The sequence below is a fragment of the Rutidosis leptorrhynchoides genome, chromosome 6, assembly GCF_046630445.1.
Source record: "Rutidosis leptorrhynchoides isolate AG116_Rl617_1_P2 chromosome 6, CSIRO_AGI_Rlap_v1, whole genome shotgun sequence".
NCBI lineage: Eukaryota > Viridiplantae > Streptophyta > Magnoliopsida > Asterales > Asteraceae > Rutidosis > Rutidosis leptorrhynchoides.
Window position 1 is genome coordinate 309,530,551 of NC_092338.1, and position 144,179 is coordinate 309,674,729.

Below are 144,179 nucleotides of genomic sequence, written 5' to 3' on the forward strand. Positions count from 1 at the left end.
TTATATATATAATAACAAATTGTTTTATGACCAAGTTAATATTATATTTAAATATATATATTCAATATTTAATAAACACGTTTTTAAAATACATAACACAGGTTATTCATATATCTAATTCCAACAGTTAATATTCCTTATTATTGTATGTGTCCAAGTTACGTTATTTAAACAAACACTTTATCATTTGTTCCGAATACCGTTAAAAATGAATGATTTCTCAAATCAACGTGGACCTCTCAACAGAGACCCGTAATGATATCATAATCCTTAAGAGACTCAGTAAATGTCTTTTACTTAAATCGTTTGGCATAATCTTTTAACTCCATAGTTAAATATATCAATCAGGTAATCAATCAAGTAAGATTAATGCACAGTATCATCCAACACTTAGTTACGTTTTCAAGTTATAGTATATGTATCTATTTACATATAATTATTCGTGCATCATCGTGAATAAACGAAAGGTAATTGAATAGTTCAAGAATTTTGAGATTCAGTTTAACAGACTTTGCTTATCGTATCGAAATCATATAAGATTAAGTTTAAATTTGGTCGAAAATTTTCGGGTCATCACACTTGGGTTACACGCAGTCGATATCCTGGTGTAATTATTAAACAAAGTATTAAGACCTTGTTACAGTTGAAGTCCCCAATTAGTTGGAATATTTGACTTCAGGTATAAGGATAATTTGACGAGGATACTCGCACTTTATATTTATGACTGATGGACTGTTATGGACAAAAACCAGATGGACAAATTGAATAATCCAGGACAAAGAACAATTAACCCATGGGAATAAACTAAAATCAACACGTCAAACATCATGATCACAGAAGTTTAAATAAGCATAATTCCTTTATTTCATATTTAATTGCACTTTTAATTATCGCATTTTTAATTACTATCATTTTATTTATTGCACTTTTAATTATCGCACTTAAATTATCGTCATTTATATTTTTCATTAGGTTTTAATTGTGACTTAAAATATAAAATCGACAAACCGGTCATTAAACGGTAAACCCCCTTTTATATTATTATTATATATAAAAATATATATTTTGTACAAATATAGTTGTTTAAAATATAGTGTAAAATAAGTCGTCTCCCTGTGGAACGAACCGGACTTACTAAAAACTATACTACTCTACGATTAGGTACACTGCCTATAGTGTTGTAGCAAGGTTTAGGTATATCCCATCTGTAAATAATTAAAACTTGTGTAATTTGTAACGTATTTCGTATTAAAAATAATAACTATTTCGTATACCCCTCGCATAACATCAAGTATTTTTGGCGCCGCTGCCGGGGACTCGGCGAAATGCTATATTTTTAATATATATTTGTAAAAATATATTTATATATAATTTTTAGAAAAACAATATAAAACTAAAAAAAATATATTTAAAAAAAATCTGAAACTGCAAATTTGAACCTGCATTACTCCGCACTCGCGGAGCTCTTCGGGCAGTTAAAGACCGTGGTCGCGGAGCCGCTCTGGCAGGAAACCTTGGACTGCATTAAATACGAATTAGGGTTTTAATTTTATATTTATTATTATTATTAGGGTTTAATTATTATATAGTTTTAATATAATTTGTATTTTAAGTTTTAGTTTTTATTATTTACATATTTATATTAATAATTTTATAAAATATAATATAAAAATAATATTTTTATAAAATTTGTATTTTTATCATTTTAATTATAATTTGTATTTTTATCGTTTATTCGTTCGTAATTAGTTTTAAGATTAGTTTTTGCCGTAGTTTATTTTTATTTCTAGTTTTTTAAGATTTGCCGTAAAATCTCTTAAGTGCTTTTTCTTTAGATTAAGATTTAGGCGCTTTAGAATTTTACGGCGCCGTTTTTCGCTTTAGATTTTAAATAGATTTTAGTGCCTTTTAAGTAATTGCCGTTTTCCGAATAAAATTGCATTTACCTTTAGACCTTTAGGCGCAACTTTTTAGATATAGTTTTTAGACTTTTAAGTTTCGATGTTTTTCTTTCTCATTTTTATTTTTCGACGTTTTTCGACGCGTAATCTTTTTCTTTCTTATTTCTTGACACGCTAGTTTTTAAGACATAGATTTTCTATTTCTTCTCTAAAATTCCAAACGAAAAATTATTTTAACCGGTTAAATTGATAGACATCTAAATTTTCTGCTTCTTAGTAATAGTTGGATTTGTTAGTGGCTGAGTTGTGAGCTTTCGATTTAAAGGGTTCTGGCTCCCTGCTACATCTATTGGCTATTCGAAACGTGGGCAAAAGTAGAAAAGTCTATTAATTTGATAACTTATATAATTTTTAGTTTATAACTAATAGGATAATTAGTAAATGCACCACATTGTAGCTAAAATTTGGTAATAAGCGCATTATGGAAAATCACGAAAATATTTTGGAAACTCTTTATGACATACGAAATCAATACTCTCAAACGGGTGTTGATGACAATTCGTTCGTTCAATCTTGGATCACGAATGCCAAAACAATAACTGGTTGTGAAATCTGTGGAGATTATCACTCAACATGGGAATGTTATTATTACGTTCCTATGGAAAATTATGCACCCATGGAACCTGAATGGAATGATTATGAGGAATACAATTCTAATTGGGATTATTTCCAAGAATATATCCAAACTCAACAACCAGAAGACGAAGAAAATTATGTGCCTGAAAATTCTTTAGATTATATGAAAATCAAACTCGAAGAACTTGATGCTCAAAATGAACAAATGAGAGAGTTTGTAAATCGGCAAGCTGAAACTCTATCAGATTACACACTTGTTGATCTGAGGAGTCGTGTTCAAGAAAATCTCATATCATCGAATTTTGATGAATTCGAGAGCTCCGAAATCACCAATTATCCCGATGATACTTTTTATTCAGCTTTACCAATTTCACAACATATCGACACATTAGCCTCTACCGACGAAATCAACGATCCATCAATGGATGAAGAAGAAGAAGTAAGGGTGACAAATTGGTACTCTTAGAAAAACGATAACGTTGAAAATTTTACCCCCGAGACCAAAATGGTGGGACCGATAAGTACCATTAATGAAGAAGAATTTGCTTCGATCCCGAAATTCACCATTCCACAACCTTCCAACCCAATATTCTCAATAGACGAGTCATCTACCGAAGATGAACTACGAGCTGTAATAGATAATGACACCTCGGATTTCACCCAATTGGGTAATAGAGGTGAAAACTTTGATCCAGAGAATAAACGGAAGGAAATGTTAGGAATTGTCCACCCTATAGAAATATGTATGTCGGTATATAACGATCCATTTGACCAAGAACCAGAAAAGAGACATTTCCATTTACTAAAAGCTACACTTAAAAAAGAATTAAGTAGTGATGATCGGGTGGTTCTAAACTTCAAACCCATTAATATATTATACACCACCCGAGATGTAAATAACTGGCTCACTATTCTAATTCGTGGAACTTATTCTACCGACTTCACATATCGTCAGCTAAGTGTGGGGAAGTCTAACCCCACTTAACGTTAAATTAGGGGTTCGGGTTAGTGCATAACTCGTTAATAAACATGCATGATGAGTAAGGGTAAAAGACGCATTTTCAAAAATTAGCAAACAGTTTAGAAAAGCAACCATTCTTGAAGAAAAACATGTGTGATAAAACAAGAAGGAATGAACAATGAGGCGCGCCATCTATCATTCGACGAGCTTCGTAATTACAAACTGGGTAATTTCAATCACTTTTCTACACTAATCACCCTCATGAATTTATAATTAGAGTCTGATTTCATGCAAATGAGGGCATTGCATGATCTCAAGTGTGGGGAAGGGTTATAAATTCTCTCGGGTTTATACTTGGCTTATTTTCTAAATATTGTGAAAATTTTAAAAATTTTCAACTAAATGAATTCAAAATCATGTTTATACATATTTATGAACGATAAAACTAGGTGTTAATGCCGAAATTATTGTTACCTCGGAAAGGACATAAATTGAGAAATAACTAAAACGCTTGAATTTATTTATTAAGATATAAAAAGACGCATGAAAAAAGTCAAGTGTGGGGAGAATGTACCAAGTTATTCAATCAAAAACTATCTATCATTATTTATTAAAAACTATCTATATAAAAAGACGCATGTAAAGTTATTGCAGGTGCTTTTATTTTGGATAAAATTAACTGTTTTACCCGATTTATTGTAATATATTTGAAAGAAAGATGGATCTGCACGATGAATCAATTCCATCATTTAAAGGAAGTAAAGTCTTCCGAAAAAGACACGCGCTTCTTGATTTAGGTCAAGAAGTTGTCGTCTAGACCAGCTGTAGGTTGACGAAAAATCTAGAAAAGTCATCTCTAAAATCAGCAGGAAATCCACGGACCTCGGCATCAAACAGGGTCGCCATGTGGTCAGACTTATCCTAACCATGAGAGGATCTGTCTCGTAAAATGGGGAGGGCGCCGTGCAAATTAGCTTGATAAGACTAATGAATCAGACCCCCAGAAAGGATAATCTCCTTAAAGATTAAAAATCAGCTTTTAAGCCTGATATTACTCAATCCTTGAGATTGACCTTAAAGATTGAGAATTACAAACTCATGGAATTCGATGATATCTAAACTCGAGCTTGAACGAGAAAATATTTTGATCAAAATTACAAACCGATTTGTTTTCTGAAAACCTATTTTCAATGCATTCATTACCATTGAACGTAAAATCCTAGGAATTCACCTGGAATTCATTAGGTCACCTGAACCAAATCGGGTGTCAACCGTAAGAACGGTGGTTGCATAGCATGGTCGGAGACAGGACCTTGTGCCAAACCGAAAAATTATAGGATGATCTTTACTATTGCTCCTACAAAGGATAGTACTAGCATCCGACATGTTTTTGGACCATAATCAAATGCATGTCATTAGACATTGCCTTAACAGTTGCTTGTTCAACGCTTTCCTTTACAACCGGACGGTAGTTTGCCGAAAGGTAATATACGGAGCAAGTATACTGGACGTTTTGCTTTCCTAATACAAGGTTAGCAAGTGGGTGACACAAAACTGAAAGTTTTGAGCTAAAATTTTAAAATCTGAAACCCACAAAACCCACAAAAATATTTTGCAAACACTGGTGAAGGGTTATTCCGAAAAACTTATCTAGGGTAAAAGCTAGAATGAAATTTTTAAAAAGATCAAATGTTTTCATAAAGATCCAATTTCCTTAAAGGATCTAAATTTTTATAGTCATGTGGGACTGTAAACCACATCATTACTATCATTGTTTATACCGCCGTATCAAAATCACTGATGTATAAAGTGTGAAGAATAAAGAAGTGATTCGTGTGATTTAATTTCAAGTTCTGTATTGCTTGAGGACAAGCAACGTTCAAGTTTGGGGATATTTGATAGTGCTCCAAATGAACATATATTTAGTATCAATATCCTTCCAATATGTAAAGTTTTCAGTTGCAAATGTTCTATTTTCAAGTAATATTCATTTAAATAAATAAGTGCGAAGACAAAAGGCGAAAACGACGATTTGAAGACGCAAATGACCAAAAAGCTCAAATGTACAAGATACAATCCAAGTGGTTCAAATTATTGATGAGAAACGTCTAAAAATGACAAAAGTACATGTTGCGCAACTTAAAGTACAAGATATTAAATTATACGAAAGGACGTTCGAAAATCCGGAACCGGGACCTGAGCCAACTATCAACACCCGACGCAACGGACTAAAAATTATGAGTCAACTATGCACAAGAATATAATATAATATTTAAATAATTATATAAATTATTTATATATTATATATATTTAAATAAAACGTCGACAAGCAAATGGCCAAAAATTGGTGAGCTGGATTCCTGAACTCCGCACTCGCAGAGCTGTGAAGGCTTAAACCTCCATGATCGCGGAGCACACCAGGATCAAAATTTCCTATGAAAGGCACGAGCTTGCTGCCGAGTTCAACACCAAAAACATATAATAATAATAATACTCCTCTGTAATAATAGTAAATATATATATATATATATATATATATATATATATATATATATATATATATATATATATTATATATAGTATAGTGTAGTTTTATATTAGATTAGTTTTGGGTTATGCAAAGGTTATTTTACGGGTTTTAAAGTCGGAGCTCTGTCCGTGTAACACTACGCGATAAATAATCAATGTAAGCTATGTTCTCCTTTTTAAATTAATGTTTCGTACTTAAGTTATTATTATGCTTATTTAAGACGAAGTAATCATGATGTTAGGCTAAAATACTAAAATTGGGTAATTGGGCTTTGTACCATAATTGGGGTTTAGACAAAAGAACGACACTTGTGGTAATTAGACTATGGACTATTAATGGGCTTTATATTTGTTTAACTAAATGATAGTTTGTTAATTTTAATATAAAGATTTACAATTGGACATACATATAAATAACCATATACACTCAATCGGACACGATGGGCGGGGTATTTATATGTACGAATAATCGTTCATTTAACCGGACACGGGAATGGATTAATAGTCACTAGAATTATTAAAACAGGGGTGAAATTATGTACAAGGACACTTGGCATAATTGATAACAAAGTATTAAAACCTTGGGTTACACGCAGTCGATATCCTGGTGTAATTATTAAATAAAGTATTAAGACCTTGTTACAGTTTAAGTCCCCAATTAGTTGGAATATTTGACTTCGGGTATAAGGATAATTTGACGAGGATACTCGCACTTTATATTTATGACTGATGGACTGTTATGGACAAAAACCAGACGGACAAATTGAATAATCCAGGACAAAGAACAATTAACCCATGGGAATAAACTAAAATCAACACGTCAAACATCATGATTACAGAAGTTTAAATAAGCATAATTCCTTTATTTCATATTTAATTGCACTTTTAATTATCGCATTTTTATTTACTATCATTTTATTTATTGCACTTTTAATTATCGCACTTAAATTATCGTCATTTATATTTTTCATTAGGTTTTAATTGTGACTTAAAATATAAAATCGACAAACCGGTCATTAAACGGTAAACCCCCTTTTATATTATTATTATATATAAAAATATATATTTTGTACAAATATAGTTGTTTAAAATATAGTGTAAAATAAGTCGTCTCCCTGTGGAACGAACCGAACTTACTAAAAACTATACTACTCTACGATTAGGTACACTGCCTATAGTGTTGTAGCAAGGTTTAGGTATATCCCATCTGTAAATAATTAAAACTTGTGTAATTTGTAACGTATTTCGTATTAAAAATAATAACTATTTCGTATACGCCTCGCATAACATCAATACTGAAGAGGACAAAGTTAAGTACGCTACGCATACCTTCACAGGTACTGCGTTAACGTGGTGGAATACCTATCTTGAACAGGTAGGACAAAATGCTGCTTACGCACTACCGTGGTCGGCATTTAAGCAATTGATGAATGAGCAGTACCGTCCTAGAAACGAAGTCAATAAGCTCAAGGTAGAGCTTAGAGAGTTACGAACACAAGGGTTCGACATTACCACGTATGAACGACGATTCACAGAGTTGTGCCTATTGTGTTCGGGAGCGTTCGAAGATGAAGAAGAGAAGATCGACGCGTTTGTAAAAGGGTTACCAGTAAGGATTCAAGAAGTTGTGAGTTCACACGAGCCCGCTTCCATACAAAAGACAAGTCGAATGGCTCATAAACTCATAAATCAGATTGAGGAAAGAATTAAAGAGCAGGCGGCTGAAGAAGCCAACACGAAATAACTCAAGAGGAAGTGGGAGGAAAACAGTGACAAGAGTCACCAGTACAACAACAATAACAATTACAACCACAATCGCAACAACTATCCCAACAACCGCAACAACAATCGCAACAATAACTGCAATCCTAACAATAACTACAACAAACATCCCAACAACAACAACAACTACAACAACCGTTTCAACAAAAATAACAATCCCAACAACAACCTCAATAACAACAACGGCAACAAAAACCAAAAACAGCCATGTCATAGGTGTGAAGAAAATCATCAGGGGTTTTGCACGACATTTTGCAACAGGTGTAAAAGAAATGGTCATAGCGCGACAAAGTGTGAGGTCTACGGACCAAAGTTTAACAGAACTAAAGGCACAAATAGTGTCGGAACAAGTAATGCCGGAACGAATAGTGTCAGAGCAAGTAATACCAACGATGTTTGTTATAAATGTGGAAAACCAGGCCACATTATTAGAAATTTCCCGAATCAGGGGAATACTAATGGGCAGGGCCGTGGAAGAGTTTTCAATATTAATGCGGCAGAAGCACAGGAAGACCCGGAGCTTGTTACGAGTACATTTCTTATTGACGATAAATCTGCTTATGTTTTATTTGATTCGGGTGCGGATAGAAGCTATATGAGTAGAGAATTTTGTGCTAAATTAAGTTGCCCATTGACGCCTTTGGATAACAAATTTTTACTCGAATTAGCAAATGGTAAATTAATTTCAGCAGATAATATATGTCGGGATAGAGAAATTAAACTGGGTGATGAAACGTTTAAGATTGATTTAATACCAGTCGAGTTAGGGAGTTTTGTTGTAATAATTGGCATGAACTGGTTGAAGAAGGTAAGAGCAGAGGTCGTTTGTTACAAAAATGTGATTCGCATTATGCGTGAAAAAGGAAAACCTTTAATGGTGTACGGAGAAAAGAACAACGCGAAGTTAAATCTTATTAGTAGTTTGAAGGCGCAAAAACTAATAAAAAAAGGTTGTTACGTCATTCTAGCATACATCGAGGAAGTTAAACCTGAAGAGGAGAACATCAGTGATGTTCCCGTCGTAAAAGAATTTTCCGATGTATTTCCGAAAGAATTACCGGGATTACCCCCACATCGATCCGCTGAATTTCAAATAGACCTTGTACCAGGAGCTGCACCAATAGCTCGTGCTCCATACAGACTCGCACCCAGCGAAATGAAAGAATTACAAAGTCAGTTACATGAACTTTTAGAGCGTGGTTTCATTCGACCAAGTACATCACCATGGGGAGCTCCTGTTCTGTTTGTCAAGAAGAAAGATGGTACATTCAGGTTGTGTATCGACTACCGAGAGTTGAACAAACTTACCATCAAGAACCGTTACCCATTACCGAGAATTGACGACTTATTTGATCAACTACAAGGCTCGTTGGTTTATTCAAAGATCGATTTACGTTCTGGATATCACCAAATACGGGTGAAAGAGGATGACATTCCGAAGACTGCTTTTAGGACGCGTTACGGTCATTACAAGTTTATGGTTATGCCGTTTGGATTGACTAACGCACCAACTGTGTTCATGGACCTCATGAACCGAGTGTGTGGGCCATATATTGACAAGTTTGTCATTGTTTTCATCGATGACATACTTATTTACTCGAAGAATGATCAAGAGCACGAAGAACATTTGAGAAAAGTGCTAGAGTTGCTGAGAAAAGAAAAACTGTACGCTAAGTTTTCAAAGTGTGCATTTTGGTTGGAAGAAATTCAATTCCTCAGTCATATAGTGAACAAAGAAGGTATTCAGGTGGATCCAGCAAAGATTAAAATCGTTAAAAAGTGGGAAACACCGAAAACTCCGAAACACATACGCCAATTTTTAGGGCTAGTTGATTATTACAGGAGATTCATCCAAGATTGTTCCAAAATAGCAAAACCCTTGACTGCATTAACGCATAAAGGGAGGAAATTTGAATGGAAGGATGAACAAGAAAAAGCGTTTCAATTGTTAAAGAAAAAGTTAACTACGACACCTATATTGTCATTACCTGAAGGGAATGATGATTTTGTGATATATTGTGATGCCTCAAAGCAAGGTCTCGGTTGTGTATTAATGCAACGAACGAAAGTAATTGCTTATGCGTCTAGACAATTGAAGATTCGCGAGCAGAATTATACGACGCATGATTTGGAATTAGGCGCGTTTATTTTTGCATTAAAGACTTGGAGGCACTACTTATATGGGGTCAAAAGTATTATATATACCGACCACAAAAGTCTTCAATACATATTTAATCAGAAACAACTGAACATGAGGCAGCGCAGATGGATTGAATTGTTGAATGATTACGACTTTGAGATTCGTTATCACCCGGGGAAGGCAAATGTGGTAGCCGACGCCTTGAGCAGAAAGGACAGAGAACCCATTCGAGTAAAAGCTATGAATATAATGATTCACACTAACCTTACTACTCAAATAAAGGAGGCGCAACAAGGAGTTTTAAAAAAGGGAAATTTAAAGGATGAAATACCCAAAGGATCGGAGAAGCATCTTAATATTCGGGAAGACGGAACCCGGTATAGGGCTGAAAGGATTTGGGTACCAAAATTTGGAGATATGAGAGAAATGGTACTTAGAGAAGCTCATAAAACCAGATACTCAATACATCCTGGAACGGGGAAGATGTACAAGGATATCAAGAAACATTTTTGGTGGCCGGGTATGAAAGCCGATGTTGCTAAATACGTAGGAGAATGTTTGACGTGTTTTAAGGTCAAAGCTAAGCATCAGAAACCATCAGGTCTACTTCAACAACCCGAAATCCCGGAATGGAAATGGGAAAACATTACCATGGATTTCATCACTAAATTGCCAAGGACTGCAAGTGGTTTTGATACTATTTGGGTAATAGTTGATCGTCTCACCAAATCAGCACACTTCCTGCAAATAAGAGGAGATGACAAGATGGAGAAGTTAACACGACTGTATTTGAAGGAATTCGTCTCCAGATATGGAATACCAATCTCTATTATCTCTGACAGGGATGGCAGATTTATTTCAAGATTCTGGCAGACATTACAGCAAGCATTAGGAACTCGCCTAGACATGAGTACTGCCTATCATCCACAAACTGATGGGTAGAGCGAAAGGACGATACAAATGCTTGAAGACATGCTACGAGCATGTGTTATTGATTTCAGAAACAGTTGGGATGGACATCTACCGTTAGCAGAATTTTCCTACAACAACAGCTACCATTCAAGCATTGAGATGGCGCCGTTTGAAGCACTTTATGGTAGAAAGTGCAGGTCTCCGATTTGTTGGAGTGAAGTGGGGGATAGATAGATTACGGGTCCGAAGATAATACAAGAAACTATCGAGAAGATCATCCAAATTCAACAACGATTGAAAACCGCCCAAGTTGACAAAAGAGCTACGCCGACATTAAAAGAAAAGATATAGAATTTGAAATTGGAGAGATGGTCATGCTTAAGGTTGCACCTTGGAAAGACGTTGTTCGATTTGGTAAACGAGGGAAATTAAATCCAAGGTATATAGGACCATTCAAGATTATTGATCGTGTCGGACCAGTAGCTTACCAACTTGAATTACCACAACAACTCGCGGCTGTACATAACACTTTCCACGTCTCAAATTTGAAGAAATATTTTGCTAAAGAAGATCTCACTATTCCGTTAGACGAAATCCAAATCAACGAAAAACTTCAATTCGTCGAAGAACCCGTCGAAATAATGGATCGTGAGGTTAAAAGACTTAAGCAAAACAAGATACCAATTGTTAAAGTTCGATGGAATGATCGTAGAGGACCCGAGTTCACCTGGGAACGAGAAGATCAGATGAAGAATAAATACCCGCACTTATTTCCAGAAGATACGTCAACACCTCCAACTGCTTAAAATTTCGGGACGAAATTTATTTAACGGGTAGGTACTGTAGTGACCCGAACTATTCCATGTTTATATATATTAAATGAAATTGTTATTTACATGATTAAGTGTTTCCAACAGGTTAAGCAATCAAACTTGTTAAGACTTGATTAATTGAAATAGGTTTCATATAGACAATTGACCACCCAAGTTGACCGGTGATTCACGAACGTTAAAACTTGTAAAAACTATATGATGACATATATATGATTATATATATAGTTAACATTATATTATGATACGTAAGTATCTCATTAGGTATTTTAACAATGAGTTATATACATAAAATTGAGTTTATTGAATTAAGAAACTCGAAACGATATATATATATATATATAACGATTATCGTTATAACAACATCTTACTAAATACACATGAATCATATTAAGATATTGATACACTATGTTTAATAATGATAAATAATAAGTAAACATGTCATTAAGTGTATTAACAATGAACTACATATGTAAAAACAAGAGTACTAACTTAATGATTTCGAAACGAGAAATATATGTAACGATTATCGTTGTAACAACATTTAACTGTATATATATCATACTAAGATATATTAATATATCATAATATCATGATAATGTAATAATTTAACATCTCTTTAGATATAATAAACAATGGGTTAACAACATTTAACAAGATCGTTAACCTAAAGGTTTCAAAACAACATTTACATGTAACGACTAACGATGACTTAACGACTCAGTTAAAATGTATATACATGTAGTGTTTTAATATGTATTCATACACTTTTGAAAGAATTCAAGACACTTATCAAAATACTTCTACTTAACAAAAATGCTTACAATTACATCCTCGTTCAGTTTCATCAACAATTCTACTCGTATGCACCTGTATTCGTACTCTTACAATACACAGCTTTTAGATGTATGTACTATTGGTATATACACTCCAATGATCAGCTCTTAGCAGCCCATTTAAGTTACCTAACACATGTGGGAACTATCATTTGGCAACTAGCATGAAATATCTCATAAAATTACAAAAATATTAGTAATCATTCATGACTTATTTACATGTAAACAAAATTACACATCCTTTATATCTAATCCATATACCAACGACCAAAAACACCTACAAACACTTTCATTATTTAATTTTCTTCATCTAATTGATCTCTCTCAAGTTCTATCTTCAAGTTCTAAGTGTTCTTCATAAATTCTATAAGTTCTAGTTTTATAAAATCAAGAATACTTCCAAGTTTGCTAGCTTACATCCAATCTTGTAAAGTGATCATCTAACCTCAAGAAATCTTTCTTATTTACAGTAAGATATCTTTATAATACAAGGTAATACTCATATTCAAACTTTTATTCAATTTCTATAACTATAACAATCTTATTTCGAGTGGAAATCTTACTTGAACTTGTTTTCATGTCATGATTCTGCTTCAAGAACTTTCAAGCCATCCAAGGATCCTTTGAAGCTAGATCTATTTTTTTAATTTCCAGTAGGTTTATCCACAAAACCTGAGGTAGTAATGATGTTCATAACATCATTCGATTTATATATATAAAACTACCTTTTTCGAAGGTTTAAACTTGAAATCACTAGAACATAGTTTAGTTAATTCTAAACTTGTTTGCAAACAAAAGTTAATCCTTCTAACTTGACTTTTAAAATCAACTAAACACATGTTCTATATCTATATGATATGCTAACTTAATGATTTAAAACCTGGAAACACGAAAAATACCGTAAAACCGGACATACGCCGTCGTAGTAACACCGAGGGCTGTTTTGGGTTTGATAATTAAAAACTATGATAAACTTTGATTTAAAAGTTGTTCTTATGGGAATATGATTTTTCTTATGAACATGAAACTATATCCAAAAATCATGGTTAAACTCAAAGTGGAAGTATGTTTTTCAAAATGGTCATCAAGACGTCGTTCTTTCGACTGAAATGACTACCTCTTACAAAAATGACTTGTAACTTATATTTTTGACTATAAACCTATACTTTTTCTGTTTATATTCATAAAATATAGTTCAATATGAAACCATAGCAATTTGATTCACTCAAAACGGATTTAAAACGAAGAAGTTATGGGTAAAACAAGATTGGATATTTTTTGATTGTTGTAGCTACGGGAAATATTGTAACAATTTTATACAAATCATATCCTAGCTAACTTATATTGTATTATACATGTATTCTAATATATTATGTAATCTTGGGATACCATAGACACGTATGCAAATGTTTTGACATATCATATCGACCCATGTATATATATTATTTGGAACAACCATAGACACTCTATATGCAGTAATGTTTGAGTTAGCTATACAGAGTTGAGGTTGATTCCAAAAATATATATACTTTGAGTTGTGATCTAGCCTGAGACGTGTATACACTGGGTCGTGGATTGATTCAAGATAATATATATCAATTTATTTCTGTACATCTAACTATGGACAACTAGTTGTAGGTTACTAACGAGGACAACTGACTTAATAAACTTAAAATATCAAAATGTATTAAAAATGTTGTAAATATATTTTGAACATACTTTGATATATATATATATATATATATATATATATATATATATATATATATATATATATATATATATATACATATATATATATATATTTGTTATAGGTTCGTGAATTGTAACAACGCGAAATTTTTTGACCAAATTTAAACTTTATCTTTAAATGATTTAACGTTTCCGACACGATAAGCAAAGTCTGTAAAACCGAATCTCAAAATTTTTGAACTATTCAAGTACCCTTCGGTTGTTCTCAATGATTCGCGAACCATTATATGTAAATAGATACATATATATACTATAACTTGAAAACGTAACAAAGTTTTAATTGCATGATACCGCACATTAAACTTATTGGTTTATATATCTATTTGAATATATATGATTTCAAGTTATTTAGTAAATGATAGTAACATTCGATTATTGATTCGATTGATATTTAGATAAGTTAACTAAAACGTTTAAAATGAACCAGTAAAACACTAATTTGCTACAGTATTTTCGAATTACTACAGTACCCGAAAAGCTACAGTATTTTCGAAAATCACTATTTGCTACAGTAAAAAACTATTTGCTACAGTAAAACACTATTTTAAAATGAAAATGTATATATGTATATGTATATACTACGAGATGATGATTTATAGAAGTAAATGACCAAAACACTCGAAAGTTTAAGATACACTTTGAGTGATATAGTTTATTGATAATTTAAGACTATATTTTAACAAAGGTATGAGTCACGAAACGTAAAGAGCCAGTTTTCTCAGCGTACGAAAGGGCGTTCGAAAAACCAGAACCGAGACATAAGTCGAGTGACAACGTACGACTTATCGGAACAAAAATTACAAGTCAACTATGCACGTGAATTTAATATAATATATAATTAATTATATAAATTAAATATATTATATATATAATAAATTAATATGTCGACGAACTATATTACAAATCAGATGTGAGCTGGAATCCTAGGCCATGCGATCGCATGACCATAACACACAAAAACCATGCGATCGCATGGAGTCTGAAATATGGCCACACTATAAAGCTCGAGCATTCTGGTCTCTGTCTTACACACACATATATCATACTCCGTATTTATATTATTATTATTATTATTATTATTATTATTATTATTATTATTATTATTATTATTATTATTATTATTATTATTATTATTATTATTAAGATTAATATTGTTATTAATCTTATTGTTATTATTAATATTGTTAATTAGTATTATACATAAAATACTACGACGAGGTTATGAGCGTGTCACTTTCAAAATGGTTTTCAAGCGGGATAGAGCTAAGGAAATTATGGGTTATTGCCAAGGAGGTTATGGGTAATGTTCGGGGGTATATTTGTAAATCAAACCTAGTGTTTATCATCTCCGTTGCGTCTACGTACTTTCCTACAATATTGAATCTCAATATTGATACGTAAGCACTCATATTTTATCTTTTATATATTAATTGTGTATCCATGTCTAGTGCTCGAGTATATATATTTATACATGCTTGTATGTAAATTTCGTCGTTAAACAGTTTATGATGAATCACGAATTAAATACATATGTTACTGGTAAAAGGTATATGATATGCCTGTTTTTGGAAAGCTGGCGAAAAATCAATGACTTTTCATTTAGATATCGAATAGTTTCGATGAACGGATTAAGAGATATGATCAACTAAATTATGATTGATGTTAATTGAAATTGCTTTTGAATATGCAATTAAGATTTAAACAACTTCTTTACGAGATTGATAAAATGGATTTTTGAATGTTACCAACCGAGTAAATGACTCCTTATATAAGGTATGTCTCGTTTTGTTGAACTATTGTCAAAATTGACTTTTTGAAACGACTTTGGATAAATTTTGTATGTCGATCTCGAGCATTAGGATTGTGATACACTATGACCTGACCTAGCTTGATAGACAATTATTGACCAACATATGTTCTCTAGGTTGAGATCTATGGTTATTTGGTATTCCAAGTTTCGGTCACATTTCGGTGAACGACTTTATGTACTGCTAAGGTGAGTTACATTTGCTCCCTTTTTAATTGCTTTTGCAATCTATATTTTTGGGCTGAGAATACATGCACTTTATTTTAAACGCAATGGATATAAGTACATACTAAATTCTACACTGAGTTTGAACCGAAAATTCCTTAGCTTTGGTAACTAGTAACTGCCGGTTATAAGAACTGGTGGGCACGAGTAGTTGTATATGGATCCATAGGGCTTGACATCCCCGTCTGTTCCAGGTATAGAAACCCTAGCCTGAACTATAAAACATATGTATGCTATTTGAGTTTAGTACACGTTGGTTTGCGTGTATTGTACATGTTGGTTGCATGTATGTTAAAACAGGGGTACTTATTATAACGTTAAAGTTTAGCTACCAGGGTGCTCAATTTCGTAGAATATTTTGATAAACGTTTCTGGATGAAACAACTGAAAGCTTGTGATCCACCTTTATGTACAGATTATGCAAAACATTAAAACTATGAACTCACCAACCTTTGTGTTGACACTTGTTAGCATGTTTATTCTCACGTTCCCTAGAAGTCTTCCGCTGTTTGCTTATATGTTAGACAAGCTATGTGCATGGAGTCTTACATGACATATTTTTCAAGGAAACGTTGCATTCACCAAATCATCACCATGTATCTTATTTTGACTGCATTGTCAACGGAAGTACTGTTGTAAACTATTATTTATAGTGATTGTCTATATGTAGAAATCATCAGATGTCAAAAACCTTTGATTTAAATATTCATTTATGGTGTGCCTTTTCAAAAGAATGCAATGTTTACAAAAGGTATCATATAGAGGTCAAATACCTCGCAATGAAATCGATGAATGATGTGTTCGTCCATATGGAGTTGGAGCGATCGTCACATGAATCGACCAGTGGCCAAGTCTTACTCCCGACGAAGTAAAAATCTGTGAAAGTGAGTTATAGTCCCACTTTTAAATCTAATATTTTGGGATGAGAATACATGCAGTTTTATAAATGTTTTATGAAATAGACACAAGTAAATGAAACTACATTATATGGGTGAATGATCGAAGCAGAATATGCCCCTTTTTACTTGGTAGCCTAAGAATTAGGGAACATCACTAATTTTGAGAATTAGTGCACGCCTAATTGACGCGAATCCTAAAGATAGATCTATTGGGCCTAACAAACCCCATCCAAAGTACCGGATGCTTTAGTACTTCGAGTTTTATATCATGTCCGATAGATGTCCCAGAATGATGGGGATATTCTTATATGCATCTTGTTAATGTCGGTTACCAGGTGTTCACCATATGAATGATTTTTTATCTCTATGTATAGGATGTGTATTGAAATATGAAATCTTGTGGTCTATTATTACGATTTGATAAATATATAGGTTAAACCTATAACTCACCAACATTTTTGTTGACGTTTAAAGCATGTTTATTCTCAGGTGATTATTAAGAGTTTCCGCTGTTGCATGCTAATATATGGACAAGATTTGAAGTCAGCATGCTTGTATTATATTGTTTAAAACTGCATTCGAAATTTACTTTGTTGTAACATATTAAAATTGTAAACCAATATGTATTGGTAGTGTGTAAGTGTGATATTTTTAGATTATCATTTCTGATAATTTAGGTGGTGTCCTTTTAACCTTATCGATAAAATAAAGGTTATGGTTTGTTTTAAAAACGAATGCAGTCTTTGAAAAACGTCTCATATAGAGGTCAAAACCTCGCAACGAAATCAATTAATATCGAACGTTTATAATCAATATGAACGGGACATTTCACTGCAGTCGCTGTTTAAAAAAAAAAAATATGATTTCCATTTTGTTAAAGTTTTAGACAAAGATTTCTATACGAACATGGTTTTAAATCAAACGTAAAAACTTTGTGTAACCTCAATTGCATCCAAAACTTTGAATTGAACTCGAATTTTGCCAATAACATTTTGTTTGACTTTTTGGAACTCGAACTTTGACTCGACAATTAAAGCTCGATATAACGAATTGAGTCTTGAGATTTTGAAGAAAGTTTGAGTAAAACATTCCTAACAACTTTGTATTTTTACATTTTGGAATATAATTCAAATTCGAGTTTTGAAAGAAAAAAAAATAACAAGAACAGAGTGTATCGAGCTTTATCTGTCTGTTTGTTTTTCTTCACAGCTATTTGTAATTTGATAATATGTATTGAGCTTGTGATCAATTGATAAAGCAGTAATAATTCACTAAGATTGTTTTGTAGCTAAGAGTGGTCGACAAGGGAATCACAGACGAATAGAAAAACAGAAAAAATAAAGAACAGATATTGCTTTCACTTAATAATGCGTATACATGTCTGCTTTTATATATATAGTATTTAATATTAATGTTTTAATAACTATATTAATAATACTAATATTGTTATTGCTAATAATATTAATTATCATAATAATAATAATAATATTAATAATAATGATATACTTATTAATGATAATAATAATCAATAAATAATAATGTTACTAATAATGATAATTTTTAATAGTAATAATAATTTTAATAATAATGGTAATGTTAATAATAAAATTTGATAAAAACGATAATAATAATGTTAATACTTAATAGTAAAAATTTTAGTATAACGATTTAATATTACCACATAATCATTTACATGGAAGGAAATATTATAATTTTCTATATGTATTATTTACAATTTAGTTATTTTATAATATTTATATAAATAACTATGTATATAAATTATATATAAATATATACATATATTAATCTACAATTGTTAATATATATAATTATTCGTTATTAACCTTGTTAAGAAAATAAAATGAGCATTTCTAAATAATGTATTCAAAGTTTTTAAAATATATAATCACATACTTCTAAAATACTATATATATATATATATTTATTACTTAACCAGTTTTTATTGTAACTCATAAACTATTTTACATTTTTAATAAGCCTAAAATTTATAAAGTTCATTTTCATATCACCGTTTACTTTAAAATTTCATAAGTTTGAATTTAAATTGCTTAATATCAATCGAAACATCAAATGAGTATTACAATAATTTAATATTTATTTTTAATATACTTTATTTATATATAGAGATATATTTTAAATAATAGTTATTATAATATCCTATTTTTATTTTATTAATTTTTTTATAACCACAACCTTTAATACTTCAAATTATATTTTGAATTATTATTTATATATACATACACACATATCTATTTATACTCAATTGTTCGTGAATCGTCGAGAGCAGTCGAAGGTCAAATGATTTCATAAAATAGTTCGAAGATTTTGGAGTTCAATTTAATAGACTTTGCTTATCATGTCGAAACCATATAGAGATTAAGTTTAAATTTGGTCAGAAATTTTCGGGTCGTCATAGTACCTACCCGTTAAAAAAATTTCGTACCGAAATTTGAGTGAGGTGGTCATGGCTAACAATAAAAATGTTTTCATGATGAATATGAGTTGATAAATAGAGTTTTATCATCATTGAGTAATATGGATAAAATAATTCGATTATAAGAAGAGTATAAGTGAAGTTATCACAAAAGAAAGAAATGAGTAAATGCAAGTTCGTCTTAATCGGTGACATAGTCACGGTTGATTTTCGAAATTTAAGGGATTTAGAGGAAATCTTCGAAATCTAAAAGATTTGATTCTTCGGCAAGTAAGGAAGTTAAGATCTCTAATATTAAATACGGTGATCTGCCTCGATTACTCTGTCTGATATTTCCATTATAAATTAAACTCTTTCGTTCCATATTCTCACCATTCCTATACCTTCCTTCTTAACTCATACATCCAAAAGATTGTGAAAATGCTTAATCCATTTCTAATCCTTGATATTTTTTTAATTATCATTTCTGTCATCCTTCTTTTCAATCTTCCACCGGAAAAATCTGTTTACTTCTACTATTACCTTGGGGTGATACTATTCTTAATTCTACCGTGTCTATATATTGATATTCGTATTAATATCCACGGTTTGTAATTTTCGTGTTGTTATTGGGCTTTATATGTTCTCTTATATTTTGGAGATATTTGCCTTTTTATTATCTTCTCGGTCTCTAGTAAAGCCAGTAACGGTCCAGAATTCGTAATTATGGAACTTTGAATGAACTTAATGTTCCAAACAAGAAAGAACGTAATCGCATGATTTGATTTTGTCAAATTACCTGAATCACTGAGAATAGAACTATCAAGAATACACTTTCTTGATATGTTAAGAAGTTAAGCAGAATGAAAGAGTTACGTAACATGGCACATGATGACGTTATGATCTGTGAATCATCACGTCCCATTAGAAACTCAGCATGACTTACTGTAATATAATCACGTTGATCAAGTGTCATTATATTATACTAATTCATGCATCAATTTCTTTACATTTCTCCAGAATTCATTCATAAATTAAACTTAAATTTTACAGAAGTTTCCAATATAATGAAACACAGGAAGCACGAAAAGGTATATAATTTCGGACGAGAATATTTATGAAAATATCCTCATAAATATCGAAGATATTTATGATGATATTTTGGAATTTCCAAGTTCGAAGGTTGATGAAGAAAAATTTTCCGCAAGATTTTAACATGACTTTGGAGCAAGATATTCTCTAAAGATTTCAACGAATCCAGAATTACCTGGATTCTTTGAATATAGGGTATGATCCTTGTATTTGTCATTGGTCTCCTTCGTGGTTAGCTCAATTCGTTTTCCAATTCCAACTTTTCTGAGCTTTTCCAACATACTATTCTTTATCATCAAACTTCCGACGATTAAGGTCGTTTACGGTTGCCTACAGTTTTCTGCTGCTTCATTCAGCTTTTTCAAAGTTCAATGTATTGATTCGTAGGCTTGGTGCTTTTCAAAATTTCAGAATTGAAGATCGTAATTCTAGGAGATAATTGTTATATGTATACATATAACTATTGATGTAAAAAGGCTACGAGATTCGAAATATTGATTGCTGATTCTCGGTAAATGGTATGGCAATTATTGTTACAGGGTATAGATGAATACACGATGGGGTTTCAATGAATATAATGACTTTTCGGAAAGTCCAAATTCATTGAAGTTGCTGGTAAGTTTACTGCTAATGTGACGGAATATAAACGGTTACCCGGTAACGATGACGACAAGCAAACTTATATATCGAGGTTATAATAAGGCTAATTCGAATGGAAGTCGAAGTTGATTTGCTGAAGCTACGACAAAATTGGCTAATTTTAAAAAGAGTTGAAATGTTATTTTCGGTAAAAACAATGCCAAAGGAGCTAGTACAGACACGTGTTATATGTTTACACAGGTTCCGAGTATTTTTAGGTGCATAACTATATGCATAGATCTTTCCTTCCGTAGATGAGGTGCAGTTGGTTCATCCTCTCGATTGAGGTGTTTTCAAGAATCATGAAAGGTTTGAATGCAGATTGTAATCGTCAAGATACAAATGAGGTTTAAGATGAAATCAAGTGGAAAACTTGAAGAAATATTTAGTTTCATATGTTATAAATAATATTTTAATTCATTTTAATTGTCCAATGTTATTAGTCCACAGTCGATAGTCCACAATTAACAGTCCAATAATTCATATATAGTTTAATATATAATATTCGAATTAATTAATACGTATCGTGACTCGTGTACATGTCTCAGACTCGATCACAACTCGAAGTATATATATTATTGTAGAATCAACCTCAATCCTGTATAGCTAACTCCAGCATTACTGCATATAGAGTGTCTATGGTTATTCCAAATAATATATATAGATGCGTCGATATGATATGTCAAAACCTTGTATACGTGTCCCGATATTTAAATGCGTAAAATAAATAACAGAAATTAAATGACGATAAATAAAATTGCGAGAATTAAAATTACGATAAATTGCGATAATTAAATGTAATAAGGAAGTAACAGTTAGCTAGGAACAGTTAGCTAGGATTTTGTTAGCGTGGATTCTTAACAAAAATTTTCTCATAATTAATTTGTTTGTTTCTAACAATTTTTATTTTTGTCCAATGTTTTCTTCATTATGCACTTGTTGGATTCTGGTAAGTCAAAATCCAAATATGAAATTGAATGAAAATGGTTATTCTGTGGTGAACGGATTCATATATCTGTGGATGTAAGTAGGATAGTAAATGACTGTTGAATCAGTTTCGAAGAATGTACAGTGTAACTTATTAATGTGAAATCTAAATATTCCTCGGGTATTACCTACCCGTTAAAATATTTTCATCATTAACAGTTTGTATGAAAGAATTTTTAATTACAATCTTTATGAAAACATATATACACATATATTTTCTTCAGATGTAATATTGATTTAATGAATTAATATAATATTAATCTCATTTGTTTTACCGTTAGAACTAGAATACATAATCTCTAAAACATTAGAGATTACATAATCATCATGTAGAACGAAGATAAATGATGTAGAACGTCATGTAGAATGATGATTATGCTCGAGGTACAGATTGTGATGTTGAAGCGTGTGTTGTTGATGGTACTGGTATTGATGTTGGTGGTACTGTTGGTGTCGTTGATGTTGCTGGAGCTGGTACGTTTTGCACCATATTTTTCAAGGCTACAACTCGGGCGCGTAGTTCGTTGACTTATTACTCCGGGATGATTGACGATTAGAACGAGCGGATGAATAGGGTTCAGAATTTGGGATATCATATGATCGTTGTGGAATATCCTGACAATGAGGGTAAATATGGTGTTTCGGACAGGTTCGCCGGTAAGTGCTTCAGGTTCATCGCCAAGAGGGAAATTTGGTTGGTGGAAAAGAATTGCCTTCTTCTCGTTTCTGTTGATTAAGTCGACTACGAACTCATCAGATGAATTGGGGATGGATGATTGGTTGATTCATTCTAGTGACACTGCTTTCGGAACTTAGGTGAAACTCCATATCGGAATAGCTGTCGGAATCCGAGGAATTTGAACTGGTTGAGGGATTCATCTCGTACGATCAGATGGAGGATTTTTGATATGAATTAGATTATAGGATGTAGATTAGTATCCTGCAATACATAATTTACATATGCATATATAATACTAAAATCCCATAAGTTACGGAGGAATCTACGAAAGCTGTCAGGCAAAGTCTAGAGTAACAGATACGCTAAGATATGAACTATCAGATACGCTAAGATATGAATTTTGTCTATACACAATTCATGAATTCAATGCAGTAAAATGTGTCTAGACTAAGGATGATAAGCAGGTAATTTTTGACACGAAATGATAAGCAAAACTTTTGACATGCAGACACGGTCGAAGTTTAGACTCACTAATGCATCCTAACAACTATCAGTTAGACACACTAATGCAAGACCTAGTTCGCTAAGACCACCGCTCTAATAACACATGTAAAAACCCGTCCTAATCCATCTGGATGAATATATTACATTTGGTTACATCGCGAGGTACTTGACCTCTATATGATACATTTTACAAACATTGCATTCGTTTTTAAAAGACAAACTTTCATTTCATCGAAAGTTGACGACATGCATACCATTTCATAATATATCCAACTATAATTGACTTAGTATTAATCTTGATGAACTCGATGACTCGAATGCAACATCTTTTGAAATATGTCATGAATGACTCCAAGTAATATCTCTGAAATGAGCAAATGCACAGCGGAAAATTTCTTTCATACCTGAGAATAAACATGCTTTAAAGTGTCAACCAAAAGGTTGGTGATTTCATTAGTTTATCATAAACATTCATTTCCATAATTTTAATAGACCACAAGACTTCATATTTCCATTTCTCATAAACATACGTCCCATGCATAGAGACAAAAATCATTCATATGGATTGAACACCTGGTAACCGACATTAACAAGATGCATATAAGAATATCCCCTATCATTCCGGGAAATCCTTCGGACATGATAAAAACGAATTCGAAGTACTAAAGCATCCGGTACTTTGGATGGGGTTCGTTAGGTCCAATAGATCTATCTTTAGGATTCGCGTCAATTAGGGGTGCACTAATTCTCAAAATTAGTGATGTTCCCTAATTCTTAGGCTACCAAGCAAAAAGGGGCATATTCGGCTTCGATCATTCAAACATATAATGTAGTTTCGATTACTTGTGTCTATTTCGTAAAACATTTATAAAAGCGCATGTATTCTCAGTCCCAAAAATATATATTGCAAAAGCATTTAAAAAGGGAGTAATGAAACTCACAATACAATATTTTGTAGTAAAAATATTCATACGACGATACTGAACAATGCAGGGTTGGCCTCGGATTCACGAACCTATATCATTAGTATATATATTAAAACATATAATCGTAATTGAACAAATTTGTATATTATATCTTAAGTTATATATTATATGTATTTAGTTTATGTATATATTCAAAATGATTAATATTTATATAGTTATATTAATATATTCATATTTATATACATAATTTGTTTAAATGTTATATTTAAAAATCGATAGTTTTGTTATTTGTATGTATATATATAAATATTATTAATAGGTTTGATATATATAGTTATGTGAAATTTTAATATTATTATAGTATATGTAATAAGTATATTTTATATACAAAATATTTATCTATTTAAAAAGGTAGTTTTTGATATTAATAATGATAATTTTTAATAACAATACTCATTTTATTATTAATAATAATAATAATAATACTAAGTGATAATATTAATAATAATACTACTTACTAGTAATAATAATAATATTAGTAATAGTAATATTAATAATAATAATCATAATTATAATTATAATTATTATAATTATAATAAATGGTATCTAATACTTTCATTGGTAAAAACAATAATAATAACAACTATAATACTAGTGATAATTATAATACTTTAAAATGATAAAATTAATAATAATTATAATAATAATAATAACATTAGTAATACTTGTAATAACATTAATTAATAATAATAATAATAAAACATAACAATAATAATAATAATAATAATAATAATAATAATAATAATAATAATAATAATAATAATAATAATAATAATAATAATAATAATAATAATAATGGAAATGAAAATTAAAGTGTATACCCTTTCAAAAATGCTTTTCTAAAAAGAGTTGCCCCAGACGAGGCTCGAACCCATGACCTCTCGAACACCGGACAACACCCACGACCACTGGTCCAGTCATGTTTTTCTGATTATACATTCCACCTATTTTTATTTAACCTATTACATTGTTTCATCTTCTTCAACTCCCTCTTTAAATAGCTAGTCGACCAAAGATTAGTGTAGCAAGACAACGTATTAAAATTTTGGATTTGTATACGAATTTGAAACAATTAACCAACTGTGACTTCCAATTTAATAGCAAAAATTAGCGAAAAAAATGAAAAGAATAAGCAGCCTGCAGTCGCTGTTTAAAAGGAAAAAAAATATGATTTCCATTTTGTTAAAGTTTTAGACAAAGATTTCTATACGAACATGGTTTTAAATCAAACGTAAAAACTTTGTGTAACCTCAATTGCATCCAAAACTTTGAATTGAACTCGAATTTTGCCAAGAACATTTTGTTTGACTTTTTGGAACTCGAACTTTGACTCGACAATTAAAGCTCAATATAACGAATTGAGTCTTGAGATTTTGAAGAAATTTTGAGTAAAACATTCCTAACAACTTTGTATTTTTACATTTTGGAATATAATTCAAATTCGAGTTTTGAAAAGAAAAAAAAAATAACAAGAGCAGAGTGTATCGAGCTTTATCTGTCTGTTTTGTTTTTCTTCACAGCTATTTGTAATTTGATAATATGTATTGAGCTTGTGATCAATTGATAAAGAAATAATAATTCACTAAGATTGTTTTGTAGCTAAGAGTGGTCGACAAGGGAATCACAGACGAATAGAAAAACAGAAAAAATAAAGAACAGATATTGCTTTCACTTAATAATGCGTATACATGTCTGCTTTTATATATATACTATTTAATATTAATGTTTTAATTGTTATGATATATGGAGTAAAAGTCAAATATGGATGATAATTCTGTTTACATACGCATGTAGAGGAATAGTTATTTGCATAGTAAAATTGTGAATTATTGATTACTATTTCACCTACTCTATAATTGAAGATAAAAACGAGTAATGTACAGTTAAGTTTTAGTATTATAAATACTCAATCAATTGTAAGGATATGTACACCATTCTTTAATAAGAATTTATTCTCTTCTTTCTTTAATTGAAAATAGGCCACTAAAGGTAGTTATAAGCCTACTGAATTATAACACATTATCAGCACGAAGAGCTCCCGTCGGCCATCGTCCTCCACTGCTGGAAGATCTTGAAACCTCATATGTGTCTTTCGATCAAGAATTTATTAGCTTGGGTTCTTCCTTCAACCACTGATTCATCAGGTACTCTATACATGATTTAAATGTCTACTAAATGAACACATGAAAAAAACAGAAATATTAAGATACATATACATATATTACTTACACATATAAACACCCATATCGGGTATCACCACACACCACCTCTAGCATCCAACACCACCTTGCTCGAACTCTTTCTTGTTTTTCTGTTTTGAACCAACGGTTATCACCCTTCGATCACAACTTCAAACCATAACTCAACACCACCATTAATCTCTCTCTCCCCTCTTATTAATCATAAACCACCACCTCTTTGTTCGATCACCCATCATAGTTGCTACTACTGCTATTTGGTTTGTTGCGGGTCGAGAACCAATACCACCCTTCTTGTTGACAAGATCACCACTAAACCACCACACTACCATCATCCATTAATCTGATTCTATTCTGGTATTGAGAACACCACAACTGCCACCAAACCTACTGCCAATCATATTCATTTTTTTCGATGAAAAACCATCACCATCGATTTGTTTTGGCTGCTACTGCTATACTTCTACTGTAAACAGCTCAAATCAAATTACTTGTTATTCTTGCTGTTTCAAATGCCACTACTGCAAACCCAATAAATCCTCTCGATCATGCTGCATTTTTTTATATGTTCCTGTTTTACCTACGAGAAAGATGAAGATAAAGAATAAGTATCAAATTTAAATATGCATTATTTTATCAAGCTATGGGAATATATATAATGAGTTGTTGGTTCTTGAGGACCTCAAGTAGTGGCAACATGAATGATTGATGGATTAGGTAGTCATGACAGAAAAATAAAAAGGAAAAGGAACAAGACATTGTTAATCAAATACAAGTGGATCACTCAAATAAATAAAAGGGACGTTCCACAAAATTTTGTTTAGAACTTTGATGATGATGTTCCTATTAATTAATCAAAACCGCCACCACCTTTTTGAATTACATCACGTTGAAAATAAAAAAAAATAAAAAAAAACTAGTGGGATTTATGGCCAACAAGTTGATAACACTTAGTGATTAAATATTGCAATTGATAGCCGTGGAGCCAGACAAACACACGCACCTACCCTTTTGCATTTGGTACCGATGGAAAAAGGATTTAAATGGGTCTACTTGAGCCGTATTTTTTATATATTGAATTCCTATGTGGGCCGAAACCCAATCTTTTCCATTAGTGCCTTACTTTTCGGTTTTTTTTTTTAAAAAACAAGTTGGTGTAACACACTATGATAACCTATGGGTATCCAATGCCATATACATATTATTTTTCTTTTATTAAACCGTTCCACTTAATCAATTAGAAACCGAATCCTAAGTTGCATTTAAAAAAAATAAAAAATAATAAAAAAATTTGATCAGTCTAAACTAAAGTACATCAATGCACCCGTTTCAAAGTTTAAAAATATTTTTTTATTGTGCACATGGTTTAAGAGGGCTGTCCAAATAAATAAAAAAATCCCAAAATAAAATATTGATAAAACTTGAAACACATAAACCCATTTAACCATACATTTTTCAACAATAAGAAAACACATGAACAAAGTATTGTTGCTTCGTGTGTGTGTTGATCGATCCCTCTTCGCAGCAGCCTTTGTCCTCATAATATACTCCGTATCATTGATTAAAGTTAGAACCACAAGTCCTTGATTAATTCCACTCTCAATTTCTTTTGCATATAATATAAGGTAAAGTGTAAAGACCTATGTATTGTAGATAATGGTAGCATACACACTATGATCAAATATAAGAAATATTTCATTGATTTAAATCAAATGAATGAATCATAAATACTATATCAGGTCTTGCAAACTTGATATAAGGAAAGAAAAAGGCAAAAATTCATATTACCAAATGGTACGAATTTTCTGATAAACAATGCTTTATTTTCTCCCAAATCAAAGAGAAATTTGTTAAGTTTCTCTGATATATATCATAATGGATATGATTATCAGTCAATGATAACCGGAAATGAGAAATACCTATGTAGCACCGAAAAGCGCTTATGATGAAAAGCGCAGCGCATATGATTAAAAGCGAAGCGCATATGATTAAAAGCGCATATGATGGAAAGTGCATATAATGAAAAGCACATCGCATATGATTAAAAGCACAGCGCATATGATTAAAAGCGCATATGATGAAAAGTGCATATGATAAAAAGCGCAGCGCATACGATTAAAAGTGCATATGGTGAAAAGGATATATGATGAAAAGCGCATATGGTGATTAATGAAAAAGCACATATGGTGATTAATGAAAAGCACATATGGTGATTAATGAAAAGAATATTGAGAAATAATCACCAATGTTTCTTGAAAGAATTCAAGGTTGTATATATATATGGACCAATTCATCCATCATGTGGACCATTTTGATATTTCATGGTTCTAATAGACGCATCTAGTGGATGGTCTCATGTTTGTGTATTATCAAGTCGTAATATGGCATTTACAAAGTTTCTTGCACAAATTATTAAATTGAGAACACATTATTCTGATTACACCATTAAAAGGATGAGACTTGATAATGCTGGTGAGTTAACATCTCAAGCATTTAATGATTATTATATATCTACGGGGATTGTTGTTGAACATCCAGTTGCTCATGTGCATACACAAAATTAGTTTAGCTGAATCAATAGATAAACGCTTACAGCTAATAGCTAGACAATTGGTAATGAGTACAAAACTCCCAATATTTATATGGGGTCATGCTGCGACATTAATTCGCATTATACCAAGTGAAAGTCATAAATATTCTCCCCTACAATTTGATTTTGGCCGAGAGCCAAATATTTCTCACTTTGGAACATTTAGTTGTACAGTGTATGTTCTAGTTGTACCACCACAACGCATTAAAATGGATCCTCAAAGGAGGATGGGAATGTATGTTTGATATAAAACATCTTCAATCATAAGATATATTGAACCCATGATGGGTGATGTTATTACAACATATTTTGCTGATTGTCATTTTAATGAAATATTGTTCCCTAGATTAAGGGGAGAAATGAAATATAAATAAAATGATATTTCATGGTGTGAACATCAATTAAGGTATGTTGATACTCGCACAAAAGAATGCGAAAAGAAAGTTCAAAAATAATGCATATGCAAGAACTTGCAAATCGATTACTTTATGCATTTAAAGATACAAAAAGAGTGACTAAATTATATATAATAGCAGGAAATGCTCCAGCTCGAATTGAAATTCCGAAAGCTGGCAATAATGTCACTCATGAGTCTTTGTCACGTCTGAAACGTGGAAGACCAATTTCTTTCAAAAGATACAAAAAATCCTTGAAAAGGAAAATCAGCTGATAATGAGGTAAAAGAAAGTATTCAAGAAGAACCATAAATCAATATTCCTTCTGCAGATGATATTGATAAATGTAAATACATAAATTGCGATAAATTATGCAATATTATGGAACCGAAATGAAATGAAAAATCTTGATGAGATATTTTCATATAATATTACAATGACATCATGAATAAAGATGATGATCTAGAACCAAAATCTGTCATTGAATATCAAAATAGACATGATTGAGCTCAATGGAAAGGAGCAATACGAACTGAATTAGAATCGCTCAATAAAAGAAAAGTTTTCAGATTAATCGTTATCACTTTTAACGATGTGAAACGTATGAGATACAAATAAATTTTTATCCGAAAAAAAATGTGCAAATGAAGTTACAAGGCAAAACTAGACTTGTAACTCAAGATTTTCCACAAAGACCAGAAATGAATTATGAGAAAAACTTATCCTCATGTAGTGGATACAATTACTTATTAGATACTTAATCAACTTGGTAGTTACTTAAATGCATCTCATGGATGTTGTTACTACTTATCTGTATGGATCACTTGATAGTGATATATATGAATATACCTGAAGGGTTTAAGGTATCATAAGCATCTAATGCAAAACCCAAGGGAATGTATTCCATTAGATCACAAAGATTTTTAAATGGGTTTATACAATCGGGATGTATGTGGTATAACCCATTAAATGACTACTTGATAAAAAAAAGGTATACATATAAACTTATTTGCACGTGTGTTTTATAAAACAATATTCGAATATGTGATCGTAGCTGTTTATATCAATTATTTTTAAATAAAGAAATCTATGAAGCCATTCAATTTCTAAAGGAAGATTTTAAAATAAAAAATTAAGTATTACATTGATTTACATATTGAGCATATGACTAATGACTTACTTATACATCAAACAACTTATACCGAAAAGATTTTTAAAACATTTTAATATGGACAAGACACAAACCATTAAGTACTCCTATGGTTGTTAGATCTCAATATTGATACTGATCCATTTCATCCTCTAGAAGATCATGAAGATCTTCGTAGTTCAGAAGTTCCATATTTTAGTGCAATTGGGGCTCTTATATATTTTACAAATTGTACAAGATCTGACATTTCTTTTGCAGTTAATTTGTTGACAAGGTTCAGCTCAACCCCTACAAAAAGACATTGAAATGGGATCAAGCAGATATTTTGATACCCTTAAGGAACTGCTGATTTAAAATTATTTTATTCTAACGCTTCAAAACAAGATTTGGTTTATTATGTATATGCAGGTCATTCATCAAATCCTCATAAAGATAAATCTCAAACTCGGTATGTATTCCTAAATGGAGGTACCACAAAATCATGTCGTTCTTAAAACAAACACTTGTTGGAACATCATCAAATCATGACGAAGTGATTGCATTCTATGAAACTACTCGAAAATGTGTTTGGTTGAGATCAATGACACAAATCATTATTGAATCTTGTGGACTAGAACGCTATAAAAGACCAACAAATATCTTCACCAACAACTATATATGAAGATAATGCAGCTTGCATAATACAAATGAAAGAAGAGTATCAAAAGTGACAGAACAAAATATAAATGTTGACGAGGCGCCAAAGCCTACTACGATGAGGTTCTACTCGCGTGTTTTCAAAACAAGTTTTAAGTTTGATGGAAAAGAATGGTATGTTGGTAAGGCTCAGAAAAGACTGAAAGGGAATAAGAATTAAAACAAGGGTTTGAGCAAACCACGAAGGAGACTGTAGACAAATCACAAGGGGCTAAACTTGTACATAAAAGATTTAGATGATATAGTTTCAGATGAACAAGATCTCGTAAAAGACAACCAGATTAAAATGAGATACGTTCAATCAACAACTCTGCTGATCTTTATAACAAAGCACTGTCAACCGCTGTTTTTAGAACACACGTTCACAATATTGGCATGAGGCAAGTTCAAAAGATGTGACGACTCAGTGATGTCCATTTGAGGGGGAGTCAACTCTATGCTGCACTCTTTTTCCCTTGGCTAAAGTTTTTATCCCACTGGGTTTTTCTTTAGCAAGGTTTTTAACGAGGCAGTACTAGTTGATCTGTAACGAAACCAAATTATCATCCAAGGGGGAGTGTTATGATATATGGAGTAAAAGTTAAATATGGATGATAATTCTGTTTACATACGCATGCAGAGGAATAGTTATTTGCATAGTAAAATTGTGAATTATTGATTACTATTTCACCTACTCTATAATTGAAGATGAAAACGAGTAATGTACAGTTAAGTTTTAGTATTATAAATACTCACTCAATTGTAAGGATATGTACACTATTCTTTAATAAGAATTTACTCTTTTCTTTCTTTAATTGAAAATAGGCCACTAAAGGTAGTTATAAGCCTACTGAATTATAACATTAATAACTATATTAATAATACTAATATTGTTATTGTTAATAATAATAATAATAATAATAATAATAATAATAATAATAATAATAATAATAATAATAATAATAATAATAATAATAATAATAATAATATACTTATTAATGATAATAATAATCAATAAATAATAATGTTACTAATAATGATAATTTTTAATGATTTTTAATAGTAATAATAATTTTAATAATAATGGTAATGTTAATAATAAAATTTGATAAAACCGATAATAATAATGTTAATACTTAATAGTAAAAATTTTAATATAACGATTTAATATTACCACATAATCTTTTACATGGAAGGAAATATTATAATTTTCTATATGTATTATTTACAATTTACTTATTTTACAATATTTATATAAATAACTATGTATAGAAATTATATATAAATATATACATATATTAATCTACAATTGTTAATATATATAGTTATTCGTTATTAACCTTGTTAAGAAAATAAAATGAGCGTTTCTAAATAATGTATTCAAAGTTTTTAAAATATATAATCACATACTTCTAAAATACTATATATATATTTATTACTTAACCAGTTTTTATTGTAACTCATAAACTATTTTACATTTTTAATAAGCCTAAAATTTATAAAGCTCATTTTCGTATCACCGTTTATTTTAAAATTTCATAAGTTTGAATTTAACTTGCTTAATATCAATTGAAACATCAAACGAGTATTACAATTATTTAATATTTATTTTTAATATACTTTATTTATATATAGAGATATATTTTAAATAATAGTTATTATAATATCCTATTTTTATTTTATTAATTTTTTTATAACCACAACCTTTAATACTTCAAATTATATTTTGAATTATTATTTATATATACATACACACGTATCTATTTATACTTAATTGTTCATGAATCGTCGAGAGCAGTCGAAGGTCAAATGATTTCATAAAATAGTTCAAAGATTTTGGAATTCAATTTAATAGACTTTGTTTATCATGTCGAAACCATATAGAGATTAAGTTTAAATTTGGTCGGGAATTTTCGGGTCGTCACATTTACTAGTATTGGTGTAGCTAATGGTCTCGTGGGACGACATCCGATAACTACATTACCTATCGATAGGACGTCCTTCGTTGCTGAAACATCGGCATCATCGAGCTCATCATCTGAAAGTTCGTTCACTAGGTCGGATGCTCGTAGTCATCCTTGTCGTTGATAGTGTGTTTCATTAATAAGTTTTCAGTAAGTTTGTATGATCTTCATTTTATGTTCGCCGTTGAAATGCGTGTTTAATTCAGTAAGTTTGTATGATATCCACCTCGTCGTTATCAGTGTGATTTAATTTCAATAACTTTGTATGATTTTTGTTTAATGTTCGTCGTTATAATGTAATTTAATTCTGTAACTTTGTATGATGTTGCTCGTAGTTGAAATGTTATAATTTCAGTAACTTTGTTAAAAATCGAAAATAACTGCGATTTTTCATTCATTTAATAGAAAGTACAATAAAATATTAAAACAACGAAATAATTAAACTAAAACACAATAAAATATTTAAAAAAACGTCATAATTAAACTAAAATACAATAAAATATTAAAAAACGACATAATTAAACTAAAACATAATAAAGAGAAATGCGATTAGAACGCAAACTCAGTGTGATTTATTCATCTTCCAAAAGTAAATAAAGAGAAATGCGATTAGAACGCCAACTCAGGGTTTCTTTTATACCGTTCCACTGATCCTCTGTACGGAGATATGTAGCGAACAATTCCGGAACACATTCATCTTCGTAATGCAAGACGTCCGTGTGTTCGAACGGAACCATTTCTTTCAAAAAGTATAAAAGGTCCTCTAAACCTACGTCGCGAACATCAATTTCTTGGAAATTAGATTTCGAACTACTCGTACAATCGTAAAGTTTCATTTCATTACGGAATTTACTTCCGTAATACACTTCCACTGAGACAATCAACGACGGAAGGGTCAACATTTTCAGTGTGTTTGATGTGTGTAATGTTGTTGATAATGGTGTGTATAAATATGAAAAAAAAACTGCCAAAAATGTCGTCCCCTAAAGGCTTTAAGGACGACATGTCGTCCCTAAATATGGCGCCAAATTTTTTACTATTTTGGAGCCAATTTTCCCCCACCGACAGAAATAAAAAAATGAATTTTTTTTTGGGAACGACATATAGGGACGACATGTCGTCCCTAAAAAATTGGCGCAAATTTTTTAGCTTTTTGGAGCCAGTTTCTGACACGAGAAATAATTAAAAAAATTAAATTTTCTTTAAATGTCGCCCTTAAAAAAATGGTCAAACTTTTCGTGAAAAGCAGCCCAACTTTTTGTCTTTTAGCGTATCTTTGGGAACGACTTAGTGTCGTTCATAATATCGTCGTCTCCAATGTTAGATTTTCTTTGTAGTGTAGATTACTACTTGAGTCTCTTGCGTAAGAGGCCAATTTTGTACATATGATATTATCTTATTTGCACATTTATGGCGTTGTATTACAAATTCTACTAGTAATTCAGCCATCAAAAGATAAAAGATACGGAGTAATATTTATGCAACTAGTTTGACTACACTAACCACATAACAACAAAAAATGTAGAGGAGTCTCAGTTTGTCTGCAAAAACCATTTGGTTGACCCGTTGCCAAAAGGACAAGAAAAGGTAATCTACCAAGTACCAACCTGCAAATGATTTAATCTTTTAAGAAAACGGCACGAGATTTTGAAAGAACTTGAAGCTGATCACTTGACGGTGACAATCTTTATTACAGACGAGGTCCCAATTCGGTGTAAAGCCACGACTGCATCACCTTCCTTGCCAAGTCCTATACTTTTGGCATGTTATAACCCAAATTCAAGTGCTTCTTCGGTTGACTCGTTGTTAGAAGCTTTACCTGATCCTGCAAATAAAACTGGAACCAAACCGCAGACAACAAAACTATGTTTAGCCGGGGCTTCATCACTAGGTGAAAGCGGATCGGTATTGATCACTTCAGGAACCACAATAGACAAGATTGGAATACGGGGCCGGTACTTTGCCACCAGTTTAGCTGTAGTTCCACCTCTGGTTAGAACCAGTATGAAACTAGCCTTTGATGTGTTAGCAGTTCGAACCGCAGAAGACGCCAAGCTTTCAAGTGGGCCCATGGGTATGGGTGCGTTTGCAATCCTTGTAAACTAATGAATAATCAATTGTGCTTTCTGCTTCCATACATATGTTAGCCATGGTTTGAACCGCTTGTTCTGGGTACGCACCAGCAGCGGTTTCACCACTGAGCATGACACCGTCTGTGCCGTCGAGGACCGCATTGGCTACGTCTGTGGCTTCAGCACGTGTTGGTCTTGGTGATTTGGTCATTGATTCGAGCATTTGGGTTGCGGTTACAACTGGCTTTCCTTTTAGGTTGCATTTGTAGATCATAAGTTTCTGTGCTAAGAATATTTTCTCGATTGGAATCTCCATTCCCAGATCACCATGCGCCACCATGAAAGCATCAGTGTTTGCTAGAATTTCATCAAAATTGGAAACCCCTTCTTTGATTCTCAACCTACCAAAACAAGGGAGCAGATACATATGTATAGCTGTTTTGACCCATTTATACTTATCAACGGGTCGGAGAGGTCAAACAGGTAAAAAATGACCTAAAATAAGCATAATTTGGCACAACTCATTAGTTTGTAAGCACTTATTCTAACCATTTATTTGCGACACGCATACCATTTTTTGTACATCAAATATGACAAGTTTTATACTTTACAAAAATATGGTGAAGTATGTTACATTACAAGTCAGTTAAAACAAATTCTTAAAATTAATATCAAAGAATTTGATGTTTGAGCAGAAGTTAGTTAATATGATCTAAACTATTGGACAAACAATGTTTTACTGGTCATGTCAACCCATAAGCTCTAACACACATAAGAAAAATTACCCATTTGTACCCTTGCATAACCCCGCTCATTTTTAGAGAAAAATTCTGACCCATGCCCATTTGACCCATTAAAAACTCGCGTTTTAGTCTTAACCCCGACACATTTGACCCGTTTGATCATGACACCCAACCTGACCCATTTGGACCCATTTGAGCCATGATCCATTTTAACATAAAACAGTTTTGACCCATTACTCAAACCGGCACAACCTGACCCGTATGGCAGGTATAAGAAATAGTATATGACCAAACTGATGTTAATATGGATATAGAACATACCTTTGATATAAGAACAATGTTTTTCGCATGTTCTCCGAGCACTTTCCTAACCTCAACCAGATCTGAACCTTTGCGAACGAAAAACAGCGCAATCATATTAATGTTATTAGGAACACCCCATTTGAGGATATCTTCTTTGTCCTTTTCTGTCAAAGTTGGGAGATCAACAATGACACCTGGAAGATTAACGTTCTTACGTTCACCAAGTGTCCAACTGTTCTCACATCGACAATGGACCAACCCCTTTTCGGTGTCGCAAGAAAGAACAGTGAAAGTAATAGTGCCATCTGAGCAGAGTATGACACTTCCTGGTTTAACATCATGAGCTAGTTTTTTGTAGCTCATGCATATCATTTTCTCATCATCTTTTATATCGTAATCGGTAGAAATGGTGATCGGAAAGAAAGTCAGCAATTAATATGATAAACCTGTAAAGGGTTAATTGACAGTCTGATGCCTACAAATGAAATAACAAATTTTATCTAGCACTAATATTATGTTGAGATAAGGATGCAATATTTTGGGAGCCAGAATCTGTTAAAAGCATGAATAACTTTTCTAGAATTTCACTAATATATTTCAACCGGTATCATTTCCATCTAATTATTAATTATCACCATATCAGGACAATTCAAAGTGCTGCTTTTTATCAAATTCATAGAGTTATTATGTATTATTTGATTTGACAAGCTAATACAAAAAGCTGTTTAAAGAAATTCAAGTTTATATGGCTAGAATAGTCATGTAATCAAGTTTGTCTTGCTCCTGCTTAAACTATTGTAATTTACATGACATCTTGTCTCTTGCCAGAGGCTGTTTAATGAAATATATACGTTCCAACAGCAAAAAAAGTTACAAAGTACAATGTCAAAAGAATATATATCAAGACATTAATGTTGCATACCAAGAAGGAAAAACTGTAAGATACTAGTGTAGTTGATAAGAACAGGAACTCAAGAACCTGCTTACTTACTAATAAAGGGAAGATAGAAGCACAAAAAAATTAACATGAGTGTCGCAAACTTGTGAAGTTAACTGAAAACCGGGAAGTCATAAAACTGAATACAGATCATACACGTAAAAAAACTAGTGTGCCCCAGGCCCCCAGCGCCACACGTTAAAGTATACATGATGGAACTCATAATTTCTTTTAATATCATAATGTTTATTTAATATTTAATAAACGAGTATTAAATGCAACGTTCGTTTAGTAGAATTCTGACTTATTTAAACCAACCCAATATGTACCATAAGACACACATTAGACCATATATAATGGTGATGGGGTGATGGGGAGTGATGGGTTTTTGTGGGGTATATTGTTAAATTAGCAAATGTGATGGGTTGATGACGTGATAAAGTTTGTAGTGGTAGGCGTGATGGTTGTGTGATGGTTTAGATTGGTCCCACATTTTTATTTGTTTTTTCCGTTTTTGTTTGAGTTATTATTATTTGTTATAATTCAGTAGGCTTATAACTACCTTTAGTGGTTTGATTCTTGATGTTATAATTCAGTAGGCTTATAACTACCTTTAGTGATTTGATTCTTGATTTAGAATACTAATAATGAAGTGTAAGAACAAAGATGATAATGGAGAGAAAGAAAGAAACACTTTGTAAGTGTGAGAAATGGTGCAAGTTTAATGCTTGCATTCATGGCTATTTATAGCAAAAATATCACAAGTTTAGGTAATACAATAATATTACTTTTGTGTATCAATAATTGACTATCCATTTATATATATATATTTATATATTATAACACTCCCCCTTGGATAGCAATTTTGTTTGTTGAAGATCAACTGTAAGTTACTGCCTCGTTAAAAACCTTGCTAAAGAAAACCCAGTGGGAAAAACTTTAGCTAAGGGAAAAAGAGTGCAGCATGGAGTTGACTCCCCCTCAAGTAGACATCGCTTCGGTTGTTACATCTTTTGAACATGTCTCATGCCAATGTTATGAACGTGTGTTCTGAAAATAGCAGTTGGAAGTGCTTTCGTGAAAAGATCAGCAGAGTTTTTGCTGGATTGAACATATCTCATTTCAATCTCGTTGTCCTTAATGAGATTTTGAGTGTATGAGAAGAATCTAGGAGGTATGTGTTTGGTTCGGTCACTTTTGATATACCCTTCTTTCATCTGTGCTATGCAAGCTGCATTATCTTCATAGATAATTGTTGGACTTTTATCGCGTTCTAGTCCACAAGAATCAGTAATGATTTGTGTCATTGATCTCAACCAAAAACATTCCCGAGTAGCTTCATGTAATGCAATCACTTCGGCATGATTTGATGATGTAGCAACAAGTGTTTGTTTTTGAGAACGCCATGATATTGCAGTACCTCCATTTAGGAATACATATCCAGTTTGAGATTTAGCTTTATGTGGATCAGATAAATAACCTGCATCAGCATAACCAACCAAATCTTGTTTTGATTCGTTAGAATAAAATAATCCTAAATCAGTAGTTCCTCGAAGGTATCGAAATATGTGTTTGATCCCATTCCAGTGTCTTTTGGTAGGAGCAGAGCTGAACCTTGCCAACAAATTAACTGCAAAAGAAATGTCAGGTCTTGTACAATTTGTAAGATACATAAGAGCTCCAATTGCACTAAGATATGGTACTTCTGGTCCAAGAATATCTTCATGATCTTCACATGGACGAAATGGATCAGTTTCAACATTGAGTGATCTAACAACCATAGGAGTACTTAATGGTTTTGCCTTGTCCATATTGAAACGTTTCAAAATCTTTTCAGTATATGTTGTTTGATGTACAAGTAAACCATTAGGCATATGCTCAATTTGTAAACCAAGGCAATACTTGGTTTTTCCGAGATCTTTCATTTCAAATTCTTTCTTTAGAAGTTGAATGGCTTCATAGATCTCTTTATTTGTACCTATGATGTTAAGATCGTCAACATAAACAGCTATGATCACATATCCGGATGTTGTTTTCTTAATGAAAACACAAGGGCAAGTAAGGTTATTTGTATACCCTTTGCTTATCAAGTAATCACTTAATCGGTTATACCACATACGTCCCGATTGTTTTAACCCATATAAAGATCTTTGTAATTTAATCGAATACATTTCTTTAGGTTTTGCATTTGATGCTTCTGGTACCTTAAATCCTTCAGGTATCTTCATATATATATCACTATCAAGTGATTCATATAGGTAAGCAGTCACAACATCCATGAGATGCATTTCTAAATTTTTAGAAACTGCCAGACTGATTAAGTACCTAAAAGTAATTGCATCCATAACAGGGGAATAAGTTTCTTCATAATCAATTCCCGGTCTTTGAGAAAAACCTTGAGCTACAAGTCTAGCTTTATACCTTGTAACTTCATTTTTCTCATTTCTTTTTCGGACAAAAATCCATCTGTATCCTACAGGTTTCACATCTTTAGGAGTGAGAATGATGGATCCGAAAACTTTTCTTTTATTGAGTGATTCTAATTCAGCTCGTATTGCTTCTTTCCATTGAGCCCAATCATGTCTATTTTGACATTCAACCATAGATGTTGGTTCTGGATCATCATCATTATTCATGATGTCATATGCAACATTAAATGAAAATTTCTCATCAAGATTTTTCATTTCATTTCGGTTCCATAATATTTTTGAATATGCATAATTGATTGCAATTTCTGTATTGACATCATCAATCTCCTCTGCAGTAGGAGTACTGATTTGTGGTTCTTCTTGAACACTTTCTTTTACTTCATTATCAGCTGATTTTCTTTTTCGAGGATTTTTATCCTTTGAACCAATTGGTCTTCCACGTTTCTGACGTGGCAAAGATTCATGAGTGACGTTATTGCCAGCTTTTGGAATTTCAATTCGAGCTGGAGTATTTACTGCTGGTATATATGATTTTGTCACCGTTTTTGTATCTGTAAATGCATCAGGCAATTGATTTGCAAGTTCTTGTATATGCATTATCTTTTGAACTTCTGTCTCGCATTCTTTTGTGCGAGGATCAAGATACTTTAATTGAGGTTCACACCATGAAACATCATTTTCTTTATTTTTCATTTCTCCCCCTAATCTAGGGAACAATGTTTCATTAAAATGACAATCAGCAAAACGTGCTGTAAAAACGTCACCTGTCATAGGTTCAATATACCTTAATATTGAAGATGTTTCATATCCAACATATATTCCCAACCTCCTTTGAGGACCCATTTTTGTACGTTGTGGTGTCGCAATTGGAACATACACTGCACAACCAAATGTTCTAAGATGGGAAATATTTGGCTCTTGACCAAAAGCAAGTTGTAGGGGGGAATATTTATGACTTGCACTTGGTCTGATGCGAATCAATGCAGCAGCATGTAAAATTGCATGACCCCATATAGATACAGGGAGTTTTGTTCTCATTATCAATGGTCTAGTGATTAACTGTAAACGTTTAATCAATGACTCGGCTAAACCATTTTGTGTATGCACATGAGCAACAGAATGTTCAACAACAATTCCTATAGACATGCAATAGTCATTAAATGCTTGAGATGTAAATTCACCAGCATTATCAAGTCTCACCCTTTTAATGGTGTAATCAGGAAAATGTGCTCTCAATTTAATAATTTGGGCAAGAAATTTTGCAAATGCCACATTACGGCTTGATAACAGAAAAACATGAGACCATCTGCTAGATGCGTCTATTAGAACCATGAAATATCTAAATGGTCCACATGGTGGATGAATTGGTCCACATATATCACCTTGAATTCTTTCAAGAAACATTGGTGATTCTTTCTCAACCTTAAGTGGTGAGGGTCTAGTTATCAATTTTCCAAGAGAGCAAGATGTACATGGAACCATTGTATCATGATGGATTTTTCTATCCTTTAGTGGATGTCCATGAGTACATTCAATAATCCTTTTCATCATTGTTGATCCTGGATGGCCTAATCTGTTATGCCATAAACTGAATACACCAGGATCAATATATTTTTCGTTAACTACCATATGTATTTCTGGTACATTTATATGTGTATAATGTAATCCAGAACTAAGTCTTGGCAGTTTTTCAACCACATAACTCTTGTCAGTGATACTTAAATATTTCTCATTTTCTGTTGTCACTGACTGATAATCATACCCGTTAAGGTATATGTCGGAGAAACTCAATAAATTTCTGCTTGACTTGGGAGAAAATAAGGCATCATTTATTAAAAATTTTGTACCATTTGGTAGTATGAAATTTGCCTTTCCTATCCCTTTTATCAAGTTAGCAGGTCCTGATATTGTATGTATAGTTCCTTCCGTTGGTTTTAGATCAATAAAATATTTCTCGGATTTAAGTATAGTGTGTGTAGTTCCACTGTCTGCTATACAGAGATCTCCACCACTTGATTGATGTTGTATTCCAGCAAAATTCATATTGAACTTCATATATAAGAAATAAATAGTGAGTACATTAATATTACACAATATTTTAAACGCAAATAGATAGTACTAAAACATTTAGCAAACATAATGACAAAGACAGACGATATTAAATCGTTTATTTTTCGAAAGACACACAACTTAAACATTCAAGAAATCTTCATATAAATCAGATGGTTTCTCAGTGACTGTTGGATCGACGTTATCCACAAAGTTTACTTCCTTTTCTTTATCTTTCAGCGAATCCTGATACATCTTAACAAGATGTTTAGATGTTCGGCAAGTATTAGCCCAGTGGCCCATTCTACCACATCTGTAGCAAGATTCTTCTGAATTTTTAGAAGAATTTTCTTCAACATCTTGTTTAGTGGGCTTGTTTTGTGGTTGATATTTATATTTTCGTGGATTATTATTTCTTTGACCACCACGGCAACGACCACGACCACGTCCTCGCCCATTACCATTACCATAAGGATGGTTTCTACCATAGTTATGGCTTTTGGCATGATTATGGTGATGGTTATTATAACCACGACCTTGCCCGCGTCCTTGTCCCTGTTTATAATTATTTGCAGTATTTGCTTCAGGGATTGCAAGTGTACCAGTAGGACGGGATTGCTGATTTTTCATTAATAGCTCATCATTTTGCTCTGCAACTAAGAGATATGAATTAAGTTCAGGATATGTTTTGAACTTTAGCATTCTCAAATTTCTTTGCACTGTAATGTTTGCAGCATTCATTGTGGAGAAAGTTTTCTCCATCATGTCTGCATCACTTATTTCATGTCCACAGAATTTAAGTTGTGAACATGTATTATACAGAGCTGAGCTATATTCATTTACTTTCTTAAAGTCTTGGAACCTTAATGTTCTCCATTGTTCCATAGCAGCTGGAAGTAAAATTTCTCTTTGATTATTGAATCTGCTTTTGAGACCTTCCCATAAAACATGGGGATCTTCTACAGTCACATAATTATTTTGTAAGCATTCATCAATATGTTGATGAATAAAGCAACATGCCGTTGCTTGTTCTTTTTCAGAACAAGTGTTGTTTTCATTTATGGCTTCAAGAATACCCATTGATTTAAGATGCATTTTTACTTTTATAACCCATGGCATGTAGTTGTTTCCAGTTGATTCTAAAGGAGTAAATTTAAGCTTTTCCAGATTCGACATTTTCTATTAAAACAAACAACATGATAAATTATAGTCACTTTATATTCATAAGTATATAAAAATTAAACATAAATTTAATATAACATAAATGATAAGTAGGTGACAGTGTCGACCATATGTAAGCAATCATTAATAAATGTTATATAACATAAATATAAATATTAGTAAACATAAATGATAATTAGGCGACAGTGTCGGCCATATAAATGTTAGATAATAGAAATATAAATGTTAGTAACATAAATGATAATTAGGCGACAGTGTCGGCCATATAAATGTTAGATAATTGAAATATAAATGTTAGTAACATAAATGATAATTAGGCGACAGTGTCGGCCATATAAATGTTAGATAATTGGAATATAAATGTTAGTAACATAAATGATAATTAGACGACAGTGTCGACCATATATTATTCAGGTGGTATAACCGACCATATATCATTTAGGTGGCAGAGCCAACCATAATTAGTATTAAGATTATCGTGCTGATAACGTGTTATAATTCAGTAGGCTTATAACTACCTTTAGTGGTTTGATTCTTGATGTTATAATTCAGTAGGCTTATAACTACCTTTAGTGATTTGATTCTTGATTTAGAATACTAATAATGAAGTGTAAGAACAAAGATGATAATGGAGAGAAAGAAAGAAACACTTTGTAAGTGTGAGAAATGGTGCAAGTTTAATGCTTGCATTCATGGCTATTTATAGCAAAAATATCACAAGTTTAGGTAATACAATAATATTACTTTTGTGTATCAATAATTGACTATCCATTTATATATATATATATTTATATATTATAACATTATTATTATTATTATTATTATTATTATTATTATTATTATTATTATTATTATTATTATTATTATTATTATTATTATTAATTCGTATTATTAATTCTAATAATTATAACAGAGTAACTTTTTTTTTAACATCACTTTTATTAAAACACAAACACGGTTACATTTTTTTTAAACTAAATATTTAGCACAAACACAACGATAATTAAGTTAAACATTTAGAAATTGTCCGAATCATCCGATGAGTAGAAGTTGCCATCCGTGTTGTATTGTGGCCCGGAGGGTACATAGACCTCTTCATCAGAGTGCCCAACGTATTCGCTCTCATCCCGAAACTCGATATACAACTTGATTTTTTCGTTGCGGGTCACAGCTCGACCCACAAGCATAGTCCAGTCGTCTTCATCTTGAAAAAGACTGGCTGGAACGTTGGGTTCCTTGAAGAACCACACTTGTGAGAATGCAAGAGGTATGTCTTCTTTGAGAAAATCAAGCAGATTGGACAACGGATAATTTCGGACGTTCAGGCAATATTCCCTCTGTTCAGAATCAACAGTGAAGTAATTCTTGACCTCACGGTCGAATTCACCACCATTGTTAACTTGTAGCATAACATTCATTTGAGTCATTTTGAACTTATAAAATTAAGTAGTAGAGAAGTGTATGAGGTGTGGTTTGATAACAAATGATGGGTTGTATTTATAAAGGTAGAATCCGGCTGTTTGATCAAATACGTGTGGCTCATCGGTTGGTGTCGAGTATGCCTTGATTAATGTTGCCCAATCTGGGTAAATCTCATCCGCTAAATAATAATCATTTATGTAATCATGGCCATTCACAGTAAATGAAGCAACTGGTGCAGTTCCATTCTTGATATCATCGAATAACGAAGATTTGTTCAAAACATTAACATCGTTATTAGCACCCACAGCACCGAAGAAAGCATGCTGATAATGCTAAAAACGAACATATATTTCATAGCATTATTCCTCAAGAAAGACAAGCTTTTAGTTACAATTGTTCTATTTACAAGTGATATTCGTTTAAATAATAAAAGGTGAAGACAAAAGACAGATTCGACGAATTGAAGACGCAAACGACTAAAAAGCTCAAAAGTACAAAAGACAATCAAAGAGGTTCCAATTATTGATAAGAAACGTCTCGAAACTACAAGAGTACAAGATTCAAAACGCAAAGTACAAGATATTAAATTGTACGCAAGGACGTTCAAAAATCCGGAACCGGGACTAGAGTCAACTCTCAACGCTCGACGCAACGGACTAAAAATTACAAGTTAACTATGCACATAAATATAATATAATATTTAAATAATTCTTATAATTATTTATATATTATAATAAATAATAAAAACCGTCGGCAAGAAAGACTCCAAAGGGACTGAGCTGTAATTTCATTCTCCACGACTCGCGGAGTTTGAAGAGTATTTCACCGCGAGTCGCGGAGCCCCAAAAGTCGAATTTTCCTATAAAAGCAACCGAATTCTGATCGCAAATCATCATCTTTTTTTCCTCATTCATACGATATATTTATATTTATAATTTATATTTTAATTTTAATTTTAATTATAATTCTAATAATAAGGGTATGTTAGCGAATGTTGTAAGGGTGTAAGTCGAAATTCTGTCCGTGTAACGCTACGCTATTTTTTAATCATTGTAAGTTATGTTCAACCTTTTTACATTAATGTCTCGTAGCTAAGTTATTATTATGCTTATTTAAAACGAAGTAATCATGATGTTGGGCTAATTACTAAAATTGGGTAATTGGGCTTTGTACCATAATTGGGGTTTGGACAAAAGAACGACACTTGTGGAAATCAGACTATGGGCTAATTAATGGGCTTTATATTTGTTTAACTAAATGATAGTTTGTTAATGTTAATATAAAGATTTACAATTGGGCGTCCCTATAAATTATCATATACACTCAATCGGACACGATGGGCGGGGTATTTATATGTACGAATAATCGTTCATTTAACCGGACACGGGAATGGATTAATAGCCACTAGAATAATTAAAACAGGGGTGAAATTATGTACAAGGACACTTGGTATAATTGATAACAAAATATTAAAACCTTGGGTTACACTCAGTCGACATCCTGGTGTAATTATTAAACAAAGTATTAAAATCTTGTTACAGTTTAAGTCCCCAATTAGTTGGAATATTTAACTTCGGGTATAAGGATAATTTGACGAGGACACTCGCATTTTATATTTATGACTGATGGACTGTTATGGACAAAAACCAGACGGACATATTAAATAATCCAGGACAAAGGACAATTAACCCATGGGCATAAAACAAAAATCAACACGTCAAACATCATGATTAAGGAAGTTTAAATAAGCATAATTCTTTTATTTCATATTTAATTTCCTTTATTTTATATTTAATTGCACTTCTAAATATCGCATTTTTATTATTATTGTATTTAATTGCACTTTTAATTATCGTACTTTTTAATTATCGCAAGTTTATTTTATCGCACTTTTATTATTCGCAATTTCATTATCGTTATTTACTTTATGCTTTAATTTAAGTCTTGTATTCATTTTTAATATTTTACATTTGGTTTTAACTGCGACTAAAGTTTTAAAATCGACAAACCGGTCATTAAACGGTAAAAACCCCCCTTTATAATAATAATATTACTTATATATATATATATTTGTATTTTTATAAAAGTAAACTAATATAGCGTTAAGCTTTGTTTAAAGATTTTCCCTGTGGAACGAACCGGACTTACTAAAAACTACACTACTGTACGATTAGGTACACTGCCTATAAGTGTTGTAGCAAGGTTTAAGTATATCTATTCTATAAATAAATAAATATCTTGTGTAAAATTGTATCATATTTAATAGTATTTCCTGCAAAAATTTAATAGTATTTTATACCACTCCGCTACCGCATCAAGTATTTTTGGCGCCGCTGCCGGGGAACTTTCTAAACGCCGGAAGCGCAACGCTAATATAAAAAAAAAAGAGATTTTTAGTTTACTTCTATTAAAAGTCGCTTTTGTAAAAATACGTTTTAAATATTCGAAAATATAAAAAGAAAAACAAAAATATAAGTATTTTTAAGATTTTGTTAAATATTTAAGTTTTATAAAGTTTCTTTATTTTTATTTTATAAAAACATAAGTTTTATTTAAGTATTTTGTTTTTATTTAAAAACATAAAAATATATATATATATATATATATATATAAATCTAGTTTTAAGCATTTTATTTATTAAAATTATAAAGTAGTTCTATTTTATTTAAGTTTTTAAAATATAAGTTTTTATACACATATTTTTTTTAACAGAAAAAATTAAAAACAGAAAAAAAATAAATAAATAAAGAAAAACGCGTCGAATTTAAATAACCTGTCAGCTGAATTTTGGAACCCCGCGACTCGCGGGGTTTGAAGCTTTGAATACCGCGACTCGCGGAGTTTCTCTGACGCCACCGACAGAACCTTAAATCTGCATTAATTACGGAGTATTTATTAATTATTATTATTATAAACCCTAATTATCTATTATTATTATAATTAAGTTTTATTTTAAAATTTCTTTTTATTTAATTTGTTTTATTTAGTTTAATTAGTTTAATTAATTTGTAAAATTAGTAGTTTTAATAAATAATTAATATAAAAATAATATTTTTATAAAAATTGTAATTTTTACAACTTTTTGTAAATTTTTATATTTTGTCCCTTTTTAATCGTTGTAGCATAATATTTGTATTTTTAGCTCATATTTAGTTTTAAACTTAGTTTTTGCTATAGTTATTTTTACTCCTAGATTTTTAGGCTTTGCCGTAAAATTCCTTAAGTGCTTTTTCTTTAGACTAAGATTTAGGTGCTTTAGAATTTTGCGACGCCTTTTTAAGTTTTAGTTTCTTTTTAAGTTATTTCCATTTGGGATTTAGTTTTTCCTGTAAGCTTTAATATTTTTAGACGACTTTTACCTATGTACCAATTATCATTCCAATTAGTAATTTCAATTTGCGATTATAATTTTAAGTTAGTTGTAGTAATAAGGTTAGGTTAGTCAAGTATTTTTAAGTTTTATAAGTTTCTTTTATTTTTTCGTCACCTTTTATTTTTCAACCATTTTTCTTTTTCGACCTTTTTCGACGAACTCTTTTTCTTTCTTATTTCTCGCTATTCTAGTTTTAGGACATAGATTTTTATTCTACTTCTTATCTAAATTTCTTAAAATTACGAAAATTTATTTTGAGTGGTTAAATTGATAGACATCAAAATTTTCTGGTTCGTAGTAATAGTTGGATTTGTACGTGGACCGGGTTATTAGAGCCAAACAGTCCTCAATTATATTGAGACCAAACGAATCCTGCCCCTCTGCTGCATCTTTTGGCTATTCGAAACGTGGGCAAAATCAGAAAAGTCTATTGATTGGATAACTTATTATAATTTTTCTTTCCTTTCTAAAACTAATAGGATATTCAGTGAATGCACCGAGCAAGACGTTCACCACCTTTTGTACGTTCACCACCTGTAACTAGATCAAGACATTTAGCAAATATAACCGCCGTTGATTTTTCTTTAGAATCGTCATCCAGTAGACCAAGTACTTCAGTTCAAATTTCCGATAATCCATTTTTTGAACCCGACCTCACAATTGAGAATCCGGAAAATATTCAGGAACGGTTCGTAGATCCTGAACCATTAAACTTTCCTCCGGAGCCACCAATCATTCAAACAGAGATTGTTGAGGAACGAACCATTAAATCAGAATCATCTAGTGATACCGATTCAACAAATTCAATTATGGAGAATCTGGAACCTTTAAGTATGGAAGACCGAATGAAAGCTAAACGCACTGGCCAAGGTCACGCAATTACTCATCCAGACATTAATGCGCCAGATTATGAAATCAAAGGATAAATTCTACACATGGTGACTAATCAATGCCAATTTAGTGGTGCGCCGAAGGAAGATCCAAATGAACATCTACGTACCTTTAATAGGATCTGCACACTATTTAAAATCCGAGAAGTGGAGGATGAACAGATATATCTCATGTTATTTCCCTGGACTTTAAAGGGAGAAGCCAAAGATTGGTTGGAATCGTTACCTGAAGGGGCGATCGATACATGGGACGTTTTAGTTGACAAATTTCTTAAACAATTCTTTCCTGCATCTAAAGCCGTAAGACTTCAAGCAGAAATTGTTACGTTCACACAGAAACCAAATGAAACTCTATATGAGGCGTGGACTAGATATGGAAAGTTGTTAAGAGGATGTCCGCAACATGATTTAGACACCTGTCAAATAGTACAAATATTCTACCAAGGATGTGACATCACTACAAGAAAAGACATAGATATAGCAGCTGGTGGTTCTATTATGAAGAAAACCGAAACTGATGCTTACAAAATTATTGATAATACTGCTTCCCACTCACATGAGTGGCACCAAGAAAAAGACATCGTTAGATCATCTAAAGCAGCTAGAGCCGATTCTAGCCATGACTTAGATTCCATTTTCGCAAAGATAGATGCTGTGGAGAGACGAATGGAAAAGATGACTAAAGATATTCACTCAATACGAATTAGTTGTGAGCAGTGTGGAGGACCACATTTGACAAAAGATTGTCTCAGTATTGAATTAACAATGGAACAAAGAGAGAATATTTCATACATAAACCAAAGGCCTGGAAATAATTATCAGAATAATTATCAACCGCCAAGACCGATTTACAATCAAAACCAGAATTATAACAGAAATATTCCATACAACAACCAACAAGGTCCTAGCAATCAACAAGTATCCAATAATACTTATAATCAGCAAAGACCTAATTTTCAAAACAAACCACCACAACAAACCGATGATAAAAAGCCGAATTTAGAAGATATGATGACGAAGCTAGTTGAAACTCAAACGCAGTTTTTCACATCTCAGAAACAAACCAATGAACAAAATGCTCAAGCATTTAGAAATCAACAAGCTTCTATTCAAAATCTGGAACAAGAAGTGAGTAACCTAGCAAGGTTAATAGGTGAAAGAAAACCGGGAAGTCTACCTAGTGATACAAATGCTAACCCCCGGAGTGAAACAGCTAAAGCCATTACCACAAGAAGTGGCACAACACTTAAACCACCTGAAATACCTGTAACTTCTGATGAAGCCATTCCTACTCCACAAGAATCACAACCTGATCAAGATAAGGAAAAAGAACCGGTAGTTGAAAAGGTTAATGAAGATAACACAGTTAAGGCTAAACCTTATGTTAAACCATACCAACCACCACTTCCTTACCCGAGTAAAATGAAGAAAGAGAAACTTGAAGCCGAGCAATCTAAATTCTTGGATATGTTTAAACAGATAAATGTAAATCTTCCTTTCATTGATGTGATTTCAGGAATGCCTAGATATGCTAAATTCTTGAAAGATCTAATTTCAAATAGAAAGAAAATGGAAGAACTCTCGGCTGTTACTATGAATGCTAATTGTTCAGCAGTACTGTTGAATAAGATACCAGAAAAATTATCTGATCCAGGAAGTTTCACAATTCCATGTTTTCTGGGTAGTCTTAGTTCAATAGAAGCATTGGCAGACTTAGGTGCTAGTATAAATCTAATGCCGTATTCACTATACACTAAACTAGACCTTGGAGAATTGAAACCAACCAGAATAAGCATACAACTAGCCGATAGATCAATAAAATATCCTAGAGGGATAATGGAGAACATGCTAGTTAAAGTTGGTACTTTAGTATTTCCAGTAGATTTTGTTGTTTTGGACATGGACGAAGATTCTCAAGTTCCTCTCATATTAGGAAGACCATTCTTAAACACGGCTAAAGCAATGATAGACGTGTTCGGTAAGAAACTGACCCTAAGTATAGAGGATGAGAGTGTTACCTTTTCAGTTGATAGAGCAATGCAACAACCACAATCTACAGATGATACATGTTATTATATTCAAACTATAGATGCACATGCAGAACTATTAGAAGAATTTCCAGAATTACAAGGAACAGGAGAATGTTCTTTAGGAGAAGGTAATGAACCAATTGATGAAGCTGAAATGTTAGCTACACTAATAGCTAATGGATATGAACCAACAACAGAAGAAATTCAAATGCTAAAAGAAGAAGACAGATATCGATACAAATCATCGATAGAAGAACCTCCGAAATTAGAGTTAAAGCCACTTCCAAACCATTTGGAATACGCTTATTTACATGGTGAATCTGAATTACCTGTAATAATATCGTCTTCTCTTACTGAAAATGAGAAATCACAACTCATTTCTGTGTTGAAAGCTCATAAACCAGCCATTGCATTGAAGATTCATGATATTAAAGGAATAAGTCCTTCGTATTGCACACATAAAATCTTTATGGAAGAAGGTCATAAAACGTATGTGCAACGCCAACGAAGACTAAATCCTAATATGCAAGATGTAGTTAAGAAAGAGATTATTAAACTGCTAGATGCAGGTTTGATATATCTAATTTCTGATAGTCCATGGGTAAGCCCAGTTCAATGCGTGCCGAAGAAGGGTGGCATGACTGTCATTACAAATGAGAAAAATGAGCTTATTCCTACTAGGACTGTAACAGGATGGCGTGTATGTATTGATTATAGAAAATTAAATGACGCCACCAGAAAAGATCACTTTCCCTTACCTTTCATAGATCAAATGTTGGAAAGATTAGCCGGAAATAGTTACTATTGTTTTCTAGATGGATTTTCCGGATATTTTCAAATTCCAATAGCACCCGAGGACCAAGAGAAAACCACATTCACGTGACCTTATGGTACTTTTGCTTACAAACGCATGCCATTTGGACTTTGCAACGCCCCTGCAACCTTTCAAAGGTGTATGATGGCGATTTTTCACGACATGATAGAAGAATGCATGGAAGTTTTCATGGATGACTTTTCAGTCTTCGGTGATACATTTGAATCATGTCTAGTTAATCTGGAACGAATGCTTCTTAGATGCGAACAATCAAATCTAGTTCTTAATTGGGAGAAATGCCATTTCATGGTTAAAGAAGGCATCGTTCTTGGACATAAAATTTCAAAAGAAGGAATTGAAGTGGATAGAGCTAAAGTAGATGTAATTGCTAAACTTCCACATCCCACCAATGTTAGAGGAGTTAGGAGTTTTTTAGGGCATGCCGGTTTTTACCGACGTTTCATAAAAGATTTTTCTAAAATTGCCACTCCTATGAATAAACTCCTAGAAAAGGATGCGCCATTCATCTTTTCAGATGAGTGTATCAAATCTTTTAATATTCTTAAAGAGAAACTCACTAATGCACCGATCATGATAACACCAAATTGGAATCTACCATTTGAACTAATGTGCGATGCAAGTGATTTTGCAATGGGAGCCGTTTTAGGACAAAGGATTGAAAAACGATTTCAACCTATATATTATGCTAGTAAGACATTACAAGGAGCACAAACGAACTATACAACTACTGAAAAAGAACTCCTTGCTATTGTATTTGCTTTTGACAAATTTCGATCATATCTCGTTCTAGCAAAAGCGGTGGTCTATACCGACCATTCTGCTCTTAGATACCTATTTTCAAAACAAGATGCTAAACCAAGATTAATCCATTGGATCTTACTCTTACAAGAGTTTGATATTGAAATCCGAGATAAAAGAGGAGCAGAAAATCTCGCCGCTGATCATCTTTCTCGTCTTGAAAATCCCGATTTAGAAGTTCTAAATGAATCAGCCATAAAAGACAACTTTTCTGATGAATATCTATTGAAAATAGATTATAAAGAAATCCCATGGTTTGCAGACTATGCAAACTACTTAGTTTGTGGATTCCTTGAAAAAGGATTATCGTACCAAAGACGAAAGAAATTCTTCAGTGATATAAAACACTATTTTTGGGAAGATCCACATCTGTTTAAAAGTTGTCCCGATGGAATAATACGCCGATGTGTATTTGGAGATGAAGCTAGTAAAATATTAAACCATTGTCACATAGGACCAACATGAGGGCATTATGGGCCTCAACTAACAGCAAGAAAAGTTTATGATGCTGGATTCTATTGGCCTACAATTTACAAAGACGCACACCTTCTTTGCAAATCCTGTGATGCTTGTCAAAGGGCCGGAAAAATAAGTCAACGTGATGAAATGCCATAAAATGTCATTCAAGTATGTGAAGTATTTGACATTTGGGGTATTGACTTTATGGGTCCATTTCCAAAATCTCATAATAATCTATATATACTCGTAGCCATTGATTATGTATCTAAATGGGCGGAAGCACAAGCTCTCCCAACTAACGATGCACGAGTTGTAGTCAATTTTTTAAAACGTCTTTTTGCAAGGTTTGGAACACCGAAAGCTTTAATAAGTGATCGGGGTACTCATTTCTGTAATAATCAACTTGAGAAAGTTCTTAAAAGATATGGAGTAACTCATAAAATCTCCACCGCATATCATCCACAAACAAGTGGACAAATTGAAAATACCAACCGAGCTTTAAAACGTATTCTAGAGAAAACCGTAGGATCAAATCCGAAGGAATGGTCCATTAAATTGGAGGATGCACTCTGGGCTTTTAGAACAGCCTACAAAACTCCAATTGGAACCACACCTTTTAGACTTGTTTATGGAAAAGCATGTCATCTTCCAGTAGAAATTGAACACAAAGCATTTTGGGCTTTGAAGACATGTAATCTTGATTTACATGAAGCTGGACGTCTACGATTAAGTCAACTAAACGAATTAGAAGAATTAAGACATGAAGCATACGAAAATTCGTTAATCTATAAAGAAAGAACGAAGAAATGGCATGATAAAAGAATCAGAAGTTCAAAAGAATTTAAAGAAGGAGACAGAGTTCTTCTTTTCAATTCACGATTCAAGCTATTTCCTGGAAAATTGAAATCAAGATGGTCTGGACCATTCATAGTCAAAAGAGTTTTCCCATACGGAACGATAGAATTAATAAATTCAAATGGGATTGAATTTAAAGTTAATGGTCACAGAGTTAAACATTACATACATGGTCCGATGGAAGTCGACAACGAAGTTAATCACAATTTCGACACCACAGCTAACTAAGTGTGGGGAGAATCAAGTCTTTAAAGGATAATATGTATTTCTGATCGAGTTAGATTGTCTGTTTTCGTGTAGTTCTCGAAAATGGAACCCGAATGGTCTTTCCCTAGCAGACCCTAAAGAACTAGTCTTCTCCCCCCATTCTGAATTTTTATTTTTTTTAGGTTTTTACAAAATGAAGACTGCCTGTGAACTAAACCATGGTCTAATGCTACACGCTTTGATCACTAAAAGAAATAATGACATACTACCAAGTGAAATAGTATCAGTAATCAGAGAAAGAATGGACGGAGTTAGAAAAGAATCTAGATGCGAAGATAATAAGTTACAATTTGGTAAAGGAAAATCAAAATCCGCAGCGAAAAGAAGAGCACGACACCTAGAAAGATGTCACAAATGCGGAAAATGGTCACATGGAGGTAAATGTTCAAATAATCAAACCTATTCAAATACCGAATTTGTTACTTTATGCAGAGACGGACCGTTCATATGTTTAGAAGAAAAGACACTGAATGCTCGAGGTTACGCCTATGTAGCCATGGAAAACCAATTAAACCGACTATCTTATGAATGGGATAGATCATATAACTAAGAAATCTATTCCACAGGTATGTCTGTACAGTTTTTATTTTTATTTTTATTTTTAACCTTTTGATAATAAATGCTAATTTGTTCGCTAAAAAGTATTAAATTGGTATTGAATAAAATTAGGTTTGGCGACCGAAATTATTGATATCATTCAAAAAAATTTATTACATCACTGCGAAATTTAACGTTTATTCTTAAGGTATAAATATCTTTAAACAATCAACCCAAAATATTTCAAAAATTCGTCATGAGTTAAATTAGGTTTTGGAACCGAAATTACTTTACCGAAAAGAGGGGCGCATATTTTTGATAATATTTGATTGATTAAAGTGGGATAAAAAGCCAAAAAGATTTTTAATTTTATTTTTACCATGTTTTTAAAATTAATATTTAAATCTTAAATTAATATTGTAAACTTTGTAAAAAAAAATATTTTTAAAATTGTAAATATTTGAAAAATTAATATAAGTTTGGTATGAATTTATAATATAAATTTTTAAATTAAGTTTGGTGTGAATTTTTAATTTTTAAAAAATATAAATTTTTAATTTTATGCATTTCGAATTTTAAGTTTGGTGTGAATTTTTAATATAAATTTTGAATTTTATATTTAAGTTGTGTGAATTTAAAAACAAAAATTTACTTTATCTCATTAAGTTAAAAATATGATTTTTAAAATTCGTCGTAAGTTGAAGACTAGGTCTTTGAACCGAAATTGCTTTACCCGAGAGAGGGACGAGAACTTTTATTATCATTATTTTTAATCTCATTGAATTAAAGTATGCCAAAAACATTAAAAAACCCCAAAAAAAAAAAAAAAAATCTTAGCTTTTAAAACAATCGCTACAAAAAGACAAATTTTAAAATTTTGTCGAGGGACGGACTAGGACATCGATCCGAAACGACCTCGTCCTAAATAACAAGGGAAACAAAATTTTAAAATTAAGTACTTAATTGTTTCATAAGTTAATGATTATAAAAAAAAAATAAAATATATATAGCAAACTCCGCGACTCGCGGAGTTTGAAGGCTTAAATGCCGCGAGTCGCGGGAGTACCGGATTACAGAAAAAAAATAAAGAGCTGCAACAGCTCAGTTTCACACTCCACAACTCAAACAAACTGCGAAAAAAACCCACGAATGGGGACCCTTAGAAGCTGTAGAATTGGCCGGGCAAATTAGGGAATTACTTGTACATAGGTATGGTAATTCTACTTTTAATGACTGGGTACGTTTATTCACCATGCGTAGACCTGTATATAAAGTATGGTGTGAAGAATTGTTGTGTAGTATAGAGTTGAATGATCGGGTAGCTAGTTTAACCGATCGTTCTTTTATTAGATTTTTGTTAGGCGGTTCGATGCGCCACATGTCTTTACTAGACATGGCTCAGGCTTTACGTATATATACGCCTGAGGAGTTAGCATCTGCCGATTGTAGAGGGTTGATACTAAACGGTAGAAAGATAGATGAAAATTTTGATACACACGGTGTGTGGAGTCAAATGACAAGCCATCACCGTTTCAAAGGGGGAAATTACTCTTATTTGGATATATATAGAGCCGAATTAAGAGTGATACATAGGTTTTTAGCTAATTCGATTACAAAAAGGGGTAAGAACAAGGAAAAAGTAAATGAACAGGATTTGTTTTACCATATGTGTATTCGAGACCCACAAAGCGCTGTAAGTATACCGTATTGTGTGGGTTATTATTTATCAGCTATGGTTCGGGGGATGCGACCGCATAGCATAATAGGAGGTGGTATTTTTATTACCTTGATTGGTGAATATCTCGGTGTGGATATAAGTCGGGGGGGATTATTAGTAGAAGAACCAGAACCCCGCGATACTATAGGTTTAAATGTATACCATGGTGCGAAAGTTTTGAAGAGGCGAAATAACGCCGCAGTACGATACCATGGTAGACATCCACAGGTGGAGAGAAACCAACAGCAAGGTAATGTAGGAGGGGGGAATGAGATGCAAGAAATGCAAAGGTTTATAGCTTCTCAGGAATACGAAAATGCTAGACAGAGAGCATTTGAAGATTGGCAAGTTCATCAGAACCAAATCATAGCTCATTGCCAACATATAGGTAGAAACTATATTCCTACACCGAAACCCATCTTCCCTCCCTGGTCTATAGAGATGCAGCCACCATATCCTACGTATAACCCTGCCGAAGCATTCTATAGCACCTATGGTTATGCCTGAAACCCCTATTGGTACCAGTATCATCCCTAGTATACTTATTTTTTTTTTTTTTTTGTAATTTGTAATGATTGATACGTTTAATACTTTTTGATAATGCTAAAAACGAACATATATTTCATAGCATTATTCCTCAAGAAAGACAAGCTTTTAGTTGCAATTGTTCTATTTACAAGTGATATTCGTTTAAATAATAAAAGGTGAAGACAAAAGACAGATTCGACGAATTGAAGACGCAAACGACCAAAAAGCTCAAAAGAACAAAAGACAATCAAAGAGGTTCCAATTATTGATAAGAAACGTCTCGAAATTACAAGAGTACAAGATTCAAAACGCAAAGTACAAGATATTAAATTGTACGCAAGGACGTTCGAAAATCCGGAACCGGGACCAGAGTCAACTCTTAACGCTCGACGCAACGGACTAAAAATTACAAGTTAACTATGTATATAAATATAATATAATATATAATTAATTATATTAATTATGTATATATTATATTTAAATAAAAACCGTCGGCAGAGAAAGACTCCAAAGGGACTGAGCTGTAAATTCATTCTCCGCGACTCGCGGAGTTTGAAGAGGATTTTACCGCGAGTCGCGGAGCCCCAAAATGAAAAACTCCCTATAAAGCAAACCGAAATCTGATCATTTTCATCATCTTTTTCTTTCTCATTCATACGTAAAATTTATATTTATATTTATAATTTATATTTTAATTTTAATTATAATTCTAATAATAAGGGTATGTTAGCGAATATTATAAGGGTGTAAGTCGAAATTCTGTCCGTGTAACGCTACGCTATTTTTAATCATTGTAAGTTATGTTCAACCTTTTTACATTAATGTCTCGTAGCTAAGTTATTATTATGCTTATTTAAAATGAAGTAATCATGATGTTGGGCTAATTACTAAAATTGGGTAATTGGGCTTTGTACCATAATTGGGGTTTGGACAAAAGAACGACACTTGTGGAAATTAGACTATGAGCTATTAATGGGCTTTATATTTGTTTAACTAAATGATAGTTTGTTAATGTTAATATAAAGATTTACAATTGGGCATCCCTATAAATTACCATATACACTCGATCGGACACGATGGGCGGGGTATTTATATGTACGAATAATCGTTCATTTAACCGGACACGGAAATGGATTAATAGTTAATAAACTTGTTGAAACAGGGGTGAATTACATTCAAGGGTAATTGGTGTAATTGTTAACAAAGTAGTAAAACCTTGGTTTACACGCAGTCGATAACCTGGTGTATTCATTAAACAAAGTATTAAAACCTTGTTACAATTCGAATCCCCAATTAGTTGGAATATTTAACTTCGGGTATAAGGATAATTTGACGAGGGCACTCGCATTTTATATTTATGACTGATGGACTGTTATGGACAAAAACCAGACGGACATATTAAATAATCCAGGACAAAGGACAATTAACCCATGGGCATAAAACAAAAATCAACACGTCAAACATCATGATTACGGAAGTTTAAATAAGCATAATTCTTTTATTTCATATTTAATTTCTTTTATTTTATATTTAATTGCACTTCTAATTATCGCACTTTTATTTATTGTTATTTAATTGCACTTTTAATTATCGTCCTTTTTAATTATCGCAAGTTTATTTTATCGCACTTTTATTATTCGCAATTTCATTATCGTTATTTATTTTACGCTTTAAATTAAGTCTTTTATTTATTTAATATTTTACATTAGGTTTTAACTGCGACTAAAGTTTTAAAATCGACAAACCGGTCATTAAACGGTAAAAACCCCCCTTTATAATAATAATATTACTTATATATATATTTGTATTTTTATAAAAGTAAATTAATATAGCGTTCAGCTTTGTTTAAAGATTTCCCTGTGGAACGAACCGGACTTACTAAAAACTACACTACTGTACGATTAGGTACACTGCCTATAAGTGTTGTAGCAAGGTTTAAGTATATCCATTCTCTAAATAAATAAATATCTTGTGTAAAATTGTATCGTATTTAATAGTATTTCCTGCAAAAAATATAAACTATTTCATATACCCCTCGCCGCACATCAAGTATTTTTGGCGCCGCTGCCGGGGAACTTTCTAAACGCCGGAAGCGCAACGCTAATATATATATAAAAAAAAAAGATTTTTAGTTTACTTCTATTAAAAGTCGCTTTTGTAAAAATACGTTTTAAATATTCGAAAATATAAAAAGAAAAATAAAAATATAAGCATTTTTAAGATTTTTATTTATAAAATTATAAAATATTTCTATTTTAGTTTTTAGATATAAGTTTTTATTATATAAATACTTTTATTAAAACAGAAAATTAAAAACAGAAATATAAATAAAAAAAAACGCGTAAAATTTCAAACTGATCCAGAGTTGAAAACTGGAACCCCGCGACTCGCGGGGTTTGGTGTTTTAAATACCGCGACTCGCGGAGACTTTCTGACAGGCGACAAAACCCTAATCCTGCATTTATTACGGATTATTATTAATTATTATTATTATTAACCCTAATTATTATTATTATTATTATAATTAAGTTTATTTTTAATTTAAGTTTTATTTAATTTATATTTTAGTTAAATTAGTTTAATTAAATTGTAAAATTAATAGTTTAATAAAATAAATAATATAAAAATAACATTTTTATAAAAATTGTAATTTTTACAACTTTTTGTATATTTTTATATTTTGTCCCTTTTTAATCGTTGTAGCATAACTTTTATATTTTTAGCTCATATTTAATTTTAAACTTAGTTTTTGCTATAGTTATTTTTACTCCTAGATTTTTAGGCTTTGCCGTAGAATTCCTTAAGTGCTTTTTCTTTAGACTAAGATTTAGGTACTCTAGAATTTTGCGACGCCTTTTTAAGTTTTAGTTTCTTTTTAAGTTATTTCCATTTGGGATTTAGTTTTTCCTGTAAGCTTTAATATTTTTAGACACCTTTTACTATGTACCAATTATCATTCCAATTAGTAATTTCAATTTGCGATTATAATTTTAAGTTAGTTGTAGTAATAAGGTTAGGTTAGTCAAGTATTTTTAAGTTTTTATAAGTTTCTTTTATTTTTCCGTCACCTTTTATTTTTCAACCAATTTTCTTTTTCAACCTTTTTCCGTCGAACTCTTTTTCTTTCTTATTTCTCGCTATTCTAGTTTTTAGGACTTAGAATTTTTTCTACTTCTTATCTAAATTTCTTAAAATTACGAAAATTTATTTTAAGTGGTTAAATTAATAGACATCAAAATTTTCTGGTTCGTAGATTTGTACGTAGACCGGGTTATTGGAGCCAAACAGTCCTCAATTATATTGAGACCAAACGAATCCTGCCCCTCTGCTGCATCTTTTGGCTATTCGAAACGTGGGCAAAATCAGAAAAGTCTATTGATTGGATAACTTATTATAATTTTTCTTTCCTTTTTAAAACTAATAGGATATTCAGTGAATGCACCGAGCAAGACGTTCATCACCTTTTGTACGTTCACCACCTGTAACTAGATCAAGACATTTAGCAAATATAACCGCCATTGATTTTTCTTTAGAATCGTCATCCAGTAGACCAAGTACTTCAGTTCAAATTTCCGATAATCCATTTTTTGAAACCAACCTCACAATTGAGAATCCGGAAAATATTCAGGAACGGTTCGTAGATCCTGAACCATTAAACTTTCCTCCGGAGCCACCAATCATTCAAACAGAGATTGTTGAGGAACGAACCATTAAATCAGAATCATCTAGTGATACCGATTCAACAAATTCAATTATGGAAAATCTGGAACCTTTAAGTATGGAAGACCGAATGAGAGCTAAACGCACTGGCCAAGGTCACGCAATTACTCATCCAGACATTAATGCACCAGATTATGAAATCAAAGGACAAATTCTACACATGGTGACTAATCAATGCCAATTTAGTGGTGCGCCGAAGGAAGATCCAAATGAACATCTACGTACCTTTAATAGGATCTGCACACTATTTAAAATCCGAGAAGTGGAGGATGAACAGATATATCTCATGTTATTTCCCTGGACTTTAAAGGGAGAAGCCAAAGATTGGTTGGAATCATTACCTGAAGGGGCGATTGATACATGGGATGTTTTAGTTGACAAATTTCTTAAACAATTCTTTCCTGCATCTAAAGCCGTAAGACTTCAAGCAGAAATTGTTACGTTTACACAGAAACCAAATGAAACTCTATATGAGGCGTGGACTAGATATGGAAAGTTATTAAGAGGATGTCCGCAACATGGTTTAGACACCTGTCAAATAGTACAAATATTCTACCAAGGATGCGACATCACTACAAGAAAAGACATAGATATAGCAGCTGGTGGTTCTATTATGAAGAAAACCGAAACTGATGCTTACAAAATTATTGATAACACTGCTTCCCACTCACATGAGTGGCACCAAGAAAAAGACATCATTAGATCATCTAAAGCAGCTAGAGCCGATTCTAGCCATGACTTAGATTCCATTTCCGCAAAGATAGATGCTGTGGAGAGACGAATGGAAAAGATGACTAAAGATATTCACTCAATACGAATTAGCTGTGAGCAGTGTGGAGGACCACATTTGACAAAAGATTGTCTCAGTATTGAATTAACAATGGAACAAAGAGAGAATATTTCATACATAAACCAAAGGCCTGGAAATAATTATCAGAATAATTATCAACCGCCAAGACCGATTTACAATCAAAACTAGAATTATAACCGAAATATTCCATACAACAATCAACAAGGTCCTAGCAATCAACAAGTATCCAATAATACTTACAATCAGCAAAGACCGAATTTTCAAAACAAACCACCACAACAAACCGATGATAAAAAGCCGAATTTAGAAGATATGATGACGAAGCTAGTTGAAACTCAAACGCAGTTTTTCACATCTCAAAAACAAACCAATGAACAAAATGCTCAAGCATTTAGAAATCAACAAGCTTCTATTCAAAATCTGGAACAAGAAGTAAGTAACCTAGCAAGGTTAATAGGTGAAAGAAAACTGGGAAGTCTACCTAGTGATACAAATGCTAACCCCCGGAATGAAACAGCTAAAGCCATTACCACAAGAAGTGGTACAACACTTAAACCACCTGAAATACCTGTAACTTCTGATGAAACCATTCCTACTCCACAAGAACCACAACCTGATCAAGATAAGGAAAAAGAACCGGTAGTTGAAAAGGTTAATGAAGATAACACAGTTAAGGATAAACCTTATGTTAAACCATACCAACCACCACTTCCTTACCCAAGTAAAATGAAGAAAGAAAAACTTGAAGCCGAGCAATCCAAATTCTTGGATATGTTTAAACAGATAAATGTAAATCTTCCTTTCATTGATGTGATTTCAGGAATGCCTAGATATGCTAAATTCTTGAAAGATCTAATCTCAAATAGAAAGAAAATGGAAGAACTCTCGGCTGTTACTATGAATGCTAATTGTTCAGCAGTGCTGTTGAATAAGATACCAGAAAAATTATCTGATCCAGGAAGTTTCACAATTCCATGTTTTCTGGGTAGTCTTAGTTCAATAGAAGCATTGGCAGACTTAGGTGCTAGTATAAATTTAATGCCGTATTCACTATACGCTAAACTAGACCTTGGAGAATTAAAACCAACCAGAATAAGCATACAACTAGCCGATAGATCAATAAAATATCCTAGAGGGATAATGGAGAACATGCTAGTTAAAGTTGGTACTTTAGTATTTCCAGTAGATTTTGTTGTTTTGGACATGGAAGAAGATTCTCAAGTTCCTCTCATATTAGGAAGACCATTCTTAAACACGGCTAAAGCAATGATAGACGTGTTCGGTAAGAAACTGACCCTAAGTATAGAGGATGAGAGTGTTACCTTTTCAGTTGATAGAGCAATGTAACAACCACAATCTGCAGATGATACATGTTATTATATTCAAACTATAGATGCACATGCAGAATTATTAGAAGAATTTCCAGAATTACAAGGAACAGGAGAATGTTCTTTAGGAGAAGGTAATGAACCAATTGATGAAGCTGAAATGTTAGCTACACTTATAGCTAATGGATATGAACCAACAACAAAAGAAATTCAAATGCTAAAAGAAAAAGACAGATATCGATATAAATCATCGATAGAAGAACCTCCGAAATTAGAGTTAAAGCCACTTCCAAACCATTTGGAATACGCTTATTTACATGGTGAATCTGAATTACCTGTAATAATATCGTCTTCTCTTACTGAAAATGAGAAATCACAACTCATTTCTATGTTGAAAGCTCATAAACCAGCCATTGCATGGAAGATTCATGATATTAAAGGAATAAGTCCTTCGTATTGCACACATAAAATCCTTATGGAAGAAGGTCATAAAACGTATGTGCAACGCCAACGAAGACTAAATCCTAATATGCAAGATGTAGTTAAGAAAGAGATTATTAAACTGCTAGATGCAGGTTTAATTTATCCAATCTCTGATAGTCCATGGGTAAGCCCAGTTCAATGCGTGCCTAAGAAGGGTGGCATGACTGTCATCACAAATGAGAAAAATGAGCTTATTCCTACTAGGACTGTAACAGGATGGCGTGTATGTATTGATTATAGAAAATTAAATGACGCCACCAGAAAAGATCACTTTCCCTTACCTTTCATTGATCAAATGTTGGAAAGATTAGCCGGAAATAGCTACTATTGTTTTCTAGATGGATTTTCCGGATATTTTCAAATTCCAATAGCACCCGAGGACCAAGAGAAAACCACATTCACGTGCCCTTATGGTACTTTTGCTTACAAACGCATGCCATTTGGACTTTGCAACGCCCCTGCAACCTTTCAAAGGTGCATGATGGCGATTTTTCACGACATGATAGAAGAATGCATGGAAGTATTCATGGATGACTTTTCAGTCTTCGGTGATACATTTAAATCATGTATAGTTAATCTGGAACGAATGCTAATTAGATGCGAAAAATCAAATCTAGTACTTAATTGGGAGAAATGTCATTTCATGGTTAAAGAAGGCATCGTTCTTGGACATAAAATTTCAAAAGAAGGAATTGAAGTGGATAGAGCTAAAGTAGATGTAATTGCTAAACTTCCACATCCCACCAATGTTAGAGGAGTTAGGAGTTTTCTAGGGCATGCCGGTTTTTACCGACGTTTCATAAAAGATTTTTCTAAAATTGCCACTCCTATGAATAAACTCCTAGAAAAGGATGCGCCATTCATCTTTTCAGATGAGTGTATCAAATCTTTTAATATTCTTAAAGAGAAACTCACTAATGCGCCAATCATGATAACACCAAATTGGAATCTACCATTTGAACTAATGTGCGATGCAAGTGATTTTGCAATGGGAGCCGTTTTAGGACAAAGGATTGAAAAACGATTTCAACCTATATATTATGCTAGTAAGACGTTACAAGGAGCACAAACGAACTATACAACTACTGAAAAATAACTCCTTGCTATTGTCTTTGCTTTTGACAAATTTCGATCATATCTCGTTCTAGCAAAAACGGTGGTCTATACCGACCATTCTGCTCTTAGATACCTATTTTCAAAACAAGATGCTAAACCAAGATTAATCCGTTGGATCTTACTCTTACAAGAGTTTGATATTGAAATCCGAGATAAAAGAGGAGCATAAAATCTCGCCGCTGATCATCTTTCTCGTCTTGAAAATCCCGAATTAGAAGTTCTGAATGAATCGGCCATACAAGACAACTTTCCTGATGAATATCTATTGAAGATAGATTATAAAGAAATCCCATGGTTTGCAGACTATGCAAACTACTTAGTTTGTGGATTCCTTGAAAAAGGATTATCGTACCAAAGACGAAAGAAATTCTTCAGTGATATAAAACACTATTTTTGGGAAGATCCACATCTGTTTAAAAGTTGTCCCGATGGAATAATACGCCGATGTGTATTTGGAGATGAAGCTAGTAAAATATTAAACCATTGTCACACAGGACCAACAGGAGGGCATTATGGGCCTCAACTAACAGCAAGAAAAGTTTATGATGCTGGATTCTATTGGCCAACAATTTACAAAGACGCACACCTTCTTTGCAAATCCTGTGATGCATGTCAAAGGGCCGGAAAAATAAGTCAACGTGATGAAATGCCACAAAATGTCATCCAAGTATGTGAAGTATTTGACATTTGGGGTATTGACTTTATGGGTCCATTTCCAAAATCTCATAATAATCTATATATACTCGTAGCCATTGATTATGTATCTAAATGGGCGGAAGCACAAGCTCTCCCAACTAACGATGCACGAGTTGTAGTCAATTTTTTAAAACGTCTTTTTGCAAGGTTTGGAACACCGAAAGCTTTAATAAGTGATCGGGGTACTCATTTCTGTAATAATCAACTTGAGAAAGTTCTTAAAAGATATGGAGTAACTCATAAAATCTCCACCGCATATCATCCACAAACAAGTGGACAAGTTGAAAATACCAACCGAGCTTTAAAACGTATTCTAGAGAAAACCGTAGGATCAAATCCGAAGGAATGGTCCATTAAATTGGAGGATGCACTCTGGGCTTTTAGAACAGCCTACAAAACTCCAATTGGAACCACACCTTTTAGACTTGTTTATGGAAAAGCATGTCATCTTCCAGTAGAAATTGAACACAAAGCATTTTGGGCTTTGAAGACATGTAATCTTGATTTACATGAAGCTGGACGTCTACGATTAAGTCAACTAAACGAATTAGAAGAATTAAGACATGAAGCATACGAAAATTCGTTAATCTATAAAGAAAGAACGAAGAAATGGCATGATAAAAGAATCAGAAGTTCAAAAGAATTTAAAGAAGGAGACAGAGTTCTTCTTTTCAATTCACGATTCAAGCTATTTTCTGGAAAATTGAAATCAAGATGGTCTGGACCATTCATAGTCAAAAGAGTTTTCCCATACGGAACGATAGAATTAATAAATTCAAATGGGATTGAATTTAAAGTTAATGGTCACAGAGTTAAACATTACATACATGGTCCGATGGAAGTCGACAACGAAGTTAATCACAATTTCGACACCACAGCTAACTAAGTGTGGGGAGAATCAAGTCTTTAAAGGATAATATGTATTTCTGTTAGAGTTAGATTGTCTGTTTTCGTGTAGTTCTCGAAAATGGAACCCGAATGGTCTTTCCCTAGCAGACCCTAAAGAACTAGTCTTCTCCCCCCATTCTGAATTTTTATTTTTTTTAGGTTTTTACAAAATGAAGACTGCCTGTGAACTAAACCATGGTCTAATGCTACATGCTTTGATCACTAAAAGAAATAATAACATACTACCGAGTGAACTAGTATCAGTAATCAGAGAAAGAATGGACGGAGTTAGAAAAGAATCCAGATGCGAAGATAATAAGTTACAATTTGGTAAAGGAAAATAAAAATCCGCAGCGAAAAGAAGAGCACGACACCTAGAACGATGTCATAAATGCGGAAAATGGTCACATGGAGGTAAATGTTCAAATAATCAAACCTATTCAAATACCGAATTTGTTACTTTATGCAGAGACGGACCTTTCATATGTTTAGAAGAAAAGACACTGAATGCTCGAGGTTACGCCTATGTAGCCATGGAAAACCAATTAAACCGACTATCTTATGAATGGGATAGATCATATAACTAAGAAATCTATTTCACAGGTATGTCTGTACAGTTTTTATTTTTATTTTTAACCTTTTGATAATAAACGCTAATTTGTTCGCTAAAAAGTATTAAATTGGTATTGAATAAAATTAGGTTTGGCGACCGAAATTATTGATATCATTCAAAAATTTATTACATCACTGCGAAATTTAACGTTTATTCTTAATGTATAAATATCTTTAAACAATCAGCCCAAAATATTTCAAAAATTCGTCATGAGTTAAATTAGGTTTTGGAACCGAAATTACTTTACCGAAAAGAGGGGCGCATATTTTTGATAATATTTGATTGATTAAAGTGGGATAAAAAGACAAAAAGATTTTTAATTTTATTTTTACCATGTTTTTAAAATTAATATTTAAATCTTAAATTAATATTGTAAACTTTATAAAAACAATATATTTAAAATTGTAAATATTTGAACCATAATATAAGTTTGGTGTGAATTTATAATATGAATTTTTAAATTAAGTTTGGTGTGAATTTTTAAAATATAAATTTTTAATTTTATGCATTTCAAATTTTAAGTTTGGTGTGAAATTTTAATATTAATTTTGAATTTTGTATTTAAGTTGTGTGAATTTAAAAACAAAAATTTACTTTATCTCATTAAGTTAAAAATATGATTTTTAAAATTCGTCGTAAGTTGAAGACTAGGTCTTTGAACCGAAATTGCTTTACCCGAGGGAGGGACGAGAACTTTTATTATCATTATTTTTAATCTTATAGAATTAAAGTATGCCAAAAACATTAAAAAAACCAAAAATCTTAGCTTTTAAAACAATCGCTACAAAAAGACAAATTTTAAAATTTTGTCGAGGGACGGACTAGGACATCAATCCGAAACGACCTCGTCCTAAATAACAAGGGAAACAAAATTTTAAAATTAATTACTTAATTGTTTTAATAAGTTAAAGTTTATAAAAAAAAAAAAAAAAAAATACCAAACTCCGCGACTCGCGGAGTTTGGAGCTTAAATCTCCGCGAGTCGCGGAGGGATGAAAAATCAGAAAAAAATAAAGAGCTGGAACAGATCAGTCCCAACCCCAAAACAATAAAAACCTGCGAAAAACTGCACGCGAAAAACCCGAAAAATACACCCCAAAATCACAATTTTTAACCGTTAATCACCAAATCTTTTGCTAAAATCATGTTGAGAAGGATGCTATCTAAGAATTACTCAAGAAAAACGGTAAATTTCTACACCTAAACACCATTTAATCCGAAATTTGGTGTTCTTGAGCAATTTTTTCCCCAATTTGATTTTGATGCTTTTTAGTGTAATTATGCTTAAATTGTTTATGTATTATGCTTGTATAACCTAGATTGATGCTGTTTAACATGATTAGAAGCCTTAAACTTCAAATTTTGAATAATCTAGGGTTTGTGTTCTTGAGCAAATTTAGGGCTTTTTGATATAAACAGGTTATGGCCGATTTTTGTCATGAATTGTTGCTAAATTGAGTAGTGTAACATGTCTAGGTAGTTAAATGATCCAAACTTTGAGCCTAAACATAATTTTGAGAATTAAAGTGGACTTTTTCAAGTCTAAAATTCATGAACTTGATTTTTGAAAGATAATGCCATTTGAGACTTGTTTAATTGCTAGTAATGATTATTTTGACATGTTATTTGAGTTGAATGCTTATGAACTTGGCGAACATTTTCGTATATGCTTATTTGAAAAAGTGTAGATTTGGTGAAAATATGAAAATGAGCTTAAGTTTGATATAAATTGATAATGTCATTGTAATTATTTTGATTGATGATTTTGCTGACACTAATGCATATTTGGATGCACAAAATTTGTGTTTGATGTGTTTTGCAGACTGAAAGGGGTGAATCTTCATCCCAAGCCCGCAATGCTCCTGCTGAGAATTTGGAACAACAGGAGGTGGATAACTACTACAAGCAGGATATACCTCATCCAGTCATGACCTTTTCTGATATGCACTTGGAAGAGTTGCACCCGAACCTGAGATTTGACAGACTTTGGATAGATTATCCAAAATATCAAAGGGGTTTGCATACTCTTCATTCTAAGGTTGTTGAGGTACCGAGGGTCATAGAATGGGGACCCTTAGAAGCTGTAGAATTGGCCGGGCCAATTAGGGAATTACTTGTACAGAGGTATGGTAATTCTTCTTTTAATGACTGGGTACGTTTATTCACCATGCGTAGACCTGTATATAAAGTATGGTGTGAAGAATTGTTATGTAGTATAGAGTTGAATGATCGGGTAGCTAGTTTAACTGATCGTTCTTTTATTAGATTTTTGTTAGGCGGTTCGATGCGCCACATGTCTTTACTGGACATGGCTCAGGCTTTACGTATATATACGCCTGAGGAGTTAGCATCTGCCGATTGTAGAGGGTTGATACTAAACGGTAGAAAGATAGATGAAAATTTTGATACACACGGTGTGTGGAGTCAAATGACAAGCCATCACCGTTTCAAAGGGGGAAATTACTCTTATTTGGATATAGATAGAGCCGAATTAAGAGTAATTCATAGGTTTTTAGCCAATTCGATTACACAAAGGGGTAAGAACAAGAAAAAAGTAAATGAACAGGATTTGTTTTACCATATGTGTATTCGAGACCCACAAAGCGCTGTAAGTATACCATATTGTGTGGGTTATTATTTATCAGCTATGGTTCGGGGGATGAGACCGCATAGCATAATAGGAGGTGGTATTTTTATTACTTTGATTGGTGAATATCTCGGTGTGGATATAAGTCGGGGGGGATTATTAGTAGAAGAACCAGAACCCCGCGATACTATAGGTTTAAATGTATACCATGGTGCGAAAGTTTTGAAGAGGCGAAATAACGCCGCAGTACGATACCATGGTAGACATCCACAGGTGGAGAGAAACCAACAGCAAGGTAATGTAGGAGGGGGGAATGAGATGCAAGAAATGCAAAGGTTTATAGCTTCTCAGGAATACGAAAATGCTAGACAGAGAGCATTTGAAGATTGGCAAGTTCATCAGAACCAAATCATAGCTCATTGCCAACATATAGGTAGAAACTATATTCCTACAACGAAACCCATCTTCCCTCCCTGGTCTATAGAGATGCAGCCACCATATCCTACGTATGACCCTGCCGAAGCATTTTATAGCACCTATGGTTATGCCTGGAACCCCTATTGGTACCAATATCATCCTTAGTTTACTTATTATTTTTTTTTATTTTGTAATTTGTAATTATTGATACGTTTAATACTTTTGTTAATATTGTAATCATTTTTATAATTATCTAACTTTTATTCTTAGATTTTAATAATTTTTGAATGTGGGGTAATATACCAAACTTCAAAAATATGTATATATGTTTGCAGTTTATCTTATGTACACAACAGGGTAAAACAACGCATTTTCAAAGACTGGCATTAAGTTCAGCAAAAGCAACTAATTTTGACGACAAGATGCAAAATATATGTGAAATAACAACAAGACGGAATGAACAAATGATGTGCACCATTTATCATTCAGCAAACAAACGCCAATATATTTGGAAACTTTGGTAAAATTTAATCATTTTCACACAAATCACCCTCAATAATTTAAATTGTTACTGATTTCTTGCAAATGAGGGCATTGCAAGATCTTAAGTGTGGGAAGGGGTTAAATTCTTTCGGATTTTAAAAATTTTTATTTTAAACACTTGGTTACCATTAAAAATACTAGTAAAGCAGTAGTTGTATTAGAATCTAGTGCTCTCTGATAATAAAGAACAGCCCTAGTCTTATATACTGACTACCCAATTCTAGTAAAATTTTTCAAAATTTTCAATTAAATGAATTCAAAATCATGTTTATACATATTTATGAACGATAAAACTAGGTTTTAACACCGAAATTATTGTTACCTCGGAAAGGACATAAATTGAGAAACAAACTAAAATGTTAAAATTCATTTAAAATGGAATAGAGGACGATAAAAAGGAAAATAAAAGCCAAGTGTGGGAAAATTTACCAAGTTATCTTAAACATATGTCACATATATCTGTAACAAATAACTGAAAATACTTTTGCTTTGGGCTAAACTAAACTGTTTTTACCCGATGAAAGAAAAGAAGAGATGGATCTACACGATGAATCAATTCCATCATTAAAAGGAAGTAAAGTCTTCCGAAAAAGAAACACGCTTCTTGATTTAGGTCATGAAGTTGTCGTCCAGACCAGCTGTAGGTTGACGAAAAATCTAGAAAAGTCATCACTAAAATCAGCAGGAAATCCACGGACCTCAGCATTAAACAGGGTCGCCAAGTGGTCAGATTTATCCTAACCATGAGAAGGATTTATCTCGTACAATGGGGGGCACCATGCAAATTAGCTGGATAAGACTAATGAATCAGATCCCCAGAAAGGATAATCTCCTTAAAGATTAAAAATCAGCTTTTAAGACTGATATTACTCAATCCTAGAGATTGACCTTAAAGATTGAGAATTCAAACTCATGGAATTCAATGATATCTAAACTCGAGCTTGAACGAGAAAATATTTTGATCAAAATTATAAACCGATTTGTTTTCTGAAAACCCTATTTTCAATGCGTTAATTACCATTGAACGTAAAATCCTAGGAATTCACCTGTAATTCATTAGGTCACCTGAACTAAATCGGGTGTCAACCGTAAGAACGGTGGTTGCATAGTGGTCAAAGACAGGACCTTGTGCCATACCGAAAAATTATAAGGGTGAGCTTTACTATTGCTCCTACCAAGGATAGTAATTGCATCCGACACGTTACAGACCATAATTAAAAGCATGTCAGGGGACATTGCCTTAACAGTTGCTTGTTCAACGCTTTCCTTTACAACCGGACGGTAGTTTACTGATGTTGTAGCGTGAGGGTACGAAATAGTATTATTTTTAATACAAAATACTACAAAATATGACACAAGTTTTATTAATTTACGGATGGGATATACCTAAACTTTGCTACAACACTATAGGCAGTGTACCTAATCGTAGAGTAGTGTAGTTTTTAGTAAGTCCGGTTCGTTTCACAGGGAGCTAGTGATTACGTACTATATTTTTATAAAACTATATTTATATAAATATATATATATATAAGTAGTAACATTATTATAAAAGGGGGTTTTTTACCGTTTAATGACCGGTTTGTCGATTTTATATTTTTAAGCGTAAAGATAAATGACAATAATTAAAGTGCGTAAAATATATAATTGACGATAAATAAAATAACAATAAATAAAATTGCGATAGAATATGAAATAAAAGGATTATGCTTATTTAAACTTTCATAATCATGATGTTTGACGTGTTGATTTTAATTTATTACCATGGGTTAATTGTCCTTTGTCCTGGTTTATTTGATACGTCTATCTGGTTTTTGTCCATAATAGTCCATCGGTCATAAATATAAAGTGCGAGTATCCTCGTCAAATTACCCTTATACCCGAAGTCAAATATTCCAACTGATTAAGGATTTAAACTGTGACAAGATTTTAATACTTTGTTTAGTAATTACACCAGGATGTCGACTGAGTGTAACCCAAGGTTTTAATATTTTGTTATCAATTATACCAAGTGTCCTTGTACATAATTTCACCCCTGTTTTAATTATTCTAGTGGCTATTAATCCATTCCCGTGTCCGGTTAAATGAACGATTATTCGTACATATAAATACCCCGCCCATCGTGTCCGATTGAGTGTATATGGTAATTTATAGGGACGCCCAATTGTAAATCTTTATATTAACATTAACAAACTATCATTTAGTTAAACAAATATAAAGCCCATTAATAGCCCATAGTCTAATTTCCACAAGTGTCGTTCTTTTGTCCAAACCCCAATTATGGTACAAAGCCCAATTACCCAATTTTAGTAATTAGCCCAACATCATGATTACTTCGTTTTAAATAAGCATAATAATAACTTAGCTACGAGACATTAATGTAAAAAGGTTGAACATAACTTACAATGATTAAAAATAGCGTAGCGTTACACGGACAGAATTTCGACTTACACACTCAAACGATCTCTATCATAAATCTTATTATTATTATAATTTAAAATTAAAATTAAGATTATTGTTATATCTGATTACATTAACATTATGATAGAGATATAGAATATAGATATTGATAATTGATATTGATAATAGATAGATGGATCGATATATAGATCCCAATATGATAAAAAAAAAGGTCTGCTTCAATTACGATTACATAGCCTTTTATAGGCGAATTTATAAATTGAATTTTCACTTATGACCCCTGAACTATGCTCAATTAACAACTTTTTATTATTTAATATTATTCTTATTATGAATTATTTAAATATTATATTTTATTCTTGTGCATAGTTGACTCATAATTTTTACTCCGTTGCGTCGAGCGTTGAGAGTTGGTTCATGTCCCGGTTCCGGATTTTCGAACGTCCTTGCGTACTATTTTATATCGTGTACTTTGCGTTTTGTAACTTGTACTCTTGTCATTTTTAGACGTTCCTCATCAATAATTTGAACCTTTTTAATTGTATCTTGTACATTTGAGCATTTTGGACCTTTTTGTCTTCAAATCTTCGTTTTCGCCTTTTGTCTTCGCACTTATTAAATATAAACGAATATTACTTGAAAATGGAACAATTGCAACTAAAATCTTATCTTTCTTGGGGGATTTTACTATGAAATATATGTTCCTTTTTAGCCTTATCAATATCCCCACACTTGAGCGTTGCTTGTCCTCAAGCAATACAGTCTTGAAATAATATAATACATCACACGAATCACTTATTTATTCTTCACACTTTGTACATCAGTGATTTTGATAGAGCGGTATAAACAATGATATTAACAATAGAACCATGGTTAAAGGTGGGTGTGTCATCCACAGTTGCCTTGGGTTTAGGACAACGACACTTGCAATCAAATAGCCGATTTACTTTCGGTTTCCAAAGCAAAGTGCACATTTGAAAGGTGGTTTACAGTCCCACATGACTATAAAAATGTAGATCCTTTAGGAAATTGGATCTTTATGAAAACATTTGATCTTTTAAAAATTCAAGCTAGATTTTACCCTAGATAAGTTTTCTGATTTGATCTACCATCGGTGTTGCAAAATATATTTGTGGATCAATATTTTGGCTAAAAACATTTAGGTTCGTGTAATCCACTGCTATCCCGGTATCGGAAAGCACACATCCAGTTTACTTGTTCCGTATATTACCTTTCGGTAAACTACCGTCCGGTTGTAAAGGAAAGCGATGAACAAGAAACTGTTAAGGCAATGTCCCGTGACATGCAGATGATTATGGTCTTATTAACGTGTCGGATGCTAGAACTATCCTTGGTAGGAGCAATAGTAAAGATCATCCTATGATTTTTCGGTCTGGCACAAGGTCCTGTCTCCGACCATGCTATGCAACTACCGTTCTTACGGTTGATACCCGATTTGGTTCAGGTGACCTAATGAATTCCAGTTGAATTCCTAGAATTTTACGTTCAATGGTAATGAACGCATTGAAAATGGGTTTTCAGAAAACAAATCGGTTTGTAATTTTGATCAAAATATTTTCTCGTTCAAGCTCGAGTTTAGATATCATTGAATTCTATGAGTTTGAATTCTCAATCTTTAAGGTCAATCTCAAGGATTGAGTAATATCAGTCTTAAAAGCTGATTTTTAATCTTTTAAGGAGATTATCCTTTCTGGGGATCTGATTCATTAGTCTTATCAAGCTAATTTGCACGGTGCCTCCCCATTGTACGAGATAAATCCTTCTCATGGTTAGGATAAATCTGACCACTTGGCGACCCTGTTTGATGCTGAGGTCCGTGGATTTCCTGCTGATTTTAGAGATGACTTTTCTAGATTTTTCGTCAACCTACAGCTGGTCTGGACGACAACTTCATGACCTAAATCAAGAAGCGCGTGTCTTTTTCGGAAGACTTTACTTCCTTTTAATGATGGAATTGATTCATCGTGTAGATCCATCTTTCTTTCAAATGTATTACAGTAAACCGGGTAAAACTGATTAGCATCGTCCAAAGCAAAAGTACCTGCAATAATCTTGTACAAAAATATGTGATATATGTTTTAAATTGAATAACTTGGTACATTCTTCCCACACTTAGTTTTTTTCTTTGCCTTTTTATTTTCTTCTATTTCATTTTAAATGAATTCAAGCGTTTTAGGGTGTTTCTCAATTTATGTCCTTTTCGAGGTAACGATAATTTCGGTATTATCACCTAGTTTTCATCGTTCATAAATATGTATAAACATGATTTTGAGTTCATTTAATTGAAAATTTTTCAAATTTTCACAAAATTTGGCAAATAAACTAAGTGTAAACCCGAGAGAATTTATAACCCTTCCCCACACTTGAGATCATGCAATGCCCTCATTTGCATGAAATCAGACTATAATTTAAATTCATGAGGGTGATTAGCGTAGAAAAGTGATTAAAAATACCGAGTTTGTAATTACAAAGCTCGTCAAATGATAGATGGCGCCTCATCATTCATTCCTTCATTTGTTATATCAAATTTGTTGTTTTGCGTCTTGTCGTCAAAATTAGTACCTTTTGCTGAACTTTAATGACAGTCTTTGAAAGTGCGTTGTTTTACCCTGTTTTGTACATAAGATAAAATACAAACATATATATATATATATATATATATTTTTTTGAAGTTTGGTTTATAACCCCACTTTTCAAAAATTTATAAAGTATAATATTTTTGGCATACTTTAAATCAATAAAATTAAAAATAATGATAACAAAATTTGTCGCCCCGCCCTCGGGTAAAGTAATTTCGGCTTAATGACCTAGTCTTCAACTCACGACGAATTTTAGAAATCATTTTTTTCAACTTAATGAATTAAAGTAAATTTTGTTTTTAAAATTCATACAAAACTTAAATTTAAAAAAAAAACATATTAATTTTATATAAAACCTACAAAACAAAAATTCAGAATGGATGGAGAAAACTAGTTCTTTAGTGTCTGCTAGCGGAAAAGACCAATCGGATTCCATTCTCGAAACTACACGAGAACAGAACAACTAACTCTCGACAACATTTTCCTTTTAGAACATTTGAATCTCCCCACACTTAGGTAGCTGTGGTGTCGAAATTGTGATTAGCTTCATCGTCAATTTCTCTTGGTCCATAATCAACTTGCATATCTGTGACTTTTTCTTTAAGCCATTGGTCGGATTCATGTGTTATATCTACAATTTCAACTAGCTCTGCCTTTTCTTTAGGCGACAGATTGGATACTAATCGGTTACATAACTTAAAGTTCCCCTTGGTTCTAGCATCGCGAATCCGTTTAATAAGTTTCTTCATTGAACTATTAATAACGGGATCATTTAATTTCGTATCAACAACGGGGTTCTTTGTTATCATGTCATCATTAGGTGTTACTTCATTTTCCCCACACTTAGGCGTTTCATTATTGTTAAGCACTACCGTTGGAGTTGGTAAAACCACATGGTTCTTACCAATTATTTTTACTGGTTCAACGGTTTTGGCTGGTGGAGATTTAGACTTTCGAATCATAAAGGTGATCGATTTGTCACCACTTTTAAGTGTCATTCTTCCATTTCCTACATCAAATAACGCCCCGGTGGACGCAAAGAATGGTCGACCTAAAATTAGAGGAATGTTTAGGTCCTCTTCTATGTCAATGACAATAAATTCGACTAGAAAGGTTAAATTACCTACTTGAACGGGTAGGTTGTCAGCAATTCCAACTGGGTGCTTAATGGTTTGATCAAGGAGTCGAACACTCATATCCGTTGGACTTAACTTACCTACTCCTAATCTCTTATATAATGAAAGAGGCATAACACTTACACTTGCACCTAAATCTGCTAGTGCATCATACATGACACAATCACTAAGTAGACAAGGAACAATAAATTCACCCGGATCACCTATCCTAGGAGGAGGTTTTGGTGGAACTGTCTTCACCGGGTTTATATTTACGGCTTTTGTTTCTTGCACTTTCTTATTCTTTTTCTTCTTCTTCTTTCCAGAGGTATCACCAACTTTATTACCTATTACTTGCTCATACTCAACTCTTTTTCTTGGAAACGGGATGGGTGGTTTATATGGTGCCACCACTGGCTTTACATACTCTGGTGGTGGTGGTGTAACTTCTTCATTTTTATTCTCATCTAAAACCTTCCCATCTTCCGGAGCTGGTTTTTCAGAATTTGTTGAAACCATGTTAACATTCTCATTCAGAGGATTTGCTTCAGTATTACTCGGTAGCTTTCCTTGTTCCCTCTCACTCATTAAGCTAGCAAGAGTACCTACGTGTTTTTCTAGATTCAAAATGGAAGCTTGTTGAGTTCTTAATGACTGATCAAACCTCTCATTCGTTTGGGTTTGAGATGTAATAAATTGTGTTTGAGATTCAACTAGCTTTACCATCATTTCTTCTAGATTTGGCTTTTTCTCTTCGGTTTGTTGTGGTGGTTTATACAAGCTAGGTCTTTGTTGATTGAAAGTGTTGTTTTGAGTTGGTTGGTTATTCGGACCTTGCTGGTTATACGAGTTGTTGTTTGGTCCATTTGGATTGTAAAGAATGTTTTGATTTCGATTGAAGTTTAGCTTTGGCGGTTGATAATTATTTTGATAATTATTTCCCGGCCTTTGGTTCATGTAGGAAACATTCTCTCGTTGTTCCATGGTTGGTTCAATGTGACAATCTTTCGTTAAGTGTGGTCCACCGCATTGCTCACAACTAATTCGTATTGCGTGAATATCTTTATTCATCTTTTCCATTCGTCTTTCGAAAGCATCTATTTTTGCTGAAACGGAATCAAAGTCATGGCTAGAATCAGCTCTAGCCGCTTTAGATGATCGAAAGATATCTTTTTCTTGGTGCCACTCATGAGAGTGGGAGGCTGTATTATCAATAATTTTGTAAGCTTCAGTTGCGGTTTTCTTCATGATGGAACCACCAGCTGTTATGTCGATGTCTTTTCTTGTAGCGATGTCTACGCCTTTATAGAAGATTTGCACTATTTGAAAAGTATCTAATCCGTGTTGAGGACATCCTCTCAACATCCTTCCGAATCTTGTCCACGCCTCATATAATATTTCATTTGGCTTTTGCGCGAATGTAACAATTTCTCCTTGAAGTCTCACGGCTTTGGATGCCGGAAAGAATTGTTTAAGAAATTTTTCTACTAAAACATCCCATGTATCAATCGCCCCTTCAGGTAACGATTCTAACCAATCTTTGGCTTCTCCCTTTAAAGTCCAGGGAAATAACATGAGATAAATTTGTTCATCTTCCACTTCTCGGATTTTGAATAGTGTACAAATTCTATTGAACGTACGAAGGTGTTCATTCGGATCTTCATTCGGCGCACCACTGAATTGGCATTGGTTAGTTACCATATGTAGAATTTGTCCTTTGATTTCATAATCTGGCACATTAACGTTTGGCTTAATAATGGCATGACCTTGGCCCGTGCGTGTAGCTCTCATTCGGTCTTCCATACTTAGAGGTTCTAGATTTTCCATGATTGAAAGTGTTGTATCCGAATCACTAGAGGTTTCTAATTTAATGGTTTCTTCCTCAACAATCTCTGTTTGAATGATTGGTGGTTCTGGAGGAATAACAAGTGGATCAGGGTCTCGGAATTGTCCCTGAGTATTCTCCGGATTCTCAATTGTGAGGTTTGTTTCAAAAACTGGGTTATCGGAAATTTGAGTTTGAGTACTTGGTCGACTGGATGACGATTCTAAAGAAAAATCAACGGGGACAATATTTGCTAGATGTCTTGATCGAGTTACAGGTGGTGAACGTATGAAAGGTGGTGAACGTTTTGCTCGGTGCATTCACAGAATATCCTATTAGTTATAAAAATAAGAAAAACTTATATAAGTTGTCCAATTAATAGACTTTTCTGATTTTGCCCACGTTTCGAATAGTCAAAAGATGTAGCAGGTAGCCAGGACCCTTTAAATCGGAAGCCCACAACTAGCCACTAACAAATCCAACTATTACTACGAACCAGAAAAATGTCAACGTCTATTAACTTAACCACTTAAAATAAATTTTCGTAATTTTAAGAAATTTAGAGAAGAAGTAGAAAAAATTCTAAGTCCTAAAAACTAGAATGGCGAGAAATAAGAGAGAAAAAGATTGCGCGTCGAAAAGTGTCGAAAAATGAAAAAGACGAAGAGTGGTTTGTAAACACGCGGTTAATCCAACCTTATAACTATCACTATCTTAAAATTAAAACTACAAATAGAAATCACTAATTGGAATTGTAATTGATACATAGGTAAACGGCGTCGAAAGATAAATAAAAATAAGAAAGTAGCACGAAAAATAGCGTCGCAAAATTTTAAGGCACCTAAATCTTAGTCTAAAGAAAAAGCACTTAAGGGATTTTACGGCAAAGCCTAAAAATTCTAGAAGTAAAAATAAATACTAAGGCAAAAACTATACTTAATACTAAAAGTTGTAACTAGATTCTAAAAATCTAAAGGTAATAAAACTTAAATTTTTTTTTTTTTTTTTAAATTTTTTTTTTAGTACAATACTTACAACTAATAAAAAGAAAATATTACGGAGTAGGCAAAAATGGGTTGGCAGAATCTTTCTTTGAATGCTTTGAACTTGTAAATCACATGGGGTTGAATATTGGTTTTTGTGTAGGTAGTCACAAGTCCCAGTGAACTAGCTAGCCTACTGATCCTATCACTCTTTTATTTTTATTTTTATTTTAATTTTTTTTTTTACGGTAGATTTTTTTTTTTTTTTTGCATTTTTTTTTACGTTTTTTTTTTTATTTATATTTTTGCAAATATAAATTAAAAATATAGCGTTTTAGTGCTCCCCGGCAGCGGCGCCAAAAATTTGATGTTGTAGCGTGAGGGTACGAAATAGTATTATTTTTAATACAAAATACTACAAAATATGACACAAGTTTTATTAATTTACGGATGGGATATACCTAAACTTTGCTACAACACTATAGGCAGTGTACCTAATCGTAGAGTAGTGTAGTTTTTAGTAAGTCCGGTTCGTTCCACAGGGAGCTAGTGATTACGTACTATATTTTTATAAAACTATATTTATATAAATATATATATATAAGTAGTAATATTATTATAAAAGGGGGTTTTTTACCGTTTAATGACCGGTTTGTCGATTTTATATTTTTAAGCGTAAAGATAAATGACAATAATTAAAGTGCGTAAAATATATAAATGACGATAAATAAAATAACAATAAATAAAATTGCGATAGAATATGAAATAAAAGGATTATGCTTATTTAAACTTTCATAATCATGATGTTTGACGTGTTGATTTTAATTTATTACCATGGGTTAATTGTCCTTTGTCCTGGTTTATTTGATACGTCTATCTGGTTTTTGTCCATAATAGTCCATCGGTCATAAATATAAAGTGCGAGTATCCTCGTCAAATTACCCTTATACCCGAAGTCAAATATTCCAACTGATTAAGGATTTAAACTGTGACAAGATTTTAATACTTTGTTTAGTAATTACACCAGGATGTCGACTGAGTGTAACCCAAGGTTTTAATATTTTGTTATCAATTATACCAAGTGTCCTTGTACATAATTTCACCCCTGTTTTAATTATTCTAGTGGCTATTAATCCATTCCCGTGTCCGGTTAAATGAACGATTATTCGTACATATAAATACCCCGCCCATCGTGTCCGATTGAGTGTATATGGTAATTTATAGGGACGCCCAATTGTAAATCTTTATATTAACATTAACAAACTATCATTTAGTTAAACAAATATAAAGCCCATTAATAGCCCATAGTCTAATTTCCACAAGTGTCGTTCTTTTGTCCAAACCCCAATTATGGTACAAAGCCCAATTACCCAATTTTAGTAATTAGCCCAACATCATGATTACTTCGTTTTAAATAAGCATAATAATAACATAGCTACGAGACATTAATGTAAAAAGGTTGAACATAACTTACAATGATTAAAAATAGCGTAGCGTTACACGGACAGAATTTCGACTTACACACTCAAACGATCTCTATCATAAATCTTATTATTATTATAATTTAAAATTAAAATTAAGATTATTGTTATATCTGATTACATTAACATTATGATAGAGATATAGAATATAGATATTGATAATTGATATTGATAATAGATAGATGGATCGATATATAGATCCCAATATGATAAAAAAAAGGTCTGCTTCAATTACGTTTACATAGTCTTTTATAGGCGAATTTATAAATTGAATTTTCACTTATGACCCCTGAACTATGCTCAATTAACAACTTTTTATTATTTAATATTATTCTTATTATGAATTATTTAAATATTATATTTTATTCTTGTGCATAGTTGACTCATAATTTTTACACCGTTGCGTCGAGCGTTGAGAGTTGGTTCATGTCCCGGTTCCGGATTTTCGAACGTCCTTGCGTACTATTTTATATCGTGTACTTTACGTTTTGTAACTTGTACTCTTGTCATTTTTAGACGTTCCTCATCAATAATTTGAACCTTTTTAATTGTATCTTGTACATTTGAGCATTTTGGACCTTTTTGTCTTCAAATCTTCGTTTTCGCCTTTTGTCTTCGCACTTATTAAATATAAACGAATATTACTTGAAAATGGAACAATTGCAACTAAAATCTTATCTTTCTTGGGGGATTTTACTATGAAATATATGTTCCTTTTGTAGTGATCCGAACTTTTCCATGTTTATATATATTAATTGAGATTGATATTTACATGATTAAATGTTTTCAACATGTTAAGCAATCAAACTTGTTAAGACTTGATTAATTGAAATAGGTTTCATATAGAGAATTGACCACCCAAGTTGACCGGTGATTCACGAACGTTAAAACTTGTAAAAACTATATGATGACATATATATGGATATATATATATAGTTAACATGATACTATGATAAGTAAACATATCATTAAGTATATTAACAATGAACTACATATGTAAAAAAACAAGACTACTAACTTAATGATTTTGAAACGAGACATATATGTAACGATTATCGTTGTAACGACATTTAATGTATATATATCATATTAAGAGATATTCGTACATCATAATATCATGATAATATAATAATTTAAAATCTCTTTTGATATTACAAACATTGGGTTAACAACATTTAACAAGATCGTTAACCTAAAGGTTTCAAAACAACATTTACATGTAACGACTAACGATGACTTAATGACTCAGTTAAAATGTATATACATGTAGTGTTTTAATATGTATTTATACACTTTTTAAAGACTTCAATACACTTATCAAAATACTTCTACTTAACAAAAATTCTTACAATTACATCCTCGTTCAGTTTCATCAACAATTCTACTTGTATGCACCCGTATTCGTACTCGTACAATACACAGCTTTTAGATGTATGTACTATTGGTATATACACTCCAATGATCAGCTCTTAGCAGCCCATGTGAGTCACCTAACACATGTGGGAACCATCATTTGGCAACTAGCATGAAATATCTCATAAAATTACAAAAATATGAGTAATCATTCATGACTTATTTACATGAAAACAAAATTACATATCCTTTATATCTAATCCATACACCAACGACTAAAACCACCTACAAACACTTTCATTCTTCAATTTTCTTCATCTAATTGATCTCTCTCAAGTTCTATCTTCAAGTTCTAAGTGTTCTTCATAAATTCCAAAAGTTCTAGTTACATAAAATCAAGAATACTTTCAAGTTTGCTAGCTCACTTCCAATCTTGTAAGGTGATCATCCAACCTCAAGAAATCTTTGTTTCTTACAGTAGGTTATCATTCTAATACAAGGTAATAATCATATTCAAACTTTGGTTCAATTTCTATAACTATAACAATCTTATTTCAAGTGATGATCTTACTTGAACTTGTTTTCGTGTCATGATTCTGCTTCAAGAACTTCGAGCCATCCAAGGATCCATTGAAGCTAGATCCATTTTTCTCTTTTCCAGTAGGTTTATCCAAGGAACTTAAGGTAGTAATGATGTTCATAACATCATTCGATTCATACATATAAAGCTATCTTATTCGAAGGTTTAAACTTGTAATCACTAGAACATAGTTTAGTTAATTCTAAACTTGTTCGCAAACAAAAGTTAATCCTTCTAACTTGAATTTTAATATCAACTAAACACATGTTCTATATCTATATGATATGCTAACTTAATGATTTAAAACCTGGAAACACGAAAAACACCGTAAAACCGGATTTACGCCGTCGTAGTAACACCGCGGGCTGTTTTGGGTTAGTTAATTAAAAACTATGATAAACTTTGATTTAAAAGTTGTTATTCTGAGAAAATGATTTTTATTATGAACATGAAACTATATCCAAAAATTATGGTTAAACTCAAAGTGGAAGTATGTTTTCTAAAATAGTCATCTAGACGTCGTTCTTTCGACTGAAATGACTACCTTTACAAAAACGACTTGTAACTTATTTTTCCGACTATAAACCTATACTTTTTCTGTTTAGATTCATAAAATAGAGTTCAATATGAAACCATAGCAATTTGATTCACTCAAAACGGATTTAAAATGAAGAAGCTATGGGTAAAACAAGATTGGATAATTTTTCTCATTTTAGCTACGTGAAAATTGGTAACAAATCTATTCCAACCATAACTTAATCAACTTGTATTGTATATTATGTAATATTGAGATACCATAGACACGTATACAATGTTTCGACCTATCATGTCGACACATCTATATATATTTCGGAACAACCATAGACACTCTATATGTGAATGTTGGAGTTAGCTATACAGGGTTGAGGTTGATTCCAAAATATATATAGTTTGAGTTGTGATCAATACTGAGATACGTATACACTGGGTCGTGGATTGATTCAAGATAATATTTATCGATTTATTTCTGTACATCTAACTGTGGACAACTAGTTGTAGGTTACTAACGAGGACAGCTGACTTAATAAACTTAAAACATCAAAATATATTAAAAGTGTTGTAAATATATTTTGAACATACTTTGATATACATGTATATATTGCTATAGGTTCGTGAATCAACCAGTGGCCAAGTCTTACTTTCCGACGAAGTAAAAATCTGTGAAAGTGAGTTATAGTCCCACTTTTAAAATCTAATATTTTTGGGATGAGAATACATGCATGTTTTATAAATGATTTACAAAATACACACAAGTACGTGAAACTACATTCTATGGTTGAATTATCGAAATCGAATATGCCCCTTTTTATTAAGTCTGGTAATCTAAGAATTAGGGAACAGACACCCTAATTGACGCGAATCCTAAAGATAGATCTATTGGGCCTAACAAACCCCATCCAAAGTACCGGATGCTTTAGTACTTCGAAATTTATATCATATCCGAAGGGTGTCCCGGAATGATGGGGATATTCTTATATATGCATCTTGTTAATGTCGGTTACCAGGTGTTCACCATATGAATGATTTTTATCTCTATGTATGGGATGTGTATTGAAATATGAAATCTTGTGGTCTATTATTATGATTTGATATATATATATAGGTTAAACCTATAACTCACCAACATTTTTGTTGACGTTTTAAGCATGTTTATTCTCAGGTGATTATTAAGAGCTTCCGCTGTCGCATACTTAAATAAGGACGAGATTTGGAGTCCATGCTTGTATGATATTGTGTAAAAACTGCATTCAAGAAACTTATTTTGTTGTAACATATTTGTATTGTAAACCATTATGTAATGGTCGTGTGTAAACAGGATATTTTAGATTATCATTATTTGATAATCTACGTAATGCTTTTGAAACCTTTATTGATAAAATAAAGGTTATGGTTGTTTTAAAAATGAATGCAGTCTTTGAAAAACGTCTCATATAGAGGTCAAAACCTCGCAACGAAATCAATTAATATGGAACGTTTTTAATCAATAAGAACGGGACATTTCACCTTTTTAGCCTTATCATTTACCTAAAGGTAATATACGGGACAAGTAAACTGGACGTGTTGCTTTCCAAATACAAGGTTAGCAAGTGGATGACACAAAACCGCAAGTTTTGACCTAAAATTTTCAAATCTGAAACCCACCAAACCCACAAAAATATTTTGCAAACACCGGTAAAGGGTTATTCCGGAAAACTTATCTAGGGTAAAAACTAGATTTAATTTTCAAAAGATCAAATGTTTTCATAAAGATCCAATTTCCTTAATGGATCTAAATTTTTATAGTCATGTGGGACTGTAAACCATATCGTTACTACCATTGTTTATACCGCCGTATAGAAATCACTGATGTACAAAGTGTGAAGAATAAAGAAGTGATTCTAGTATTTCAAGACGATATTGCTTGAGGACAAGCAACGCTCAAGTGTGGGAATATTTGATAATGCTAAAAACGAACATATATTTCATAGCATTATTCCTCAAGAAAGACAAGCTTTTAGTTACAATTGTTCTATTTACAAGTGATATTCGTTTAAATAATAAAAGGTGAAGACAAAAGACAGATTCGACGAATTGAAGACGCAAACGACCAAAAAGCTCAAAAGTACAAAAGACAATCAAAGAGGTTCCAATTATTGATAAGAAACGTCTCGAAACTACAAGAGTACAAGATTCAAAACGCAAAGTACAAGATATTAAATTGTACGCAAGGACGTTCGAAAATCCGGAACCGGGACTAGAGTCAACTCTCAACGCTCGACGCAACGGACTAAAAATTACAAGTCAACTATGCACATAAATATAATATAATATTTAAATAATTCTTATAATTATTTATATATTATAATAAATAATAAAAACCGTCGGCAAGAAAGACTCCAAAGGGACTGAGCTGTAATTTAATTCTCCGCGACTCGCGGAGTTTGAAGAGTATTTCACCGCGAGTCGCGGAGCCCCAAAAGTCGAATTTTCCTATAAAAGCAACCGAATTCTGATCGCAAATCATCATCTTTTTTTTCCTCATTCATACGATATATTTATATTTATAATTTATATTTTAATTTTAATTTTAATTATAATTCTAATAATAAGGGTATGTTAGCGAATGTTGTAAGGGTGTAAGTCGAAATTCTGTCCGTGTAACGCTACGCTATTTTTTAATCATTGTAAGTTATGTTCAACCTTTTTACATTAATGTCTCGTAGCTAAGTTATTATTCTGCTTATTTAAAACGAAGTAATCATGATGTTGGGCTAATTACTAAAATTGGGTAATTGGGCTTTGTACCATAATTGGGGTTTGGACAAAAGAACGACACTTGTGGAAATCAGACTATGGGCTAATTAATGGGCTTTATATTTGTTTAACTAAATGATAGTTTGTTAATGTTAATATAAAGATTTACAATTGGGCGTCCCTATAAATTACCATATACACTCAATCGGACACGATGGGCGGGGTATTTATATGTACGAATAATCGTTCATTTAATCGGACACGGGAATGGATTAATAGCCACTAGAATAATTAAAACAGGGGTGAAATTATGTACAAGGACACTTGGTATAATTGATAACAAAATATTAAAACCTTGGGTTACACTCAGTCGACATCCTGGTGTAATTATTAAACAAAGTATTAAAATCTTGTTACAGTTTAAGTCCCCAATTAGTTGGAATATTTAACTTCGGGTATAAGGATAATTTGACGAGGACACTCGCATTTTATATTTATGACTGATGGACTGTTATGGACAAAAACCAGACGGACATATTAAATAATCCAGGACAAAGGACAATTAACCCATGGGCATAAAACAAAAATCAACACGTCAAACATCATGATTACGAAAGTTTAAATAAGCATAATTCTTTTATTTCATATTTAATTTCCTTTATTTTATATTTAATTGCACTTCTAAATATCGCATTTTTATTATTATTGTATTTAATTGCACTTTTAATTATCGTACTTTTTAATTATCGCAAGTTTATTTTATCGCACTTTTATTATTCGCAATTTCATTATCGTTATTTACTTTATGCTTTAATTTAAGTCTTGTATTCATTTTTAATATTTTACATTTGGTTTTAACTGCGACTAAAGTTTTAAAATCGACAAACCGGTCATTAAACGGTAAAAACCCCCTTTATAATAATAATATTACTTATATATATATATATATATTTGTATTTTTATAAAAGTAAACTAATATAGCGTTAAGCTTTGTTTAAAGATTTTCCCTGTGGAACGAACCAGACTTACTAAAAACTACACTACTGTACGATTAGGTACACTGCCTATAAGTGTTGTAGCAAGGTTTAAGTATATCCATTCTATAAATAAATAAATATCTTGTGTAAAATTGTATCATATTTAATAGAATTTCCTGCAAAAATTTAATAGTATTTTATACCACTCCGCTACCGCATCACATGCCAAATCCACGTATCATATGAAGCAACTGCTTCTAGAACGATGGTTAGGTGACCTTGATGACCGTTAGTATATTGCCCTTTCTAAGCAACTGGACAATTTTTCCACTTCCAATGCATGCAGTCGATGCTTTCAAGCATTCCCTTGAAACCATGCTTTTCTTCGTGAGCACTATACAAACGAGTATATCGCTACTCGTTGGTTTCCTCAAATATTCATCAACATAAAGTTCTAAAACACACTTACAAAATATATTAAGACATATTATTGATGTAACTTCCGACATTTGTAAATATTCGTCAAACATGTCTGCTGTTGTACCATACGCCAATTGACGCAAGGCAGATGTAACTTTTTGTATTGTAGTAAAACCTTTTCGACCAAGAGCATTTCTTTTTGGTTTAAAAATTCGAAATGACTTGGTAAAGGTTCTACATCATAACTAAGTATATCACTGACGATGCGTAAAAATAAATCTTTACTCATTCTAAAACGTCTTCTAAACTGTCGATCGAGATATACTGGATGATCTTGAAAATAGTGTTTGTGTAAAGTTTTACCTGGTTCTTCACGATCTCTACGAATATAAGCTCGAGGCTGTCGAACTCGTTCATTGTTGGCAGCTTCTTCAGCCTCGTCAGCATCTAATTCTTCGGCAATTGCTCGTAAAAAATCTAAATCTTCTTCATCATCAGAATCTCAAATATCAAACAATTTGAACAAAGCGTTTACCATTTTTTTAAGTATAGAATAGAATTTATGATATTGAATGAAGCGTGTGGAAAAATGGTAAAAGAAATGTGGTATTTATAAAAGGAAAAAAAAAAACAAAAAAATATTCAAACGGCCACAAGACCGTTGCCCAAAACACGTGTCACTCGCCCACTGGATACCACCACCATCACCTGCATGTGAAGCAACCATCGCGCCGGCCAATTTTTTGGACCATCACGCCCCACAGCGGCGCCATGGAGGCGTGATGGTGGTGAAAATGGTCCGATGGCCCTGCGTTATTTACGGTCTTAACAAAACCCTATAATACTAAACCATATACGCAGTAATTTATACCAGTTAGGCAGGTAAGACAAACAAATAATTGAAGCATTTATCAGTCAACATAGCTAAGATATTCTGAAAGCAACATATGAGCAACAATAATCATATATCACAGGTAACTTACTACTCGTGTACAATATAATACATAAACTATCAAAATTGTGTGTATTTAACCAGTATAGCTAGAGCTATCTACATTCTAGGTATGTATCCATATGCCAGTCGTAGTAATAAGCTCATTTACATCACACTTTTTTAGTATGTACAATTACAAACGATGTATATCATAAATGTGAATCACACACGAATACATGCTAAATCTATATGATCGCGTATCAGTTCTCACTTATCACAAACATATATACGTACAGAGTATTTTATTATATAAGTAAATTATAGTAATTCCATACATGATATGATGATACATACAGAATGCAGAATTTATTATTGAAGCGCGTGTAGGTACCTTTGTATCGAGCATGACGGCACAAACAATACCGGTGTTGTTCATGGCAGTACGGAGATTGTCAAGGGTTTCCTGATGATACTCAGGCCACTCCCTATCGTAACTAAACTATTCATCCTCTTAACCTTCCACATCAGCGCCACATCAACACTAATATCCTATAACTAACTCATAATTAAACACTCCCTATAATGGCTAAAACAATACTCCTCTTAATATACAACGTACAAGCAATAAAGCATCAAGTCCAACAATAAAAAGCAACTGGACCCACAATTCCTATAACTAAACTTAAAACTTAAGTTAAATTGATGGTGGATGCGGGTAACTAAAGCGGGTAACTAGCTCGTGCCTATGGTTAGTTACGGGTAATGACGGGTAATGAACGGGTAATGAGCGGGTAATGAACTATAGGGAGTGGTCTCATAGGATCCATGTTTTTTTTTTGAACGGCCGGTTAGTTGGTTACACTCTCCACACACGCTAGAAGGAACCCGCTCTCGAATCTTCGCACTTACGTGAACCGGATCGATTTTATCATGCACCTACACCTGCCAGTAGCAAATCGTAGGGACCACAGACCCTAAGGTTGACTGTGTATACATAATATGCGGTAAACCTCCCCCCCTTGGAATCGAACCCGCACCAATCACGATGAGAGAATGCGGACCCACAGTCCAGAGGCTTGGTACCACTCAGCCATGAGCTCGGTGGTTCATAGGATCCATGTGAGAAATTGAAACGAGCAACATTCATACCTGCTCTCAATAGTTTTTCAGCCATTGGAATTGATCTCGAAGCCGGACCTAGAGTGCACACAATTTTCGTTTTAGGTATTTTCCAAGCACCTACATCTAAATTAGTGTTAATTTGATCCATTTTTGTTCTTTTTCCGATCAACAATTGTACGTTACGATCGATTGATTGATCGGATGATGATGAGGAAGAATGTGTTTTGTGTGAAGTTAATTATTTGGAAAGGTTAATGAAGAAAGTGTGAAGAATATGTGGATCAACGGAACGAAAGGGACGTAAAACTGAATTGAAATAAAACTGTGCACCGGAAGCGGGAGATTACTCCCCTGTATTATGTCCAAAGTTTTATTCCAGTTACAATTCAATTTTAATCTTAATTTTAATTTTTTGTTACGGAGTATATTTTAGTGGTCGTTAACAATTTTTAATATACAAACCTCTTAATTATATACCCCTTATATAAGAGTAGAATGTAACGGAGAGAAAGAAGTAAATACTTGTATAAGTTTTTTTAATTATATAAGAGTAGAATAGAATGTAATGAAGAGAAAGAAGTATAAGAATGATACAAGTTTTAAGCATACATTCAAGCTCTATTTATAGTACACTTTTCACTAGCTTTGAGTAAAATACAGTAAGTGATGTGTATCAAAATCATTCATTCCTTTGGTCCATCCCTTTTATAACGGTTATAACATTTTAAATTTAAATTTTTGAATATCAAAAAGTAAAAGTTTGATAGAATATAAAAATCAAAATCAATTTTGTCACGGCTTCCGTTCAAACTTAAAATATATCTTTTCAGCTGTGAATATTCATAAAAAATGAATGTTGGGCTCTTTTCACAGTTAACTCAATTTTTCTAATGCCGAAACTTTCTCTTTCGTCGAGCCCGAGCTTGTGGTCTTCCTTTGTGTTTGGGTTGAATTGGATGAATATGGCCTAATATAATAGGGAAGCGGGTAGAGCTTCCGCAAGAAAATGAAACAGTCAAGACATAACTACGTTTGGCATATTACACCATATTACTCAATCTCCTCAAATAACTTGAACATGTCCATTTAACCGTAGTAAATTGTTATTCTTTTTCCGTCTAATAATTTTTCAGTTTTACAAGGTGTGTTATCCGATGTAACTATTATTGTATTTATTGCTGTTTTCATTGTATATGATCGATATATTTTGCAAGTGCCGGACCCAATATAGTGTCAGACTCGACGGAGGGGCCAGCTAGCCCCGGTCGCTTTCCATACGAACCTGATGAGCGGATCGGGGGCGATTCTGTCTTGTCCATACAAAGGCGACTTTTAGCTTCGAAGCCCTTGCCTAGTGCCTAGAAAGTATACTGAGGGTAGGCATTCGCCGTCCGCCCTCCCTCAACCGCTTACTGATATGCTTTATCTCATCTAGCAGCAAGTTTTACTCGTTTACAAACAAGATATGTTCATGGCTGATAAATCCGCAACCATGGAACAACATATTTAAGAAATCGAAATGAGATAGACATTAAACCAAATAGGTAGCATTTTAATGACTCGTATTGTGTTTTTAGTGAAGGTATTTCGTATGCCCGAGAGACATATTAAATTAATGTGGCTAACATGTTATGATCCAAGTCGGGTCATACCCAATAACAAACTTACCGACGCCTTATTCGTATTTGATCTTAGCGATTGGATCGTTGATTAAATACGCGACACTTGAACTTTAAGAAAAATGGTTTTCTGAAATATTACTTGAAGTGTATATATAAATTATGGAATAATTTATATAATAAGAGTTTAATTATTTATAGGTTAAATAATTGACTTTGTTATGTTACATTTTATAAAAACTTGGTTTTATATATATAAATGTACATAACAAATGTATATGGAAGTTTTATAAAAAAAGTTTTATAAAAACTAATTTTATAAAACAAATGGGGAAGTGGCATAGGGAATGAGATACACATGCTCTAGGCTTAGATTCCTTGACCCATACTTTCCCATTTCCATATACAAGTAACATGATTCTTTGAGAAATACACACATGCATTTACACTTCAAAAAAACTGCACAAAATTCCCTCTTGGTGCTGCTGTTTGGCCATGGGCTTTTGAAGCAAGAAAGGGGGTTCCAAATTTGGTTTTTGCAAGTTTAATTCAAGTGTTAATAAATCCTAACCAAAGTACAAGGTGTTGGTGCAAAGTTTGGGGTATAACAACTTGAGGTTTCATTCTTTTGGAGCTCCATTCATCATCATCATCTTCATCATTTACCAACAAGCTTGGAGTAGGTATAAACTCTTTTCTTGCTTGTAGTTTGTAAGTATGTTTCACAACTTGATCCTAATTGGGATTTAACTTTAATTGGTTAAAGTATAACAAGTTCTAAAATGGTAATACTTACATGCTTCCGCTTTATTTGTTAATAAAATGTTTTAAGTATATTGAAACTTGTTAAATCCCAACAATGGTATCTAGAGCCGAAGTTGTTGAAATATGCTATGATGTGTTTGGTTGAATGTTTGGTTGATTTATTATTCATTCATTTGGTTTGTAATAATATTTATTCAATTGGTTTTTAATATTATTCATTTAGTTATGTAATTTATTTTATATTTGACATGTAAAATAGATTATGTTGTATTTTCATTTTTTAGAGAAAAATGTATTAGGATATTTTTTTTTTTTTTGTAAAAGATGAAGATGCAAGATGAAGACAAGGAAGATGCAAGATTAAGTGGGAGATTTTGAAATCTCCTACTTTGTGTTATAACCCCTTTACCGGTGGCATTTGTTTTCGGCTAAACAAATGTCTACCAAATTGGCTTGATTGTGAACATATTTGTTTTGCATGCATGGTTGTTTATTGTGTTTGTATGTTTGGTTGCTACAAGTAAATCACAAGTTAACAACAAGCAAAATGACAATTTAATTGGTTAAATTAAACATTATTAATGACATGCAAAACTACAATTTAATTGGTTAAATTAAAAGTGGCAAAAGGACATTGATAAACGGTTATTAAGAACATGAAAAGGATTATAATAATTGGTTATTAAAACACATATAAAATGGTTTATATCAATGTAATGAAATTGGCTTTATTACATAACATGAAAAAAGGATTTTCAAATAAACCATACACTAAATGCATGTTGGTGTATGGTATAAAAGTCTTCTCAAACTAGAATTAATGGAAACTTAAAATCCCTTATTAACAAGGTAAACAAGTTAAACGTCATCCTTTTGTGTGACACTTAGGCATATTAGGGAACTCATAATGGAATAAAGGTCACTTAACCGTTATGAGCAAACTAATATGATTAAGGTGAATTTCGCACACTTGTGGGATAAAGGTCACCTAACCACTTGTATGTTAAATTTACACGTTTACACAAGTAGGACGACCTGATTTGGGAATCATGAACTTAGGGCCACCAAAGCATGAGGAACAAATAGGCGTTGATGGAATAAATATGCCATGTAAAAGGATTGCATGATTCCATAACTTAGAAGTTGCAAAAGGATTGCAATTGTCATATAATGACTACCTAGCTAAATCAAATGACGGGATAAAGGTCACCTAACCGAAATTTGGTTTACCGTTGGATTCTAAAATTTAATAAATATCAATTGGATTTAAAGGGTATTGATTGTTAAATTAAAACTAATACTTAAACAACTTTGTTAAATTTTGTAGATGGCCGCCAATAACAACAACATTCCAAATGCACCAATCAACTTTAACAACCTATTGTTGAGGTCAATCCTCGAAAAGGAAAAACTCAACCATACGAACTTCATGGATTGGTTTCGCAATCTAAGAATTGTCCTCAAACTAGAGGATAGGGCGTATGTGTTGGAAGACCCCATTCCCGATCAATCCGACGAGGATGATACGGAAGGCATAGCTTATTGGGATAAGTATTGCACCGATTCGGTGCAAGTCGCTTGCCTTATGCTTGGGACTATGATACCCGAACTCCAAAAGGACTTCGAACATCATAGTGCATATGACATAATCACACAATTGAAGGAGATGTTCCTTCAACAAGCTCGTGTCGAGCGCTTCGAAACGATTCGAGCGCTTCATGCATGTCGGATGGACGACTCCCAATCCATTTCATCTTATGTCCTTAAAATGAAAAGCCTAATTGATCGAGCGAACCGTCTAAATTGCAACGTATCTAATGAATTAGCCACGGACCTTATCCTTAATTCTTTGTCAAAAAGGTTTGACACATTCGTATTGAATTACAATATGAATGGTTGGGATAAGAGCATTGGCGAATTACATGCCATGCTTAAGACGACCGAAACAAGCATGGGTAAAAGGGCTTCACCCGTGTTTATGATCAATGAAGGCGGGTCCAAAACCAATAACACTTCTAATCCAAAGGTGGCTAAGAGGAAAGGACCCGCCTACCAAGGCAAGGGCAAGGGAAAGGGGAAGATGGTTGCCCCAACCAACAACAACAAGAAGCAAAAGGTTGCTGGTAAAGTAAACTCCAAGGAAGATCCATGCTTTGGTTGCGGTGAAATGGGTAACTGGAAACGCAACTTCCCGATCTACCTAAAGGAGTTGAAAGAAAAGAGAGATGTAGGGCAAACCTCAGGTAATGTATATATGGTATACATTGAGCTTAGTATTACTTCTTCTAATACATGGGTATTAGACACAGGATGTAGAACTCATATTTTCAATTCTTTGCAGGGGTTCAAAAGAAGTAAGCAAGAAGCGGGAACATCAAGTCTCTTCATGGGAAATGGAGCTAAGGTGCACGTAGTAGCTCAAGGAGACTTTATTTTGAAGCTTCCAAGTGGTTTGGAGCTTATTTTGAAAAATGTTTTGTATGCACCCGATTTATCTCGAAACATTATTTATGTATCCCGTTTGAAACAATGTGGTTTTAATCTTAATTTCATTAATGATGATATCCATGTTTCTTTAGATAATGTGTTCTATTTCAAGGCTTCACCTTTGAATGGTATTTATGAATTGGTTCATGACGACACATCATACAATAGCTCAATGTTCCATGCAAACACCAAGAAACTCAAAAGGGATTTGAGTGATTCCTACTTATGGCATTGTCGCCTTGGTCACATAAACAAGAATTGAATGCATACAATTCAAAAGAATGGACTTTTGAAATCAAATGAACTAGACTCGTTTGATGTATGTGAATCTTGTTTACAAGGCAAAATGACTAAAGCACCTTTCAAAGGGACCTATGAAAGGGCTAAAGACTTATTGGGATTAATACATTCAGATGTATGTGGACCTTTTAAGCCCATGATTAGGAAAGGTGAAAGATACTTCGTCACTTTCATTGATGACTTCAGTCGTTTCGGATATGTCTATTTATTAAGGCACAAGGACAAAACTTTTGAAGCATTCAAAGAATATCAAAACGAAGTACAAAATCAACTCAACAAGACAATCAAGGTACTTCGTACCGATAGAGGAGGTGAATACCTAAGCGATGCTTTCCAAGATCATCTTAAAGGTTGTGGGATTATCTCGCAACTCACTCCTCTTGGAACACCCCAAATTAATGGAGTTTTCGAAAGGAGGAACCGAACCCTAATGGATATGGTTCGATCTATGATGGCTAGAAGCTCGTTACCTCTATCATTTTGGGGTTATTGTCTATGCTCCGCGGCTCGTATTCTAAATATGGCCCCAACCAAGAAAGTGAATGAACTCCTCATGAGATGTGGTTTGGAAAACCTCCATCTCTATCATACTTAAAGGTACGGGGATGTGAAGCTTATCCTAAGCGTTACGTCCCTAATAAGTTGAATACTCGATCCACGAAGTGTATCTTCATAGGATATCCCAAGGATGATATGGGATATTATTTCTATGATCCATCCGAGCAGAATGTATTTGTTGCTCGGAAGGCTGAATTCCTTGAAACTAAGTTCCTAATGGAAGGTAATAGTGAAAGGAAGATAGATCTTGAAGAGGTTCAAGATCAAATAGATGATACACAATTGGTTGACACTAGCACTCAACATGAAAATATTGAGAATGATCAAATGGATGATCAAAGTGTACAAGACGTTCGCAGATCTGGTAGGATTAGTAATCCTCCTGAGATATATGGGTTTCTCATGGATGGTTGCTGAAATGTCCCGTTCTTATTGATTAAAAACGTTCCATATTAATTGATTTCGTTGCGAGGTTTTGACCTCTATATGAGACGTTTTTCAAAGACTGCATTCATTTTTAAAACAAACCATAACCTTTATTTCATAAATAAAGGTTTAAAAAGCTTTACGTAGATTATCAAATAATGATAATCTAAAATATCCTGTTTACACACGACCATTACATAATGGTTTACAATACAAATATGTTACATCGAAATCAGTTTCTTGAATGCAGTTTTTACACAATATCATACAAACATGGACTCCAAATCTCGTCCTTATTTTAGTATGCAACAGCGGAAGCTCTTAGTATTCACCTGAGAATAAACATGCTTTAAACGTCAACAAAAATGTTGGTGAGTTATAGGTTTAACCTATATATATCAAATCGTAACAATAGACCACAAGATTTCATATTTCAATACACATCCCATACATAGAGATAAAAATCATTCATATGGTGAACACCTGGTAACCGACATTAACAAGATGCATATATAAGAATATCCCCATCATTCCGGGACACCCTTCGGATATGATATAAATTTCGAAGTACTAAAGCATCCGGTACTTTGGATGGGGTTTGTTAGGCCCAATAGATCTATCTTTAGGATTTGCGTCAATTAGGGTGTCTGTTCCCTAATTCTTAGATTACCAGACTTAATAAAAAGGGGCATATTCGATTTTGATAATTCAACCATAGAATGTAGTTTCACGTACTTGTGTCTATTTTGTAAATCATTTATAAAACCTGCATGTATTCTCATCCCAAAAATATTAGATTTTAAAAGTGGGACTATAACTCACTTTCACAGATTTTTACTTCGTCGGGAAGTACGACTTGGCCACTGGTTGATTCACAAACCTATAACAATATATACATATATATCAAAGTATGTTCAAAATATATTTACAACACTTTTAATATATTTTGATGTTTTAAGTTTATTAAGTCAGCTGTCCTCGTTAGTAACCTACAACTAGTTGTCCACAGTTAGATGTACAGAAATAAATCGATAAATATTATCTTGAATCAATTCACGACCCAGTGTATACGTATCTCAGTATTGATCACAACTCAAACTATATATATTTTGGAATCAACCTCAACCCTGTATAGCTAACTCCAACATTCACATATAGAGTGTCTATGATTGTTTTGAAATATATATAGATGTGTCGACATGATAGGTCGAAACATTGTATACGTGTCTATGGTATCTCAAGATTACATAATATACAATACAAGTTGATTAAGTTATGGTTGGAATAGATTTGTTACCAATTTTCACGTAGCTAAAATGAGAAAAATTATCCAATCTTGTTTTACCCATAACTTCTTCATTTTAAATCCGTTTTGAGTGAATCAAATTGCTATGATTTCATATTGAACTCTATTTTATGAATCTAAACAGAAAAAGTATAGTTTTATAGTCGGAAAAATAAGTTACAAGTCATTTTTGTAAAGGTAGTCATTTCAGTCGAAAGAACAACGTCTAGATGAACATTTTAGAAAACATACTTCCACTTTGAGTTTAACCATAATTTTTGGATATAGTTTTATGTTCATAATAAAAATCATTTTTCCAGAATAACAACTTTTAAATCAAAGTTTATCATAGTTTTTAATTAACTAACCCAAAACAGCCCGCGGTGTTACTACGACGGCGTAAATCCGGTTTTACGGTGTTTTTCGTGTTTCCAGGTTTTAAATCATTAAGTTAGCATATCATATAGATATAGAACATGTGTTTAGTTGATTTTAAAAGTCAAGTTAGAAGGATTAACTTTTATTTGCGAACAAGTTTAGAATTAACTAAACTATGTTCTAGTGATTACAAGTTTAAACCTTCGAATAAGATAGCTTTATATGTATGAATCGAATGATGTTATGAACATCATTACTACCTCAAGTTCCTTGGATAAACCTACTGGAAATGAGAAAAATAAATCTAGCTTCAAAGGATCCTTGGATGGCTTGAAAGTTCTTGAAGCAGAATCATGACACGAAAACAATTTCAAGTAAGATTTCCACTTTAAATAAGATTGTTATAGTTATAGAAATTGAATTAAAGTTTGAATACGATTATTACCTTGTATTAGAATGATAACCTACTGTAAGAAACAAAGATTTCTTGAGGTTGGATGATCACCTTACAAGATTGGAAGTGAGCTAGCAAACTTGAAAGTATTCTTGATTTTATGTAACTAGAACTTGTAGAATTTATGAAGAACACTTAGAACTTGAAGTTAGAACTTGAGAGAGATCAATTAGATGAATAAAATTTAAGAATGAAAGTTTTTGTAGGTATTTTTGGTCGTTGGTGTATGGATTAGATATAAAGGATATGTAATTTTATTTTCATGTAAATAAGTCATGAATGATTACTCGTATTTTTGTAATTTTATGAGATATTTCATGCTAGTTGCCAAATGATGGTTCTCACATGTGTTAGGTGACTCACATGGGCTGCTAAGAGCTGATCATTAGAGTGTATATACCAATAGTACATACATCTAAAAGCTGTGTATTATACGAGTACAAATACGGGTGCATGCGAGTAGAATTGTTGATGAAACTGAACGAGGATGTAATTGTAAGCATTTTTGTTAAGTAAAAGTATTTTGATAAGTTTCTTGAAGTCTTTCAAAAGTGTATGAATACATATTAAAACACTACATGTATATACATTTTAACTGAGTCGTTAAGTCATCGTTAGTCGTTACATGTAAATGTTGTTTTGAAACCTTTAGGTTAACGATATTGTTGAATGTTGTTAACCCATTGTTTATTATAACAAATGAGATGTTAAATTGTTATATTATCATGATATTATGATATATAATATATCTTAGTATGATATATATACAGTTAAATGTCGTTACAACGATAATCGTTACATATATGTCTCGTTTCGAAATCATTAAGTTAGTAGTCTTATTTTTACATATGTATTTCATTGTTAATACACTTAATAATATATTTACTTATCATTTAACATAATTAACCAATTGTATCAATATCTTAATATGATTCATATGTACCTAGTAAGACGTTGTTATAACGATAATCGTTATATATATCGTTTTCGAGTTTCTTAAATTAATAGTCTCATTTTTTTATGTATATAACTCATTGTTAAAATACCTAATGAGATACATACTTATAATAAAATCATGTTAACTATATATATAACCATATATATGTCATCGTATATTTTTTACAAGTTTTAACGTTCGTGAATCACCGGTCAACTTGGGTGGTCAATTGTCTATATGAAACCTATTTCAATTAATCAAGTCTTAACAAGTTTGATTGCTTAACATGTTGGAAACACTTAATCATGTAAATAACAATTTCATTTAATATATATATAAACATGGAAAAGTTCGGGTCACTACAGTACCTACCCGTTAAATAAATTTCGTCCCGAAATTTTAAGCAGTTGGAGGTGTTAACGTATCTTCTGGAAATAAATGCGGGTATTTCTTCTTCATCTGATCTTCACGCTCTCAGGTGAACTCGGGTCCTCTACGAGCATTCCATCGAACCTTAACAATCGGTATCTTGTTTTGTTTAAGTCTCTTAACCTCACGATCCATTATTTCGACGGGTTCTTCAATGAATTGAAGTTTTTCATTGATTTGGATTTCGTCCAACGGAATAGTGAGATCTTCTTTAGCAAAACATTTCTTCAAATTTGAGACGTGAAAAGTGTTATGTACAGTCGCGAGTTGTTGAGGTAGCTCCAGTTGGTAAGCTACTGGTCCGACACGAACTATAATCTTGAATGGTCCAATGTACCTTGGATTTAGTTTCTCCCGTTTACCAAATCGAACAACGTCTTTCCAAGGTGAAACCTTAAGCATGACCATTTCTCCAATTTCAAACTCTATATCTTTTCTTTTACTGTCCGCGTAGCTCTTTTGTCGACTCTGGGCGGTTTTCAATCTTTGTTGAATTTGGATGATTTTCTCGGTAGTTTCTTGTATTATCTCCGGACCCGTAATCTGTCTATCCCCCACTTCACTCCAACAAATCGGAGACCTGCACTTTCTACCATAAAGTGCTTCAAACGGCGCCATCTCAATGCTTGAATGGTAGCTGTTGTTGTAGGAAAATTCTGCTAACGGTAGATGTCGATCCCAACTGTTTCCGAAATCAATAACACAAGCTCGTAGCATGTCTTAAAGCTTTTGTATCGTCCTTTCGCTCTGCCCATCAGTTTGTGGATGATAGGTAGTACTCATGTCTAGACGAGTTCCCAATGCTTGCTGTAATGTCTGCCAGAATCTTGAAATAAATCTGCCATCCCTATCAGAGATAATAGAGATTGGTATTCCATGTCTGGAGACGACTTCCTTCAAATACAGTCGTGCTAACTTCTCCATCTTGTCATCTTCTCTTATTGGCAGGAAGTGTGCTGACTTGGTGAGACGATCAACTATTACCCAAATAGTATCATAACCACTTGCAGTCCTTGGCAATTTAGTAATGAAATCCATGGTAATGTTTTCCCATTTCCATTCCGGGATTTCAGGTTGTTGTAGCAGACCTGATGGTTTCTGATGTTCAGCTTTGACCTTAGAACACGTCAAACATTCTCCTACATATTTAGAAATATCGGCTTTCATACCTGGCCACCAAAAATGTTTCTTAAGATCCTTGTACATCTTCCCCGTTCCAGGATGTATTGAGTATCTGGTTTTATGAGCTTCTCTAAGTACCATTTCTCTCATATCTCCAAATTTTGGTACCCAAATTCTTTCAGCCCTATACCGGGTTCCGTCTTCCCGAATATTAAGATGCTTCTCCGATCCTTTGGGTATTTCATATTTTAAATTTCCCTCTTTTAAAACTCCTTGTTGCGCCTCCTTTATTTGAGTAGTAAGGTTAGTGTGAATCATTATATTCATAGATTTTACTCGAATGGGTTCTCTGTCCTTTCTGCTCAAGGCGTCGGCTACCACATTTGCCTTCCCCGGGTGGTAATGAATCTCAAAGTCGTAATCATTCAACAATTCAATCCACCTACGCTGCCTCATATTCAGTTATTTCTGATTAAATATGTGTTGAAGACTTTTGTGGTCGGTATATATAATACTTTTGACCCCATATAAGTAGTGCCTCCAAGTCTATAATGCAAAAACAGCCACGCCTAATTCCAAATCATGCGTCGTATAATTTTGCTCGTGAATCTTCAATTGTCTAGACGCATAAGCAATCACCTTCGTCCGTTGCATTAATACACAACCGAGACCTTGCTTTGATGTGAAAGGACCCGTCCTAATCCATCCGGACGAAGTCCATATCGATTATAAACGATTCCCAACAGTTGATTACATCGCGAGGCACTTGACCTCTATATGATACATTTTACAAACATTGCATTCGTTTTGAAAAGGCAATCTTTCATTACATCTGAAGTTGACAGACATGCATACCATTTCATAATATATCCAACTATAATTGGCTTAATAATAATCTTGATGAACACAACGACTCGAATGCAACGTCTTTTGAAATATGTCATTAATGACTCCAAGTAATATCTCTAAAATGAGCAAATGCACAGCGGAAGATTTCTTTCATACCTGAGAATAAACATGCTTTCAAGTGTCAACCAAAAGGTTGGTGAGTTCATTAGTTTAGCATCAATAATCATTTCATAATTTTAATAGACCACGAGATTTCATATTTCCATTTCTCATAAACATACGTCCCATGCATAGAGACAAAATATCATTCATATGGATTGAACACCTGGTAACCGACATTCACAATATACATGTAAGAATATCCCCATCATTCCGGGATCCTCCTTCGGACATGATATAAATTTCGAATTACTAAAGCATCCGGTACTTTGGATGGGGCTTGTTGGGCCCGATAGACCTATCTTTAGGATTCGCGTCAATTAGGGTGTATGTTCCCTAATTCTTAGATTACCATACTTTAATAAAAAGGGGCATATTCGATTTCGATAATTCAACCATAGAATGTAGTTTCAATTACTTGTGTCTATTTTGTCAAACATTTATAAAAGCGCATGTATTCTCAGTCCCAAAAATATAAAGGGTAAAAAGGCAAATGAAACTCACCTAATGTATTTTGTAGTAAAAATACATATGACAACATTAGATAAACTGAACAATGCAGGGTTGGCCTCGGATTCACGAACCTATATCATTTGTAAATATATATTAAAGTATATATAATCGTAATCAAACAAGGTTATATATTATATCTTAAATTATGTATCATATTTAATTGGTGTATATATTTAATATGATTAATCTTTTATATAGTTATATCAATATATATATATATATATATATTTATAATTAGTATTATATTAAAATTACCTAATTTGTTAAAAATGTTAATATGATTAGTACATGCTTATATGTAATATTACTATAAGTATATTTTCGTATCAATAATAATAAAAATCGTGTTTAGTTATAATGATAATATTAATAATAATAATACTGATAGTAACAATAATTATAGTAGTAATACTAATGATGTCTTTAAAAATAGTACTAATAATAATAATCCTAATATTTATCAAAAGGATATCTTTTATAAAAATGTCACTTTTAATAATAATGATAATAATTTTAATAAATATAGTACTTTTACTAAGATAATACTTTTCATACTAATTTTAGCAATAATGATATTTATAATTATGATAATAGTTATATAAAAAAAATGTTGGTTTTAAATCATAATAATACAATTAATAATATCCTAAATGATGGTACTATTAATAATAATAATAATAATTATTATAATGATAATATTAATAATAATAATAATACTAATAATAATAGAAATAGGTTACTACCTTAAAGGCTCAAAAAAATATCAAAATCGCCCCAGTCGGGACTCGAACCCGCGACCTCTAGCTTAGACCACAACACTCCTAACCATCTGAACCAACCCGACTTTCTGTTTTAATACCACTTCCATATTTATTAAACCCGTAATCTGTTTACTCTTTATCATTTCTAATAAATTTTGGATTTTTGGCCCAACTGTGAGAAATGGCAGCTTAAACCACTAGCCCAATAACAGGCCCAAGAACTAATCGAGTAACCCATCCAGTAGTTTGGTGTATTAACGTAAGGAGGAAAAAATATTAAATTGAATCTAAACTCCAACGAATGCATTATTAACACATCATCAATATCATCGACATCAAATAATCACGATCCTATGTTCATCACCTTATCTACTATTCATCATCTTCATAAATCGTTTATCCATCATAATCATTATCATCTTCGCTGACTTTACCACATACTGTATATCATCATCATCGATATCACGATAATCACATTATCATCTTTGTTCGTTACTATTGCAGGTTACAGAAATTATAGTATAGCAGCGCTGTAGGTGGCGAAGTAGCTGTTTGTGTTGAACAGAAAAACAGAAACGACGGAAGTAGTAGCAGTGGTTATAGGTGATGATATTTGGTGATTGTCGAACTGTTTTGATGGTTTTCTTTGACAGAACGGAAAAACTAATAGCAGTAGTAGCAGTAAAAGTGTGGTGATGGTAGAGCCATGGTGATGGTTATGAGTTTGGTGATCAAGTTTAACCGATGGTGGTGATGTCATCTTGATGGTGGCTTCACAAAAGTGAATTGGGTTTGAGAGGTAGTTAATAATATCGGGTTCACGGTGAGAGGAGAAGAGAGAAAAAGATATATGGTTGTTTAGAGTGGTTGACGGCGGTTGTAGTGGAGGAAGGTAGTGATCAAAGGTGGTCCTGGGTGTTTGGTTCGTCGGATGGAAAACAGCAAAACGAAATGAGAAAAATGATAATGGTGGTGATTGAATAGGGTTGTAGCGGTTTCTTGGGTGGTTTTAGAAAGAAAAACAAGGGTGGTGATCGATTACTATTGAAGGTGGTGTGGGTGATTCGATTAAGGGTGTTTGTTGGGTTCACGATAACGAAACAGAAAAACAGGAAACCATAAGTGGTTGTGATGGAGAACAAGGTGGACGGAGGTCTCGGTGATGTAGTGGTGGCCGGTGAGTAGAAGAAGTGAGGATGTGATCGTTGATTAAATTTCTTGTATATGTATATATATAATTTAGTAGGTGGTAACAATAATATAATAACAATGAAAAAAACGTGTTCCACCAATTTACACATTACATTACTTTTTCAAATTAAAAGACTTTGCATGTGTGAAAGATATATTGTCTGATTGTGAGTAAAATCAAAAAGAAACAACAGTAATCTCACTTAAATTATGCAATTTAGTTAGCAGCCTTTAACTTATCTGTCCACAGTCTTTCACGGGGTATATATCGTGTCCATTGCTAAACAGTTAACGTATAAAAGTGTTCCTAAAAATTCCAAACTTTTAGATTAAATGTATTTAATTATTTCACTCATTAACTGTTTGAAACCTGATCAAAAAGGTTCGAAAATTATTTATTTTCTGTTCCGATTTATATGTACGGAGTACTAATATTTAAATTTAAAAAGGTAAAAATACTTTTAACAAATCTAAAATCTTTGTAATTAATTTACAGTTCAATTTTTATTTTCAAACTTCTTAAACACGTATTAGAACTATATGAACACTGGCGAAATGCCAACCGAGTTTGACTGACGTCTACTATTTAAGCTCGATATGATTCATTTTCAATATACACATTCTATATATGTATAAATCACATCTTAATTAACAAGTCTAAGTAAATAAATATAATGATTAAATTCTTTTAAACAACTAAATATAATATTATATAATTACAAGTAATATTTATATAATTTTACATATATATTATTATAATCTATAGTTTCCATTAATCTTATTTTATTTTATTTAATATAATATAAATCCTAATAATCATAATATTCTAAATTATATTTCAAATTATTAATACCTATACCTATTTGAATATATATGTTATCTATTTACAAATAGTTGTTCGTGCATCGTCGGGAATGGTCGAAAGCCAAACGAATATATGAAACAGTTCAAAATATTTGTGACTCAACATCACAGACTTTGCTTATCGTATCTAAATCATATAAAGATTAAGTTTAAATTTGGTCGGAAATTCCCGGGTCATCACAGTACCTACCCGTTAAAGAAATTTCGTCCCGAAATTTGAGTGAGGTGGTCGTGGCTAACAATAAAAATGTTTTCATGACGAATATGAGCTGATAAATAGAGTTTTCATCATTACAGAATAATACAGATAAAATAATTCGATTATTCGAAGAGCACGAATGAAACTATCATGAGAGAGATCCCAACGGGCAATCGTCCACCTTCGCCCAAAAACTTGCCCAAATTTTTAGCCGTTAGTAAAAAAAAAAATTCCAACGGCTATCCCAACGGTCACTTTTACACTATAAAAACACCAACCATATACTTCATTTTATACACTCAAACATATATTTCTTTTATATTTCCACCTTTCTCAAAATCAAAATCAAACACTCCCACACTGCAAAATGTTAACACTTCCCCCAATGATTGTTTCATTCGATGTTCATTACGGAGGTGATTTCCGTAATCAAATGAAGGAATATAAGTGGGGCGACAGTATTTCGTTTGAAGATATCGACATTCGTGATGTTGGTTTACAAGACTTGTTATCCTTTCTGAAGGAAAAAGTTCCGTGTGAATTCACGTCTGTGTTCTTTTATAAAGACGATTATGATGCGGATTGTAGGGCAAGTTTTCTGTGTACCGATGATCAATGGTACTTTATAAAAGATACCATTGAAGATCGCGGTAAACGCATTTCTTTGTATGCGGTTCTTGAAGATGAAGAGACGTTGGGTTATCGTTACCTCGATGAATCAGCTGAAGCAGCAGTTGAGGCATCAAGAGAAATACCGATGTCTCCAGAGTACCTCACAGACGGTGAAATGACTGGTGAATGCTACTTTGCAGATGACAATTGACGACGATGAGTAGTTTGATTGTAATCTTTTAATTTTTAATTGTCGTGATGTTTTAATTTTTAATTATTGTAATTTCAGTGTTGTTGTCGAGTTTTATATCTTCCTTTATGTTTCGGAGCTCTTCGTCTTTTTAATCTCCTCTCGATCTCTAGTAAAACGAGTAATGGTCTAGAATTTGTAAGTATGGAGTTTCGAATGAATTTAATGTTATAATCAAGAAAGAACGTAATAGCACGATTTCATTCGTCAACTTACCAGAATCATTGAGAATAGAGCTATCAAGAATATACTTTCTTGATATGTTCAGAAGTTAATTAAAATGAAAGAGTTATGTAACATGACACATGATGGTGGTATGATCTACTGTGAACCATCATGTCCCATTAGAACTCAGCATGACTTACTGTAATATAATCACGTTGATCAAGTGTCATTATATTATGCTAACTCATGCATCAGTTTCTAACACTACTTCAAAACATTCATATTTTAATTTTGAAGGTTCACAGAATATAGAAACTAAAACAGTTTCCTTTTATGATATAATACAGATAGCGCGGAGAGATAATTAATTTCGGACGAGAATATTTATGAAAATATCTTCAGAAATATCGAAGATATTTATGATGATATTTTGGAATTTCTAAGTTCGATGGTTGATGAGGAAGATTTTCCGCAAGATTTTTACATGAGTACGGAGCAAGATATTCTCTAAAGATTTCAATGGATCTAGATTTATCTGAGTTCTATGAATTTAGGGTATGTTACTTGTATTTCTCCTTGGTTTCCTTTATGGTTAGCTCAATCCGTTTTCCAGTTCCAACGTTTCTGAGCTTTTCCAACATACTATTCTTTATCATCAAATTTCCGACGACTTAGGTCGTTTACGATTGCCTACAGTTTCTGCTGCTTCATTCAGCTTTTCCAACATACAGAGTATCGATTCGTAAACTGGGTACCTTTTCAAAATTTTTGAATTGAAGGTCGTAATTCTAGGAGATAATTATTATATATATAATTGTTGATGTAGATATGCTGTGAGTTTTCAAAGTACTGATTGCGGATTCCCGGTAATTACTATGGCAGTTCTCGTTACAATATGCGGATGAGTATATGAATAGGTTTTAACGAACAACTATAATGGTTCTTCGGAGAGACTTAAGCCAATGAGTAATGAAGTTGCTGGTAAGTTTACTGCTAATGTGGTGGAATATAAACGGTTCCCCGGTAACGATGACAACAGACAAACTTATATATCGTGGTTATAATAAGGTTGTTTCGAACGAAAAGTCAAAGTTGACTTGCTGGAGCTGTGATAAAATTTGCTACTTTGAAAGGGATTACCACGTTATTTTGGGTAATAATAATGCTAAAGGAGCTAACACAGATACGGGTTAAACGTTTTACTCAGGTTCCGAGTGTTTTCAGGTGCATAACTATATGCGTCAATCTCTTCTTCCGTAGATGAAGTGCGGTTGGTTCATACTCTCGATTGAGGTGTTTTCAAGAATTATGAATGTTTTGTACGCAGATTGGAATCGTGAAGATACAAATGATGTTTAAGACGAAATCAAGTGGCAACTTGAAGAATTGTTTAGTTTCATATGTTATAATCAATATTTTAATTCATTTTAATTGTCCAGTGTTGGTAGTCCACAGTTGATATTCCACAGTAACAGTCCAGTAATTCATATATAATATTCGAATTGATTAATAAATATCGTGACCCGTGTACATGTCTCAGACTCGATCACAACTCAAAGTATATATATTATTTGAGAATCAACCTCAACCCTGTATAGAGAACTCGATCATTACTGCATATAGAGTGTCTATGGTAATTCCCAATAATATATATAGATGCGTCGATATGATATGTCAAAACCTTGTATACATGTCCCGATATTTAAAGTGCGTAAAATAAATAACAGAAATTAAATGACGATAAATAAAATTGCGAGAATGTAATTTGCGATAAATAAACTGCGATAAATAATTTGCGATAATTAAATGGTAATACGGAATTAACAGTTAGCTAGGAACAGTTAGCTAGGATTTTTTTCAGCGTGGATTCTTAATAGAATTTCATATTGTTAATTAATCTGTTTCTAATCAATTTTTATTGTGTCCATTATTTCTTCATTATGCCACTTGTTGGATTCTGATAGGTCAAAATCCAAATATGTATTTGGACGAATATGGTTATTTGGTGGTGAACGGATTTGTATATCGGTGGATGTAAGTAGGATAGTATATGACTGTTGAAACAGATTCGAAGAACGTACAATGTAACTTATTAATGTGAAATTTAAATAGTCCTCGGGTATTACCTACCCGTTAAAATATTTTCACCATTAACAGTTTGTACAAGAGAATTTTTAATTACAATCTTTATGAAAACATATATACGTATATATATATTTTCTTCAGATGTATTCATGGATTTAATGAGTTAATATAATATTAAACTCATTTGCTTTTCGGTTGGAACTAGAATAACTAATCTCTAAAACTTTAGAGATTACATATTCGTCATGTCGAACGAAGATAAATGTGGTAGAACGATACGTAGAACGAAGATCATACTCAAAGTACAGATGATGATATTGAAGCATGGATTGTCGATGGTACTGGTGCTGTTATTGATGGTACTGTTGGTGTCGGTGATGTTGCTGAAGCTGGTACATTTTGCACCATATTCTCTAAATTGATTACTCGAGCGTGAAGTTCGTTGACTTCTTGTATTACTCTGGGATGATTGTCGGTCGGAACGAGCGGATGAATAAAGTTTCGAATTTTGAGATATTATATAATCATGGCGAGATATTTGGGAAATGATGGTGAAAATAGTGTTTCGGACTGGTTCGCCGGTAAGTGCATCAGGTTCTTTGCCAATAGGTGAATTCGGTTGGTGGAAGGGATAGCCTTCTTCACTTCTCCATTGGTTAGGTCAACTACGAACCCATTAGATGAATTGGTTGATTCATTTTGGTGACGCTGCTTTTGGAGCTTAGGTGAACATCTATATCGGAATAGCTGTCGGAATAACTATCGGAATAGCTATCGGAATCTGAGGGACTCGAACTGGTTGAAGGATTCATCTCGTACGATCAGATACAGGATTTTCGATAGGAAATAGATTATAGGATGTAGATTAGTACCCTGCAATACATAATTTACATATGCATATATAATACTAAAATCCCATAAGTTACGGAGGAATCTACGGAAGCTGTCAGGCAAAGTTTACAGTAACAGATACGCTAAGATATGAATTAGCAGATACCCTAAGATACGAATTTTTGTCTATACACTTTTCATGCAATCATTGCAGTGAGATGTGTCTAGACTAAGAATGATAAGCAGGTAATTTCCTAAGGATGATAAGCAGATGATTTTCGACAAAAATGATAAGCAAAACTTTTGACTTGCAGACACGGTCGAAGTCCAGACTCACTAATGCATCCTAACGACTATCAGTTAGACACACTAATGCAAGACCCGGTTCACTAAGACCACCGCTCTGATACCAACTGAAAGGACCCGTCCTAATCCATCCGGACGAAGTCCATATCGATTATAAACGATTCCCAACAGTTGATTACATCGCGAGGTACTTGACCTCTATATGATACATTTTACAAACATTGCATTCGTTTTGAAAAGGCAATCTTTCATTACATCTGAAGTTGACAGACATGCATACCATTTCATAATATATCCAACTATAATTGGCTTAATAATAATCTTGATGAACACAACGACTCGAATGCAACGTCTTTTGAAATATGTCATTAATGACTCCAAGTAATATCTCTAAAATGAGCAAATGCACAGCGGAAGATTTCTTTCATACCTGAGAATAAACATGCTTTCAAGTGTCAACCAAAAGGTTGGTGAGTTCATTAGTTTAGCATAAATAATCATTTCATAATTTTAATAGACCACGAGATTTCATATTTCCATTTCTCATAAACATACGTCCCATGCATAGAGACAAAATATCATTCATATGGATTGAACACCTGGTAACCGACATTCACAATATACATATAAGAATATCCCCATCATTCCAGGATCCTCCTTCGGACATGATATAAATTTAGAATTACTAAAGCATCCGGTACTTTGGATGGGGCTTGTTGGGCCCGATAGATCTATCTTTAGGATTCGCGTCAATTAGGGTGTCTGTTCCCTAATTCTTAGATTACCAGACTTTAATAAAAAGGGGCATATTCAATTTCGATAATTTAACCATAGAATGTAGTTTCAATTACTTGTGTCTATTTCGTCAAACATTTATAAAAGCGCATGTATTCTCAGTCCCAAAAATATAAAGGGTAAAAAGGCAAATGAAACTCACCTAATGTATTTTGTAGTAAAAATACATATGACAACATTAGATAAACTGAACAATGCAGGGTTGGCCTCGGATTCACGAACCTATATCATTTGTAAATATATATTAAAGTATATATAATCGTAATCAAACAAGGTTATATATTATATCTTAAATTATGTATCATATTTAATTGGTGTATATATTTAATATGATTAATCTTTTATATAGTTATATCAATATATATATATATATATATATATATATATATTTATAATTAGTATTATATTAAAATTACCTAATTTGTTAAAAATGTTAATATGATTAGTACATGCTTATATGTAATATTACTATAAGTATATTTTCGTATCAATAATAATAAAAATCGTGTTTAGTTATAATGATAATATTAATAATAATAATACTGATAGTAACAATAATTATAGTAGTAATACTAATGATGTCTTTAAAAATAGTACTAATAATAATAATCCTAATATTTATCAAAAGGATATCTTTTATAAAAATGGCACTTTTAATAATAATGATAATAATTTTAATAAATATAGTACTTTTACTAAGATAATACTTTTCATACTAATTTTAGCAATAATGATATTTATAATTATGATAATAGTTATATATAAAAAATGTTGGTTTTAAATCATAATAATACAATTAATAATATCCTAAATGATGGTACTATTAATAATAATAATAATAATAATAATAATTATAATGATAATATTAATAATAATAATAATACTAATAATAATAGAAATAGGTTACTACCTTAAAGGCTCAAAAAAATATCAAAATCGCCCAAGTCGGGACTCGAACCCGCGACCTCTAGCTTAGACCACAACACTCCTAACCATCTGAACCAACCCGACTTTCTGTTTTAATACCACTTCCATATTTATTAAACCCGTAATCTGTTTACTCTTTATCATTTCTAATAAATTTTGGATTTTTGGCCCAACTGTGAGAAATGGCAGCTTAAACCACTAGCCCGATAACAGGCCCAAGAACTAATCGAGTAACCCATCCAGTAGTTTGGTGTATTAACGTCAGGAGGAAAAAATATTAAATTGAATCTAAACTCCAACGAATGCATTATTAACACATCATCAATATCATCGACATCAAATAATCACAATCCTATGTTCATCACCTTATCTACTATTGATCATCTTCATAAATCGTTTATCCATCATAATCATTATCATCTTCGCTGACTTTACCACATACTGTATATCATCATCATCGATATCACGATAATCACATTATCATCTTTGTTCGTTACTATTGCAGGTTACATAAATTATAGTATAGCAGCGCTGTAGGTGGCGAAGTAGCTGTTTGTGTTGAACAGAAAAACAGAAACGACGGAAGTAGTAGCAGTGGTTATAGGTGATGATATTTGATGATTGTCGAACTGTTTTGATGGTTTTCTTTGACAGAACGGAAAAACTAATAGCAGTAGTAGCAGTAAAAGTGTGGTGATGGTAGAGCCGTGGTGATGGTTATGAGTTTGGTGATCAAGTTTAACCGATGGTGGTGATGTCATCTTGATGGTGGCTTCACAAAAGTGAATTGGGTTTGAGAGGTAGTTAATAATATCGGGTTCACGGTGAGAGGAGAAGAGAGAAAAAGATATATGGTTGTTTAGAGTGGTTGACGGCGGTTGTAGTAGAGGAAGGTAGTGATCAAAGGTGGTCCTGGGTGTTTGGTTCGTCGGATGGAAAACAGCAAAACGAAATGAGAAAAATGATAATGGTGGTGATTGAATAGGGTTGTAGCGATTTCTTGGGTGGTTTTAGAAAGAAAAACAAGGGTGGTGATCGATTACTATTGAAGGTGGTGTGGGTGATTCGATTAAGGGTGTTTGTTGGGTTCACGATAACGAAACAGAAAAACAGGAAACCATAAGTGGTTGTGATGGAGAACAAGGTGGACGGAGGTCTCGGTGATGTAGTGGTGGCCGGTGAGTAGAAGAAGTGAGGGTGTGATCGTTGATTAAATTTCTTGTATATGTATATATATAATTTAGTAGGTGCTAACAATAATATAATAACAATGAAAAGAACGTGTTCCACCAATTTACACATTACATTACTTTTTCAAATTAAAAGACTTTGCATGTGTGAAAGATATATTGTCTGATTGTGAGTAAAATCAAAAAGAAACAACAGTAATCTCACTTAAATTATGCAATTTAGTTAGCAGCCTTTAACTTATCTGTCCACAGTCTTTCACGGGGTATATATCGTGTCCATTGCTAAACAGTTAACGTATAAAAGTGTTCCTAAAAATTCCAAACTTTTAGATTAAATGTATTTAATTATTTCACTCATTAACTGTTTGAAACCTGATCAAAAAGGTTCGAAAATTATTTATTTTCTGTTCCGATTTATATGTACGGAGTACTAATATTTAAATTTAAAAAGGTAAAAATACTTTTAACAAATCTAAAATCTTTGTAATTAATTTACAGTTCAATTTTTATTTTCAAACTTCTTAAACACGTATTAGAACTATATGAACACTGGCGAAATGCCAACCGAGTTTGACTGACGTCTACTATTTAAGCTCGATATGATTCATTTTCAATATACACATTCTATATATGTATAAATCACATCTTAATTAACAAGTCTAAGTAAATAAATATAATGATTAAATTCTTTTAAACAACTAAATATAATATTATATAATTACAAGTAATATTTATATAATTTTATATATATATTATTATAATCTATAGTTTCCATTAATCTTATTTTATTTTATTTAATATAATATAAATCCTAATAATCATAATATTCTAAATTATATTTCAAATTATTAATACCTATACCTATTTGAATATATATGTTATCTATTTACAAATAGTTGTTTGTGAATCGTCGGGAATGGTCGAAAGCCAAACGAATATATGAAACAGTTCAAAATATTTGTGACTCAACATTACAGACTTTGCTTATCGTATCGAAATCATATAAAGATTAAGTTTAAATTTGGTCGGAAATTCCCGGGTCATCACATGATGCGTCACAATAAATCACAAAATCATCATTCGCTTCAGGCAATGACAATATAGGTGCCGTAGTTAGCTTTTTCTTCAATAATTGAAATGCCTTCTCTTGTTCATCCTTCCATTCAAATTTTTTCCCTTTATGCGTTAATGCAGTCAAGGGTTTTGCTATTTTGGAGAAATCTTGGATGAATCTTCTGTAGTAACCAGCCAATCCTAAAAATTGACGTATATGCTTCGGAGTTTTTGGGGTTTCCCACTTTTCAACGGTTTTGATCTTTGCCGGGTCCACCTGGATACCTTCTTTGTTCACTATGTGACCGAGGAATTGAACTTCTTCTAACCAAAATGCACACTTTGAAAACTTAGCGTACAGTTTTTCTTTCCTCAATACTTTTAGCACTTTTCTCAAATGGTCTTCGTGCTCTTGATCATTCTTTGAGTAAATAAGTATGTCATCGATGAAAACAATGACAAACTTGTCAAGATATGGCCCACACACTCGGTTCATAAGGTCCATAAACACAGCTAGTGCGTTAGTCAATCCAAACGGCATAACCATAAACTCGTAGTGACCATAACGCGTCCTAAAAGCAGTTTTTGGAATATCATCCTCCTTTACTCGCATTTGATGATATCCAGAACGTAAATCAATCTTCGAATAAACCGACGAGCCTTGTATTTGATCAAATAAGTCGTCAATTCTCGGCAGTGGATAACGGTTTTTGATGGTAAGTTTGTTCAACTCTCTGTAGTCAATACACAACCTAAATGTACCATTCTTCTTCTTGACAAACAAAACAGGAGCTCCCCATGGTGATGTGCTTGGTCGAATGAAACCACGTTCTAATAGTTCTTGCAGTTGGTTTTGCAGTTCTTTCATCTCGCTGGGTGCGAGTCTGTAAGGAGCACGAGCTATTGGTGCAGCTCCTGGTACAAGATCTATTTGAAATTCAACAGATCGATGTGCAGGTAGTCCCGGTAATTCTTTCGGAAATACATCGGGAAATTCTTTTGCGACAAAAACATCATTGATGCTCTTTTCTTCAGGTTGTACTTTCTCGACATGTGCTAGAACAGCATAGCAACCTTTTCTTATTAGTTTTTGTGCCTTCAAATTACTAATAAGATGTAGCTTCCTGTTGCCCTTTTCTCCGTACACCATTAAGGGTTCTCCTTCTTCTCGTACAATGCGAATTGCATTTTTATAACATACGATCTCTGTTTTCACCTTCTTCAGCCAGTCCATGCCAACTATTACATCAAAACTCCCTAACTCTACTGGTATCAAATCAATCTTAAATATTTCGCTACCCAGTTTAATTTTTCGATTCCGGCATATATAATCTACTGAAAATAATTTACCGTTTGCTAATTCGAGTAAAAATTTACTATCCAACTGCGTCAATGGACAACTTAATTTAGCACAAAAATCTCTACTCATATAACTTCTATCCGCACCCGAATCAAATAAAACGTAAGCAGATTTATTGTCAATAAGAAACGTACCCGTAACAAGCTCCGGGTCTTCCTGTGCCTCTGCCGCATTAATATTGAAAACTCTTCCGCGGCCTTGTCCATTCGTGTTCTCCTGGTTCGGGCAATTTCTAATAATTTGGCCCGGTTTTCCACATTTATAACAAACTACATTGGCATAACTTGCTCCGACACTACTTGCTCCGCCAATACTAGTTCCGACACCATTTTTTCCTTTCGTTCTGTTAACCCCTGGTCCGTAGACCTCACACTTCGCTGCGCTATGACCATTTATTTTACACTTGTTGCAAAATTTGGTGCAGAACCCCGAGTGATACTTTTCACACCTTTGGCATAGCTGCTTCTGATTATTGTTGTTGTTGCGGTTGTTATTGTTGTTGGGATGATTGTTGTAGTTGCTGTTGTTGTTGTTGTTATTGGGCCGTTTGTTGTAGTTGCGATTGATGTTGCGATTGTTGGGATAGTTGTTGCGATTATTGTTGTAATTGCTGTTGTTGTTGTATTGGTGATTCTTATCACCGTTTTCCTCCCACTTTCTTTTGACTTGCTTCACATTGGCCTCTTCAGCCACCTGTTCTTTAATTCTTTCCTCAATCTGGTTCACTAGTTTGTGAGCCATTCTACATGCCTATTGTATGGAGGCGGGCTCGTGTGAACTTATATCTTCTTGGATTCTTTTCGGTATTCCTTTCACAAACGCGTCGATCTTCTCTTCCTCATCTTCGAACGCTCTCGGACACAATAGGCACAATTCTATGAATCGTCTTTCGTACGTGGTAAGATCAAATCCTTGGGTTCGTAACCCTCTAAGTTCTGTCTTGAGCTTATTGACCTCAGTTCTGGGACGGTACTTCTCGTTCATCAAGTGCTTGAATGCTGACCACGGTAGTGCGTACGCATCATCTTGTCCCACTCGCTCTAGATAGGTATTCCACCATGTTAACGCAGAACCTGTGAAGGTATGCGTAGCGTACTTCACTTTGTCCTCTTCAGTACACTTACTTATGGCAAACACTGATTCGACCTTCTCGGTCCACCGTTTCAATCCGATCGGTCCTTCGGTTCCATCAAATTCCAAAGGTTTGCAGGCAGTGAATTCTTTTTAGGTGCATCCTACACGATTTCCTGTACTGCTAGATCCAATGTTATTGTTGGTATGTAGCGCAGCCTGTACTGCGGCTATGTTTGAAGCAAGAAAGGCACGAAATTCCTCTTCGCTCATATTCAAGGTGTGTCGAGTAGTTGGTGCCATTTCCTTCAAAATAGTCAAATGAAACAAGTTAATCATACAGAATATTAAGAGTAGTCAATAGTATCTCGTAGCATAATATGAACTCATTTATAAAAGCTTTTTCTTCATATTAGCGTTTTATAAGTTTAAATTCGGGTAGTACCTACCCGTTAAGTTCATACTTAGTAGCTAATATACAATTCAACTACTACAATTCTATATGAAAAACTGATTATAATAATATTTCGCGTTCAAACTTTTACACAATATTTTACAAACTTACAATACCGCTTATTTTACATATAGCATGAAATATAGCACACAATAAATTTGATACAAGATGGTTGTGAAGATAATTCTAGCTAGTACACAAGTCGTTCAGCAAAGGCAATAAAGACACGTAATTCATACGTCCAGAAACAAGTCATGCATTCTGGTTTTACTAGGACTACTTCCCATCCTTGGTCTTGTGGAACATAACCGTTATGGCCGTTGATAAGACAGCGTGTTGTAACGTCATCAAAGGGACAAGGGTTACGTAATGACCAACAGTCTCGTAATAACCTAAAAACCTCATTTCTTACCCCAATTACCGACTCCGTCACTTGTGGGAACGTTTTGTTTAATAGTTGTAGCCCGATGTTCTTTTTCTCACTTTGGTGAGAAGCGAACATTACTAGCCCGTAAGCATAGCATGCTTCTTTATGTTGCATGTCAGCCGCTTTTTCTAAATCATGAAGTCCTATATTCGGATACATTGAGTCAAAATAATTTCTTAACCCGTTGCGTAAAATAGCATTTGGGTTCCCCGCAATATATGCGTCAAAGTAAACACATCGTAACTTATGGGTTTCCCAATGTGATATCCCCCATCTTTCAAACGAAAGTCTCTTATAAACCAAGACATTCTTGGAACGTTCTTCGAATGTCTTACAAACTGATTTCGCCGTAAATAGTTGTGCTGAAGAATTCTGACCGACTCTAGACAAGATTTCATCAATCATGTCTCCGCGTAGGTCTCTTAAAATATTGGGTTGTCTATCCATTTTGTGTTTTTATACTGTAAAATAGACAAGAGCTAGATTCATAAAAAAAAAATACTTATTAATACAAGCAATTTTTACATATATCATAAAGCATAAGCACACTATATTACATATATTACACCACACGAATACAACTATCTTATTCCGACTCGCTCGTTTCTTCTTCTTCGGTTTTGGTTCGTTTTGCCAAGTTTCTAGGGATATATGATGTTCCCCTAATACGAGCTGTCGTTTTCCACAACGGTTTAGAAAAACCTGGTGGTTTAGAGGTTCCCGGGTCATTGTTACAACTTAAGGGCTTCGGGGGTTGACGATACATATAAAGTTCATCGGGGTTGGAATTAGATTTCTCTATTTTTATGCCCTTTCCCTTATTATTTTCTTTTGCCTTTTTAAATTCAGTTGGGGTAATTTCTATAACATCATCGGAATTCTCGTCGGAATCCAATTCATCGGAGAATTGGTAATCCTCCCAATATTTTGCTTCCTTGGCGGAAACACCATTGACCATAATTAACCTTGGTCGGTTGGTTGAGGATTTTCTTTTACTTAACCGTTTTATTAATTCCCCCACCGGTTCTATTTCCTCCTCCGGTTCCTCCTCTTCCGGTTCTGATTCTTCTTCCGGTTCTTCTTCGGGAACTTGTCAATCAGTCCAATATATATTCGACTCTTCGTTATTATTAGGTGAGTCAATGAGATTTGTGCTAGAGGTAGACATCTATCACACAATATCAAACATGTTAAGAGATTAATATATCACATAATATATACATGTTAATAATATATAGTTTCCAACAAAAATGTTAAGCAATCATTTTTAAAGAAAACACGGTCGAAGTCCAGACTCACTAATGCATCCTAACAAACTCGATAAGACACACTAATACAAATTTTCTGGTTCTCTAAGACCAACGCTCGGATACCAACTGAAATGTCCCGTTCTTATTGATTAAAAACGTTCCATATTAATTGATTTCGTTGCGAGGTTTTGACCTCTATATGAGACGTTTTTCAAAGACTGCATTCATTTTTAAAACAAACCATAACCTTTATTTCATAAATAAAGGTTTAAAAAGCTTTACGTAGATTATCAAATAATGATAATCTAAAATATCCTGTTTACACACGACCATTACATAATGGTTTACAATACAAATATGTTACATCGAAATCAGTTTCTTGAATGCAGTTTTTTACACAATATCATACAAACATGGACTCCAAATCTCGTCCTTATTTTAGTATGCAACAGCGGAAGCTCTTAGTATTCACCTGAGAATAAACATGCTTTAAACGTCAACAAAAATGTTGGTGAGTTATAGGTTTAACCTATATATATCAAATCGTAACAATAGACCACAAGATTTCATATTTCAATACACATCCCATACATAGAGATAAAAATCATTCATATGGTGAACACCTGGTAACCGACATTAACAAGATGCATATATAAGAATATCCCCATCATTCCGGGACACCCTTCGGATATGATATAAATTTCGAAGTACTAAAGCATCCGGTACTTTGGATGGGGTTTGTTAGACCCAATAGATCTATCTTTAGGATTTGCGTCAATTATGGTGTCTGTTCCCTAATTCTTAGATTACCAGACTTAATAAAAAGGGGCATATTCGATTTCGATAATTCAACCATAGAATGTAGTTTCACGTACTTGTGTCTATTTTGTAAATCATTTATAAAACCTGCATGTATTCTCATCCCAAAAATATTAGATTTTAAAAGTGGGACTATAACTCACTTTCACAGATTTTTACTTCGTCGGAAAGTAAGACTTGGCCACTGGTTGATTCACGAACCTATAACAATATATACATATATATCAAAGTATGTTCAAAATATAGTTACAACACTTTTAATATATTTTGATGTTTTAAGTTTATTAAGTCAGCTGTCCTCGTTAGTAACCTACAACTAGTTGTCCACAGTTAGATGTACAGAAATAAATCGATAAATATTATCTTGAATCAATCCACGACCCAGTGTATACGTATCTCAGTATTGATCACAACTCAAACTATATATATTTTGGAATCAACCTCAACCCTGTATAGCTAACTCCAACATTCACATATAGAGTGTCTATGATTGTTCCGAAATATATATAGATGTGTCGACATGATAGGTCAAAACATTGTATACGTGTCTATGGTATCTCAAGATTACATAATATACAATACAAGTTGATTAAGTTATGGTTGGAATAGATTTGTTACCAATTTTCACGCAGCTAAAATGAGAAAAATTATCCAATCTTGTTTTACCCATAACTTCTTCTTTTTAAATCCGTTTTGAGTGAATAAAATTGCTATGGTTTCATATTGAACTCTATTTTATGAATCTAAACAGAAAAAGTATAGGTTTATAGTCAGAAAAATAAGTTACAAGTCGTTTTTGTAAAGGTAGTCATTTCAGTCGAAAGAACAACGTCTAGATGACCATTTTAGAAAACATACTTCCACTTTGAGTTTAACCATAATTTTTGGATATAGTTTCATGTTCATAATAAAAATCATTTTCCCAGAATAACAACTTTTAAATCAAAGTTTATCATAGTTTTTAATTAACTAACCCAAAACAGCCCGCGGTGTTACTACGACGGCGTAAATCCGGTTTTACGGTGTTTTTCGTGTTTCCAGGTTTTAAATCATTAAGTTAGCATATCATATAGATATAGAACATGTGTTTAGTTGATTTTAAAAGTCAAGTTAGAATTTTGCGAACAAGTTTAGAATTAACTAAACTATGTTCTAGTGATTACAAGTTTAAACCTTCGAATAAGATAGCTTTATATGTATGAATCGAATGATGTTATGAACATAATTACTACCTCAAGTTCCTTGTATAAACCTACTGAAAATGATAAAAATAGATCTAGCTTCAAAGGATCCTTGGATGGCTTGAAAGTTCTTGAAGCAGAATCATGACACGAAAACAATTTCAAGTAAGATTTCCACTCGAAATAAGATTGTTATAGTTATAGAAATTGAATTAAAGTTTGAATATGATTATTACCTTGTATTAGAATGATAACCTACTGTAAGAAACAAAGATTTCTTGAGGTTGGATGATCACCTTACAAGATTGGAAGTGAGCTAGCAAACTTGAAAGTATTCTTGATTTTATGTAACTAGAACTTGTAGAATTTATGAAGAACACTTAGAACTTGAAGTTAGAACTTGAGAGAGATCAATTAGATGAATAAAATTGAAGAATTAAAGTGTTTGTAGGTGTTTTTGGTCGTTGGTGTATGGATTAGATATAAAGGATATGTAATTTTGTTTTCATGTAAATAAGTCATGAATGATTACTCGTATTTTTGTAATTTTATGAGATATTTCATGCTAGTTGCCAAATGATGGTTCCCACATGTGTTAGGTGACTCACATGGGCTGCTAAGAGCTGATCATTGAAGTGTATATACTAATAGTACATACATCTAAAAGCTGTGTATTGTACGAGTACGAATACGGGTGCATACGAGTAGAATTGTTGATGAAACTGAACGAGGATGTAATTGTAAGCATTTTTGTTAAGTAGAAGTATTTTGATAAGTGTCTTGAAGTCTTTCAAAAGTGTATGAATACATATTAAAACACTACATGTATATACATTTTAACTGAGTCGTTAAGTCATCGTTAGTCGTTACATGTAAATGTTGTTTTGAAACCTTTAGGTTAACGATATTGTTGAATGTTGTTAACCCATTGTTTATTATAACAAATGAGATGTTAAATTGTTATATTATCATGATATTATTATATATAATATATCTTAGTATGATATATATACAGTTAAATGTCGTTACAATGATAATCGTTACATATATGTCTCGTTTCGAAATCATTAAGTTAGTAGTCTTATTTTTACATATGTATTTCATTGTTAATACACTTAATAATATATTTACTTATCATTTAACATAATTAACCAAGTGTATCAATATCTTAATATGATTCATATGTACCTAGTAAGACGTTGTTATAACGATAATCGTTATATATATCGTTTTCGAGTTTCTTAAATTAATAGTCTCATTTTTTTATGTATATAACTCATTGTTAAAATACCTAATGAGATACATACTTATAATAAAATCATGTTAACTATATATATATAACCATATATATGTCATCGTATAGTTTTTACAAGTTTTAACGTTCGTGAATCACCGGTCAACTTGGGTGGTCAATTGTCTATATGAAACCTATTTCAATTAATCAAGTCTTAACAAGTTTGATTGCTTAACATGTTGGAAACACTTAATCATGTAAATAAAAATTTCATTTAATATATATATAAACATGGAAAAGTTCGGGTCACTACAGTTGCTATGTGGTTGATTTGGATGAACCAACAAACTACCAAGATGCTTTATCAAGGATTGATAAAGATAAATGGCAGGAAGCCGTGAACGCTGAGATGCAATCCATGTATGACAACCAAGTTTGGGAACTTGTTGCACAACCTACTGGCTCAAGGCTAGTTGATTGTAAATGGCTTTTCAAAATGAAAACCGACATACATGGAAACTTGGATACATATAAAGCTAGACTTGTAGCAAAAAGTTTCACTCAAACTCAAGGGGTTGACTATGATGAAACTTTTTCGCCTGTGGCAATGCTAAAGTCTATTAGGATATTACTTGCCATTGCTGCTCATTATGATTATGAAATATGGCAAATGGATGTCAAGACCGCCTTCCTAAATGGACATCTTGAGGAAGATGTCTATATGGTTCAGTCTGAAGGTTTTGTTGATCCGAAATATCCTAAAAAGGTATGCAAGTTAAAGAAGTCAATCTACGGATTGAAACAAGCATCTAGAATGTGGAATCATCGTTTTAATGAGGAGGCCAAGAAATTTGGCTTCATTAAAAATGGTGATTAAGCTTGTGTATACAAGAAAGCTAGTGGGAGTACTATCATGTTCCTTGTACTATATGGGGATGATATATTGTTATTTGGAAATGATATTCCGGCAATGCAAAGTGTTAAAACTTGGCTAAGCAAATGCTTCTCCATTAAGGATCTTGGAGAAGCACAATACGTTTTGGGGATTGGGATCTACAGGGATAGATCCAAGAAACTGATAGGTTTGAATCAAAGTGCATACATTGAAAAGATCTTGAAAAGGTTCAAGATGGAGAACTCTAAGAAAGGTTTGGTACCTATTCAAAGAGGAACGCTTCTCAGCTCATCTCAGTGCCCTACCACGAAAGATGAACAACAGAGAATGAAGAAAGTCCCGTACGCATCTGCTATTGGGTCAATCATGTATGCAATGATATGTACTAGACCGGATGTGTCATGCACTCTTAGCTTGACAAGTAGATACCAGAATAACCCAGGAAACAATCATTGGATTGCGGTTAAAAGTATATTGAAATACCTTAGGAGGACTAAGGATATGTTTCTTATATACGGGTCTGGTGAGGAGGAACTCGCTGTAAAAGGTTACGTGGACGCGAGTTTCCAAACTGATCGAGATGATTCTCGATCACAGTCCGGTTATGTCTTCACGTTAAATGGAGGTGCGGTCTCTTGGAAGAGTTCAAAACAGGATGTTGTTGCATTATCCACTACAGAGTCAGAGTACATTGCCGCCTCATGGCAGCTCAGGAAGCTGCATGGATGAAGAAATTCATCGACGACTTAGGAGTAGTCCCTTCCATTCAGGACCCTCTTGAGATCTTTTGTGACAACGAGGGTGCGATTGCTCAAATCAAAGAACCTCGTGCTCACCAAAAGACCCGTCACATTGAGCGGAGATTCAACTACATAAGGGATGAAGTTGAAAAGGGAAAGATATGTATTCGCAAAGTTCACACATATCTTAATATAGCGGATCCACTCACGAAGCTCTTACATGGTGCAAAACATCAAGGGCATGTTAGTGCATTAGGGCTTCGATATTCTAGTGATTGGTTGTGATCTGTTTTATGTATTGTAACGGAACGAAGTGGTTCAAACTCATTAATATAATTATGGTGTTAATTTATTAATCCTTAGTCAGGTTCCTATTTTGCGTATTTTATCCATGAATAAGTAATTATTCTAAATTCCGTAGTCGATCACATTTGTGGGAGCAAGTGTGAGGTTTAGACTATTATGAACTTGGATTGGTATACATTCACGGGATGAATGTGGGGAAAGGTTGCAACCAAGGTTCATAGATATTTGTGAGATACAAATATTGGAAGACCCGCCCTCAAGATTTACTAAATGGAGCCTTTGTGGTTGATCACATGTAATCTTGAGTAAAGGCGAATATCATTGTATCCTCTGACCTGAGATACATATTGGGTTCGGATATTCACCAAGTATTGTGCCTTGATTCTTTCCTTCGCTATTCTGAAATATGGTAGCTCACAAGGAAGAGGTCAGGTGTAATACAAAGTATTTATCTAGGACGTATGTAGTCAAGATGGAATTTGTCCCTCTTATTCGTTGAGAGTCGGATGTCTAAGGCCTGATAAAGTTAAATCTAGAAGAGAGTGATCACTCTGTATCTCTTGGATTTAACATGACATCTAGGATGAAAAGATATAATGAAAGATTCACCTATTCATATTCGAGATGGGAACTCAAAAGAGATGATGTTATTGAATGGCACAAAGTCATAACATATTGAGGGTGATGGACGGTCGTTAGGTGGTATCCATCACTTGCATTAATTTCTTATGTTTCTCGTGCAAGTGGGAGATTGAAGGTATTTCGTATGCCCGAGAGACATATTAAATTAATGTGGCTAACATGTTATGATCCAAGTCGGGTCATACCCAATAACAAACTTACCGACGCCTTATTCGTATTTGATCTTAGCGATTGGATCGTTGATTAAATACGCGACACTTGAACTTTATGAAAAATGGTTTTCTGAAATATTACTTGAAGTGTATATATAAATTATGGAATAATTTATATAATAAGAGTTTAATTATTTATAGGTTAAATAATTGACTTTGTTATGTTACATTTTATAAAAACTTGGTTTTATATATATAAATGTACATAACAAATGTATATGGAAGTTTTATAAAAAAAAAAAAAGTTTTATAAAAAACTAATTTTATAAAACAAATGGGGAAGTGGCATAGGGAATGAGATACACATGCTCTAGGCTTAGATTCTTTGACCCATGTTTTCCCATTTCCATATACAAGTAACATGACTCTTTGAGAAATACACACATGCATTTACACTTCAAAAAAACTGCACAAAATTCCCTCTTGGTGCTGCTGTTTGGCCGTGGGCTTTTGAAGCAAGAAAGGGGGTTTCGAATTTGGTTTTTGCAAGTTTAATGCAAGTGTTAATAAATCATAACCAAAGTACAAGGTGTTGGTGCAAAGTTTGGGGTATAACAACTTGAGGTTTCATTCTTTTAGAGCTCCATTCATCATCACCATCTTCATCATTTACCAACAAGCTTAGAGTAGGTATAAACTCTTTTCTTGCTTGTAGTTTGTAAGTATGTTTCACAACTTGATCCTAATTGGGATTTAACTTTAATTGATTAAAGTATAACAAATTCTAAAATGGTAATACTTACATGCTTCCGCTTTATTTGTTAATAAAATGTTTTAAGTATATTGAAACTTGTTAAATCCCAACATTTAGCTCATGACATAACTTGTTTGTGATGAAGGCCTGAGGATAAGAATATATTCAGTCATAAGCTTAAGCAAATATACCATGTAAAGGAACAAATTTTTGTCCTGTAACGAATAAGTAACAAAAGTATGCTTGTATATTTGAAACCCGAGGAGAAACAAAAAGCAAGTCCAAGTTATCAAGGTGGAAATCGCACAATGTAAAATTATAGCTATAATATTTCCTGATTACAAGCATCAACTCCACCTCTTCAATGAAGTGTTGTAATAATCCTTTTTTAGTATAAGCTCAATACAAAAATGGATGAAGAATAAGGCTAACAAGCTACTTTTCACCCGTCACATACTTAACTGACTTCAGTTTTGCTAGTTTTGCTACATGGCCTGTCAAAAACTACATCAATCGATCTTTCGATAGTTGACAGACACGATGTAGATGCTTTCAATTTCGCAAGGAGCACTTACTCTAAAGGATCAGGTAATTAAGAAGTAGCTAAAGACATTCATAACTCATCGTGAAGTTCGGGTACTTGGTTGTTTAAAAGTTGTAATTCAGATTCTAGTTCCTGAAACATATTGCCAGCCACCCAAATATGGTTAGAGGTAAAGTGGCATACAGCTAAAAGGAGTAAATTAATCTCTCCATATACATATGTGTGTGTATAGGCGTGTATATTCTGACAAAAAAAAAAAAAAAAGTAATCACATTCCACTTATATTTCCAAATAAGTGAACAGAGTGTTACGGATTAACCTGGTCTGTGTTATCTCCTCTAAAAAGCTACCCAAAAATAATGAACCCAGCCAACCCGACTCGGTCATTTGACAATGATTATAAGCGCTTTAATACGGTATGAGGAAATAGTGAAGAAAGGGTGGATGATACCTTGAGTTTTCCTTCAACGCAAAGAGCTGGGGTAGTTAAAGTTGCTGCATATCTGCAACGAAAATAGTGATTAAGAAGATTCCATGTTGTTGGATCAATAATCACACACAAACACAGGCGCACAGACACACACAGGCGCGCGCGCGCACAGACACACACTACAATAGCAGGGAATGGAAAAACAAAAAAGGCGTTATTCATGTGATTTAGCAATCACCAACAATTAAAATCATTATACGGATCCAGGCTAGATAATTGCCAGCTAATGATAATTCGGGTCTAAACAGGTAGGGTTTGTTCCAGTTGGGTTGGATTGTAACAAACCACTTCTTTGTCCAAAATGTACACTCTTCATTATAAATAGATATAACATTTCCATCATAAAAGAATATTTCTTTGCAACCGCTATCTAATTATTGAGCCAAATCCAACAGACGGTGCCTTAGGGAGAAAGAAAGTGGTGGTCATGGGTTCAATCCCTGCCCCATGTCCCTTTAAGCATGGGTTACACGATTTTCCTCTCACATGTTGGCCGTGGGACCGGTCGGTGTAGGGCCGCCAGAGGGTCGTTTTACCCTTTTTTTAGGGGGAAAGAAAGTGGATGGCGGAGACTTACTCGCAACGGCTTGGTTCATCTACTTCAGCAAGCTCAACTTTTAATCCACATTGCAAACTGACCTATCATACATTGATGAATGGTTGTTCAGAGATAAAAACTAAGAAAATATGTGAAACATTTTACAAAAGCAACCAGTTACATTCCTATTTTGGATTACTGGTTGGTTAATATACAGAGCAACAGTTGCAATGTTGTATCAAGTAATCTTGTTGATATGATACAACGAACCAATCAGATTGGTTATAAAATCAGCATGGATATTATGACAGTATGACACAATGAAGTATACCTTCAAACTTCTAGCAGGACCATTCCAGCAATTATCACCATCTGAAAAGAGCATGACGCTGTATGACTCCTCAAATTTCCCCCAATTCCTGTAATTTACCCAATACAGTATTAGGATTTGTAGACAAGTTTTCATTTACATACGTTTTGTAACGTTTGATTCTTGTGACGATACAAAAATTTTAACAGTCAAGCAATAACTTTCACTTCTTAAGAAACAAGCTTAACATTTAACAAAACCAACTTGATATAAAGTGAATCGTCAAAATGTGTATACATACCCCAAACGTGTCTTGCTGTAGCCTTCCTCCTGGGTGGCTTGCTTAAAAGCGCAAACTTTATAAACATACCTGAAATGAAATAGGCGATAAAAAGAAACCAACGACATTTAGGATATCACGAAATAAGAGGAAATACAAAAAATCAAACAACAGAATTTGTAAAGGTTGTAACTTGTTCTGTTTGCTCTCGAAACATTGATCATATAACGAGTAGAATTCTTTCTCTGGTCCTGCAATGTTAAGCATACATCATTAAAGCAAATTATCTTCCTATATCAAAAAAAAGATCAAGGTACTTTAGATATCTTCCAAAAACAATTTGGATAACGTACCAAAGTCATTCCCTAGCTCTTCTGTTAAGCGAGATATCTTTGATGTTAGTTTAGATAACTTCGAGCTAGCCTCGTCATATTCTTTACGTATAATTTCCGCTTCTACAGAACGTAAAATAATAACTAATTCAGAATAACTTAGCAATATATATATATATATATATATATATATATATATATATATATATATATATATATATATATATATATATATATATATATATATATATATATATATATATATATATATATATATATATACTAAAAGACCCCATTTCTACCAGATGTATCCACTGGAGTCTGGAACGGGTTGACAGCCTGCACAAACTTCCGCACAGTTTTTTGGATCTTCTCAAGCCATGATGGGCTGCTGCTTTCACTTTCCATATCTTAAAAATGGTAATCAGAAATTATCAGCAAGTGAAATTCTCTACAGCTTGTGCACAGAGGTTGAAAGATGTACAGGTTGGGCTAGTTGGGTATGGTTTACTGTGGGTTATATAAGACGCATCATTTTTATAATAAGTCAAAACAGGTTTACTTGACCAGCAAGTACTTTCTTGCCAATCTTAATAAATTAAATTGCATTTCATGTTTACGAATTACAGAACATAATCACAAAAAGAAAAAATCAAGTGATATGCACATATAATGGAACTTAGGCTACTTCCTATCTGTTTGAGCCGCTAACCCTTTGACTAAATTTTTGAATATTACCCGTTTGACACATAACACAACCCAAATCGACCCATATAAGTACATGGGCGAAATTACCACTTCTACACACACACATATATATACACTGTATACAACTTAAATCATGGCACAGGAACGGGAAACTACAAACTATTGCACACCTGATGTATCAACTTCCTCATGTGGCTCATAGGTGTTTGAAGAACCGAAATCATCATTAGCTTCATCTCCAACATCATCCATATGGCTATCAGTGTCATCCTCATCATAATGTTGATGTTCTTCATCAGTTTCTGTATCATACCCACTATTTTCTTCATAGTGCTCATTAACAGGTGTCACTTCGTCATTATTAACATCATGATCATGATTATGCTGCTCAGTTTTTTTCCCGGTCCAACGGGAACCAATTTCACGGCCCAACTCCTCCCTTGATAATGAATCGATATCTTTGACTGTATCTTCTTCCTGAAAAACATCCAATTGTCACTTAAAGCTAGAACTAGAAAGTATGATAACTTATGAGTCCATATCTATCGAAATAAATAGATAAGAAGAGTTGTTATGATTGCACGGAACAAAAAATAGTAAGCTACCTTATTTTTTACTTTAGATGCCCCCTCTTCCTTCACATCATGCTACATATAAAGAGACGAAAACATTTAAACAAGTCAACACATATGAAAGATTCTCAATGAAAATGTAACTTGTACTAACGATTCACCTCTTCTCCATTTTCAGAAGCATGAGAATTGTGTACCACTTCTACCGCAGGTTCAGCAGGGTCTTCCTTCACATTTGCACAGAAGAATCTTACTCTTAGTAAGGAATCTAGTATATAACAAACATCAATTGATACAATAGCTACACCAAAGGTAGCAATTTTGACCCATTAATTTTGCATTAAGAGTTACTAATTTATACTGTACTCGTATCTTATCATTTATAAAAAAGTTGAGATAACATGACGACAGTGTTATGGTTTAACCCGACCCGTACCAAAACATTTACCTGTTATGACCAAACATCTAACTGGCCAATCTTTCCACCTCCATTATACACAATGAAATAATACAAAACATTTAAGTATCATGCTTCTTATAAACTGAAAATGTTAAGTAGGAAGAATCACTCCAACCTGGCCTGAAGGAGAGTTATCAAGAATCGCAGCTTTATCATCATTATTATCCACATGTGGTTGTTCTCCAACATCAACTTTTTCATCAACTTTGAGTTCCTTCAATATAGATTCCTCAGCTTCCTTTTTCTGTTTTTCCTCTTCTTCTTTCTGTATGCGTTCTTTCTCCACTGCCTTCTCTATTTGTTCCTTGTGCTCTATAGATTTAATGACACAAAAACCATATCAAATTAATCTTATTGAAATTGAAATATGTGAATAACATACAAAACAGAGTATAAACAGATACACTTTGTAAGCAGAGTGACCTTTGTCCACTGGCATTAAGATCTGATCATGATAGTATAGTTTAAACAGAAAACAAAAAACATGCAAAAAGAACCTTTAAGCTGTTGGACAATCCCCTTAAGAATTTTCTCCTCATTCTTCAGCTTTGACAACTCAGCTTCATCATTTGCTACTGAAATTTTGGCTTGTGCAATTTCATGTTTTCTTATGGAAACACCCTCCCGATAGGTTGCGATTTTTTTCATTAAACTATCTCGTGCAACTTTACCAGCTTCCCAACAGGTATTATTACACCTGGTTTGACCACTATACTCATCACTTCCATCACAACAATCTGTTCAAATGTAATATGAATAATTACACAACTGTTGATTTATGAGTAGATGATGTACATTCAGTTCTTCATCATCAATTCATCACTGATCAGGGAAATACATGGGATATTATACGTCATACGTTACAAGTGATGCAAACGATCTTGTAAGTAGAAAATGTTACTTACCACAAATACCATCATTTATCCTAGAGGAAAATATAGTGACGGGACTATGTCCAGCATTTCGGCAATAGAAGTTCCCAGTAGGACACGCAGATGTTCCTGCAAAGCCAACAATACCACCACTAAAATAAGAACAATGCTCTCAATAATAGTAACACAATAGCTACTATCATTCTATCAATTACATCCAACTAATCAATCAATCAGTAGCTTCAATTCATCATAATAATTAATGAAAGCTCATCGGTGCCATCAAAGCAATCACAAAAGTCGTCAATTCCAAAGATGACACCTGTTAGTGCATATTTGTAATCTTCGATAATACTTTTCTTTGTAATTCAGTCATATTGTGTTGAACTTTGTAATGGAAATCGTGACTATAGAATATTTGTTTTTGCGGGTGAATGCTTTAATCAATAGTTAAACTGACCAGACAGTCGATTGACTGACAAACAGAGTCAGTCGATCGACTGAAGACATTGTCGCTCGACAGTGCAAGGTCGGTGTAAGTTAATCTTCGATCGACTAAACACGACAGTCGACCAACTGCCGCTGCAAATAGTATATATACGGGTTTCGTGTTTATTTGATATTTTTACGCACGCCCACATAACCCTATGATTACTCTCGTCTGCTATCGTTGCTATCGTTCTCAGACCTCCAACCCACAGAATAACAATTTCTAGCATCGTTCTAATCTAGATTTAAGTCTAGGTTCGACTAATTCGGTCTCATAAACAACCCGTTATTCGATTAAGTCTAGGTCTAGTGTTTTCCGCCTCTAGATCGAGTATGATTGATTCTAAGATCCAAAAACAACGTCTACAACACCAACGTTAATATAAGTTTTGTTGATATTCAACATTTCTAGCTCGCATTCAGATATTAGTTTGCTTAATTAAACACTCCTTATCCAATTGTGTTGCATAAGTGACAATTGTCATGTTTGAATTATTCTAAGTATGTTATTCTACAAAAATATACAGTAATACAACTAATATGCAAAAATCATTACATGTTTACAATGAAAACTATATAAATCACACAATATAAGATCATTTGAATTAAGTTAAGTATAATATAATTAGTATATACATATATTAGTGATTAATGATATAAGATAAACTACTAATTACCAGGTTCATCACTGCCGTCAAAGCAATCGCAAAAATCGTCATTAAACTGAGATTTTGTAAACGTTTTAGATCCATCTTTGCATTTAACCGTTCCAGAAGTCCATAATTCATTGTAATATTTTTCATCTGCTAAAAATAAAAAATCAAATTACGACAGATATTATGTATGTACGTATATAAAACAGGCGCACATTAGAACAAGTAATGGACCTTGAGGAGCGATTCCGAGTAGATTACTTGATGAGAAGGCGATCGATCTGATAACTAAAGAAGAAATCAAAATGAATATTGAGGTGTGCATCTTCATTTTGATCGAATTGTGCCCTAACGACTTTAGTGACGTAATTACTTGAGAAATTAAATATTTAATAGTGAGTGATGATTAATTTTGATGATGTTCGTACATTTTCGGTTTCTGTAGGAAAAGGATGCAAGTGTTGGAGTAGTAGTCGTCGTAGTACTAGTAACAGCGGTGGTGTTGCGGCGGTGGGGGAACCGGGTGTAAACCCCGAGTGTTAACAAATATCGCAAAACGACGCCGTCAGGTTCTATGTAGCCAAAGAGCCCGAGAGGATGTTTAAATTGAACCCAAACATCGATTTTAAATATCAAGGCCAAGTTGAGATCAAATTTAATTTTTGATTCTGGGTGCGGTTGTGGTTCGGAATTAGTTACCTTTTGTCCGATTATGTCGCTAGGTTTAGTTTGTTGTTTTCGAGCTCGCCCGTAGTATATTCTTGTATCTTGTTATTCTTTATCTCTTCCCGAAATAAAGTTTTAATTATAAAGTTATCGTTTTTTGAAAGAAAAAAAAAATCATTTTTGATTCGGTTCGGTTTAAAATTGTAAAAAAAAAAATAATAAAAAATAAAATAAAATAAAAATTTTGTAAAAACACTACAATATACGAAGTCACAAAAATATACAAAATACTATACAAACTAGTCTATATCTCCTAAATTTATCTTTAATTTTCATAATGATAATGTCATAATTTATATTAATTTAATTAAAAAAATAATACGAAGTCTTTTATAAAAGAAAATACTAATCTCTCCTAAATTGTAAAATCTTCTACAGAACACCCAAATTTTAAAGCATATTGTACAAAATTAAAAAAGAAAAAGAAAAAATTTTAAGCATGGTGGGGGATGTCATTAATCTAAATAATTTTGAATTAAAATTAAATCTTATTAATTAATTATTATTATTAAATCTTATTAATAATTATTTTCATTATTAAATTAAATAATTTTAAATTACTTTAATTAATTATTTTGAATTGAATACGTAATTTACACTTTTAAAATAAAATGATAATCAATATTATCTCTTATGATTTGATGTGGATTGTTTAATATGCATTTTAGGTGTTTGATAAAATGTTCAGCTGACGAGTTTCTTAGTCGGACTATGTGGTTCCACGGGTCATTAAACTAAATAACTTTAGCATTTGCGTTCAGTTAATGCCTAAAACATACTATCATTAAACTGTTTCGTTTAAACAAACCCGTGATTTTACGGGTCATTTCACTAGTTGTATTTTAATTTTCTAAACAAAATCAAAAGACATTTATTATTACTAATAATTAATATTATTATTGAAAATATAAATACTCAACTTTTTGAGCGAACTTTATTATTATTATTTACTTTTAATATAATAATTATAATTATAATTATTATATTATTAATATTCAAATATGGATCCTTTTTAAGAAATTAATTACGTTAGTATGCGAAAATACATGTCTCTATATATTTGTACAAATAAATACAAGTTTCTTATTCAAACGGGTTATTAAAATAAATGACTTTAGCATTTACATTCACTCAATACCTAAAACATGTCATTAAATTATTTCGTTTGAACAACCCCGTGATTTCACGGGTCATTTCACTAGTTAAATATAACTATCAAATATTATTTCCTAACCAATTCGAATTTACAGATAATTTAAATTTTAGTATGTGAATCTCATAGTCTAAACCAAATATTTTTGTTTTTTGAACGACGATATCGACATCATTAAGAGTAGACTTAACCACTTTCGCAATCATATGTCACTCACACACGCGTTAGGAGAAAACCCAATTTGCGACAATGTTGAAAGTACCATTGAAGGTTGAGAAAACCCCATAAGACCTTCTCAAATCGCATTGATGTTGAGAGTACCATCAAAGGTTGAAAACTCTTGCGTGGAGTGAGAATCGAACCAGATTTAGCAGTACCCCGAGATGAATCTCACCACAAACCACTCAAGCAAGCTTCAGTGGTGTCTAAACAAAATCTTTGTATAATGCATTTAAATTTAAAATATTATTAAGTTGTATTTTATAAACAAATTCCAACTTAAAATTCAAATACCGAATATTAAACTCGATTTCGATTTTTAATGTACGTGAAAGACGTTATTCAAATAGTTTGATATTCAAATTAAACAGTTTCAAACAAAGTATTGATAATTAAGGATATGCATGTATACATAATAAATATTCATGTGGATTGAGAAAATTGTGCAGTTGGTCCATGTGGTTTACATAAAATGGAGTGTTTGGTCCGTGAACTTTTTTATCGGGATTGTTGATCCCTGTGCTTTTCAATACGCGTGTGGGTGGTCCCTGCCAGTAATGACCCGTTAAAAAATTTGTTAAGTTCAGACATGTGCAATACACGTGAGGGTACTTATGTCAAGTTTACCTTCTTTTTGTCACTTACCTCACACTTCCCCTTTCTCTTTCATAAATTTATATCTTCGTTAGAAGCAATATGTGCAAAATAAAAAAAAATTACCTACCAGCAACTTGCATACTCATCGCCGATGAATGGCGTTGAGTTCCACAACCACCACCTATTCAAAACTGTTGTTCGATACCTGAGTTCTACCACCGTCCTGGTCGTCACCGCTGAGTTCTACCAACTTGTTTAAGCCACGTTTTTCAGATCCAACTTCAGGAGAAGATGAACCGGAATACTCACATGGACACACATGGAAAACTTCGACCGAAAAACGTTGTTTGCTTCGGATAATCGGAAAACGTTGTTTACTTGTTTGCTTCGCTGGATCTACTTCTCCGATCAGATATACTTATTCTCTCCGTGATCGTCAGAGTAGTAGGTAGTGGGTTTTGGACGGAATACGAAGCCGATGTCATCGAAGTTACAGTGATTATTATTTGTCGCTGTCGGAGTTCGGGTGGTGGTGGGTTTTGGCTGTTGTAGGTGATGGTGGGTTTTTTTAAATATGATTTTGAATTGGGTACTTGATTTTGATCTATACAAGTGGTAAAGTGATGATAGCAGTCGGTGTATTTTGGGTATATTTGAACATCAACATAAAGGATATAGAAAGAGAAATGGGGAGTGTGAGCTAAGTGACAAAAAGAAGCTAAATTGACATAAGTAACCTCATGTGTATTGCACATGTATGTAATTAACGAATTTTTTAACGGGCCGTAACTGATAGGGACCACCTACACGCGTATTGATAATCATAGGGACCAACAACCCCGAAAATAAATTTTAGGGACCAAACACTTCATTTCATGTAAACCGCATGGAACAACCGCACAATTTTCTTATGTGCATTTCAACTAAACTCTAATTTTGAAAATGATATATGATTGAAATTACCTTTCATATACTAGGGAAAATTGTTTTAAAATGTATTGAACTTTCACTAAATTCCTATTGTATGCATTCAACATTTAAAACTCCTATTGTATGCATTAAACTATTAAATCCCTACTATTGTATGCATTGAATTACTTACAACTCATTTAGCTGGTCAATATGTAAAAAAAGTTATATGGTTAGTCCCTTGACTTAATTTTCGTTAAATTTTTTCGTTAAGTTATATTTGATCTACCATTCCCTTCATCATTTTTAACACATCTTCATAATACCTTCATCTTCAAAAAACTTTATCACCAATGATTTCAAAAATACATTCATCATCACAAAAACAATCACTCAAATTAAACACCAAATCTAAACATTCAAGCAACATAGATAATAAAACCCTAATTTGCATCATTTTCTATTTGATCCCTAAACTTCAACATCATAACAAATTGGACTAAAAGGAAAAGAAAATCATCTTCAACAAAGTTAAATTGAGACCACCATTCAGATGTGCGATTGATTAATAACATATTTAGATATAAAAAAAATGGCAGCAGTTGTTGCTTCACTTTCATTTTGTTTTATACCCCACAAATCGTACCACCCAGATCTTGTTTTATACCCCATAGTAATTCAAGTGCTTAAACTTATTAGTTTTTGTTGTTGTTGAGTAAATCTTAAACATCTTTGTCATCCATTAATTGTTGCTTTCACCACGGTTTACTATATATCACCGGCATCGTCTTCACCACTGTTGCTAAACCCGCCGCAATTAAATTCACTGTTGCTAAACCCACCGCATCTACGACCACCATAATCGCAATCGTCTAGATTTAAGAGCATTAAACCATACGAAAAGCAAACGACGCGAACGACCTAAACCCAGAAGGTATGTGTCTAAAACCCAAATTTAAAACCCAAATCATATATGTTTATTCAAATTCCTCTAAAATGAGTTATAATAATCCAATTAAATGCTCGATTAGTGTTTTTGGACTTCCATTTGAAGAAATCGTCATCAATCTGATGATATTTTGTTTACAGATCTTAATACCAGTGTAGTGACCCGAACTTTTCCATAATTATATATATTAAATGATATCTAATATTAACATGATTAAATGTTTTCAACATGTTAAGCAATCAAACTTGTTAAGACTTGATTATTTGTTACGAGTTTCATGTAGACAATTGACCACCCAAGTTGACCGGCGATTCACGAACGTTAAAACTTGTAAAAACGACATGACGTTATATATATAGATATATATATATGGTTAACATGAGATTATGTTATGTAAGAATCTCACTAGGTATATTAACAATGTGTGATATACATAAAAATGAGAATATTGAATTATGAAACTCGAAACGATATATATAACGATTATCGTTATAACAACGTCTTACTAAATACATATGTATCATATTAAGATATTGTTACACTATATTTAACATGATAAAATGATAATTATAAATATAATTAAGTATATTAACAATTAACTACATATGTAAAACAAGACTACTAACTTAAGAATTTCGAAACAATATATATACGTAACGATTTTCAAGGTAATAGTATTTTAACACACACACACACACACACACATATATATATATATATATATATATATATATATATATATATATATATATATATATATGTAACAACCCACACCAAACCACGACAAAACCCCGTTAATTTTCACCACATAAAAAAAAAAATTCCTGAACAGCATACCCGCGCGCCGCGCCCCCTACCTGGCGCGCCGCGCCAAAACGGGCTGTCCCCGGGACTTTTAAATGCGAAAAAGATTGACTAGTTCCCGACGTATTTAGCCCAAACGCTTTTAACCACATGTTCCATATATAAAAACTAGCACGTTCTATTAATAAAATTATGTTTACGAAGAGGGGCCCACATCGACCCAAATTACCCTTTAAGTATCAAAATACAATTTTCGACCATACGACTTTTAATACAAAATAAAGCCGAGCATGGCGATTGGGGATACGCTACCCAATCCTAATAAATCCAAAAGCAAGCCTTCTACGCAAACTATGCAAGTCCTCTAATCCACGCGCTTACCCGAGCCACCATCCGCATGCAATCTATAAAAAGAGTCAACAACGAGAGGGTAAGCTAACGCTTAGTGAATGATAATATACTACATACATATATATGTATAAAATGGACACGCCACAAAATAACAAATATCGCATACCGAGGCATCCATATAAGGCACTACACTAAGCATACCGTACGATCTCTAAGCAACGAGCTAAAGATACAATAACAATATAAGTTCACCAACGACGATGTGAACAACGCCAAGTAGCTACACCCGGAGGGTTAGCTACAACACAATAATACATTAATATATAACAATATAAACGAACAAGGTTAACACCTTAACCCAATACCGAGAACCAAATACCACAATGAAGATTGGCCGAACTACACGAGCCTTAGTAATCCGAAACCACACGAGATTACTATCTTCACAACATCGAGGTTGGCCGAACTACACGAGCCTTAGTAATCCGAAACCACACGAGATTACTACCTCAATAAGATGACCGAACTACACGAGTCACCATGAATCCGAACTACACGAGATTCATTTGATAAGATGACCGAAACCACACACGTCATCATTGTAACATCCCGCGTTTTTCCGTTAAATTTATTTTTAACACCGTCTTTTTCTTTTAAATAATACCTTTCGTTATTTAAATTCGTAGTTTCCGTTGACTAACGTTCATAATAATTCCGTCATTTAATTATAACATCTCTCGTTAACTTGCGTTTTAAAAATATTCGATCGGTTAAATCCCGCACCCGCTTTGAAACCCGAGGGACCGGAGTTTCCAAATGGGCAAACTAGTTGACTAGGTCAACTAGTCAACCCATTTCATCCATTCCATCATCTCCCTCATCCCTTTTCTCTCCATCTCAAGAACACACACACAAACCCATTCCATTCATTCATCATCTAAATTCAATCTTGGAAGCTCACAACAAATCCGATTACATATTTGGAATCCTCTCTTCATCCTCTACAATTTGATACCAACTTCATCTCGTTTGGGTAACATTTCTAAAACTCTAGATTTCTCTAAATTCGTGTTTTTGATTTGAAATGGTGTTAGTTAGTGTCTATGGCTCGAGTCTAACATGAATATATGTTTGGTTTGCTCGATTTGTTGTTTTTGGAGTAACTAGCATGAACTTGAAATGGGTGTGCTTAAATCCTTGATTTTGGATGAGTTAATGTTGTTAGATTGTTAAAGTGCATGTTTTAATTGTGTTACTAGTATCACTAGCTTCATTTTGATGTGTAGGTTGATTTGTAAAACTTCAAAAACATGATTAATGATTTTGTGATTCTTGACTAGGGTTTGATGGTTCTTGACATGAATTTTTGGATGCTTGAATGCCATGGAATGTTAATTGTTAGTGTTTAGTTGTAATGTATGCTCCATTACCTTCAAAACGGCATATCATATGTGTGAATTGGTTTCCCGAAACTCAAATTGCATTTGATGAACTTGAAACCTTGAAATGAACGTTTAATGATCACTTGATGAGTTTTCGGCTATTGTAAATAATGTTGTCGTTTGATGATAAGTGCTTAGTTGTGTTCCTTGTCAAAAGAGCTTTCCAACGGTATAAGATACGTCTTCTAGTTGTTTACGGTTTGCGTTTTATGGTTGTTTGAAGTTTTGACCAAGACTTGAACCTTGAAACTGACCAGGTGCCAGACCACGTGTTATGTCGCGGCGCGACACCTCTGGCCGCGGCGCGGCATATGCCGTGGTCAGATTCTGACCTACTTTGTCAAATTTCGAAAAATGTTTGCTATGCTACGCACCTCCGATTAACATGTAACTTGGCCAACATGCTCATATATGACTTCTAAGCTTAGAAAAATAGTTCGGGACCCGACCCGAACGTGTTGACTTTTCGTTGACTTTGACCAAGTTTGACTTTTTGTCAAACTTAACCAAATACTTATGCAACCTTTCTAACATGATTATTTACTAGTATCTTGCATGAAACTTGACAATTTGATTCACATGCTAATATAATCGAGTCGTAACGAGCCATAGGACTAATTGAACATCTTTGACCGTTTGTGTTTACCGTTATTGATATAACCTATGTGTTTAGGTCAAGACTAGCCTTGTCTTTGCACGCGTTTACTTGTTGAAGTACTTTTATAACTCTCGCACTCAAGGTGAGATCATAGTCCCACTTTTACTCTTTTTGAACTTATATTTGGGATGAGAAAACATAAACGATTCTTTTGAACTAAGTGAACACAAGAACGGGAAAACAAACATTCTACATACGAGTTTAGAACAAAAATCCTCAATTCGATTATCATTAGTTACACTTGCCGGGTGTAAGCGAGAACTTATGTTATATGGCCATATGGGTTGACAACCCTCATCCTTGACGGTTCGCTACCGTCTACGGATGAAATATATTTTCGAGAATCAGTGTTTGTTCTAGCACTAAGTGATGGGGTATACAATGGAAGGAATGTTAAGCTTTGATAATTGGGTGCTCGTGAAACAAACTTTTGGAATGTATTACTATTATTTCATTGATGCAAATCTTGTGGTTCACTTGTACTTACTTACTTAAACCTATGATTTCACCAACGTTTTCGTTGATAGATTTCTATGTTTTTCTCAGGTCTTGCACGATATGTGAAACATGCTTCCGCTTACTATTTGATACTTGCATCCGATGTCGAGTATACATGCATTTCATGGAGCGTCTTTTGACTTTACTTTAAACCGTGTCGCCTAGATTTCAATCGTATCTATAACGTTGTAACTTAACTTTTGGTTGAACAATTCTTGTAAACTTTGAAACAATCTTTATTTTGAAATGAAGGCGACATATTTTGGTCAAACGTTATCTTAAAGACTTATAATCAGGTAATGGGACCCACGTAGCCGACGCCGTCACTTGACGATTTGTCGGGGTCGCTACAGGTGGTATCAGAGCCTTGGTTGTAGGGATTTAGAGTTCATTTGTGTCCACCCCGAGTCATAGGGTACATAGGTGAATCTAGACTACAACCGGCATATAGACTGAAGTAGGAATTATTTGACTAATTGTGCATTTATACTCGAACTCTTCTATCATATCTAACTCGTATTCGATCTTGATCTTACGTTGATAAATTTTGTTGATGCGCCACCTTGACTTTATGAAGTAATGTTAAATGCACATGAGAATCAGGGTAATATAATTTCCGGGATTATATTACGGTGATTCACATGGACGTTCCGACATTATGACATAGAGAATTTAAGGCGAGTCAAGGAAAATTTTCTCTCTATCCTTATTCCATGCCACGGTTAGTATTGTTGAAAATACTAACCAACGATATTCTTGTCTCATGAAGGAACAATGGCTCACCAAGGTCAACACAATACTCCTCTCGAAACTCTTGAACAAACTCTTCAACGAATGATAACCACCGCCGTGGGTACGGCCGTGGCCGATCACTTTTCTAACAACAACAATCATGGAGCCGGTAATTCAAGCGAAGGTTGCTCCTACAAGAACTTCATGAAGTACAACCCTCCCACTTTCGATGGAACCGGAGGACCGGTTACTCTCACCCGATGGTTTGAACAAATAGAGACCGTTTTTAACACAAGCGGCTGTCGAGACCAAGATAAGGTCAAGTTTTCCACCCTCACTTTCACCGGCATTGCTCTCTCGTGGTGGAACAAGTACGTACAATCAGTGGGTATCGATGAAGCCCTTACACTCTCTTGGGCCGAATTAAGAGAAAGAATGATCACCGAATACTTCCCGCGCGACGAGACTCGAAGGCTCGAGCAAGGGCTAAGGAATTTGAAAACGGTCGGGAATGACCTCGGAGCTTATAATCAACGTTTTACCGAACTAGTCTCAATGTGTCCGAATCTCATGGCTCCCGAATCACTAAGAGTCGAACTTTACATGGATGGCCTCCCTAAGAGCATTCAACACGGGGTAATGGCATCCCAACCCACTAACCTACAAGAGGCTTTAGCAAAGGCCCACCAAACTTTAGAAACGGTAACTGAAATGGAAGCACCGGTACCAATGATCGAGAACCAACCGAGCGGCAATAAAAGAACATGGGAAGCCTCTCAATCAAGCAACCACAACAATAACAACAACCCCGCCAAGAAGCCTTTCGCCTCCAACGACAAGAAAGGCTATACCGGAAAACTACCTTTTTGTAACGAATGCCACAAGCATCACTTTGAAGGATGTGGCAGGTTTCGCCACCGGCGCCAAGGACCCGTCGCTCGAAAGATGCCCAACGCACACAGAACGGGTGCTTGCTTCGAATGTGGCCAACCGGGTCATTTTAGGAATGTGTGCCCAAATAAGAAAATCAACCCCAACGTACGCCATTGAACTTTCAACATCGACACCTAGGATGCCCGAGACGACGATGGACTAGTCACGGGTACGTTCCTTCACAACAAACCATATATTTCATACTTATTCGATTCGGTTACCGCTAGACGTATTACAACCGAGGCTTTGACTTGTACTCTTTACATTCCACCTTTTTCCCCTAGATACTACTTAGGCAATTTAAGCGACCAACGGAAAAATATTGTGTGCCTATAAATTTTATTGGAGGAAATACGTTAAGACTTTTGACTTGACACCTATAGAACTAGGGAGCTCGGAACCTATTCGTAAAAAAAAAAAAAATAAAAAAAAAAAAAAAAATAAAAAAAAAAAATGTTTCCCCATCATCTTGTATAGATTATTGTGAACTGAGTAATTTTCGGTTGGAAACCGATACCCTCTCCCTCGCATCCATGACCTCATGATTTTTGCACGAATCCCGTATGTTCCAAATCGACCTCCGTTCCAGTTATCATCAATTGGGGGTTAAGTGAGACGATGTCTCCTAAGCCACTTTCCGAACTCACAACGTTAGTTGTAAATCTCTCTTAGTACCGCTTGATTTATTTAGGGCTCGCCCGTATCCATAAACCTCTTGAACCGCTTATGCAAATTCATATAGACTAATCTGTTATCGTATTTATAGATGACATCTTAACTTATTTAAGTAAAGAAGGAAAACGAACAACATCACCATCTTACGCTCGAACTTTTGAGAAAAGAGCAACTTTATACCAAATTCTCCGAGTGAGAATTTTTGTTGAACGAAGTCCAATTTTCTAGACCATGATGTTAATGGTCAAGGCATTACAATCAATCTCGAAATCAAGCCACATGTAATCAGGAAACTCTCCCAACTCAGACTTGTATTCGTAAAAATCTTAGATCTCACCGGTTGTTACCGAAGATTCATTTCTGACTTTTCTTGTGTTACACAACTTTAAACCTCTCCGTGTTCGAACCTTGAGCGTGATTCTTCACACCAACAATTCTAGTTAAAATCGTATAGCAACAGATGGAACTCGAACATGGAAATATTTCTATTTGAACGCCGAAAGGCATACTCTCTCGACTCAAAAATCAACATAACTAAAATTCGTTATTTTACACGAAGAATTCGAATACTAAATTGTGGATCCGATCAATCTTCTCGTCATCACGTACCACACTACATACCTCTGTTATTTCACCGTCACCGTCTGATATTACTGGAATTTAAGATAACACACAATCCAACGATACTTCACTCTTCTTTGACTTAACGCCCTTGTGTTTCTGATAATCGGTCAACTATTATTCAACCCCGAACTATACAACTACGTGTACTACCTCGTTTCTCTTTCAGACTTCAACTTTTGACAACTAGAGGCACGTTATGGCAACCTCGAGATGTAAACTCATCCTATTCTAAGTCCTCATTTCGCTACTATCTTTACCGTTCGCATTTCCGTTTAAAGAAACTCCTTGTAACATTTCTCCATGGATAGAGAAATTCCTCATATTACCTTAGTATTCGCCACGAGGGTGAATAGTCCTAACGAACATTTTTTTTTCTCGAACCCTAACTGACTTGTTCAAACATATCTTAAGAGATCCTATTCTAACACGGTGTACCATTGCCAATTACCTCGGATCAAAATACTCGTATCACTTCTAGTTTTGCAAGAAACCTTGGAAACCCACTTGGACATACGTACCGCGTATCTCCCACAAACAGACGAACCGAACAAACGAACGATTTACGTCTTCGAAAGACATGTTACAGACTGGTATTGTCACCTTCAGTAATTCCTCTTACAACGACAGCTATCACTCGTATATTAACGCAGCACTTTCCGAAACCCTATATGACCGCTAATGTCATACCCCTATTCATTTAACCAAAGCATCAACCACCGAAATCTGAACTCCATCAAGAAACAACAATTGAGATCGTTCAAGTCCGAGAAGGGCTCGAGACAACCCATTGTCGCCAGAAGAGTTATGCCGAACTTAGATGAAAACCCCACCAAACCCAGTGTGTAACCGCGTAATATTGAGAAACCGCACCTTGAAAAGGTGTAATCCATTTTGGGAATCGAGAAAGGCTATAGCCGCAATATTGAACCTTTTGAAACCTTGGGGCGTATTGGAACCGCTTCCTACCGTTTAGAACTTCCGACTCAATTAAGTTTCCGTTTACCCTACATTTCGTGTAACAAACTTAGAAACGTGTCCTGCGGAACAGGAACGTGCAATCCTGCTGGATACATCAACTATCGATGACAAACTTCTCTTCATAGGAAAACCAGTTGAAACTGGGGATCGTAAAAACCGAACCTTAATGCAACGTAAAACCCTGACTATCCAAATTCATGAGAACCCTCAAGAACGTACTTTCACTTATTCATAGCATTGACAACGTAAAGTCTCGAGTAAGAGATATCGACTACTACTTCCAACTAAATTTCGGGACGAAATTTCTTTTGAGTTGTGGATAATGTAACATCCCGCGTTTTTCCGTTAAATTTATTTTTAACACCGTCTTTTTCTTTTAAATAATACCTTTCGTTATTTAAATTCGTAGTTTCCGTTGACTAACGTTCATAATAATTCCGTCATTTAATTATAACATCTCTCGTTAACTTGCGTTTTAAAAATATTCGATCGGTTAAATCCCGCACCCGCTTTGAAACCCGAGGGACCGGAGTTGCCAAATGGGCAAACTAGTTGACTAGGTCAACTAGTCAACCCATTTCATCCATTCCATCATCTCCCTCATCCCTTTTCTCTCCATCTCAAGAACACACACACAAACCCATTCCATTCATTCATCATCTAAATTCAATCTTGGAAGCTCACAACAAATCCGATTACATATTTGGAATCCTCTCTTCATCCTCTACAATTTGATACCAACTTCATCTCGTTTGGGTAACATTTTTAAAACTCTAGATTTCTCTAAATTCGTGTTTTTGATTTGAAATGGTGTTAGTTAGTGTCTATGGCTCGAGTCTAACATGAATATATGTTTGGTTTGCTCGATTTGTTGTTTTTGGAGTAACTAGCATGAACTTGAAATGGGTGTGCTTAAATCCTTGATTTTGGATGAGTTAATGTTGTTAGATTGTTAAAGTGCATGTTTTAATTGTGTTACTAGTATCACTAGCTTCATTTTGATGTGTAGGTTGATTTGTAAAACTTCAAAAACATGATTAATGATTTTGTGATTCTTGACTAGGGTTTGATGGTTCTTGACATGAATTTTTGGATGCTTGAATGCCATGGAATGTTAATTGTTAGTGTTTAGTTGTAATGTATGCTCCATTACCTTCAAAACGGCATATCATATGTGTGAATTGGTTTCCCGAAACTCAAATTGCATTTGATGAACTTGAAACCTTGAAATGAACGTTTAATGATCACTTGATGAGTTTTCGGCTATTGTAAATGATGTTGTCGTTTGATGATAAGTGCTTAGTTGTGTTCCTTGTCAAAAGAGCTTTCCAACGGTATAAGATACGTCTTCTAGTTGTTTACGGTTTGCGTTTTATGGTTGTTTGAAGTTTTGACCAAGACTTGAACCTTGAAACTGACCAGGTGCCAGACCACGTGTTATGTCGCGGCGCGACACCTCTGGCCGCGGCGCGGCATATGCCGTGGTCAGATTCTGACCTACTTTGTCAAATTTCGAAAAATGTTTGCTATGCTACGCACCTCCGATTAACATGTAACTTGGCCAACATGCTCATATATGACTTCTAAGCTTAGAAAAATAGTTCGGGACCCGACCCGAACGTGTTGACTTTTCGTTGACTTTGACCAAGTTTGACTTTTTGTCAAACTTAACCAAA

At 33.2% G+C, this 144,179-nt stretch overlaps 1 protein-coding gene and 1 pseudogene across 1 annotated transcript; both read right to left on the reverse strand.

Annotated features, from left to right (window-relative positions):
* Positions 1-35,170: 35,170 nt before the first annotated feature.
* LOC139854641 (pyruvate kinase, cytosolic isozyme-like) lies at positions 35,171-89,360 on the reverse strand (annotated as a pseudogene).
* A 35,131-nt stretch (positions 89,361-124,491) lies between these two features.
* On the reverse strand, positions 124,492-130,831 carry LOC139852753 (glucosidase 2 subunit beta-like). Its single transcript, XM_071842085.1, has 16 exons — positions 130,490-130,831; positions 130,280-130,405; positions 129,147-129,242; positions 128,739-128,978; positions 128,357-128,553; positions 127,943-128,008; positions 127,827-127,856; positions 127,380-127,686; positions 126,804-126,911; positions 126,523-126,624; positions 126,363-126,420; positions 126,191-126,259; positions 125,911-125,998; positions 125,619-125,680; positions 125,003-125,054; positions 124,492-124,683 (listed from the first exon to the last, which is right to left on the reverse strand). The coding sequence occupies exons 1-16, from the start codon at positions 130,584-130,586 to the stop codon at positions 124,621-124,623; spliced, it is 1,761 nt and encodes a 586-aa protein (XP_071698186.1). The 5' UTR covers positions 130,587-130,831; the 3' UTR covers positions 124,492-124,620.
* Between the last annotated feature and the right edge of the window lie 13,348 nt (positions 130,832-144,179).

Bases quoted from the DNA above. Each gene is read 5' to 3' on its own strand.
- LOC139852753 (XM_071842085.1), bottom strand. From the start codon at position 130,586: ATGAAGATGCACACCTCAATATTCATTTTGATTTCTTCTTTAGTTATC. The intron at 130,406-130,489 runs GTCCATTACTTG...TATTTTTAGCAG, and splicing joins ACTCGGAATCGCTCCTCAAG to ATGAAAAATATTACAATGAA. The intron at 124,684-125,002 runs GTATCATCCACC...AATATGTTTCAG, and splicing joins GCGTTGAAGGAAAACTCAAG to GAACTAGAATCTGAATTACA.